Source organism: Anticarsia gemmatalis, chromosome Z, assembly GCF_050436995.1.
Source record: "Anticarsia gemmatalis isolate Benzon Research Colony breed Stoneville strain chromosome Z, ilAntGemm2 primary, whole genome shotgun sequence".
NCBI classification, from domain to species: domain Eukaryota; kingdom Metazoa; phylum Arthropoda; class Insecta; order Lepidoptera; family Erebidae; genus Anticarsia; species Anticarsia gemmatalis.
In genome coordinates, this window is record NC_134776.1 from 238,165 (window position 1) to 382,343 (window position 144,179).

The 144,179-nt window shown below is 37.0% G+C and overlaps 2 protein-coding genes, 10 non-coding genes and 1 pseudogene across 12 annotated transcripts; 11 read left to right on the forward strand and 2 right to left on the reverse strand.

Annotated features, from left to right (window-relative positions):
* Window positions 1-48,991: 48,991 nt before the first annotated feature.
* On the reverse strand, window positions 48,992-49,062 carry TRNAV-GAC (transfer RNA valine (anticodon GAC)). The gene has a single exon. It is a non-coding gene; the product is annotated as a tRNA-Val (tRNA).
* A 1,924-nt stretch (window positions 49,063-50,986) lies between these two features.
* LOC142986632 (mitochondrial inner membrane m-AAA protease component paraplegin-like) lies at window positions 50,987-70,058 on the forward strand (annotated as a pseudogene).
* LOC142986177 (uncharacterized) lies at window positions 55,409-56,912 on the forward strand. The gene is made up of 3 exons (XM_076134497.1): window positions 55,409-55,539; window positions 56,486-56,849; window positions 56,906-56,912. The coding sequence occupies exons 2-3, from the start codon at window positions 56,509-56,511 to the stop codon at window positions 56,910-56,912; spliced, it is 348 nt and encodes a 115-aa protein (XP_075990612.1). The 5' UTR covers window positions 55,409-55,539; window positions 56,486-56,508.
* A 3,096-nt stretch (window positions 70,059-73,154) lies between the features above and the next one.
* On the forward strand, window positions 73,155-73,225 carry TRNAG-CCC (transfer RNA glycine (anticodon CCC)). The gene has a single exon. It is a non-coding gene; the product is annotated as a tRNA-Gly (tRNA).
* A 1,179-nt stretch (window positions 73,226-74,404) lies between these two features.
* TRNAG-GCC (transfer RNA glycine (anticodon GCC)) lies at window positions 74,405-74,475 on the forward strand. The gene has a single exon. It is a non-coding gene; the product is annotated as a tRNA-Gly (tRNA).
* Window positions 74,476-76,070: 1,595 nt separating this feature from the next.
* On the forward strand, window positions 76,071-76,141 carry TRNAG-CCC (transfer RNA glycine (anticodon CCC)). The gene has a single exon. It is a non-coding gene; the product is annotated as a tRNA-Gly (tRNA).
* A 1,985-nt stretch (window positions 76,142-78,126) lies between these two features.
* On the forward strand, window positions 78,127-78,197 carry TRNAG-UCC (transfer RNA glycine (anticodon UCC)). The gene has a single exon. It is a non-coding gene; the product is annotated as a tRNA-Gly (tRNA).
* Window positions 78,198-79,792: 1,595 nt separating this feature from the next.
* TRNAG-CCC (transfer RNA glycine (anticodon CCC)) lies at window positions 79,793-79,863 on the forward strand. Its single transcript has one exon. It is a non-coding gene; the product is annotated as a tRNA-Gly (tRNA).
* Window positions 79,864-83,526: 3,663 nt separating this feature from the next.
* On the forward strand, window positions 83,527-83,597 carry TRNAG-GCC (transfer RNA glycine (anticodon GCC)). The gene has a single exon. It is a non-coding gene; the product is annotated as a tRNA-Gly (tRNA).
* Window positions 83,598-90,098: 6,501 nt separating this feature from the next.
* TRNAG-CCC (transfer RNA glycine (anticodon CCC)) lies at window positions 90,099-90,169 on the forward strand. The gene has a single exon. It is a non-coding gene; the product is annotated as a tRNA-Gly (tRNA).
* A 3,414-nt stretch (window positions 90,170-93,583) lies between these two features.
* TRNAG-CCC (transfer RNA glycine (anticodon CCC)) lies at window positions 93,584-93,654 on the forward strand. Its single transcript has one exon. It is a non-coding gene; the product is annotated as a tRNA-Gly (tRNA).
* A 443-nt stretch (window positions 93,655-94,097) lies between these two features.
* Window positions 94,098-94,179, forward strand: TRNAG-GCC (transfer RNA glycine (anticodon GCC)). The gene has a single exon. It is a non-coding gene; the product is annotated as a tRNA-Gly (tRNA).
* A 42,660-nt stretch (window positions 94,180-136,839) lies between these two features.
* LOC142986086 (uncharacterized) lies at window positions 136,840-139,817 on the reverse strand. Its single transcript, XM_076134294.1, has 5 exons — window positions 139,697-139,817; window positions 139,099-139,274; window positions 138,527-138,658; window positions 137,451-137,540; window positions 136,840-137,054 (listed from the first exon to the last, which is right to left on the reverse strand). The coding sequence occupies exons 2-5, from the start codon at window positions 139,230-139,232 to the stop codon at window positions 137,006-137,008; spliced, it is 405 nt and encodes a 134-aa protein (XP_075990409.1). The 5' UTR covers window positions 139,233-139,274; window positions 139,697-139,817; the 3' UTR covers window positions 136,840-137,005.
* Window positions 139,818-144,179: the final 4,362 nt, after the last annotated feature.

Here is a 144,179-nt window from a genome sequence, read left to right on the forward strand (position 1 = left end):
GACCTCACATGTACCGAGCACACCGCCAGCGACTAACTTGTAAGTGTACTGTACTACATGTTGGAACTGTCATGTTTCTATGTTCGTTTGTTCACAGCTCACACAACCAGTACTGACGTCGACTGAACTACCACTCCCACGGTGACGGTAGTCGCAATGAGCCGCTGTAGAAGACTTCACAATAGAGCGAGACTGAAGAAGCTCTCTTACCATGGAAGGGGATATAGTCGTACCTTCCATGGTGAAAGATGCTCCACAGACTCACTTGAACCATCATCGTGTACATTGTAAAGGACGCAAGCAACTCTGTTGGACTACTCACTCTTATTAACTGCCAATATCTTCGTCTAACTATAATGAAAATAATTACAGATTGAATAGAAGCAGCACGGCTCCATACTTTTAATGACTTCTCTAGTGACACATGGCGAGGCAGACGTTTTGCGCATAAAAAACAGTGAACACGGCTAGTGGAGGGACTAGTGTCAGGGTCGAGTCCCACAGGTGAGCGCGGAACTGGCGGGGCGCTCACTCTCCCCACTGCCCGCGAGTAGTGGAGAGCTAGCTGTCACTGAGCAAGCTGATCTACCGGACAAGTCGACACAAGAATAAAATAATTCACCATCGTGCTGTGATGATGACTCTTGCGATGGAACAAAATAGAAATCATAACATAATGGCTCTGTTTAGTTAGGAATCTAAGAACTGTATGTCAGACTTTGTCTTATATGTTTTATCAACTTATCTTAAATGGTTAACGGCTAAACTATTAACGGAAACGAGGTTTTTTAAGAATCGACTCGTAGATCGGTGATAAAATAATAGGCAAATGCGATCACATCGAACTGTATTATTATATTATTAGTCACCTAATCTTTATCAAAATAACAAGCTCTTTAAACATAAAACTGAATCACTTCAAGAATCAATTATAGACAACAAAATAGTGAGAAAAAAATACAGCGTCACCATTCAAACGAACAGAGCTCTTAGCTGTGAACTCTATGGAAAAGAAAACCAAGAATGAGCTCGCAAGCCTGTTTATAGACGACGGATCACCTACACCGTCATCACATAATACGTCACATTTATTTTTCTTCCTCTAACAATATTATATTAATTGTATATTTGTATATATCTGGAGGATGACGAAGAGTGACGAGGGTGAACTATTATAGTGGGGTGAAGGGGCAACTCGTCACCACGACGACGCGGCCACGTTGACCTGCCAGAGAGAGAGATCCTTGTTCAGTTCTTACTCTGTCAGTGTTTTTTAGGTATTAATTATTATTTTGTAAATATCTTCGACGTACAGACACAGTTTTCCTACTGTTTTATCATATATCATGTCTGGATTTCAAGTAGAATTGTAAGAGAGACGAAAAATATATTCATTCAAATATTAATTATTCTGTTATTAATTATTATAATAGGTCAGTAGGTATGGGGCGGGCTTGCACCTATGCTTAGTCGTTTTATTTACACGCCATGACAGATACATGGTAGCATATGTGCAAGCCTACCACAATGCCCTCGTCAGGAGCATTGTGGGAGCGAGGTCTTAGGGGAGAGCGCAGCAGTCGTGTAGATCCCTAAGGCAAGTCCAGTAGTTATCCTTCCCGTGGTTGCTTGCCCCGTTATTGGTCCAGTTCCCTCAGAAATGGATATAACTGAAACTACTGGGCGTTCATCGTAACGATGCCGAAGTTACTTCTATGTGAGTTTGTTATCAACTCAACCAGATTAAAAACATTTAAATTAAGGCTCTGGCCTTCATCTCTTATCAAAATATGAGATCCACGATTAAATAATATTTTACAATTATTGTAAAATGATATTTTCATACCTATCACTGTGTTTTAATTCAGTCGCGTGTTGTGATTACCTTCTAAGATTCTTCATTGAAAAGATATACAATATATATATCTTCATTGAATATATGAAGACGATTTATAAATGATTTATTGATCGATATACTTCAAACATGATTGAATTACAAGCAGTGAAAACGGCTAGTGGAGGGACTATTGTCAGGGTCGAGTCCCACAGGTGAGCGCGGAACTGGCGGGGCGCTCACTCTCCCCACTGCCCGCCAGCAGTGGAGAGCTAGCTGTCACTGAGCAAGCTGATCTACAGCTTCATGTATTGTTTAATATTCAATTTACTTAATATAGTACACATATAGTGTAAGTCCGGTAGATCCAGTTCCCTCAGAAATGAATATAACTATGGAAACTACCGGGCGATCATCGCAAGGATGGCGGGGTCACAGCTTTGCGAGTTGATCATCGCCTCACGCAGACGGTGGGCAGAAGTGACCTCCTGCGTGTTTGTGCCGTGCGCGGGGACCCGTACGGAGTAGATGAACGAATCCTGGGGGTTGAGCCGAGTGTCTGCTGCGGCTGGCAGGAGGCAACACGCCTCTTTGGTCTGGATTTTCTCCTACACGGGCGGTCGCGGGCCAGCCACCCGCGATCAAGCGGCTGTGGCATCCGGTCAGACGGCTGCTGGCGAGTTTCCTGGGGTGATGGAGTCGGCAGGCGGCGGGGCATGACCTCTCGCAGGCTGTGGTAGCAGGTGAGTGGCTCCTGCACCGCCTAGTCTCGTCGGCCACACACTTCGGGGAGCTATATCGGTCCGGTAGCCTTGGTGCTGTAGAGCATCCCCACGTGCGGGCTCCGAGGAGGGTGAGGAGCCGGATCGACGAAACACACATTCTGCATACTATGGACACAATACAAAAAAAAACACCACAAAAGGCGAGCGAGAGTGAGATAAGCAGTTGCACAAACCATAATACAATCGTTTTGAACTGGCAGGCAAGGAATGAACGCATACTAAAAGCACATGAACCTTCTACAGACATGCCGGCTGCGACGAGCAGTGGCGTAGTACAGAGCTTAGGGACTAACAACGCCCGCTTTATGAAATTTACCCAAAAGAATGACCCGCTGTGGCTAACCAGTCAGGCAAAGAAGATCAAAACCGGCAGCCTGAATATGGCTATAATTTTCGAGGGATACCCGAAAAATATTATCAGGCCGGAAGAACAAGTTCTTGTTCAAGGATTTCTTTTCGAAAAAGTGTGGGAGGCCGGTGATTTGTGCCCAGTTATAAATATTCTCTGTAATTACTTCGGCGCACTGATCATCGAGTGTGTCGATGGAGCGGCAGAAAGTTTCCTGATGGGTCTCTCTGGCTCCAGGGTAGGTCCATGCACGCTATATGTAGTGGCTCCTGAACTCCTACCGAAGCCGGTGAAAATGATGTGGACGGCTCAAAGGACCCCCCTACAAGACATCAGACGTGTCCTGGCACTGGTCCAGCGGTTAAACGCTGGCCTTTGCACGGACATGTGGAGGGCAATCAACGCCGACTTCGGCGCCACCAAAGTTCGCCGCATCGTGTGGATGGATGAGTGCTCGGCGGAGTTCATAAAGGCGGCGAACTACCGGCTGCCCACTGGCATCGATTACAGCACCTTCAAAGTGCTGGAGTGATCGACGCAAGCGACGAGCACCTCGGCGGCAGAGCGTGCAGCACGCGACTCGATCCTATAACCCGCGGGACATGTTGCGGACGTTACAACCCGCGACACGTGGTGTGATCGTTCAGGCGTCGGGCAGTGACGACCCCATCGCCCGCTGGAGGCGCGCTCTCCGGCGCAGTCAGTCAACTCGCGCTTCTATCATTTATTGGTTTATTTGCGCTCGTTCAACTTTTACATAATTATCATTTCATAGACATATAGATAGACATATAAACAAACAGACTGACAGACATACAAACTTTTGTTTTTGCAATATTAATTATAATTAGCACGCTAGTTTAGCGTTAGCAAGTAATTTATAATATTAATAACAAACAGAAAGGATACGTCTACTGCTTTAAACGATAGATTAGAATAATTACTAGCCATGTAGTGATTTTAATAAAAAGTAATACACAATATATAAATAAATTAGTACATATTTTATTATAAGTACCTCACAGATTGCATGTAACAGTTACTACGTGCTTAGCTGTGAAGCCGAAAACGTGGATCTTTATAAATAATTGATACCAAATAGAAAACTTGTCAGAATTCGTAGCCGACGTTAGTAAAATAGTCATGTAAATTAAGTAACTATTGCAATGAAGCACAAGTAAATTACATGACAATATCTAAAAATGAGGTCCACTTTCTAACCAAACAGGTAAACTGATCGACTAAACTATATTCCTTGAACTTGACAACAACATATAACAGTAATCTGAGTACGAAGACGCCGAGGTCAACGACCGTCGAGCACACTTGATGGTGGACGTGTCGACGACACAATCTTACCATATTTACTGTCCTGTACTGTATATTGTACTGACAATCATCCAACCAGATACAACAACGCAAATGTACTCGTAACTTAGTTAGCTTGTAGAACTTGGTGAAACTGCCTGTGACGCAGACACAATAATATCACTTAACGTTACATTACAAACAATAATAATATGAGCAGCCACTTGCTCACTTAATTAAGAATACTTGAAACACATTACAATGTACAGCACTCTGTCTATGTAGCTATCACCTCATTGAGTTTGGTGAGAGTCAGTAAAGTAAGTCGTTGCCAGTGGTGTTTTATTAGTCAGAGGATGTTTCAGTGGTGAAGTCAACAGTATCGTAGGTAGTAAAGCTGCTGTATGAACGCGGCGTCACATGTCTCGTCACGTACGAAACATGTGTCATGTAATACTACTATACTCGTCATATACAGTAAATAAGTGAATTCTAATTCATAGTAAGTAAAAAAAATAATTAGTCTATAAAATTTGTAGAAAATAACCAAAAATCATAATTATATTTGTTATCTTCGGTAGGTATTTATAATTAAAGCTAACATTTAGTTTAAAATTATAGCAAACTGAGACGCGCATCCTACTTTTATGAAATTTTCAAAAGTCATTTTGGAGCCTGGTGTCAAAGTCGTTCAAACCGCCCGGAGGCCCTCGTCTCTCGGTTTTACGACTGTTACCTTAGTTGACGACGACAGTGTGCCACTTTTAACGTGCCCTCCGAAGAACAAAGACTCTTAGCTGAAATAACACAAGACAAGCGAAGCACAGACATTTGTCGTCTCTAACTCACGAGCACTCGCTAGTACAACTCACCTCTAGTTACAACTCACACAGTTCTCATTAAATAGTGTAGAGTGAGATAATGACGTCATCATCAGTGTTAACACACAAACGAACCATCGTCCGCTTGTCATCACTTTCACTTTAACATCTTTCATTGTCATTTCATCATCAAGACTTGGCTCCTCTGACCTGGCCAAAATGGCAAAAGCTTATTAATAACTATGACAAAGATATTTATCATTAAAATGTAAAATGATATTTTCATTCCTATCACTGTATTGTAATTCAGCCGCGTGTTATGATTATCCTCTAATAGAGTTCTTCGCCACCGGTACTGCAAGCAGTGGCGCCGCCCGCCACTGCTTGCAGTACCGGTGGCCAGGACCAACTTGCTGGCAAAAGCGCCGCTCACGCGAACGATTCGAGTGCTCAATGAAGTCCATGAGCGACTTGACATTTTTTCGTCAGACTTGGGTGGACTCACTAAAGTATTATTAAATATTGTTACATATTAAGTATAACTTTATAATAATTATAAGTATAAGTATAAGTAAGTATTGATATGTGTGTATAATATAGGTATAAGTGTTATAGTTATGTATTAGACGTGGTAGTCTAATTTAATTTATGTTAAAATATTTCAGTTTAGTATGGTAAGAACAGTCATATTAAAAAGTTAATTATATTATGTTAATTTAGACTAAGTTACATTATGAATATGCCACACTGTCGCATTGGGTACAAACCTGTAAAGATAGTTGTAAGGAAGATAAATAAATAAATAAATAAATAAATAAATCATTACAAAGATAAAAAAATAAAAAAAAACATAAAAATCAAAAGCAATAAAAAATGATTACTTAGGTAAGTATAAAATGAGCGTCAATGTCAGTTTATTGATACAAGTTAACTAGGACGTAGCTCTGTAGTGTCACTCTGAACTGACATACCACTAGATATAACAGTGTTCAAACACAACTTACATAAGTATCTATTAACATAATCTGAGCGCGAGTCAAGTTGCTAGTCAGTCATTGTTAGCTTAAGGAAAACTATAACAAAAACACGTGTACACGTATAACACCAAAATAGTAGTTGCTTAGGTATAATAATAACAGGTGGCGGCGGCGAACGAAACGTACTACTTAATTAGTTCTATTAATAAAATAACTAACTAGGGTAAGGTTGCTGCTATTGGACCACTTCACTTTGGACGGTCATAAAAACATAACTGTGGCAGCAAACAATATAGAAATTGATTAAATGCATTGTAGTTTCATCACATTGCCTTTTTTAAATAAGGCGTTTAGTGCCAAAAGGGCAGAACATAAATAAAATAAAATAGGGTGGACCGGTCCAATCAAAGAGCCATGCACTGGTTCATTGATGGCAACACACTACTACTTCACTAAATAATCTATGGATAAATTAATAGAATGTTTGACAACAACTTATTTAAATAAATTATTACAACATAACGTGTTTTCGAAAGTCATCTCCTGAGGGTAAATTAAACAAGGGGATGAAAGTATAAAAGTAAGTAATTTTATTTAGAAGCCATGAGGCAGAATTTTTTAATCTTGCTCCTTAATTAGAAATTAATAATTACATGGATCAGTGTTCTTAGAAAATGATCACCTAGCATGTAAAAATTGTAGAAGAAAGTCAACTTTCATTTGTAAGTATTTACATATTATATTCCTCATTTGTAGGTACTTATTGCAACTAATGATCATTAAATTTTAAAACATTATTATCCAACTGAGGCATTTATTTATTTGTATCTCTTTCCGAATCGGTTAAGCGGTTTAGGCGTGACGAAGAGACTGACAGAGTTTCTTATAGACGATCTTGTGGGCTAGTAATGAATTATTTATTAATCGATATACTTCAAACATGATTGAATTACAAAGCAGTGAACACGGCTAGTGGAGGGACTAGTGTCAGGGTCGAGTCCCACAGGTGAGCGCGGAACTGGCGGGGCGCTCACTCTCCCCACTGCCCGCCAGCAGTGGAGAGCTAGCTGTCACTGAGCAAGCTGATCTACAGCTTCATGTATTGTTTAATATTCAATTTACTTAATATAGTACACATATAGTGTAAGTCCGGTAGATCCAGTTCCCTCAGAAATGAATATAACTATGGAAACTACCGGGCGATCATCGCAAGGATGGCGGGGTCACAGCTTTGCGAGTTGATCATCGCCTCACGCAGACGGTGGGCAGAAGTGACCTCCTGCGTGTTTGTGCCGTGCGCGGGGACCCGTACGGAGTAGATGAACGAATCCTGGGGGTTGAGCCGAGTGTCAGCTGCGGCTGGCAGGAGGCAACACGCCTCTTTGGTCTGGATTTTCTCCTACACGGGCGGTCGCGGGCCAGCCACCCGCGATCAAGCGGCTGTGGCATCCGGTCAGACGGCTGCTGGCGAGTTTCCTGGGGTGATGGAGTCGGCAGGCGGCGGGGCATGACCTCTCGCAGGCTGTGGTAGCAGGTGAGTGGCTCCTGCACCGCCTAGTCTCGTCGGCCACACACTTCGGGAAGCTATATCGGTCCGGTAGCCTTGGTGCTGTAGAGCATCCCCACGTGCGGGCTCCGAGGAGGGTGAGGAGCCGGATCGACGAAACACACATTCTGCATACTATGGACACAATACAAAAAAAAACACCACAAAAGGCGAGCGAGAGTGAGATAAGCAGTTGCATGAACCATAATACAATCGTTTTGAACTGGCAGGCAAGGAATGAACGCATACTAAAAGCACATGAACCTTCTACAGACATGCCGGCTGCGACGAGCAGTGGCGTAGTACAGAGCTTAGGGACTAACAACGCCCGCTTTATGAACCTTACCCAAAAGGATGACCCGCTGTGGCTAACCAGTCAGGCAAAGAAGATCAAAACCGGCAGCCTGAATATGGCTATAATTTTCGAGGGATACCCTAAAAATATTATCAGGCCGGAAGAACAAGTTCTTGTTCAAGGATTTCTTTTCGAAAAAGTGTGGGAGGCCGGTGATTTGTGCCCAGTTATAAATATTCTCTGTAATTACTTCGGCGCACTGATCATCGAGTGTGTTGATGGAGCGGCAGAAAGTTTCCTGATGGGTCTCTCTGGCTCCAGGGTAGGTCCGTGCACGCTAGATGTAGTGGCTCCTGAACTCCTACCGAAGCCAGTGAAAATGATGTGGACGGCTCAAAGGACCCCCCTACAGGACATCAGACGTGTCCTGGCACTGGTCCAGCGGTTAAACGCAGGCCTTTGCACGGACATGTGGAAGGCAATCAACGTCGACTTCGGCGCCACCAAAGTTCGCCGCATCGTGTGGATGGATGAGTGCTCGGCGGAGTTCATAAAGGCGGCGAACTACCGGCTGCCCACTGGCATCGATTACAGCACCTTCAAAGTGCTGGAGTGATCGACGCAAGCGACGAGCACCTCGGCGGCAGAGCGTGCAGCACGCGACTCGATCCTATAACCCGCGGGACATGTTGCGGACGTTACAACCCGCGACACGTGGTGTGATCGTTCAGGCGTCGGGCAGTGACGACCCCATCGCCCGCTGGAGGCGCGCTCTCCGGCGCAGTCAGTCAACTCGCGCTTCTATCATTTATTGGTTTATTTGCGCTCAACCTTACACTAAATTAACTAAGTAGAAAAAACGCTTATAATTGCAGCATTTGTATTTAAAAACGTTATTTGTTAGAAAAAAAAAACAAAATGAAAAACCATTATACTTTCTTGCAATCGTTTTTAGTCTACTTAAATAATATTCTGCTCTTGTACTGATTTTGTTCAGTTTTAATGAGTCATTCATATTGAGTTTCTATCTGCAAATTATATATATTTTATAGGCCGTTTTTCATTTATTTGTATAGTTCTTCAAATAATAAATAATAAATACAATATTGGGTACTTGACTACAGCTACTCTTTATGAAATGTCAAAAACACATTTAAGTATAGAAATATAGTGGAATGACGTCACGGTACCGTAATTTCGTTGGAATCAAATGAGTGCCTAATAAAATATTTCAGTATGTAATAATTACAATTTCAAATTATGTAAAAATATAACCTAGTCTGGTCATTAGCCTGTAGCATTTTAGATGAACCTTTTACGTGTACAAGATTATTAATTTTTCCACCAATTGTTAACCCAGTCAAGTACCCAATTATTATACTCCAAGCGTTTAAAATTATTTTAAATGAATGATAAGTAATTGATCTAAACTATCACTTAGTTTGATATAACTCTACTGTAATTCAGCCGCGTGTTATGACTATCTCTTAAGTGAATTCTTCTTCAATGAAAAAATACCAAAAACAAAAAAAAAATAAAAAAAACCAATAAACCCCAAAAAAAGTAATTTAAGATTTTAAAATAGTTTTTTGTAAGCAATTAAGTATAAGCGCTCTATTTACAATCACCATCATCGTCATGTTCACTCAATGTCGTTCACTGTCCGTTCGCCGATCACACTGTCATTCATTCATTCATTCACGTCACATCCATCGTGCACTATGTATCATCATCACCGAACCACTGCTGAGCCACTCATTGAGAACAGTCGCGTGTATTTAATTTACAAGATTATTATTTTCTCTTATTTATCTATTTAGTTTTTTTTTCATCTTAAATCAAAACTGCGAAATTGTTTTTAAAGTAAGACTTAATCTATAAAGTACTTATAAAAGTCGATAGCTCACATGTTTTTGCTTACATTCAAAGCGAACGTTATTGATGAGTGATAAGTGACTACACATACACATACATAAAGCACAACTTAGATCATGGAGGTACAATCAGTCACAAAAGTCCCTGGACACATAAACCCTAAGAACACGCCTTAAACAAAAACATGTTATATTAATAAAGATTTCGAATCAAATACAAAATCGTAACATTTCTTTACACTTTAATTTTATGATTTATCCTGATAGATACCTCTGATAAGGAACAGCATCTTCCATCAACACTTTACAAAGATACTTCATGACCATTAATAACTATGTCAGTCGAATAACTCGTATCAACTGAAATTTATTAAGTGATACATACGCAGCTGTTGATCATTCTAACCAACGTTAAAGTACAGCCATGACGAGTACTAACTTTGATATAATTTTGTTATTACCATACATTCTCAATTCTAAGGCTTCACCCCTACCTTGTGTCAGTAGCCGTCACCGTCCTCGACATGACGTAAAACTGTCGTCAAAATGGGACAAAATGTAGCTGGATTCTCTACCATCGACTTCCGACAATCGGCTAGCTAGCAAGAAATTGTACACGAAAATCTGTGTAGCGCCTCTACCAGGCTGCGTAAGAACTATTTTGGCAGTACATTTTAAATGTCTAACTCTCGCTACTGGTAAAAAAGTCCCACTTTGAAAGCGCTAGTGAGAGCAGGATACCAACTTAATAGAGCGATAGAAGATACTTAGACGGAACAGCTAAACACAAAACTCTTATTTTTTCCACTCAATATATCAAGCCAAAATAAAGTCAAGCCTTAAGTCCCGGAAAGATTTGAATATATTTCGACGTCCACAATAACCAGCAGTACTTACTAAGAACTAGCTACATCTTGCTAGTCTGTAACCAAACGAACTATTATGTTTCTTTTATCCACAAAACTTAGTAGAGAGCCTTATACGCAGGTAAATTAAATACAGAATTAAGATCATCAGTGATCTTTAGGCTTATACGGCGGGCTGTGCTCGCTTGATACATCTCCATTATTTTGAAAATAAATAATATCACGCCTTTTTCAATAGAAAGAACGCCTCTTGGTACGATTCTCACAAACTTCGTTTGCCTAACTTACATCCATTCATCTTCTCATACGGGACTGCCGGTACGAGTAAATACACACCTGACCTTTTTTTCAAGAAATCGCCGATTTGATCTTTCGAACAGTATAATTACGATTATTCGTGTATGTCATGGCTCTCTACTAATTCGATCGACAATACTTACATCACAATTGTAAAGATGAGATTTTAATTTAGACATGTTTTATTTTATTTTTTTATCTGGGAAAACAAACACTAACATAATATTGTGTTTTAGAAATAAATATAACTATAAATTTAATAAATATGCTACCAACTACATTCTCCACATATAAAACATAAACATAAACATTAGTGAACACTACAAACTCATGGGTGTACCACGTCCAGTGTCCAGTGACTATCATGACTGGTTGTTCCTGACAGTCATCGTTCGCCATCATCACACTTAAGAGCTAAGTTGTACATAATTACATCATGCACTCTAGTGTTGTGACGCACCGTTAGAATAACACCACGTGCCCTCGTGAGCACGCGACGGCACCAATCCAAAGACGCTTTATTAATGATATTGGTCAGTAGCTGTACAGGTAATAGTAAGTACTTAAGTAAGGCAAATAGTTACTTAACACAATACACCGGGACATAACTACACGACATTTTGTGACGGACGTTTGTTTTAATTGTAATTATATAAAGTCAATTTGAACTAGTTTATTTAAGTTACATTTTTTTTTAAGTCTTTTGTATTGTACTTACAAAAAAATATTACAATAACCGATACTTAATTTTACCACAATCTGCAAAACCGTACTTAAAGATAACTGGAATTATTTTAGTACTTTTATTTTTTTTTAATTATAACGTGATAGGTTTTTATTATAACACATTACTTAAGGATTTCAAATTGACTTTATATACAAATTATGCTTTATTTCTCCGCTGAAATAAGCAGTGGTGTTTACGTACTTTTTTTTCTTTTTACCTCGTAGTATACCTTCTTCGCTGCTAAGAAATACAGATATATAAATTACACTTTTCTCGGAGTAGATGATATTATAGAATAATAACGGTCGTAAATCTATAGCAAGCTTTACATGCAATACAGTTAGAGTACATCACCAGTTCCAAAACATTCGGACTCACGAATAAAATTTTCAGAAGAAGCAAGAAACATTCAGTTCTTAGTAGACAAACAATCAAACATCATGCTTCGCTACGCAACATCCAGACGCTAATGATTAGATATCAACATTTTTGTACTGTTTTAAACGTTCCACTAGTGGAAACGAATGCTTAAGCTATAAGCGCTACGAAACGTGTGCTACGCCACTAGCGCTACGCGACAAGTGCTACGCATCACGTGCTACACCATCATTCTATCACAAAAGCACTTCTTCAACATTCCATCGCGCTATGCTTAATGCAAAACTATTGATGTTTATTTTTTAGTAACTCTCATTGTTCTTACGTATTTTCATTTTAATACACATTTAAAATTACTTTAATGGTTTTTACCTTCAAAATTATCCATAGGGCCGAATAAGGTACTTACTCGTCACTCGAAAACATCGACCATCTAACGTGACACCAACAACACGATGTTGAACAAACCCCTATAACTGAGTGCTGTAAAATTCGGCCATTTCAGACGAAATCTAAATCTATCATTAGTGTACTAAATAATAATAAGATGTACATTACAACGAGGAGAATACGACCATATCATCGAAACCGAGGAGCTTATTAGTGTAAGAGTTAAATAAAATGCAATTAAATAACATATGATAAGAAAGCCTAAAGATAAAACAAATATTTAATCATTAGATCATAATTAGAGGAAAAAAATTATTATCATAATAGATTGTATGTAGATATTACTATCCTACTGCTGCGTAAATGTCCCCTTCTGGAATAAGGGAGGGGACCAAAATATTTATTTCTGATTTCTTTCCTAGTTACTTGTAGTTTGATTTTGCTAAGATGTAGTTAAGTATAATCGTTTGCTTCATTGTAGATGTAGCGTAGTGGAAATGATCACTGATATTGAATCTAAATTTATTATTACAAAATAAACATAAGATCACAATTTCTGAATTAATGGCAAAATTAAGAAACAGTTTTAGTCGCATCAAATTTCAAAATAAGACAACTCATACGATTAATAATCATAATCTATGATTTCACCTGGCACTGCAAATCGTCTACAAATTAATTAAACTTTCAGCAATCAGTCAAATATGATGCATATTTTATAAACTTAATAATCACTGGTTTTTCAAGCAAGTTTCATTAAGACTACAACTTTAAATCAAATCACTATTACAACACCTATGGTGGTCAAATACAGTAAATAAATTTACCACCAGTTCGGGAGGTAGGGCCAATGAGAAGAGCTGAAACTCCTGACCTATAAATCCAAAATGTAATTGATTCAATATCAGTAATCGTCAAGCAAGCCTTATGTTTCTACTATCTTGGATAGCTGATAGCATAGTGTAGTATTCTTCGAAAGTTTTTTCTCACGAAGTTAGGTTACTAGGGCTTTTTATGTATAATAATTAATGTACGTATGTATGTTTTATTTCGTCCTCGACAAGACGGTAAACTGTCGAGCGGAATTTTCTTCAGTTTCAGTTCTTTTAAACAATTAATTAATTAATTTGTCTGTCTGCTGTCACCACACGAACCACTGGCGTAACGAGGTGGCTTTTGTTTTACAATTCATAATTAAGATACATTTGTTCACCATATGGACTGAATATGGATGGAATGGTACAATTTTTGCGATCTTTTATGTATGTACCCATATTTGAGAAACAGTCATTTGTATTTGTTTTGTTGTACAAATTCTACTAAAATATGTATTTTACTCTGGGTTATTATTTTTTTGTTAAAACGGCTACAGAAATACATCACCTGTGTAAATTTCATCTGTCTAATTTCTACGGTTCAGGAGATACAGCCTGGTGACAGACAGTCAGCGAAGTCTTAGTAATAGTGTCCCCATTTTACCGATCTTTTGGTACAGAATACTAAATACAATAGGGCAAATTTTTGGGGTTCATATTTTTCCACCAAATTTTGTTTCCACAATTGAAAACAGTAACACAGCAATAGATAAAAAGATATAATTATTTTTATACAGATATTTAGTTGAGTTCTGCATCAAAACAATATTTCGTTTGGGAATTAGTTTACAAAATTCACAGCAAAACCAAAAACGGTATGTAAAATTTCGCTTGCTTATTTCTTTACTTTCCTCTCTTTTTTCTTCTTCGTAGATAGTCTTTTGTCTCTTTCTCTTCCTAGACGTAGACGTAGATTGTAGGTGTAGGAACATGTATTTCTTTCGTTTCTATAGTAGAAGTATTGAGTAGTAGACTTGCGAACTAAGTCTTAGACTAGTCCAAGTGTAGGAAGTAGTGTAGTAACATTTATTTTCGTCGTCTGACAAACCCCTGTATTAGAGTAGTCATTTTAGAGTTTAAAATACAAACTAATATGGCGAGTAAGTAAATAGAAAGTTTATATATTAAGGTACAGATGGTATATAGAAAATGTAGTTTAGTATTAGTTTTAAGGCCCCGTCCTCGACACGACGTTAAACTGTCGAGCGAAGTTTTAAACATCAACAACAACTAGACATAGACAAAATTTTATAAACAAACAACGGTAAAAAAAAGCTCACATGAAAATCAGAAATAATTAGTCATACCCGGATTCCAACATAAAAAACAGCTAACAAAAAACTAACATTTCGATATAAACCGAAATAGCTGTTTAAAATTTCGCTTCATTTAGTCTATAAGTAGAGGTAAGTATAACTTCCGCTGTAACTAGTATTAAGCTTAGGTCGTCCCACGTAGACCAGTAGTCAACTTCCCTGCTGCTCTATCGTGGGACGGAATATATTTTTTATATTATAAATAGTGCCTAATGAATATAGAATAAATTTGGCTAAGACAGGATAGTTATTCCCACTCTTTTAACTAACTTTTATTCAGGCATAGAACCACGTTTATAATTTGTGCTGTTGGTCTGTCAAATATAATTAATAGTTTCCGTTCAACAAAGCAAAATTATATCAAAAGACGAGATTTAGTTGATCAGTTATTAAACACAAAAAATACTGCAATAGTAGACCACAGCATTATCCCACAAATTTTTTTTTAACAATTTTTAATTAAACTTTTTGCGTCGAATTAATTCTGATGATTTATGATACTATTCTGTTTTAGCCACTAGATTAAGAGATATGTTAAAACTACCACGTGCATTACCACTGGTGGGAGACCTAACAGGTCGTCTAGTAAAGAGGATGCGGAGAGGGTCCGGGAGCAAGACCCGAATGCACACCCGATGCGTCAACGCCGCGTCGGACGGAGGAGAGCGGCGCATGACCGCCGCCCACCCTAAATTGGGTCTCTGACAGTGGACTGGGCGTCCGCTGTCAACTTGGGGCGAGACTCCAAGAAAGGTCGATGGCCGTAGTGGCCGGTCCATCGAACCAGCTGGACTAGAAAGGGCCCCCGTGGAAGGGGCAACCGCGTGGCGTGCGACTTGTGGTTCTAAGCGCAAGCAGTTATCCCGTCGCACGCCACATACGCGGATCAGGCAGGCACTCGTGGGGTTTTAGTGGGTATGACCGCCCTTCTGGCGGGAGAGTCCCACATAACCCTGGGCTCCACCCAGGGACCAGGGTATGCGTAACGCATTTCCCCAAGAAAAAAAAAAGGTATCACCGCAGTACCAGCCTCTACTACCATCACACGGTACTGTAGCTAGGGAAATCACTTTGTATGAGACTAACTTATTCTCGCAGTACTGAGGCACTACTATGCAGACGAACGCATATAATATATGGGCAATTTCATTTAAACATCAAGATCTGAGTGACAATGATACTGAAGAACAAAAAAAAAGCCACCAAAATCTAGAACTTGTCACTATAAACGCTATGAAAAACAATATCTACCTACTCATATCATAGCATTTTCTTGAGTATCTTAAGTATTGTTTGTGAATAAGGACATAAGACCTTACGTCTCTGAGTCGACAACATGAGCAATACTTCATATCGCAAATATCAACAAACTGTAAGACCCCCGACTATAAGGCGGACAGTTGTTGCCGACTTTTGTATACAAAAACATCTTTAATAATACACGTGATAGTTTTAACAAGAACCATACGCAAGCAAACCACATTACATCATACACACCACTTTTTAGTTCGTTATTATAATTTTCAAACCTTTTTCATAAAGGCAGGTTTACACATCGAATACCGGATCCGTACATCGAATAGTATTAGGTCTTTAGCGTAAGTTAGTTAGGCACTTCGGAGACGTGCGTCCATTGAGATGACTGCCGAAGTTTAGGTTAAATTAGTTGTAACTACTCATAGACATGTGCACGGATCATAACAACATCTATTCGAAATAAACAATATGTTATTTGTTCATCAGATTTATCGAAATTTCAACAGATACGGTTTTCGTTTCGATATTTTGTGTAAATATGAGAGTTATTTTTGGACGGAGTGGTCGCAACCTCGGCTTCGTGACATGTGTACAATGTACGTTGGTGAAATTGCTTTCAACGTGGCATTGGCTGTTGTCCCGGATATGAAGTAGGTCAGGGTATTCTCTGTAAAATAATGCGAAAGCCTTCTGAGAACTGCAGGCTTTATCAAATAACTAACAATTTCATATAAGTACTGGCATAAAATTCAATATGCTGCTACCCTATATTCCTGTAGTCAGGCTGTTGGATAGTCTAGTTTGACTCGTCTGACTGACAACTGGCTACTTGGAAGAACAATAGTAAATTACCGATTAAATTCAACAATATATGTATATCAGGACTTAGTAAGCGTTTTGGTATCAAAATCAACAAATTAATCAACCTCTTAACATATTGTTCTAACTATTCGAAATTAAATATTTAACATTTGGAATCCACATTAGTAATAACAGACGCGACAATCCGCTCCGTTCATGAACTCTATTTGCACAATATAACTAACAATAAATCACACAATTTAGGCAACTTAATAACACAACAGTCCCCAAAAAGAATCCATACAAATATTTTATTTTTCTCGAACAAATAACATAAGAACTTATCAAAAACATCATCAGACCATATAACAATCTGCCTTGACTTTCTCCAGCTATTTTCTAACTGTTCTTGCATTCCCGCATTGCTTCATATATAGGTTAATTTAGATGTAGAGTGCATTCGGGTAAGTCCGGAAAACATCGTGTAACGTCGGACAACTACTGGACATCGCGCTTAGAGCCCAAAGACTTATAAAGTTGTTGAGGCCGCCGTTAGAGCTTTTTATGACTTATCAACTGTCAAATAATAACATCCAAGAACGACTTTTATGTAACCTATGAGGGAGAGGCTCAAATACATCTCGGCGGTAACCCATCCAAAAAATGTCTGCGGCAAAGTTACTTAACCCGCAGTTAATTTACGTACTGGCTATGAGCGCTTCATATTATCAGATTATTGCCACTTGTGGTAATAATTTGTTGTATTTCTAATAGTCCCCAAATTGGGCTTACTCGAAGGCACTAAATAGTAATAATAAATCGTTTGTAAATTTCAGCCCGAAGCCATTGTATTAGTTTAATTTTGTAGCGTAGACACATGAGTTGTGTTGAGTACTCGTATAGTTTGTAGTTTATATTATTTAGCTCTTTTATTACAAAACGTAGACTATACAATTACGAAACAGAGAAATTAACATAAATGGATCTATAGACATCAAAAGCCTAAGATTTTTGGATACGAATCGCCTTACTATCCGTCACTTTATCCAACTCTTGAAACAGGAAGAAATAGAAACACCTTTTACAAAAAAATTGCGTTTTGTAATAAAAACCTTAGGATAATTTAGATTATAGTAATTTAGCTTAAAACCGTTTCCGTTTACAATTCTTTTCTTATATTCCGTTAATATTTTTTTTTGTTTTTCTTGATGATTTTTCTACAAATTTTGGATCCCATCACCCTCTTCAGTTGTATCCCCAACGCAAAAGGATTATTATTTTTACTGGACCTTCATACGACGGACAAATGTCAAGTTATTATCTTTTATAGTTTTTATATTTTATACAGACTAAAAAAAAATGCAATGTAGCAAATATTCTATAATTTATTTTATTTCGTACATATTGTTTGACGTTTTGTCCCTCGTCTTGAGGTCCTATAGGTTAAGTAGCTATAGTTAGATGTTAAATGTACAAGGACGGTCACGATGAATACTCGAATTTATTGCTGTAGTGGTCAATAATTACACATAAAGCCGTACGGCTTTATGTGTAATAGGCGATACACATTACAGTGCAGATCGATACTGTACAGTTCAAACATCGGTACAACTTAACAATAGCCCAGAATAATTTAAATAAGTTATAACAATGATACCAATTTAGATTTTCGATACAGACATGAAAATAAACTAGTTGTTTTGACCCCCCACAAATTCATACGAAATCCAAAATTATAAACTAAACATAGACGGAAAATACATCATAAGCTAGCTAACTATCAATATAGCGAATAAAAGACATTCCACCATCGAAGTAAACATATTAAGAGATCACGTAGCCGTCTTTTTTGATCACAGTTACAGTAAATGTCCAATTTGCAAACCACATAAACAAAAACATAAAACCACTACAATTGCAACCCATAAAGAAATTCAGTGACATGTCTCATGTAACGTTATTTAAAAGAAACAAAAAGTTCTTTGCAATAGCCAGTAGTTTAAAAATTCATTTTGTCGATTTGCACGCGTAGATTAATTTTCAAATAATTCCATATAATCAAATACTACATAGTAAGAAAAAAAAAACAAAAATCCAAAAAAAACAACAAAAATTAAAAGAAAAAGCAACAAAATGGAAAAATGCAAAAAAAATATAAAAGCAAGCTGAAAACGTAAAAAATATGGTTAATTAGGTAAGTATGACATTATTTTTGTACCTAGAGGTAAGTGAGAAGAGATTGGCGTGGAAGAGTTTGTATTTTTGTACGATGTAGTACACTAAGGAACTGTCCAGACGGGTCTGCGCCGACAATACTGTAAATTAAACAGCGCAGATGCAGTCCTCAGTAGTGTGTATTATATGCAATGTTAAACTAATTAAAGGTTAACTTTAATTAGTTTACGTTTGACGAACTGCCGGAATACATACACACACTCGCGCTCCATCATTTTATAATATTACACGGGGTAAACGCGGTCATATTGAACAACAATATCTGTAATCAGTTAGTCAAGCAGACTGTCAAAAAGACCTCTAGCTCGATTCTCTATTACTATCGACTACCGACAACCCCGGCTAGCTATTGAGAAATTTTACACGGCAATCTGTTGAGCGCCTCTACCGGGCTTTGTAAGAACTATTTTAGCAGTACATTTTAAATGTCAAACACTCAAAACTCAACAGTACCGACTGTACAGAATTGCGCTACTGAAATTTGTCCTAAGCAAGTAAAGAACACAAGGCAACGCTATGTTTCAAACGATATCAAAATAAATGGACTACTTTATATATTTTGTCCTACATAGCAGCGACTGTTCTGTATGAATTTTAACAAGTACATTACCTTCAACACACTCGTCGCGACACGATAACACCACAGTATCTAGGACAACAAGCAAACTTAACGCAACAAACAGTTCGACCAAAAGCGAAAAAATATAGCCGCAAAAGCCCCCATATAATATTAAAAAATGATTTAAAAATTACCTATCAACAACGTCTTGAACAGTATCCTTAAGATGATTGCATTCAATGTGATCTTTGCACCACCAAAAACAGCTTATGGGTGGTCAACATCTAGGCCTAAACATCACAACTAACTGGCCATTAACGAAAAAGAAAAAAATGCTTTTAGAAATTGGATTATTACAATTTCCCCCTGTAGTAGCGGGTCGCGAATAGCGCTACGGTAACCTCTGCCTGTCGTAAGAGGCCACTAAAAGGGGTCCAGAGTCGTTGACGTTGAAAGCGGGGGGCTTGAAACGTCTGCTATAGCGACTCTGGGGGGCTAATTAAAAGGGGTCATAGTCAACTGTCACTTTACCAGACTATGACTACCCTAACAATATGGTCAATAGAGATGACTTTTTATCGGTACCTGATACCTTACGGGTATTTGTCGTTTCTATATGTATTGCTACGGCCATATTAAAAAAAAATAACTTACGAGTTATTTAAATGAAATTTAAAACAATTTAATAAATATATAAAAAAGGTACCCAGAAAATAGAGCCCAATATAAAACCTCCCAAATTAAACAAAAAAAAAGTATCAAAATTATGACTGCGCTTCACGCAAAGGTAACCTTGTATCCCAACGTATGAACCCTTACATGACAAAACTGACGGACAGACAGACAGACAGACGAGTAATTAAATAATCCCTTTACATATAGGTAATTTACAACATGGACGCGAATGCACGTCAAAAACAATAGACAGTTTGAGGATTTATCGCGACATACCTATTGGAGAACTAACTTAGATATTTACTGTATTTCGAAACATTGGTAACATCAAAATTCATACTGATTGAACTCAAATAATTGAACATAAAAGACATTTAACTTAACATCGATAATACCTAAAAAAATTACCGTTCAAATCAAAAGTTATGCGTAAATATTTATGAAATCAAAATTCAAATTCACCGTAAAATCGGAGTCAAAAAGTTAGCATCAAAAATAATCTGGAAACAACTTTAAAAAATTCTCCCACCACAGTAAAAAAAAATCTAAAATTGACCCGTATATTACAACAACAAAACTAAACTAATGTCGCGATAATATCCAAAAAACTGTATTCAACTTCAATTTCTTTTATATAGACCTATGGTGGTCGCCAAACGACTTGAACACAACTACGCGTTTAAGAAAAACAGCTGAACATAAACACAGTACCGAGAACTTTAGACTATTCTACCAGCCGAGTGACGCGCAGCCACCTTCGCCGTCGCGCCCTGCAACACTTCCCAAGCAGACCTAAACATCGTTCAAAATGATGTAGAGATTGTTCAAGTTGTTTGGCGCCACCTACACCACTTGTAACAATAGTATAGGTCTTTCTCAGTGTTTGAATGCGACACTCAAACTGTGATGGATCGAGTAATATTATATCAATACTAAATTCTAAATGACAATACACCGGGTTTCGTTTATTACCATTCATTTTAACAGTTAAGTGAATGCAAAACTATTTGGCGTATATTATACTTGTTTATAATTATATTTTGTTCGTTTCTTATCGATTCGGAACATTATCCATCTTTTACAGTAAAGATAAACAATTAAAAATGTGTTATATGAAAATTATTTATATATTTTCAAGTAAAAAACCATCTAATCTATTAATTCCATCAGTCGCGGACGAAGACTGAGTAAAGACCTTGGCATTCACCGGAAAATACTCATGCAGTTTAATGCATTCATTCATACAATTTGTATATAGCTCGTGTATATATTTATTACAGTGTGGAGATGACGGTATCTCTATTATTGATAACACGTGTCACATTACGATACAAATTTTCAAAATTTCAAAGATCAATATGAAAAAATTACCTATGATGATAGAGCAGTTCTTAAAAAAGACAGCACCATTTCCACCAACAGCATGCCTTTACAACGCATCTTTACCGTGTTTTCAGTGCACTTTAACAAGCAATAATACGAACAACTCGCTCCTTCAATGCAAAAGGGCCACAACTCAAAAAAAAATGAAAATCGTTTTATTGCAAAAATGACACCTGAACCGACTATATTTTATAGTAAAAAAAAAACCCCCATCATTTTTGCTTATATTATGGCTGCACTGACTTACTGCCCTTTTTGCATTAGCTCACTTTGACAGGTAATGTCAGTGCAAAACAGCCACTTTGCGAGTTGCGCCCGGAGATTCAACGCAAATGCTCGACAGTTGCATGAAAAAGTGCCACAATCCAAAATATGTCTGTGTTTGGTGCAAAATTTCAAGTTAATGTGATTATATTTTACAATACAAAACTGCCATATTTTGGAAAACGTCCTTTTTGCATTCTAACTATAGTATTTGTTACCATATTTTGTAATACAAAAGTGCCATATTTCTGAAAACGACCGTTTTGCATTCAAACACTAGTATTTGTTATTATATTTTGTAATATAACAGTAGCATATTTTGAAATACGTCCCTTTTGCATTAAATTATTGTGGAATAAATAATCATTTTTACCGTGCTAGAATGGGAAGGCCAGAAATATGACCGTTTGGTATGATAATAATTTTAGTTTTCGTTACAATTTTAAAAATAAAATAATACATTTTGATGCAGGCAAAGTAAAGAGGCACCCTTTCCTTTCAAATTCCTCTTTCAGGGGCAAGATCCGACCAGTCCTTTTCAAATGCGTCTAGGTCATCCCGCCATCTCCATTTAAGTCTCCCGCGTCTGCTATGACCATCTTCTGGCATCCAGTTGGTAGATATGCGGGTCCACCTTTCCGATTGCATATGGATAATGTGGCCGGCTCAGTTCCATTTCAGCCAGGCGGTCTTCTCCCTTACATCGGCTATGCGAGTTTGGGAGCGCAGTATAGAATTTCGGACGTGATCTGTTCTTTTGATGCATAATATACTATGCTCCATCGCTCTCTGGCTCTTTCTGGTTTTCCGTAAGGGACCATGTTTGGGCAGCGTAGGTAGGGACGGGTAGTAGGTATAAACATGTCGACAAGCTTTCGTTTCAGTGACAGTGGAAGGTTACCCTTCATTAGCTCTTTCCTGGACCAGGATCTCTTTCAGGCACTTGTGACACGTTTGTCCAACTCTTTGTCCCGTCGGTTGTTAAAAGAGGTTATCTGGCCCTAGCAAGTGTACTCGTTGACATAGTCTATGACGTGCCCGTCTACCTCGACCCTACGTTTTGTGTTGTTGGTCATAACCTGGGTTTTTGTACTGTTCTTACTCAGTCCAATCTGAAGGTTTGTCGTGCTCAGATCTTTGAGCATTGATTCGAGTTCCGATGCCGAAAAAGAGAAGAGGACTATGTCATCTACAAAACAATGGTTTATTAACTGTTTACCACTTACAACTATGCTTTTGATTGCCATAACACCGCCAGGCTCCTGAAAATTTCTCTGAGGGTGCTGGTAAATAATTTGGGATATAGCGGGTCTCCCTGTTTCACGCTTGGAATGATATTGTTGTCTATTGCTTTGATGAGTTTGATGTATGAAGGTTCGATTCTACATAGTATCTTTAAGTAGGACTTGGATGGAGTGATGATTCTATGGCGGAATGAGTAATGCTGTCAAAAGCTTTGGAATAATCCACGAATGCTAAATATAAAGGCTTATAAAACTCAAAAACCTTTTCTATTATCTTATTTCGTTAATACTCCTGCTGCACTCAGTCTACTCGTCACGTTACCCATTGATTGATGATGATGATTGATGTTTAATTTTACTAAATAATGAAAGTTACGCACAAAGTCGATCTCAATAATTTTACTTACTTAATAAAAAGTTAAGATTTTTTCATTTAGATTGTTTAATACGATGTTTTCCTGGTCTATTCAGTTATGGTTTTACTTAGTAATTATTATTAAACTTTTTGATACGGTTTTTTTACCAAAAAAGTACAATTAACCATTTTTATTTGTAAAACTGTGTTTAATTTTTGACATATTTCTCATAATATTGGTTCAAATTTTGAATGCAAAAGGGACTTATATGCTTTTTTCTCTTAATAGGTAACAGCTATTACAAAGTTTATTTTGTAGAAATATAGAGCTAAAAAATACGCATCTAATGATATATTAACATCCTATATTTAATAAATAAATATATGAAATGTTATAAAAAAACAGTTTCAAAAATTTGTTTTGGCTCTCCTGTAAAATTTATAGATTTCGATTTGTGGCCCTTTTGTATTCAAGGAGCGAACTGTGCAAGATTCGAGCAAATCAAACTACCACCAACTTTACCTATCGTCATTCGTCGTGTTATCATTAACAGTCGTACATTTATCACGAGATGTTTTTAGTGACTGTTTACACCCCATCCCTCTGGTGACACGTAGTAAGGATTTAGAAGACCCCCAATACCCACCCAGTATTATTTTTCCGAACTCCGCCTTTACTCTTCACTTGATAAATGGACGGCTTCATAAAAAATATCGTCGATTCCATACTGTATAGTTTTGTATATAGTGTAAATAGTCGTAGTCTTACATTATGTGTTCCCCATTTCGCCTATTGTAACGACGACCTGGGGGGTCGGAGGCAGCCAGGGACCGGAGCCCACCTCCGACTCGTTCTCCTCAGTTGTAGAGTAGCGGTAGTGGGTAGAGTAGATGATGATGGGGGCAGCCGGCGCACGTGACTTGTCGATATTAATGTAGGACTATGTGCTGCGACACAGTATCTCCACACTCCAACGCTCTCCATCTCAGGACTCCTATAGTACTAACCCCATAGACGAAAACGACGCAGCCCTACCATATCAATTATACTAACATATCTAAATTAACAATAATGAGTGAGTGTTTGGAATGAACGAATGCATGACTGTATTTGAACGCTGAAATCGATTATAAACAACATTAGGCTAATAAATTTGTCAATAAGCGAGAGAGCGCGCTATCAGTATGAATATAATGAATGAATTAATAAATGTTGCCGTCACACGTCACTAAATAGTCTGTTTTATACACGTGTCTTATTTAGACTCATTGGCAATACTTTATAATTTTTATTATTTCAAAAAAATATTAACACTAAACAGCAATCAAAATCAACAGTTTCGACTAAAATGACCGTATTCTAACTTCTTCTATATTTTATGCTCATATTATTTTCAAATTACAAATTAGGTGTCAAATTCCTGTTAGATCGTTCACTGAATAAGGCACAGAAAAAAACAGACTATAATAACCTTCACAAAATATTATCTCTCTCCTCTGAAATGAGCCAGGACTAGCTACTGAATAGAATACTGGGCGACGCCGACATTATTCAACATCTAATATAACAATCCTGATAAAAGCCAATCGGATCACGCTTCAATATTCGACAATTACGGAAAAGAAGTCGAAACAAATAATGTCGAGCAATTACGATCACCCTAGCGCCATCTACCGGCGACACACACACATTGGGAAAAAATGCTCAATTCTAGCTACAATGTGTTCCAAGTCAATATCACCTATGACTGACAGATGTCACAAGTAAATACGCCACTACGATGACAAGAATGTGTAATATAAAGCACACTACTTACACATGGTGTCTAAAGAACTTGACATCTTGACACGAACTTGCCAGTTTCAGTAGCTAATTTCAACATCAATAAAACAAATTCAATACAAAAAATCTACCGTTAAAATTACCATTAAAATTAGAACATCTTTTTAAACAATACTAACCATAAGATTTAACAGACATCTGGCAAAACATTTAAAAAAGTCATGAATAACAAAATTGGCAATAAACATTTTAGATCCTAAATTCAAAAGTAAGTATATTTAAATAAAGGCTATTTCAGTAGAGGGAGAGACATCAATGAATAGATTCAGGTAATTCACTTCCACTAACAAATTTAACTTAAATCGCAAAACAGAAAATATAATAATAACCGCACGTTACATGTTTCGGTCGAGTGTATTATTGTCTGATTGTCACCGAGTACAGTACAAATTAGTATTACGACGAGTAGGCCATTAGTTAGGTAAGTAGAATAAGGCAGATTTGAAGATTAAACACAGTAGAATATAAACTATTTGAAGGAAAATAATTGCCATGAATTTGAACTTTTAAAAACCTGGTCTGCACATCCATCTTGGTGTGAACCAGAAACGCTTTCTAAGAAACTTACGGGGCGAAAGCAGTAAATCAGCAATACTAACAGCACAAATATTAACACTACCCGATTAATCCCATAAACCGAAAAGAAATACAAAATTCAAAAATAAATCACATCAAACAATTAGTAGTTTAAATGACAAAACAATCATCGTCAGTGGTTAGTTTAGTGTCGAAGTGGTTTAAGCCTTCCATAGGCCTTTAACATGACACGACTGTCTACCGAAACTGACTAGTAACGTACCCTCATAACCAAAGAGGTGCTCACTTCAAACACCACTTGGCGCTCACCCATCTACAAAACATCTGCGTCAAAGGTTGCTTAGCTCACAGATCGGTTACCAACCGACGAGCGCAACTTAATTGCTATGAGCGCCTCTCTTATATAGCAATAAGATTTTTTCCAAATTATCCCGCGACAGAAAAACTGTGTTTAATTTTCAAAACTTAGGTTAGGAAAAAATGTACATAGCTTAAATGCACCCAGACAACACATTACCTCAACTCAAGCTGTAATTTAAGTTAGCTATTATCTAACTATTACTTCAGGTGGCTTGGCAAAATTAACATTATCTATATTATATCTCAGGTTACTAGCAATCTGTGTAAGTCTGTATTTTTATACAATACCTAGGTACAAAGTACCGAAAAAGATCAGGTTATTTATGAAACATCATTGTATGAAATGCCTTAATTATACTAATTGTTAGTAACATATACAACGTGTAACAAACTAAACACACCAGATTATTTACCGGATTCAATTTATTGCATTAAAAAAACAGTTATTTTTATGTTTGAGGCAAAATTGCAGAGTAACAGAAAGAAAAGATTCATTTTATTCAACCACTAAGATATTTATTTAATACCAAATTCGTGAAAATGGATTGACGAGCAATAGTTATTTTAAAATCATTAAAACCAACAAACAAATAATTCAAATATTGTTACTAAAATCAATTTTACCGTAGTAGTGTAGGTTACACGCTGTATATTTAAAGCTTGACTTCCTCTTACACTGACGTTGGTTACGAGACAGATACACGCCGTAAAAATATACCTATTACGTATTTCTTACAGTCGCAAGAAACACACACACACAGAGCGACTTAAACAGAACATCAGTCAGTCTTTACAAGTGACTAAGACACCTATATTACAAAAACTTACAATCGTCTTCTACTGAAGTACAAGTAGAATTAAGAAGCATCAAAGACAACTTTTTGGCTATATGCAAACACATTTTGCCATAAAGACGATTGATAGGTGTGTGGTGTAAGAGAAAGTCTAGCCTAATTATGTATTTATAAGTTTCTACCCGTCCGGACTCACACCCGCAATAGTCCCGATTCGTTTGCATGCAATATTCTCAATGATTTGCCAAATTACTTTCCTCTATCGTTCCATTTTCCTGTCACGGGCATGCACGTGTTGCACTTAGGATTAATTAGAATAAGTTAGCTATAGTTTAGAATTAACAGCCAATGAACTAAATGAAACATTGTAAGCCAGTATCAATGAAAATATCATTAATATTCTAAAAGATTGAAGAACATGGGTCTCAACAACCGAGCCTATTCTCACAAGTGAGACACTCAAATAGGCGAAGAAAAGAAACGTCCAACTTTAGTTTGTTATAAACCCCTTTTTTGCGAAAGTTATAATTGAGCAGCACATATCAAAAAAACTAAGTCAAATATTTACAATTCAATAAAGTTCAAAATTCTAAATTAAAACTAGCATAAAAAATTAACAGTTGTTATCAAAATCCAAATTTAAAATCGTATAAAATTCTGCCCATCTAAAAAGTTTGCCTATATCCCTCCCGGGATATAAGTGATCACCCAAAGCAATTATGATATAAACAGATTCAACTGTTGTAAAATAAAAAAAATAGAAACAAAACATTAGGTATGAATAACTCTTACACGACTATATACCAAACATATTATGTGCATGAAAATATGAATGAACACATACTAACACCTTACCACTTGCTACAGTAAATTTTTAAATAACATGTACCAATCAGTGTGTTCACAATGTTTGTTAAGTTTCATTGACTGAATTAGAAAAGTATATTTAAGATATAGTAAATCACTGTACTTTTGATTAACGGAAAAATTGCTTATCAATTGGCTGTTATGCAACAAATTTGGAACAGAAATTAACTCAACTTATAAAGCGACCCATAAAATAGTTATTTTGTTCAAAATTAATATATTTTTTGTATAATTTATCAATAAACTCAACAGCAAATTGCTATAAATTACTTTCACCGTAAAGTAAAACATTTGGTCACGAATTCATTATTTTCGGCTATTTTTCTAACGATTAAAAGTATAGTGGCATTTAAGAAATAGGACAAATAACATGAGCAATAGTATACTGACACAAACAACACCACACAGTCATAAAACTATCGTATTTCAACACGAAGTTTGAAGGTAAAGCGTAGGAATTCGCCCTCGAACAACAGAAGGGTCAACAAATTCTAAATAATTAGGAAATTACATATAAAGATTAGATATTAATACGCTACCATCTTATAGCGAGGCCGGCTGGATGAAGGGACTAATGAAAATCATTGGCAAAGTAATCCGAAAAAGCAAAAATAGGTACAAAGTTTCGCGTCTAAAAACACAACTGATCACAAAAAAAATTAAGTAAATTTTAAACATTTTGAAATACTACCAAAATCGCTCATAACCTTTTGGAAAATAACAAAAAAAATATATTAAATCAGTATATTTTCATTGTTCTCTAGTCTCGTTGGCCAAGCTATTCTTCAACACAGTTGAAGGCAAAGCGTACGCATTCCACCTCTCAAGAGGCACTAATTCTAAATAGGATACAATTACCGACATTAAGAACAATTGATTGTTCATTGGCATTCTTTCCTATCGCTCTACCGACGTAAACTAAGGCGTTATCCCATGTCAAGTGACGTCACACAACATTGCTAACGCGAATAAAAAATGGCCGTCTTTATATTCTGGCGACCGATGTAGCTATGACGCTAAGCCGCGACGGCCCTTTACACCTTCACATACTTTTACCATATCGCATGGTATCGCGTGCATTGTTCACGAATAAAATACGATAACACAAGCCTTACTACTCCATTAACAAAATTGCTAGCATTATTTCACCTACAATGCAGCAATGATTAAAAACATTTCTACAATCCAAAACATAACCAAATTCAACAACAGTAATATTAATATAGCAAATAAGTTAGTAATAAGCACCTAGTTATAAAGCATGTTCGTCACTGTACATATAGTAGTGACTGAGCATTAAGAAAGTGATAGAATAAGATAGTTTTAATTTAGATATAAGGCCAGTCGTATACGTACAAGTATACTAGCACAATGAACAAATAGGCAAGTATACTGGAATGAGTTAAACAAAGAAAGTAACTAACAAAGTAGAAGGACTTATACTTGTACAATGTATGGCTGGTATTAGTTTTAATTAGAATAAGAAAATTAAAGACAGGTCAACTGTCAAGTCACTATCGCTCAACACCATCTAAACGAGCATTAATTGATAAGTATTTAACACCTCCAGGCCTCCTTAGCGACCAACATAATAATAAACCAGGTATTAATTTCATGCAGTGACTAAACACGTCACATTTTTGTATTCTGTTTACCACTTTAACACAATGCAATAGCCCAGATTTAAGTTCGTTTTTAACTTTGAAAATCAATCTCAATAAGCTAAGGAGGTCTTGGCTTTACTCCGCAAAGGTTACGCTTACGGAGTCGACATAACATCGTCGAGGTTTAAATTTAATTTACAGCTCTTTACTTCAAGAACAACTAAGATCTGTTGTTCTTTTCCTTTCCCTATTTTCGAGGATCTTAACAATATGATACAGGGTATGACTGGCTACCAAAAACAAGACCCGTCTATACTATCTCGCATCACATTTGGAACTTTACAACGACTTTTGATGAGCTCTACACTATTTTTCGACCTTCTACTTATATTATTATAGACGGGGTATATTTTTAACCTTTAAAATCCATTTTTCTACCCCTAAGCCAGCACTTATGCCCTGTATGTATTATATTCTATGCGGTCAGTTTCTCAACAAGGTCTAAACTACCATTTAAGGCCTGCTTTACCGTGTCAAACCATCATATAGACGCGCAGTTGTCAGTACATTTTAACAACATTAAGCTGGGAAAATCTCCTTCAGACACCAAAGGCCGCATCCCCATCTTTATGAGCTTGTCCCCAAAGTTCCTATCTAGGATTTCTACCTGAAATGTCATTAGGAAATCTGTTGAGAATCACTCTCTCAACTCCCTTACTCCTTAATCCAAAACTCCGCCTATTGTCTATAGTCTAGTTAAGAGGCATCTATTAAAAAAAATCTAGTTCGTACCAAAGATAAAATTTAAGGTTAAAAAAACTATTTTTCATCATTCCAGTCTGATTCCCCTCGAACCCACAGATATTTGATAAACTCGTCCGCAAATCCGTTAAACAATATTACCGTCAATTGTCACAGCAATTTTGAAACAATATTTGCTCCAGTTTTTATCACATACACCTTGCAAAGTTGTTCAGAACGACTGATCTAATCACAAGAATATAGATAACCCTATCAAATTACAGACATTCAATGCAAAACTGATCTATATAACAAGCTCAGATAAAAAATATTTGGGAACCAGACTGGAATAACTTCTTTAAGTACCGATATTCCACACATTTCATATTACAAACATCAAAACAAAATTATGCGCCAAATAACACCATCTGGCGGTAGGAGAATCGGTACTAAACTGAATGGGAAGTTTTCAATCGAGGCACGAGTCTACAAACTCGTACAATAGCATATGAGCACTAATGTAGGAGGCGGTGTCGACAACTTTAGGTACGATATAGCAACACTATAGGTACACGGTACAGTATAACGGCTTGGTCGCTATTGGCCGACTCGACACCGCCGGTTTTACGACTTGAAACAATGCCAACTGCGCGGGTAGGTTATAAAACCTACTGGCTGTGGAGTCAGCTAACAGGTCGCTCTATACAGACTTTTGGAACCTCCTACTCAGGAAAAATAGTGCCACGGATGAGGTTGCTTTGCTCTCAATTTATGTAAGCAGATATAACCTGCTGCCTGACGCCTTACATAGTAGGATATCGGTTACTTTCGTTGCTGACTTTGCAAACTACTGACCAAATAAATGCCTATTTAGATTGGGGAGAGTACCGATTGAAACTTCCCATTATTTACTTCAAGTATTATAAATAAGACTCTTACTCTTATAGTAAACTCTATATTGGGTAGTTTCCAACACCATACACAAAATACAAATGAATTCTTCTGTGTTTTTATATTATAGTTTGTTACGTCAAAATTCAAAATAAAAAATAGGTAAACATCTGTTTTTTAGATTAAAAAATATTCTCGTTAAAAATGTTGGATTTGTTATTTATTTCAAATCAATCAACGCATCGGCATTACTTCAGCGAATTCTCCTAAATTTCCATTGGAAGCTGCCCAATTAATTCGTGGGTATCGTTACCTACTAAATTCTGTAGAATATCAAATATCATTTCCTGATTGTTTCGTCTGTATAATTGGGTCTCACAAAATATTCGAATATTCATTAATCCGTAATACTTGGAATCAAATTGTATAACTTCATTTCTAGGTACTATTTGCTACGTTCGATTTGGGTCATGATTAGGGCACTAGCTAAATTGTATAGATGTATTCAGAAAATACATGAATCTCTGCGGGAAATATCAAATGTTAAAACCATATTTCGATATTAATATTGTAGCCATTAAATGGAAATCTCAAAGTAAGTTGAATCATGAAAGTCCGGATATATGTACTCTAATATTATGTTTGGATATTTCAAATTTCAAAGTTCTATGTGTTTAGAATTTAGCTTTGCATTGTATAGAATCTATAGGCAAAAAACCGGTGGTCTATGATACAATATTGATTGAGAAGAAGGGACCACCAGTCGATGGTCAGCTCGTGACATGAGTGATGAAACAAAAACAAAAGAAGGATTCAAATCCCGAATGAATCCAAAAGCTTTATTGACTCGAAAAGAAACGGCGTACCACAAGGCTGCAATCCACATGGAAGGAATGCACTGAAAGAGATGACGTCACTACCAATCGATGTCAACATGAAAACCAGTCATCCTAGCTGTTACTACCAACTAAGTACAGCTCGCCTGTTTACTTCACCATAATCAAGGCTTTTCACCAAGAAAATGTGCACTCCAACATAACTAAAGCTAGAAAATATTGGAGCAGATACATTAATATCTGAGCACAAGGGTGATGGAGGACTGGGAGATCACCAGATTATCTTCAACATTTTGATGAGGAGGTGCAACCTTGATTCAATGATGTCACAACACCAACCCCTGCAATGGGTTTCCTGTTCTACGTCGACACCGTCGTTACCCAGATGTCCGGGCAGCCTTTACAATCTACAAAGGCCTGTATTCCCTCAACACGTACAATCATCGAGGTGGTGATTCTTCAACGATGTTCCAGCCAATGATGTCCATCAATATGCGATCTTTCTACTGGAGTTGAAGACTGCTAGATCAACCATTAGCTAAGACAATGATGAAAGATCTACAGTAGAGGCAACTAATACTCCTGGGAGAAATACATTGAACGAGTGTGGATGGAGTTTGATGACGTCACTGTTTTGTTACATCATGAAAATTATGACGAAACTTAGAGCTGATTACTTACGTTCACGGGAAGAAGGGATCGCACAAAGAAGATAATAATTAATATTGATACATAGACCACTGGCTAAGCTATTAATACTCGAAGGTTATGTTTGAAAAATAATTATTGTAAAATAATTTCATGTGGTTTTTGTTTAGGTTTCTAAATTCATAATCATTAAATTTTATTGTGTTATAACGATACCCATTTAATATAATACTCTTCGATGTGATATAATTAATCGATTAGATATAAGATACATCGCACACGTCACGAACAACATTAATGTAATTCATTTTCAAGCTGTTAATTGATTTTTGAAAAAAATATGTTAGAATTTTACATTATTGCTTGCATTTTGAAAAAAGACTGTTTAAATTTAAAAAAAATTGAAAAGCTTTGTTAATCAACACAGGAATCAGCAAAATAATAATATGACAAAATGATTTTATTGTGAAACCCTTTCATTCAAATTGACACTATTGTTCGGGCTACCATATTAAAACAGACAGTTATTGAAATTGTACGATATCATTGTCATTAATTATTGTGAATCAAATATGAAATGAAATACCTCTAGTTAATGAATTCGGGCGAGAAATGTTGGTTCAATATTCATTGTACATTTACAAAACGACGTGTGTGATATTATTTGTAATACAACTGTCTATTTTCTATCTCATTGTAAACTGTAAGTAGCTTTTTATATAAAATATATAAAAATTACAAAATTTCTGAATTTTATTCAAACATCCTTAAGCATAACCCAGACACTAACCCAAGTGGTTTAAAACAGATTTCACAAACACAAACACAAAATCCTCAAAACCATTTGTGAATCACGCAAATACTATGAAGATCCGAGTGGGTATCGAATCCCATTACTGGTTAACATTATGAGACCAGTAGCTCAATTCCCTATTAATATCGACTACCGACGACCGACCTGTCATCGAGAAATTTTGTATGAAAAGCTGATCAGCGCCTCTGACAGGGGTCGTAGAAACTTTTTTGGCAGTACATTCTAAGTGTCAAAATTTCGATAGCTAGCCAGTAGTCGACAGTGGTAGAGAATCGAGGTACAGTTTCGTAGATGGAAAGCAAAAGAATATAATATACAATTGAGGTAATCTTACAATTTATTCAGGGATCATTCTACACAGTACTACTTGAAGGAGTCAGTAACTGCAATCTCATTGCTCTAACAAATATGTAACAAGTCAAAGTTATGAAGGAACACTAAATACGAGAAGTCAGCTCCGAGAAAGTAAGTATACAGGATAAGAAGGCAGAGTCGTAGAAAAGTAAGTATTACAAGTCTGAAAACTGATAAACCGCTGCAATACTATTAGCTAGAAAGTAATCTGCTTTTAAAATCAAAGACTTTCTGTAAGAACAGACTTTATGAAACTAACGTAGGCCTGAGGATTATTAATCAGACACAATAACGATACAGTAGCGATGAAAAAGTAAAATATAGAGAAGAAAGTAAGTATAATGAATAACATAGACAATAATTCTAAGAAAGGTAGCAGGTATAATAAAATATAGCCGTTCTGCTAGAGCCAAGCAATTTAAGAATTAAGTTCCCCATATATTATTCCCCAAAAGAATAATAATTATAACTGAAAAATCGGAAGTATTAATAATAATAGACAATAATAGTAAACACTAATCATAGTTCACAAGAATAATTCGGACTATGACTGGACAAACACAGAATTATAATTAGCCAGCAGTATAATGGTAAAAACTATTAAGTTTGGTTTAAGATGTTGATTAAAAGACAGCCACGTAGCAATCGTAAAGTAACTATTCACATTAAAACTGTTAATTTCATCTCTACCAACATTTTATAAACAAAAACTATGATGAACTGAACGACTGCACTGGTAGAAATAATAGTTATGTATCTCAGTAAAATACTACAACTGAAACGAAAGCAACGCATTGCGTAAAGAAACTTAAATAATCACATTATTATTTGTTTCAAGCAATAATTATAACATTGAACATGAAATTGCTTCTCGAAATGTCCATGTAATGGAAAAGATACATACTATTATTTACACGCTACGTGTTCCACTCGGAGACTATCATTGATCTACTACTGGCAAGGAGATTCCACTGCAGATGCGGACTTGTGATTCAAAGATATTGCCAACAAAGAGCTCTCAAAAGGAACGTAAGTATACTGTAAGTATAGACGGAAGTATAAGACAAAAATAACTTGGAGGTCATAGAATATCAACAACTAATCTTATAAAGGGGAAATAGAATTTTCGTAATAATTTGTGTAAATACATTCGAGATTGTATTCGAAATCTGCTTAATTATGAATGCATTAGACAACTAATTATTAAAAACGAAAAGGAATAATTAAATATCTATTAATAATCAGAACCGTAATTTTGATTTACAAAAGACCAAGTGAACAACCATGCCCATCAGTGGGACGCATAAAGGGCTAACAAAACAAAGGTTAGCATACTCAAATAATGCACTCAAATATTGGTTCCATTACAATGGTCGTCGAAACCCTGACGGTCCACAGCAGTTGGAGCTCAGTGGCAAAAGTGGCACAGCACTAGGGTTTCTCATCGAGAAGTCTCGATCCGGGAATTCCCGGGAAATTTGGTCGATGTCGAGACGGGAAAAAATTGGTCGAGTACCCGGGAAGTCGAGAAATATAAAAGAAGCCATAAAATTAGTAGTTTTGAGCGGGTTCCTGATTTTATTATTACTAAAATTATATTTTCGTCAACAACCAAGATAATTAGTATTTTAATAAAACCTTTTGACTGTTATACCCAGTAGGTCTGAATAATGTACTACCTAAAAAACCCCAGGTATACCTCAAATACAAAAAATATTGTACTACGACTTTTGATAATTCGGTTCTTTAATTTACCCGGTGTCGTACAAGTATCTATTTATATGTAAATTGTAAATTTTAAAAGTGCATGTTTGATGGTTTGTCAATTTAAATTTCGTTCTTATATTTAAGTCTAGTTCCCAAATTCCTAAAAAAGAAATTAAGTCTAAAGTGAAGAAATTTAAATAAGTGAGTGTGATTGTTTTATCTTTAACTTGTGTACGTCATAAAATACACCCCTTGTCCAAATTTCATGTTTCTAACTTTTATGGTTTAGGATGTGCGATGATTTTTATCAGTCATTCAATCAGTCTGTCAGTACAAGTAGTTTTATATGTAGATAGACTAGATAGACTAGATAGACAATAAATATTATAATTTTTGAGCTGTTTGACTAAGACTCATTAACGTTCACTAATTGTTGTTTGCAAAAATGTGATTTAATCAATTTTTTAATGTTTTTAATATGTATTTAATAGGTTTTATCGAATTCTCGACTTCCCGGGAATTTCCGGGAATAGGGGCTCGAGAAGTCTCGGTATCCGGGAACAAAAATTAGTCGAGAAATGAGCAACCCTACACAGCACTGACAGATACCTAGATAACGTAATCATAAGCATTACACACTTTCGCTTTAAAAATGTATGTTTACTGTTACTATTGTTATAAAATCGCAATATAATTACATAGTCTATAATTTTCAATTGTTAGTTCTGTAGCACGATTCTCTATAGTCAGTACTATCAAATATCGAAACAGTCCGCGTGCAAATACGCGTGTGAACGGGAGCACGTCGCGGGTGTCCGCATTACGCAGTTGCAGGCCTAATACAGAGAGTATCTTTTGTTCTGCGTTGGTTTTTCTTTTCTAAGCGCAATGTTGTATTCTAAAATAAAGCCCTTGATATATACTGAAGGGAAGCAGCATGATTAAAAGAAACAGAATATATAATTCATAGGTAGGTTGTATAAAATATTCTCATCCTACTAATATTATAAATGCGAAAGTTTGTGAGTAGATAGGTGGGTATGTATATTACTTTAGATGTTTGTTACTTTTTCACGCAAATATTACTGAACCGATTACAATTTTGGTATGTAGGTAGCTGAAAACCCAGAGTAACACATAGTCTACTTTTTATCTCGTAGTTCCCGAGAGGAAGCGTGATTTACCCGAGAAGGGTTTCCACGCGGACGCACTATGATTTAATTTCAAGACTCGATATTATTGCCAATTACTGCTGATTGCGTACTTAATCCCTCTCAAAACTCGAAGCAGCATAATTCTTCTTACAGTACTCATAGGAAATATAAAATGCAATAAATTTTGCAAATGTTTCCCGCTCATTAAGTCTCGAGTATTGTAAAATACAGTAACAGCTGCTGGCTGAGTGTACTCGTATTGTTAATCTGTACTTGATATCATGCTCATTAACGATTGTTCTTCTATCTGAATAAATATTCCAATGAAATATTATTCCATTTTTATACGTAATTATTGCAGCTTATCTTTGCTTTAAACAGTAAAAAAAGGTGGTTGTACGTCCCACTGAAACTGGGAAACTGGAGATTGAAATCTAATATCTAATATATTATATAAAATTCTCGCGACACAATTTTCGTTACCGTACTCCTCTGAAACGGCTTGACCGATTCTCATAAAATTTTGTGACCATATTGAGTAGGTCTGAGAATCGGCCAACACTTTTTTTTTATTTAGGTATATGGCAAGACGATGTTTGCCGGGTCAGCTAGTTTTAATATAAAAGTTCTAGGAAGGTTAAGTATTGAATCTAGAAAGTTAAATATTGTGAAAGTAAACAACTAAAACTAATTTACCTATCCGCTGGTTTAAAAAAGAAATATGTAACAAATATATTCATAGAGATCAAACTGTCTGCTTTAAGAAAAGTCCAAGAGTTCCGAGTTAAAGACATGACTGGTGTAGTAGTCGAGATGATCAAGACGCACGTATTAAGCGCACAAGTAACAAATAAGTTTGGCGAGTATAAAATAGTTAATAGATTAAGGTAAATTGCAAAAGTACAATAAATAAATAAGTATTAAGCGCGATGAGAAAAGCTCGTACAACAAAATTACGATTGTTTCTGGTCTACGCCTCAACATTTGTACCTCTAGGTATATTTGTTAAAGCCACTGCGACTCCAGTCATTTTTAATGCGGACTAAGATATGTTGTGCTAAACAGTAATAGATCCTAAATGCGTATAGTGCTAGGATCTATGTAATTACTTAAACTCACAAAGCGATCAAATATATTTTGCTTTTTGTAAATATGTAATTCATGGCGAGGGGAAAAAATTGAAAACAATAGAACCAATTTGGGCTTGTTTTATTACGCAAGATAAAATATTATTTTACCCGGATAAAGTCCAGCCAGCCGCTAATTACGAAGGAACTTATATGTACATATGATAAGAAAGGGCGGGTTTCACTAATATATTGCGAAGAGTACTTTTGTCTAAGCCTTACAAAGGACGCAGAATATTTTAATACATAGCTTTATTCCGATGGTTTAACTGCCAATCAGACAATCGTTAGAATTTTATAAAATTTAGACTGGCTTATGGTCACTGCTGTCAGGAAATACAAAATATTCAAAATATTTCCGTTTTGCGTAACAATGCAGTCATTACAAAATGGTGTAGTCCACTAAGCGTACTCGTATTTAATCTGCACTTGAAATCAGACTCACTAATGATAATGATCACTGTATCTAAAAACATTTTGAACAAACATTTCAAAATTCATTTTCACAATCTCAATAAGCAGTGGCTTTGTTTTAATGATTGATTGGTTTGTTACAATATTTTTTGTTATGAAATAATAAATATAGAAAACATTAATATATAAGTGAATAGATAGAACGATACAGTTATTTATTACCACATACACAAGCCTGGAAAATTTTATGCAAAAAGATTTTATGAATCGTTAAAGAAAACAAATAATTGAATTGATTTATTTGGAAAGTCATGAGCTAAATGTCACGCAGAAGCGAGTTTCCCAGCAGATACAATTACGCTGCACGTAGTGGATCAACCTTCATAACTCGTAGCTAACAAACCATATTGGAAAGACAACGAACATCTTTTCAAGTTTAAAGAAAACTACCTTTAATTGTCTAGTAAAAAGACAGCTAATTATTATCAGTTACACAATTGATACGTGAACTCAATGTATAAGCACAGATCATAACAAACTAATGTGCTGTAAGATAGAGAATTAATTAGATAATAGTTCCGTGCAGCTAATGAGTTCATTTTGTTAATGGTTGCGCTGATCCCTCCGCGTTGTGCCTCGTTGTGGTCTACAGCTCAACTAGAGAATATACTGTTTGTTTTACTTAATATTGTATGTGGTTTGCACAAATCTTTACTAATATTATAAAGCTGAAGAGTGTGTTTGTTTGTTTATCACGCTACGACCAATAGGCTCAAAGTACTAGTAAAAAAATTTGACCCATTCTCTCTTAAGTGACTCAAGCGAAGTTGCGCGGGTCAGCTAGTCAGCTATAAAACTCGGTTATGTTTTGTAGTTAACGATAATTTCAGGTAGCGATTCCAGTCACTCCAAATTACTGTAGAATCTAACTAAAATACAACAGTACAGCTAGACAAAGAAAGAACGGACAAAATCTTAGGGCCACTCCGTCGCCAGTAACGACAATATACCAAGATTTATAAATTAACTAGCTGACCCGCGCAGCTCCGCTCACGCTTTCTCCTAAAGCTGACCCGGCAGACTTTGTACTGCCTCATCGATAAATAAAAGACCTAATCTTTTGTATAAAATGATTTTAAAACAAAAAAATCGAATCTGTATTTAATAAAAAAGTATTTATTGAATAAAGCATGAAGTTTTATTATTATTTTCAATACATCATGTTGCTTACTTAGAAAACAGAGTTTTCCTGAAATACTGGCTATGTATAAGGTTTAAATTTGATATTCACAGACACACACTGTTAAAATACAGTCTGTTTATTAATTTAAAGCTTTCTCATAAACTATATTTTTGGTTTTGTGGTGCGTAAATAAACAAAGAAGACGGTTTTCCGACGCGCGAACACGCGACGTATAATTGTCCATGCGCGAAACAGGGAAACTCCAAGTTGATTCCACAAACTTCTAACGACTGTCCTTGCGATTTATTTATGGTCATCGCAAAGGCCAGACGTACTGGAAATTGTAAGCGTTTAAAATCGAATGGTAAGTCCGTTGGAATCATCGGTATCCGCGGGATCAAGACATCCTCTCCTTTGTATTTTCCTTTTATGATTGTCGCCTCAATGACGTTATTCATCAGTCTTTTCACAGCCAGTCTTGTTCCATTGCATAGTCGAGGTTGATTATTGTTACGCAGCATGATGACAACTGATCCTACTTTTAACTGCAAATTGTGAGGTGGTAATCCAGGCAATTCTAGTGAATTTAAGAACTCAGTGTGATAGTTGATTACGTCATCCTGGTTCATTACGGTGTCGACTGATTTGAAGGAATCCAACTGTGCTGGAAGAAAATTCTGAATGGTTGCATTAAGATCCTCGACATCATTATTTTTCGCTGCTAATATTGCTCGTTCACCCAGCCAATTATGGTTATTGAACTTTTGCGCTATATCTGGGAAAACTCGCTGAATAAGCTCCACTTTTGAGTCTGTGATGTGACAGAAATCTGTAGGTAATGTGATGAATCCGGTCGAGGTGTCCACTGCAACTTTATTATTTCCAATGTCTAAAGACTGCTTCGCAACACATTTGCAGTTTCATCTTGTTGCAAAAATACTCGCATGTTAGTTGGTAAGTGGAGTGTCTTTACGTACTACCACAAATTTGATGATTTTAGGCATGCATTTAGTTCATCAGCAACAGTTGATCGGGGAATAACTGGAAGAGTCTGACGAAAATCACCTGACAACAGAATCATGGCCCCACCGAAAATATTTTGGTTGTCACGAAGATCTTTCAACGTTCTGTCCAGTGCCTCCAATGACCTCTTATGGGTCATTGTGCATTCATCCCATACAATCAATTTGCATACCTGTAGGATCTTGGCCATTGCGCTATTTTTGGCGATGTTGCAAATTGGTGTTCCGGTGATTTGCATGTTTAGCGGTAATTTCAAGGCAGAATGTGCAGTTCGCCCGCCTTCTAGCAGAGTTGCAGCTATTCCAGATGAAGCCAACGCTAGAGCAACATCATTTCGCGATCTGATCCTCGCCAAAAGCAATGAAATTAAAAACGTTTTTCCGGTTCCTCCGGGAGCATCAAGGAAATAAATTCCACCAGATTTACTGTTCACAGCTTCTATCAAAGTATCGTACGCAATTCTTTGTTGTTGATTTAATTGTGGAACATTTGTACGAACTGTTTCGGCCAATGCTTCAATGTCGTACTGATGTTCTCTTTGCAACTCGTGGTTTAATGCATCGTGCATATGACGATTGGGTGCTGTCATTCCCAAACACGACAATACTTTATTTGCCATCAATAAACACATATCTTCTATCATGAACAATGTGTCATTGTAAATTTCTTCATTCATTTGTAGTGTAGGATTCAAAGTTTGACGGCGCACACGATGCAAAATATCCTCAGACATGTCATCTCTTTACTTAACCCACAAATCTTTTGGATTCGAGGGGAAACATGTCGATATGATAATCGCAAACAACGTACGAATTTGATGCGGCGACGAAGATATTACGGAATCCTTGAGCGTATCATCCCAGTGCGAATCGTTCTCAAGTAAATGTAATAGTTGACATGCCTCACGGTAAGTCGCACACAGCTGTCCATCAACTGTTCTCAGTTGTTTAAACGATGTCGGACCACGAACATTCACCAACAACAACCGCAAATAATAACATTCATCGTTATTTGGATGTACTGTGTAGATGCGACCCAGAGCATCTGAAGCAAATACATTTGGATGTCCTTCAACTGGTGTTCCTTGTTTTCGACGCTGAAACGATTTTGATGATGCGTTCCATGTGTAATAGCGTGGCATGTCAGCATACAGCAAAGTGCGAGCAAAATCATCAGTTTGACAGACTGTGAAGAAACTTGTTAATGTTGTCGACGGTGGATGTGCCGCTCTGTCTGCCGCGTTAGATTCATTAAAATAAACTCGTTGACCATTTTCTAAATGGACTGCCAAATGGACTACTGTAGGTTGTCTTTCATGGATCGCAAATGGACGACCTAAGTCAGATCGTCTTCTCCTCGGCATCGTAAATTGTAATTAATCAAATTGAGAAAATTTCCTGCTCATTTTGCAGTAAAATGTCACTATCACAAAAAAGAGCACATTACTTGGAATGTCACTATCACAAAGGATCACCAAAGTAAAGAAAGTTCTCGCGCACGTAGCCACAAAGATAGATATAATATTGTAATAATTCTTAAAACTTCATACTTTATTCAATTTTTATTAAATACAGATTGGATTTGACATATTAGTTGGTTGTTCTATTTTAAAAATATCTAGATATTTGTTTTTTTTTCGTTTTTTATGTACTATGTATTTTGTGACTGAGTTTTAGCGAGACTAACGAACAGCAATTCATTTTTAAATATATAGATAACGAAGTCGCGTTATGGCATATCCACCATTAAAACAGCTGCCATGACAACGGAATTTTGTTAATTCAATGTCATTATAAAATTGATTATTCGCGACTTCGTTCGCCACCTGATTTTTTTCGGGAAATGCGTCATTTTCCCGGGGTAAAAAGTAGCCTATGTCCATCTCCTGGCTCTAAGCTACCTCCCTACCAATTTTCAGCCAAATCTGTTCTGCCGTTCTTGAGTTATAAGTGGTGTAACTAACACGACTTTCTTTTATATATATAGATCACTTCTTAATTGTCTTCCCGTCTTGTCAGTTTAATAGGGGACATCTTCACAAATACTCCTGTAATTAAATCGAAATAAACAAGCTTTCCGTTTTACTATTTCTAAATCAACATCGGCTATCACAGCAAGTACCACTTTGACAAACCTTTTCGTTCGAATTCTTTTAGATTTTCTTCTACTCTACCGACCTAAGCAACAAAAGATTACAAATCTATTTTCGCAAACATGGATAGTAAATCCTAACAAATGCAACCAAGACCTACATCAGTACTTTGTAGAAAATGTTCCTATGAAAGAGAATAATATATGCAGTGTCAAGGAGATTACTAGCGAGGTTCGAACCGGCTGGTCTCGAACAGTCTCGAGTAACAAATGTATGTTTTGTAAATATTCTTTAGTAGTAGCTTACAATGCACGTAAGAAGATTAATTGATAAAAAGATACTACTTTTACCATAATATTGACAAAAGTTGCCTGCAATTTTGACAATATTATGGTGAATAGGTAAGAGTGCACATTTTAAGTTTGCTGTATTTGGCTTCCTAGGTTAATTAATATACTCTTATAATACTTACCTGCATAATATAACGTGTTATAATAATAATAAATTTAACCCATTAAATGTCCCACTGCTGGGCAAGGGTCTCCTCCCGTAATGAGGGAGGGGTTAGGCCTTGAGTCCACCACGCTGGCCAAGTGCGGGTTGGGGACTTTGCATGCCTTCAATTAATGTATTAAACAAATTTTAGGCATGCAAGGTTTCCTCACGATGTTTTCCTTCACCGTTGGAGCATGTGATAATTATTTCTAATACACACATAACTTCGAAAAGTCATTGGTGTGTTGCCTCGGGTTCGAACCTGCGACCACTTGCGTGGGAGGTGTCAACTTATACCACTCGGCTATCACTGTTCTGATATAACGTGTTATCACTGCGAAAACTTAGAACAAGAATGTAAAGACTTAGAAAATTACACCGATAGTCGAGACCGCCGCCAGCCTGATGACGAAGTAAAACATCTGTCAAACATTACATATAAGCATATCCGCCTAAAATGTACTCGAGTAAACTCAATACGCAGTTTGAAACTCGTAACAAAATGTGTAGCATTATTTGTGGTCGTGACCACACAAGAACAGATCCTTCAATAGTAATTAAAATTAAGTAGTAAGGAACACATCTCCGTAAGCCTGCGACCGATGAGACAATTGCCTTAGAGCGACAATTGCTTCCACGCGGTTAACCAATTGCAATCATGCACTCATTAAAGGCGAAGTATTTACCCACACCCACTTGCAAATACCGATCGATAAACAATCAGTTGAGGTAAGCAGCTGTTAATGCAATTACATTATAAATGGGTGGCCTTTGCGGTGAGAGACCATGTTTGTGACCTTCATGATTGATAGCGAGAATCACAGAAATGTACATCTAAAGTGGAAGTTAGTGGAACCATGCTCCCGCTTACCCCCGGTTTCTGAGTTCATTTAGCGGTAGTTTATCTATTTAAAAGCGTTTTTATTTGACTTTAAACGCTATTAAATAGATAAACTACCGCTCTATGAACCTCAGAAACCACCTCTTGGCTAGATCTATCAGTTGTAACTCTATCTAATTTCTTATGATTACATTCATGAAACACAGGAAAAGCTTCCCAAACGAACCATACAATAATTAATCACCAAATATAATGATGGTTTCACTGTCTCTATCTCTAGTCACTTGCCTATCTCTCTATTTGTTAGTTGTTAACATACATGATAAGTAAAACAACAACTCAATAAAACGATCCACGAAGCACGTCTTATTCTGTTAAAATATTACTACAAAAAATACGCACAAACTAAGCGGGGAACTCGAAACAACTTATCGTTCTATCATTAGCTCGATTAAACTTTTACACATCCAAGTTATAAATAGCGATATCTCACACTTAACTCATAAATATCTCATTAAATTGTTATGCGTCGCGTCGTCGCGAGGGGCCAATACGGGACTATTACACGATGCAACTGTATCCAACTTACAAGCGAGCATTTCTTACAGAACTTTATTTTATCGCGCGATTAAAACTTTTAAATATTGCTCGAGTACGATCTGTGTTTGAGAAGGAAACAAAATAAATAGAATATACGGTAGCTGTATTTTAACGATAAGATAGTAAGTCTCTTATGTTTGTGACGTTCGATTTCCATAAATGTCCAACAGGAAATAACTGGCTTTCCAGTACATCTACTGGTCAATCTTTATCTTCGAACAACTATTTAACAATCTTGAGTCTCTGTTTAACTTTGAACTGAAAACAGTTAAAGTTACAGAGGGACAGTATTGAAGACCATTTTCTTTACTTCAGCACTTTAAAAAGGAGAACAAACAATTCTGAGTCTCGTCACATCCTGCGACAAACAGCACAAAATTTATTTTACAGCACACTTACAATGTTAAACATACACGAAATCACGCCTTTTGCGTGTGGTCAGAGACTAAAGAACGCCACATGTAACGATCCCTACAAACTTCTTGCCTCATTCATATTCATACATCTTGTCATACAGGACCGCCGTTGACTACGCCGTGGTCAATAATTTGATAATGGCGAAACGCATTTTGGAATAACTAATAAACTATTCCCTAATCGGCTTTCACTCCCAATTGAATATGCATTGAAATGTTGCACCCCTTCTACCCCATAAAGCCTGAGGGGATATTTCTATTACTAGGCTCTCAAATATCGCCTTAATAATAAAAATTCGCGATTAGCAAATTAGAGTTAAAGACATGTGCAGCTTTTGGTATAAAATAGATATTAAAATCTAAAATGTAAAGGAGATTTAGGATGTTTGGACCTTTTATTAAAGTTAACGAAACATGTCATTTTTGTCTGAAACCGACCGTTTAAAAGTTCTCAAAATGTATAATCTCGTTTTTAAATCGTGCGGAATATTGGCTTTATGATAAGACTATACTTAGATATTTACTCTATAAACGATTAACGAATGTGTTACGCTTTATCTTGTGCCCTATGTATTAATAAGATCTCTCATCATATTCCAGAACACGTTTATTAACTAATTTTTCGGCATTTCGCGTGGTCGTCGCTGCATCGTAAAGAAGCTTAGGCAAATCTAGAATGACTAGGGGCTACAGTGTCTAGGAGAATTGATTACAATCAATAAAGCTATGCGCGCACTGCGTCGGCATCGCAGCGTACGGACCGTAAGGATTTGTCACTTTGAATTAATTTCTGTTGCACCGAAATGCCGATCCAGTGGACGCAGTGCCGTAGAAATTAATACAAGGCAGCAAATTCTTACATTCAGTACGCTCCTTGATTTCGATAAATATTGCGAAACCTTCGAACCAATTTTCATTCGGTTTAGCAAAGATATAATTGAAGTCTGGTGTAATAGGCTACCTAAGCTAAGTGAGGCTTAGTCTTTCATACATTTTTTTAATTTTCCCCTAGTTCCATGCATAGCCTCGCGACACAGCTACTTATACTACAAGGAAAAGAAAGATGGTCGTGTGTCACTCGTGTCCTGTACTTTTAGGTACATGGATGCGCGTCTAACGCTTTATTATCAAAACAAATGCTTAATCCGCTCCAATAATCCGTTAGCAGGAAAGATTTTAAACATTTTAGTTAACTGGAATTGGCGTCGGAAATAGATGGCTAACGAGCATTTTTCCGATAGCTTCTAGAAATATCGAAAGCCCTATTGACGACGTTTCGTAGGAAATATCGAAAAGACGATTATTAACTAAGCTGGATTTAAAAAGAAATTTAGATACAACGAATACATTTTTATTTTATGTTTCTTGTAAATGAATTAATTTTTCTTTTAAAGGTTTAACAACTGTTGTTGAAGTTCTAATGGTCCATTTTCCGTTCTGCGTATTCAACTGATACTAGAAATACTTATATCTTGAATAGAGAGTTCCGATGAAATGGATTTACATCGACACGATATTCGGAATCACTGGGCCGGAATAGGTCAACAAATTCCAGTGTAGAGGGTATCTCAAAAATATTTCGAAAGATCTTTATTTGAGAGATCCAATTCCGGTGTAAATGTACGGGAGTACACGTGTAAGATGGACTATTATTATAATATACCAGTAGGTGACTATGTAAGAGAATAATATTAATCTTGCCCCTTTTTCTAAAAATATGACGACACGCTCATGCTTTTTAATGTAAAGTTTACATAGAGTACCTATGTGCGTTTGGTTTAGGAGCGAACCCGAAGTGGCTCAAATTATGTATTTATTATTGACATAGATAGCTTATAACAAAAGTTTATTATTTAAAGTATACTTATTAATTTCTATTATTCACAAAGAAAAGTCATTTTAACGAGAGCAGAATCCAGTTTCAACGTAGAATCGCCTGACAACGCCATCTATCGGCTATTTTCCGGAAATAAAAACTTTCTAACTACTTTCTATGCGTAGTTATTAATTAATTTTAACATTATTAGTAGACTATACGGTGGTCCTATGGAAACACGTTAACTAATCGTCAGTACGACAGAAAAACAGAATTAAAAAGTAGTAATACAGTATTACAAATAAAAGGAGTAATTTTACAACAATAACAGAGAAAAATGCAAGTTTGATGAGCGGGTTGCATACGACGAGCGACATCTTTTATGATAGAAAAAGTGCAATTAAAAATTGTTTACCTCCAACTAAAACTAAACATCGGTAAACTCACTCGCGCACTTGTACTAGGCATGTAAGGGAAAGAAAGAGGAGTAAATTATATTTTACTTCGATAAATTCCTGAAGATTTAACGAATAACTCGATGATACTAGAGGGTCTATAGAGGGGATGGAACGAAGGCACGTGTAAGATGAGCTATTTAAATCATGTCGTCTTCTTACATTCATGTAAAGTTTTCCGTTTGTGCGTTTCCACTACCTACTTCAATTGATTTTATTAATATTGTCATCTCACTCATTCTTATATATTTTTACATTCATTATTAAATAAAGTACTTACACTAGTACTTTTTCAATGGGTAAAGATGAAACACACAACATTTAGTTCATGTGCCAACTATGAACTAAGAATTTTATTTGCTTCAATGTTTTATTGGCTACTAACGCCATCTATTGATGGTTTTCCAGTACAAAAAATTACTTTCGATAAAATTGGAGCTTTTAGATTCGCTACTTACGGGAATTGCGACATTTTGATAGGTTTCCAACTTTACTTTGACACTTGTCCCTGATAATAAACTTTACTTTGAGTGTTCAGTGTCTAGGGTTTTAATGTAAACTTTGAGATAATAATATAAGTAGTAACGACAATATACGCGTTACTCATACGCACATAGTAATATGATACCAAACTTATTATAGAATTATTAGTATATTTCAAAAAACTATAACCATAAATTCGTTAAAATAGGTGTTAAAAATATTATTTAGTTACACTCTGGCGAAATTGCTTCCCGCATTCAATTAGCAAGTAAAATGCTGCAGATCTATTTCCGTACTTGCAAAATTAAATAAATAAGTCTGATACAACATTTTATACATCGACTAGAAATCGATAAAACAATGTAAGCGTATTATTACTTGAGATCAAGAATTTTATAATCAAGTACCTTTTACCAAAGAATAACTTTAAGGTTTAGATAGCGTGCGCCGTGGTCAGAAGATCTCTCAAAGTGCAAAAGTATTCCATGAATAAACCTACCTGAACGCTAAATATCAAATAACTAGCTGACCCGCGCAACTTCGCTTGCGTCACATAAGGGAATCATAATTTTCCCCGTTTTTGTAACATTTTTCACTGATACTCTGCTCCTATTGGTCGTAGCGTGATGATATATAGCCTATAACCTTCCTCAATAAATGGGCTATCTAACACTGAAAGAATTTTTCAAATCGGACCAGTTCCCGAGATTAGCGCGTTCAAACAAACAAACAAACTCTTCAGCTTTATAATATTAGCATAGATTTTTATTAGGATAGACACAGACTTCATATTCAATTCAAGGGTTCTGCCACCTTTTAACGCCATCTATCGACGATTTTCCGTTATAAAGAAGCTAACTTTGATATTTTGTTCTTTGTAATTTTAACACAATGTCCCTGATTGTGCATTTAACTTTAAATGATGATTATAATTAAATGTTTTTTTTTGCGTACATAAGTTATTACTTTCTCGTTTTCTTTACAATACAATATCCAGTGCGTCGCAGCCGTCGACGGTAACATATGACAAGATGGCTGTGAATAAGGCAAAGGTAGTTTGAAATGATTTTATCAAATGGCGTTATTTGGTCTCTGCCTAATGCCTCTGTGGAAATAAGGCGTGATATCGTGTATGTATTTAAGTATGTAAAATCCTTACCATTACTTCTGAATTAAATTCCCCATTGTTATCATACTTGGTCTACTTGATACTGAACATTTTCAAATTGTTCCTGTCATCGGACTTCGGAAACATTGGTGAAAGATGGGTAAAATCTGCTCTAATACCTACTAACGCCATCTCTCGCTTATTTTCCAAAAACAAATTATGAACCCATCAAATTATACTCGTTAACTGTTGTTAAGTTGTAGCACAAACGATTTCATGTTTCATGATAAAGAGAATATTATGAAATACAAAATATTAAAATGTAGAGCAAACCTTAACAAAAATAAAAAAATACAAAAGCATGACTCCCGTTAACTTGCATCGGCAGGCAATCGAACCCGGGCCGCCCGCGTGTCAGGCGAGCATTCTACCACTGAATTACCGATGCTTGTACAAATATTATTCAAACACTGGACTCACTGGACTGCATAAGACTCTAACCCGCTTTTCACATTGAGAGACTTCGGACTTTCGGACTTTTACCATTGAGAGTTGGTAAATGTTAGGTTTTACCGGAAAATCTTAGGATTTACCACAGTTTGGGCTTTTACAGTAACATATATATCATTGCCATAATTTCCATACTTATATAAAATGTTTACATTCTACATATATTAAATACGTAGTAATACGTACTACGTACATGAAAACATTTATTTGGCTAGAGTTAAACGCGGTCCTATCTAAAATAGCTTCGTAAATATTATTATTATGTACACTGTTTATGATCTTAAGAGGTAAGAAATTATGATGAATATCATTGAATGCTGAGCAAGGGTCAACTTCATTTGTAGGAATGCTTAAAAAGATATCTTGGTCTGATGACTGCTTGAGATTTTTTTTTACGCTTGAACACATTAATTATATGTTATTTTTGAAAGCAAAAATATGTTTCGTACCTTACAACGATTAAATAGGTCTAGTCTAGAACTCTACACCCATAGACTTGGAACTATTTATTTAGTCATGTATCAATTTCCTAAATAACATACACCCATAATAAAAAGTCTTAAACCTCGTGCAATAGAGCTGAGAGTGCGGTAGGTACATCATACTAACTAATCTGTACTAATATTGTAAAGAGGTAAAAGTTTGTATGTAGAGGGTAATCTCTGAAACGAATTAACCAATTTCGAAAATTATTTATTATAATTATGAATTTTCTTTACATCTTTGATCAACTTTATCTTATAATCTTTGTCAAGCAAGTCAGAAAATGCTTTGCAACCGAATCGTTAAGTCGATCCATATCGCCGTACATTGTTTTCAGTAGTTACAATATGAAAGAGGAGCGCCGTCTCCAAAACAATTTATGATGGAGCGATAAAAAATCTACCAACTGATTTGTGGAAAATAAAAGATACCTTCTAACTGGTAGATTTTCCTAAAGGTCCCAAATACTGTTTGACGACAGCTAAGTTTGTAAGATAATGTGAATAATTTATGAAAATCCATTCCTACTAATATTAACTTGCTGAATTATTTCGCCGTTTTGTCTAAACGTCGACTTTAATGTCGGATAAAAACGGCTCCTTTGTTAAAGTTTTTGATAAAGATTAATTATAAGAGTAGTAGTAGTATTTGAGGGTTCGGTTCAATCTGATCATCGAGGGCACCATCACTTTTTATCAGGCGAGTAACTGATAAAACGAGCCTAATTATTAACCTACTTCAAAAAGAAGGTGGTTCTCAATTCGACTGTATGTTTTTTTAACATTTTTTTGATTTTCCGTAAAATACGGTTAAAAAGAGTTTACAATTTTTGTAAATTATAAGTTAACTGGACGGTGAAGACATTTAGCATAAGCAAAAGCTTTCTCGACATTTAACGCCATCTACCGCTAATTTTCAGTTTTTGTAATTACTAAAACAAAGTGATTTTATATCCGGTTAAATTAAACTGTATTCCTAAAAATCGATTTATAATCTGTCCCTATTTCTGCTGCATGTAATATTAATAAATAAGTCCGGCTATAATACATCCACATTTATATGCAAGGGTAAAGTTTTGCAAAAGCAAATGGCGGACGGGTGCTTGAAATAAAAAAATACAAATTTAACGCATGCGCTTTTAGCTCCAAGTCCCTGACGAACGCAGCGCATGTGTCAGAAAAATTGTTAAGCGCATGCGCGTAAATATTGATCTTCACGGCCGCCATTGTAGCCAACATGTTTGCCAACAAGTTTCTATTTCATGACCGGCTTTGACACTTGAATAGCACACCTTTATTTTATATTTAGTCTGTGCAAACCATAATCTTTGACATTTCTCTATATTTTCTCATTAGGTCTGACATAACCTGTCTGCCGTATTATGATTGCAGTATATTACTTGCTACTTTGATGTTTTGTGAAATTCTTAAAATGAATTAGTAATTATTTATAATAGTATTATATTAGAATAATAAGCGACAAAATGCTATCAATTAAAAGATTACCAGCACTCTCTGCGTCTAAAATACAACCAAAAATAAATTTCGGTTTTAGTAGAAATGTGTGAAAAGAAGCAAGTAAACAAAAATAATTTTGTGCATTTGTGTCGATCTTTCTCTGTATTACATAATATATCCAGTAAATCTAAGAATCCAGTAAGTAATTAACCTCCTATTAATGATATTTTAGCATCAAAATCACCTCTGATGCAACCTACGCTAATGTTATGAAATTTGATATTTCATTTAGACCTTTAGTTCATTAACTTTCTTAATAATCAGTTAACATATTTTACTAGATATTATTAATTGTAATTTCTTCGTCAGTTTTACTTTGTACGCGAGTTCAAATTGTAACTATTGGTGTAGATAAGCATTCGTATTTATATTTGTTGAGGGCTAAATTGTCGTGTTTTTCAGTTCATATTATACTGATCACTAGACCTCAGTCTCGATCAGTATTAATTAAATACCATTACAAACTTCCTAAATGTATCGAAGAAACATTAAAATCAAAATTTAATAATATATCCATTCTGATGTTGTTCAACAATGTTCAGATTTATGTACTACCCATTATTTATGTATCATACAAATACATCTCTAAAATAATGGGTTTGCTGGTATCATGTTATTTACAATGCTACCAGCATTGTAAATAACATGAATAAATAACACACCTATATTATAAATGTTTAAAGTTTGTGTGATTGTTACTGAATCCTGATAACACTGTCTTTAAAATTTGGTCTGCAGACCAATAGTGTATAACTTGGATTAATATGTAGGATAACTTTTTGTATGGGAAATACACAAAAGATAAATTATGTACTAAATTTACACAAAGAGTATTTTATACCCTAGAAAATCTTTTATACAGACAAAGCCACTGGTAGGAACTAATACTTTAAACTAGTACAGAATATACATTAATTAAATCATGTATTTCTCCTCAGCAATTAAGGCAGTTCAATGAAGAATACAAGGCAGAGTGTGCACTACTGAAGAGATCAAACCTGCCATCATTCAACTCAGTGTTCAACAACCCTGCCTGTCTCAAGTCAATTCACACATCCTCTAGTAATTACAGTCAAGATGATAAGGACAAGGTAAAGATATGATCTATTTCCCTTCTTCAAACATATTGCATGCATACGATGTGAGATTTAGTAAAACCAGTTTAGCACCTCAAAACTTTTAAACATTGTTCTTATTGTATTCTATATGACCATGATCATTCTATACTTAGTACCTAGTTAAAGAAGAAAAAGGTTTGAGTGATAGTATTGTTTTTGAAATAAAATTATTTTCAATATCTATCTTCACAGAATCTGTCTAAACTTTATGTCCAGCAGGGCTTAGCCATTTTGATAGAATAGTGGGTTAAACACACAACTATGCAAACTTGCTCATGCAACATATTACTACATTGATTGATAGTCATAATATTCCTGTTTAAAAAAGAAGGCCCACATCACCTATCTTCTAACCTTTAGTCAAATTTTTATGTAAAATCTCTATATAATTGCAGGACAAAGACGACAAAAAGAAGAAGAACGAGGAGATGTCATCGCTGGTGATGAAGGCAGTGTTCTGGATGTTCACCACCTTCATACTGATCATGATGAGCACATTACTGCTGCCTAACGACAATACACACAATGAGGTACTGTACATATGATACTTATCATGTTAACTGTAACCATGATGCAGTTATAGAATCACTGTATGAATTATGAATGTATAGATTACATACATGAATGTTATAACCCTAGAAATAGGCAAAGGTCTATGAAAAACATGTGCATTTTGCAACCCCTAGACTATTATTGGTAAAGGTTAGAAAAAGACCAATAGCACTTTGTCTTACCTGGTAATCAACTCTGGTCCTTTTGGTCAGCAGTCAGATACAATACTGTTGGCTGCACAGAGCAAGTCAAAAAAGAAATTTTATTTTTATAGCCATCACCTTCCTTTTTAATAACTGTACTTGACTGACTTGACCACTGCCACTGCTACTGTGTGAAATACACTTAACTGACACTGCCTAAAATATGAAACAATCATGAAAATTATTCAATTTTGTCATATCTTAATTTACAAGTATGATTTTCTGAAACGTCTTACAACAACTTTGCAGCTTTAGCATAAGATAATTTCATCAGCAATCAACAATCGTTATTCCTTACTATTAACAAATGTCTATATAAGAAAACACAAACATTTGGGAAAACTAATTACAACACATCATTCTTATTGTTTGTAATTGCAAACTGTTTAGTTGATAAGAGAAATTTTCCTCTACATGCTAGGACTATTCATACCATGATTTCTAATCAGCTGCTGTAATGATGTTTCCAGTTGATCCGTTACGTGTCATGGAACGAGTTCGTGTACACGATGCTGTCGAAGGGCGAGGTGGAGGAGCTGATCGTGCGGCCCGACCTCGAGGTCGTCACCATCATACAGCACGAAGGCGCCATCATCAAGGGCAAGCGGGTATGTTCCATGTAACAAGTATGTTACTAAACTTAAATTTTTGAGGATATTCCAATTGGATAATTGAATGTAGAAAACAGATACAATATTGCAATACAAAAAGGAATTGGAACAGTTTACAATGAGATCCTTCAACCACTTAACACTTATTGATTAAACTAAATCTCTTTTAGTAGTAAGTAATTTTACTTCCATTGCCATGTCCAATTTCATGACAAAGTATGTAGTTATGCGAATTGTATTCTGTTAAGTTAGTAGGAACAACATTTTTCATCTCCATATACATGTTGTTTAAAATTGGTTCTTCTCACATGAGACTTTTATCCTCGGCCTCTGTAGTGTTGGTATATCTCTACTCCCGCTTGGCACCTAAGTCACAGAATAATAAGTACTAAAGTACCTAAGTGTATAATAGTAAAATAAATAAATTTAAGATTTAAAGAAACATCAAAATAAACCTATCATTAGATACATTGTTATATATGTTTTCTTATTTTACATATATTTTTACGTTTAATATGTCCTTGGATGTGATGTAATTGGATTAAAAGTTGAGTAACATCACATAAGATTTATCAAACACAGTACATATTTATTTTTTCAAAGCATATCTGTCATCAAAAGCTCTAAAAATACTGGCTATCGACATGGATATTTACTAATCCTATGCCCGCTATTTATTGGTCGACAATAATATTATCTAATCTAATCAAGAGATCTTTAAAATATAACAAGATCAGAAAACAGTCCCATTATACGAGCAAGTAACCCAGTTAGACTAATGCATCCTAAATAATTTATTAAGTGCATAGCAATTGTAAAGAAGTCTTTATATCATGAGAAAGCAGTAAAAATTTTGTGAACCCTAAAGTTTCAATGCTACTAAGTAGTTTTCAATGACCAGTAAAATTAGTATTAGTTATATTGGTAACATTTTGTATACTACATAAGTTTTTCTGTAGATATAAAAATCTTGTATTGTATGTATTTACAGACAAATCACCGCGTGTATCACATGAACGTGGGCGACATTCACCGCTTTGAGGAGAAGCTGAGAGAAACTGAGAAGAGCTTGGGAGTACAGGAAGGTATGAACAATAAATATCATTTTTACAAACACCTCAGCGAGAGTTTGCTAGCAAACAACACCAAGTCACCATTCGAATTAATAACACAAAATCATGAGTCTGTGAAGTCATTTATGAATGACAAAACAGGGACAATAGCTGGTATGCAATCTGTTTATACGTTTTTCAGACGAGAATTCATTGTTTTCATGATGTATCACTGTTGCCTGTTGACAAATATTGTTGATCACCAAATCATATCATTTATTTATTACGTCAAATGAATAAATAACGCTTAAGATAGTCAAAAATATAGCTTGTGAATTTACCGCCAGTTCGGAAGTAAAGACCAATAACAAAAGCTGGTAAGAATCTCCTACCCACTAATTTAAATCGCCAAATGGTTTTAACAAAATTTCTATTTCAAATCGTTGATAATGTAAGAAGCTGCTAAGCATTACTACTGGTATTCAGTAGTAATTACTTTGCTTATAAAATTATGTTAAATCAAGGTATTAAGGTGCCAGGTAACAAGGTATCAAACGAGGTTGGAAGCATGATGGAAGTATATACTTACATATACATCAAGCGGCATTCAGGGCTGGCATAAGACTTGAAGATTATTCAGAATTAAAAACATTTTGAGTCCTAAATATGCCATCGAAAACCTTATTTATAGTCATGATGCGTAACAACAAAGTTGTATGAATTAAATGTACATGATTGTTGTGCAGGTGTGCGCGTGATCTACGATCGCAACGGCAGCCTGGCGGGCAAGGTGATCACGACGCTGCTGATCGGCGCCATCATCCTGTCCTTCCTCCACTCCACCAAGTCCATGCGCATGAACATCAGCCTCGGAGGAACGTGAGTACAATCACATGTCTGTTCTGTTTGTACATGAGCTGTAACTTGCAAATAACGAAGTTTTATTGGTTTTGCATTTAATTGTAAAGGTATTTCTCTGATGACCGCTTAATGTCTTTATTTCAACTTTAAATTGAAATTGGTTTAGCTAGTCCAACGAGGTTTTTAGGCTGGCAACACTGGTGTAGTGACTTGAAATTTTTGCTCTCAGTTTTAAAATTCAATTTTTATTTATTTATTACGTATTTGTCAATAATTGTGTCTAAAAGTTGTAAATAAGTGTAATTAGGTTGTCTTCTACTAATATAATAGTCAATCAAGATGGAAAAGTGTGATTAAGACAACAATATAATTACGCCAACCAAGTGTCAAGGCGTCAACGTATTTCAAATTCAAACAAGGAATAAGTGTTTGATAAATACAGGGAGTATTTCGTATCGCTTGTTATTATAGACTTATTAGATTTTATCTAAAATCCGTTAGATAAAGTGTAGCATATTCAGGCTCACTACCCCCATGCTCTTCAACATTGAATCAACGCAGCACTGATTCAGTGTTATAGTCTTCCATTGTAGGTAGCTTATTTCCCATATACCATTCAGTTTAATTAGTATTGTAAGAGTCTAATTGTTAGGTTTCCTATTAACTGCAATGCTAGTTTTTTTATTTTATTAATTTTTTTGGTCTAAACCTACCCACTTTAAAAACATCTTGTAACATCATTGTAATTATAGATTATTTAACTGCAAGGTCCAACTAACCCCTTATTATTTATCCCCTATATCTTTATCTGTGTTTTCCTCTTTCTTTTGTTAGTTACTTTGTGTATATTTCTTCTAAAACTATTAACAATACTAACATAGACCATCTCAATATATACTAACTTTCCCCAACTAATTCTTTCTATATCCTGCTGTATATCTCAACTTCCTTTATAACGTTTCAGATCCTTTGTTGTTAATATCAACCATGATGACCAGGAAGGCAACAGCAAAGGATACTGAGAACAAGCTTAAACTTGCTCTGCTCGAGCTCAAGAAGTGCAAAGATGAGAACAGCCTGCTGTTGAGGGAGCGTGTTGACTGTGAAGAAGAGATCAAGGAGGTTAACCACAAGGTTGTATCACTGAAGGGGGAACTTGCTGAGCTCCATATTGAAAATATGGACTTACTGGATCAGCGGGACAGGCTACAACAAGAAGTTAGCTCATTTGGCAGCTGTAATGAGACCTATGAGTGGTCTCTGAGCCGCATAAATGAGCTACAGACAAGCCTGCATGAAGCCCACACTAAGATCATCTCATTGGAACGGTCAATACAATCATTTGACAGTAGTGCAACTCATCATTTGTATTCTGAGCTTATAGGCTGTAAATCTTTATTAACTAGAGTTAAAAGCAATAAAAAGTTTAGGAAATACACTAGAATTAGTAAGATAATTAAAAAATTAGAATTAAAACTCAAGAAATTTAACAAACTTAGATTATTAAATCAAAATCAAAATCAAAATCAAATCATTTATTCATTTAGGTCAAATATTGACACTTATGATAGTCGTTACAATTACTGAATCTACCACTAGCTCGGAAAGGGGGTAGAGCCTTATGAGAAGAGCTAGCGAGAAACTCACGGCCACTCTTTTCAATCGCCAAAAAGTTTTACAATGTGGTTGATACAATAATTGATCATGCGAGGAGCTGCCAACAATCAGCGATATAGACTAAACGTCAATTAAGTTAAATGAACATAGCTAGGTTATTTATTAGTCTCTGATCATACCGTATGTTGGGAGCACCTACTAGCATGTGATAATAAGAATATGGGCAGCAAGTGAGCACTCTGGTTGTGAACATTATAAAAGAAAAAAGTGACAGTTTTATGAATAACATCAAATTGTACGTAACATCACCTATTTGCATCATTAATTGCCCATATTTTACAATATTTAGACCTACTGCTACTGAGTTTATACAATTTATAGCAAAGTTCCCTAATTTCAAAGAATCCTAATCAAGCGAGCGACTAATCCCAAGAGCTATTGTCGTTTAGATACTCATCAATTCTGTAATAAGCTTTCCTAACGAGATGTTCCTTAACAGCAACTTTGAATTTTGGCAGGGGTAAATGCATGATGTGCTTTGGAAGCTTGTTGAAGAAACGAATGCCGAGACCTACAAACGAATTGTGCACCTTGTGTAAACGATGATGGGGACCTACTAATTTGTGTCTGTTTCTAGTGTTGTAATTGTGTCTATCGCTATTTGTTGCGAAAGTCCCTAAATTTTGTTTTATATACAACAAGTTTGCAAGCACATACTGTGATGACACCGTCAGTATCCCTATCTGCCCAAAAAGCTCTCTCAAGGAGTCTCGCGCTCCTAAACTATAAATTGCACGGATAGCTCTTTTTTGAAGGACAAAAATAACATCTATATCAGCAGCCTTACCCCACAGTAATATACCGTAAGACATGACGCTGTGAAAATAACTAAAGTAAACCAGTCTTGCCGCATCCACACCAGCAAACTGTCTTACTTTTCTGATTGCGTACGCGGCGGAGCTGAGTCTCCCCGAGAGATGCGCTATTTGAGTGCCCCATTGGATTAGTTATTATTAGTTAAATCAAATAAAGATTTGATTGAGGAACGTAGGGAACTAGTTTTAGAAGTCAATAGTTGTAGTGAAGAACTCATCTCCAGTAGGCTATTGTATGACAGACACACTCTTGACCTTAAGTCACAAATCTCACACCTACAATCTAAATTAACAAAAATTACCTTAGATTATGAACGTGAAACTCACGATTACATACTAAAATACGATGAGATTGCTAAAGTTGGCAGGGAAAATTTAGAGTGTGTTAGGGCCTTAGCTGATAGCACTCCATGCACTAGGTGTTCTCAGTCTCAGGGACCCCCTTGTGACTTAGAACGGTTAGAACCCTCTCAAATTAGTTTAGGTACTGAGACTTCACTGACCGACTCATCTGACAGTATTCCCTCTTCCTTCATAGATCTTAACACAAAGAACAGAGTAGCTATGTTCTCAGATAAGTTAGGCATTAACTTAGGACCTATAATAAACAACAACTTACATTGTAGTTTTAAAAATAACTGTTACCCTAACCTCAAATTAAATCAAATAGTAGATAGAATTAGGAACACTCACTTAGATATAAATACAACAGTAGTTTTACTGATAGGTGATAGTTTAGGTTTAGATAAAACTGATATTATTGATAGTATTAGCAGTTTATTGCAATTAGATTTAGGTAAATTAATTATCTGCGCATTCCCATACTCACAATCTCTTACAGAAAGGGAAAATAAGCGTATACATAGGTTGAATAATCAACTACATTTAATGACATCTTATCATAGTGATAAGTTATTGTTTTTTGACACTAATAAGTTTATTAGTAGTTTTATTTATACTCAAGAAACTATGTTTCTTAATAGTTCGGACAAACGACAAATTGCTACATTGTTAGCTTATAATATTAACATAGTTATAGGTGCTATAACGCAGTTTAGGTTAAGGGACGACCCAGTATTGTGTAGTTATTCTAACAATACTGTGATTAAATGTATAGGTAGTGTAGTTAGCGACAAGGTTACGAATAATGTATCCGATTCTTTAAACTGACAGGTAGGACAATGGATAAACAGCTAGGCTCATTAAATTTAGTACATCAAAACATACAAGGTTTATCCAGCAAGGAATTAGAAGTAGAATTGTTCTTACAAAAACATAATGTAGGTATTTTCTGTGTGACTGAGCATTGGCTACACACGGAACAAATCGCAATAAACAATGAGTTTTATACAATTATTAGTGCGTATATTAGGAACAAAGCTAGACATGGTGGTTCACTGATTATGGTAGCTAACAGTATTAAATGTAAAGAACGTAGGGACATAGTTAATTTGTCAATAGAACGCACTGCTGAGGTTTCCTGTGTCGAGCTAGAGCGACACATAGTAGTTTGTATATATAGACCACCAAATAGTGAGTTTACTTTATTTGAGTCGATAATGGAGGACATATTAAAACGTTTAAGTATAAGCAACAAGTATGTGGTAGTGTGTGGTGATTTTAATGTAAATTTACTTGAGCAATCTTCGACTAGTACGAGACTTAAGTCATTATTTAAATCTTTTAATTTAGTTTTTTTATTTAATGAGCCCACTAGAATCACTGCACATTCTGCTACATGCTTGGACAATATATTCTGCAACTGCGAATGCTTAGGTAGGGAAATCTTAAGTGAACTAACATCGGACCATTGTGGACAGAAGGCTATATTTCCTGTTAGGATAGATAATAGGTTAAAGAAAATTACTTGTAGGCCTATTACTAGGGATCGTTTAGTTTTATTTAATAGTGAGATAGCTAGTGCTATGACAAAGTTAGACGACACCGAAGAACACCCGGATAACCTTTACACATCGTTATTCAACATTATTGAATCCAAGTTCAAAACTATCTTCAAAGAGAAAACAATACTAGATAACAATAGGAAACTCAAATTTTGCGATTGGGCGACAGCAGGTATTTATAAAAGTAGAGCTAGGTTGTATGAGCTTTATTCCATGAAACAGTTCAATTTTAATCCTAAATTTCTTGAATACGTTAGGAACTATTCAAAAATTTTTAAGAGAACTTGTGTTGCTGCTAAATCCTTACACTTAAGCAACAAAATTAAAAGCTCAGACAATACGATCAAAACCACCTGGAATATCATTAACAACGAAACAGGTCGTGCTATCCAGCGCGAAAATAATTTTGAACTGAAAGTAAATGACATGATTATCACCAATAACTTAGAGGTTGCTCAGGCGTTCAATACTTTCTTCGCTGATATTCCCACAGCTACAACTAGCTCCTTGAATTCCTGTCCTGCCAAGGCAGAATGTTTACTTCGAAATAGTGTAGAAGAGTGTGGTAGTGTTTTTTTCTTCAAACATATCAACTCCAATGATGTAGTTAAGGCTTTTAGGTCGCTCAACTCCAAAAAAACACCTGACCTCTGGGGCATCTCTGTTAAATTAGTAGAAAGTATCATCCTGGAAATAGCCCCCCATTTGGCTTTAATATTTAACAGGTGCGTAGATACTGGTGTGTTTCCTGACTTAATGAAACACAGTAAAGTAGTACCACTCTTTAAGAAGGGATCTAAGAGTGAGCCCAGCAATTTCAGGCCCATTTCCATCTTGCCTGCGGTTAGCAAAATCTTCGAAAAGGTCATCTTAGAGCAGCTCGAAAGTCACTTTAACTCGAATCAGCTATTTCATGGTAAACAGTATGGTTTCACAAAGGGTAGGTCAACGATCGATGCAGGTATTTCGCTCGTCAAGCATATCTATGATGCTTGGGAGACATCCCAGGACGCCATTGGGGTGTTCTGCGATCTCTCCAAAGCATTTGACTGTGTCCAACATAATACGCTCCTTAGGAAACTAAACCACTATGGAATTAGGGATACAGCGCTCGATTTACTTGCGTCATATTTGAGTAATAGGATTCAACGAGTAGATATCAATGGTGTAAGGTCTTCAGGTTCAGCTGTTTCTCTCGGCGTGCCTCAGGGTTCGATACTCGGTCCGTTTCTTTTTCTCGTATATATAAACGATCTCCCCTTTCAGGTGCAGGACTTATGTGATATTATATTATTTGCAGATGACACTTCACTCATTTTTAAAGTAGATCGTTCGAAGTCTTGTTTTATTGATATCAATAGTATTCTTGAACAGGTCCACAACTGGTTCACTTGTAATAATCTGTTATTAAATTCTAACAAAACTAAGTGCATTAGGTTCACTATGCCCAACGCGAGGAATTCAGGTACTAACATAGTCGTAAATGGGCAAACTATCGATTTGGTAGATTCGGCAACTTTTTTAGGTATCAGTCTGGATAGCAAGCTCCAATGGGGCACTCAGATAGCGCATCTCTCGGGGAGACTCAGCTCCGCCGCGTACGCAATCAGAAAAGTAAGACAGTTTGCTGGTGTGGATGCGGCAAGACTGGTTTACTTTAGTTATTTTCACAGCGTCATGTCTTACGGTATATTACTGTGGGGTAAGGCTGCTGATATAGATGTTATTTTTGTCCTTCAAAAAAGAGCTATCCGTGCAATTTATAGTTTAGGAGCGCGAGACTCCTTGAGAGAGCTTTTTGGGCAGATAGGGATACTGACGGTGTCATCACAGTATGTGCTTGCAAACTTGTTGTATATAAAACAAAATTTAGGGACTTTCGCAACAAATAGCGATAGACACAATTATAACACTAGAAACAGACACAAATTAGTAGGTCCCCATCATCGTTTACACAAGGTGCACAATTCGTTTGTAGGTCTCGGCATTCGTTTCTTCAACAAGCTTCCCAAGCACATCATGGATTTACCCCTGCCAAAATTCAAAGTTGCTGTTAAGGAACATCTCGTTAGGAAGGCTTATTACAGAGTTGATGAGTATCTAAACGACAATAGCTCTTGGGATTAGTCGCTCGCTTGATTAGGATTCTTTGACATTAGGGAACTTTGCTATAAATTGTATAAACTCAGTAGCAGTAGGTCTAATATTGTAAAATATGGGCAATTAATGATGCAATTAGGTGATGTTACGTACAATTTGATGTTATTCATAAAACTGTCACTTTTTTTCTTTTATAATGTTCACAACCAGTGTGCTCACTTGCTGCCCATATTCTTATTATCACATGCTAGTAGGTGCTCCCAACATACGGTACGATCAGAGACTAATAAATAATCTAGCTATATTAATTTAACTTAATTGACGTTTAGTCTATATCGCTGATTGTTGGCAGCTCCTCGCATGGTCAATTATTGTATCAACCACATTGTAAAACTTTTGGCGATTGAAAAGAGTGGCCGTGAGTTTCTCGCTAGCTCTTCTCATAAGGCTCTACCCCCTTTCCGAGCTAGTGGTAGATTCAGTAATTGTAACGACTATCATAAGTGTCAATATTTGACCTAAATGAATAAATGATTTGATTTTGATTTTGATTTTGACCTATTCCTTGTGTAACATTTCAGAGTCAGCTCGGGCGCGCCAAGCTCCCTCTCGTGGACTCAATGAGCGGGCAGGGCAAGGGTGTCACGTTCGCCGACGTGGCGGGGCTCAGGGAGGCCAAGATTGAGGTCATGGAGTTTGTCGACTACCTCAAGAGACCTGAACATTACAAGAGTTTGGGTGCCGAGGTAACGTGAAATATAAAATCCCATTTATAATAAAATCAGAACATCCTTATTCGTGAAATTCCTCTGTGGCGCGCTCGGTAGTGTGTGCTGCTGCCGTACGAGAGGTTTTATGTTGGAATCCTGGGTCGGGCTAAAAAGTCTCCTCTGAAATTTTCTGTTAAGAATTTCTTAGAAACTGCTCGGAGTTACGAAGTTGAGGTTCATCTGGTTACCATAGTACAAGCTCTGCTTAGTTTGGAATCGGTTAACTTTGTGTGAGATGTCCAACAATATTTATTTTATTTATTTAACCGAACTAAATGTTAGTATCAAAATTTATTACCCTTTTTCAAAAATTTATAAAACTTTGTAGTTTTTCCTTCTCAGGTGCCCAAGGGAGCGTTACTACTAGGTCCTCCAGGTTGCGGCAAGACGTTGTTAGCTAAGGCGGTGGCGACGGAGGCCAACGTGCCCTTCCTGTCTATGAACGGATCTGAGTTCATCGAGATGATCGGAGGACTTGGCGCCGCTAGGGTCAGGTAAATATTATATTTATCTATTCTTTGATATATCATCTTTACCCCTATATTACAATAGGGGTAAAGGTGATGAAGGGGTAAAGGTATACACTAAGTATGACATTCATTGTAAAACGAAGTATGAACCAGGAATTTCACACACAATTTCATCTTCTAATTAAAGTAATGATCCTCTTACGTTCATTCTACCAGTAGTTCCTGAGATTAACGCGTTCAAACAAAAAAAACAAACAAACTCTTTAACTTTATAGTTAGTAGTAGTAGTATATATATATATATATATATATATATAATAATCTTCAAGTCTTATACTAAATCTGTATAGATATAGTTAAAATTCATAAACAGAGAAATCCCCAACCAAAAAATTAGTCACCACGACATAAGCCTAAAAAACAAACTTAGATCTGACAAATGAAAATAATAATAGCCAAATTATATAAAACAATAATTTAATAGTTAATAATCAATTATTGGAATAAGACTTGCACTTATTCAATTCGATTACATTTATCAAACAACAAAACCGACTCAACTTACTTGTACAGCTTGTACCGATTGAGTTCAACTACACATATTCGGTTTTGCAACCCAGCTAAGCCGATTAAGATCACCCGTTTAACGTTAACGGTACGTAAAAGTACCAGACAATTTATCAACAGCTGCAAATTTTCCAACCAACGCTATGGAAGCAAGGTTTACTCTCCAGGTTTCCAGTAAAAATGACCCTGTCCAATCAATAGGATGGCCACAGTGTCTAAGTTAACCTTACCTCAATACTGACCAATTTATTATCAACCCTAATTTACAGGCGTTACTCCGTCCGGGGCGCTTCGACCGTCACATCCTGATCGACCTGCCGACGCTGCAGGAACGAGAGGAGATCTTCGAGCGACACCTCAAGAACATCGTGCTCGAAGATCTACCCGACTACTATGTTAGATGGTAACATACATAATATAACACATTATAAAGAAGTAAATAGGGTAGTAGTTACTGAATAAAATCTTGAGTTCAGTTACGAAAACTATTTTCATAACTGAATAGAACACAGTGCTGCGAGATAGCAAAGGATGAATCCCATTTGAATTCTTTGTTTTAGTATTCTATTATAATAGCAAGTCTGAAATAAGCTGCAAGCAAGTTGTATATATTTGAATTTCAATATAAGCACGAAAGTAGTTGGTTCTACGTTAAATACGGTCTGCTACACGATAAGCCCAGGAAATATGGTACAAATAAGAGTATACTAGCATAAAATATAAAAACCATGAAATATGAAATCCTGTACCGTTATGGACTTATAGAGATAGATTTAGATTTCTTATCAAAATGCTTATATACCACTGGTTAAAATATTGAATATGTTATGCAGAGTTTGTAGAAGAAAACTTGTGTGTTATGTAGGTCTTCAAAATCAGAGATTATTGTATGCTTATTGCTCACTGTATCTTGAATCTCCCACTTACCATGTGGACTATGGGAAGATTCATTGCAGTTCAGCCAATGTCCAGTTAGTCTGTTATTTCTTTATCAAATATCAGCGTCTGACCTAAGTAAATATAGGATTTAATTATGATATGCTATAATTAAGATGAGAAAACAGAATTGAATAAGTCATCTGTTATGATGAAATTCAATTAAATAATTAACATGACTTTCTCTTTTCTAATTAGTCTGCAAAAGCGGTATGTATTACTAATACTATGTGTCTATATATATATGTTATTCTTCAATTGGCCATGATATTATTTTACAAAAATATATTTAGATGGTATGAAATATATATTATTATAGTAGGATAGTTATATAATATATGCGGATGTTATATAATATATTGTATGTTTTTTATTTGAGCACTATTATAATATGTCTTGATTACAATGATTTATTTTCAAATGTATCCCTGTTATATCGTTGTGTTTACATTTTAATTTTGTTTGTTCCCCGACAGGCATGCGCTGTTTGTAAACTTTTTATGTTCTTGTTTAATGTGGAACTTCTGTAATGCGACAAATGTTTTTAGGTTAAAACTTATGTATAAAAATAAGGAAAAAGAAAGGTAAAAATTAAGAACTTATCAATGTTCCATATTTGAGAATGTAAATCTATACTAATATTATAAAGCTGAAGAGTTTGTTTGTTTGTTTGTTTGTTTGTTTGTTTGTTTGAACGCGCTAATCTCAGGAACTACTGGTCCGATTTGGAAAATTCTTTCAGTGTTTGATAGCCCATTTATCGAGGAAGGTTATAGGCTATATATCATCACGCTACTACCAATACGAGCAGAGTAGCAGTAAAAAATGTTACAAAAACGGGGAAAATTATAACGCATTCTCTGTTATGTGACGCAAGCGAAGTTGCGCGGGTCAGCTAGTATTCAATATAAGTTAATATATAAGTTCTTTACAAAACGTCTCGTGGCATGATACCATTGTATTTCTGTTATTTTGTTATGACTTAATGACTATGAAAGCACTAATGTCACAATCACACAAGAGTCGTGTAATCTATACTAATATTATAAAGCTGAAGAGTTTGTTTATTCGTTTGTTTGTTTGTTTGTTTGTTTGTTTGTTTGAACGCGCTAATCTCAGGAACTACTGGTCTGATTTGAAAAATTCTTTCAGTGTTAGATAGACCAGTTATCGAGGAAGGCTATAGGCTATATATCATTACGGTACGACCAATAGGAGCAGAGTAGCAATAAAAAATGTTACAAAAACAGGGAAAATTTTGACCCATTCTCTTATGTGACGCAAGCGAAGTTGCGCGGGTCAGCTAGTCTCTTATATTTCCTTTATATCTAACTAGCTGACCCGCGCAACTTTGCTTGCAACATAAGAGAATGCGTCAAAATTTTCCCCGCTTTTGTAACATTTTTTATTCGTACTCTGCTTCTATTGGTCGTAGCGTGACGATATAAGCCTATAGCCTTCCTCGATAAATGAGCTACTGAAAGAATTTTTCAAATCGGGTCAGTAGTTTCTGAGATTAGCGCGTTCAAACAAACAAATAAACAATCAAACAAACAAACTCTTCAGCTTTATAATATTAGTATAGATGCTTATTCAAACGTATATTTAAAAAGTAAAACACTCTTTTTGACTGACTTTCTTAAAAGAGTAACTTTATAACTCAACACATCATATTCTAACGCCGTATAACCATATGTTCTAGGCTAGCGTTCCTAACGCCGGGGTTCAGCGGCGCGGACATAGCGAACGTGTGCAACGAGGCGGCCCTGCACGCCGCCAGACACAAGCAGAACATTGTTAAAGCTGCCGATCTTGAGTATGCTGTGGAGAGAGTTGTTGGTATGTCACAATAAACTTTGTCTATTTCATATTTATGGTGATTGAAAGTCCACCCAACTTTTAGTAATGGCTTTAGGCAATCACTGGGAATCTTTCACTGTTATGTTTGTTTACTGTTAGGGTAGTCAGGATATAAAATAAGTTAACATGAAGTTTGTTTTTGAAAGCGCTCGTGACTAAGCAACTATAACCGCACGTATCGGTCTCCCAGACTAGGTGTTCAGTGGATGGGTGAACATATTATACATGCCGAATTTTCCGAGATTCGGAAGGCAAATTAAATTGTGGATCCCGGTAGTGTAGTCAAGGGCTTGAAAGTCTGACAACCAGTCTTACCGAGGGCTATCGTGTTATAACCCAGGGAACTGGGTTGTGAAGGTTTGATAGGCAGTCGCTCAATGTAAAATATTTAAATTCCGTTGCATCCGGTGAGACTGGAAGCCGATTCCAGCGCTGTTGGAAACTGTTTTCCCACCTACTTTTGTATCTATTAAAATTTCGTACTTTTCTATTTTTCGTTGCAGGTGGTACAGAGAAGCGCAGCCACGCGATGTCGCCGGCAGAGAAGCGTATAGTGGCGTACCACGAGGCGGGCCACGCGCTCGCCGGCTGGCTGCTCGAACATACTGATGCGCTGTTGAAGCTCACCATCGTGCCCAGGACTAACATGGCGGTTCGCGCAGAACTCCACCTCCGACCAGAAACTTTACTCTAAGGAAGAGGTATCATTATAAGTTTATTGTTAAAATACGCAACAGAATAGAAGCATCTTTTTCCACAGCGCGTTCCTCTAGATTCTTCACGATTTATAAAATGTATACAATATTTTTAAGTGAGTCAGCTGATACAAGACTCAAATGTCAAACTTATAGCCTGACAAACAGTCGAGGCTCGCGGTAAGGTTGCTTAACTTATCAACTGGTGTGCAGTTGATAAGTTCAGCAACCTTACCGCGGACGTTACCTAAATGAGTGGCCAACGCCATTTGAGCGACTTGAACAGTTGAACTTTGACTCTGGGTTAACCTTTAGCCAAAATCATGTCTTAAAATTTCTATAGGTGTAATCAAAATATCTCTCATTTTAGTAAGCTACCACACTACTCAATATTCTTTTAACAGAACAAGCTTATTTTCCTTTAACAGTACGAAATAATATATTGTTGTTTGTTGTATGTTGTCAGTTGTTCGACCGCATGTGCATGGCGCTGGGCGGGCGCGCGGCCGAGGCGATCACCTTCAACTCCATCACGAGCGGCGCGCAGAACGACCTCGACAAAGTCACCAAGATCGCCTATGCACAGGTATTTATATACATAAGACTACGATAAATACAAACCACGTGTACTTGTTTATTTGAAATGTCTACACATGTCTAAAATGTTAGCTAAGAAATAGCTTGTTAGCTAAGCTAGCTAGAAAATAGTCGTTGGTCCGTGGTCTCGAAAATACTAAAGATAGCTGCATCTTTGCAAGGTTCATGCGGTTTTCTTACTTTTGACACACGAGACCAATACATATTTCAATATGAATTGTATTATAGTTGAAAACATATTTAAAGACTGGGAATGTGCTATATTTTTTATAAGTATTGTACCATTTTGCTGCTTGCGTAGATCATAAGTATCTGATATTATATTCTGTGCTTTGCCATCATAATTTTAATTTGTAACATATATTTAGAAAGCTAAGCATTCATTTTTAATTAACAAAATTATTCCAAGCTGGCGATAAACTACACGAATACAACAAAGAAAATGCGTACAAAGATAATGCTGGCGACACTTATTTTGAATACTAACACTTTTCAGTATCTATGGCATAACTACAAGATGCAACCTTTTTACACACTATGTTATATATTCAGCAATGCACTATTCATAAACTTAACAAAATAATACGAAAATACACGAGCCATCTTCACCTTATTACAACCATAATTTTACTGCATTTAAGTATTATTTTATAAGAAAAAAAAGCTTTATACAAATGCTAAGCGTAACTAACTAGCAATTGTAACTATACTATTTATCTTTACAAATAAATAGCAAATGCTGTAACCAATATTCTTCTCTTCTTCAGATCCGCGTGTACGGCATGTCGCCGCGCGTGGGGCTCGTGTCGTTCCCGGACACGAAGGAGCGCGGCCGCAGTCCCTTCAGCAAGGCGCTCAAGGAGCTCATGGACCTGGAGGCGCGCAAGCTCATCGCGGACGCCTACTACCGCACGGAACAACTGCTCAAGGATAATGAAGATAAACTTAAAGATGTTAGTACTACATCTAATATATAAAATTCTCGCGCCACAGTTTTCGTTGCCATACTCCTCCGAATCGGCTAGACCGGTTCTAATGAAATTTTGTGAGCATATTGAGTAGGTCTGAGAATCGGCCAACATCTATTTTTCATACCCCTAAGTGACATTTTTTTTATTCATGTGGCAAAACAACGTTTGGGTCAGCTAGTTTTACTATAGCAATTGAAATTTTCTTGGTATTCTAAGGCTTGTTTTACACGCACCACAACCACACTACGACGCAGCGACAAAATGTGCCGCTGCAGCCTTTTGCAGTTGTGTTGTAGTATTGTCGAAACATGCGTGGCCGGCCGCTAGTGCCGCGGTGCCACCTGTAGAAAGTTACGTTACCGTCGAGATGTGGTTGCGATGTGGTCACACTTTCCTAGTATGAAACACGTGGTCCATAACAACAGCGAATTGTGGTACGTGTAAATTGTATTTCATTTCAATAGGATGTATGCATCCGACCATGTGTCGTCGTTGTGGTTGTCGCGTGGTTGTGGTACGTCTGAAGTAGCCCTAAGTAGTGATTATAGCCACAACTTGCCAGACACGATTTAATTAGAGACCAGCTCTGTTTAGGTCTATGAAATTTCTTAAAAAATATCCATTCAACCTGGGAACATTCAAATACGAAAACATTTTGCTACATTTTCGTTGCAAAAAATAATTTGACATTTAACTCATTTTAAACATTAGCTCTCTGTATGGTGTACATCAAACATACACGCCTCATGTTTTCAACAATGGATGAACGTCGCAGAATTATTATTTTCTTGCGTATCAAGCAAAAGGATTCAGGATTCATCTTTTCTTTTGAATACGATGATAATGTTCTGATGGCAACTTTGACAGAGCTACACTTTTACAGTTTGAATTGGATTTATTAACCTAATCATTACTAATCATGTATTCCAGTTGGCCGAGGAACTGCTAAAGAAAGAGACGTTAAACTTCAAAGACGTGCACGCGATCTTGGGCCCTCCCCCCTTCCCTAAGAAGAAGTTCATCGACCCGGTGGAGTTCGAGCAGAGCCTCAAGAACATGGAGAAGGCGGCCACGCCGGACGACAGCCCCGCGCTCGGCGCGCCCTCCGCCAAGCCCGCGCCCGACTCGCTCTGAATGTATATAATCATATGTACATGTTAACTCTTATTAAATCATGTTACATGTTTTATTACTGGCTTTTATTCGTGCTACAGCGTACATACACAAGATAATTCAAAGATCGGGAAAACTATAAGCCCAGCATCAGTGCTAAATGCTAAATTTCTTAGCCTTTCTCTTTCAATATTATACTACAAACTAATCGAAGCTAGTGATGTCTTAGTAATGGTAAATGGTGTTGGAAACCTGCTAATACAAGCACTTGAGCCTAATTAATAAAAATGCTTGCTGTGCGATATATTTGACAAACTGTCACCAATGCGAAGTGCTAAGAATGCTGGCGAAGTTTACTATGATACTCTTTTGTCCGAGTCGAGCATTTATAAAACCGTGGTTTATATAACTAATGCCAATATTATTGTTGATATTTAATAAACTAACGTAATACCAAACTATATAAAGACTAATACTAACCGAGAAATGTGAGTCTTGATAGAAAATTATGTCATTTTAACCCGCCACGCAAAAAAAGGGTGTTATAAGTTTGACGTGTCTTTCTGTGGCATTATAAATCCCGAAACCGGCGTTTTTGCTTACAGTTCTCATAAGACACGTGCCAACGCTTTTCAAATATACTAAGACGAAGTGTACCTATGTAGCCTTACAGTTTAAATGTGAATATTTTTAAAATCTTTCTCAAACACAATAATGATTAGGTTAAAAGAAAACCCTGACTACGCTATTACGCTAATATTACTTACCTACATACATAAAACCAAGCCTTTTTACCTAAAATAGGGGTAGGCGGGAACCAGAATCACTTATAAATAAATAAATATTATTCCAAACTAAGCAGGGCTGAGGTAATCAAATAACTGATAAACATACTTACATTCTTCTAAATACACACTTATATAGATAAATTTACAACCAAGCTCAGAACAAATACTAGTGCTTATCACATAAAGATCTGTCCCGGGTGGTATTCGAAGCCACCACACGCGGCGCTACAATATACAATTACTTACTATAACGCACAATTACTTGGTACTACAAACCAACTACTTACTTACAAACTTCCTAAGCTTCATTCGTAGCTGTGCATCTTGTGATGCAGTACCGCCGGTTACGAGTACTACGCACCTGGCCATTTGCAAGATGTCACGGATAAACTCTTTCTGTCCCATAATTGCCAATGGCCCTATTATAGAACTAAGATCACGCCGTTCCTTAAAATTGTGATGTCTTTGCAAGTTTCCCACAAAATAGATCCAGTGTTGTTCGATTCTCTACTACTATCGAATGCCGAAAACTGGCTTGGCATCGAGAAATCTCGTATGAAAATCTGATCAGCGCCTCTGACGGGCGTCGTAGGAACTATTTGGGCAGTACATTTGATATGTCAAACTGTTGATACTCGACAGAACCGACTGAAGAGAATCGTGCTACTGAAGCACTTTCATTGCCTGTGTGAAAGAGGACATGGACATGAAAGAGATTAAGACATTGTTGACGGTTGATAGTAATGTGTGAAGGGAGAAAACATTTTGTACCGTCTCTACGTAACGTGGGATAAACTGAATACAATTTAGAGACATCGAGATTTTTTCTTGTGCCTAACCTTTCTTCCAACCTATGTAGGAGTCAGCTTCCGGTCTCATCGGAAGCAGCTAAATATCAGTATTTTACATGTAGTGACTGCTTATCTGACCTCCACAACCCAATCAACGGCTATCAATGATCCACGATTTAAGATGCCTTCCGAAACAGGGAGGAACGCAATACCTATAAGATGCTCACCGATTGTCTGAACAACCTCAGAGATCGATTAACGCGGATGTTGTTTACTAAGCCATGAAAGACTTTTCGAGGCTGTAATTAATAATTATAGGTACTTCCAAAAAAGTAGGAGTATCAAACTACGTTTTATACCTTCGCCCATTGTCAAATATTTTCTGACACGAGACGATGGTTATCCGTAGTAACGACGGTTAAAGTAATATTGTGGACTAGCTGACCCGCACAACTTCGCTTGCGTCACATAAGAGAGAATGGGTCAGAATTTTCCACGTTTTTGTAACACTATTTTACTGTTACTCTGCTCCTATTGGTCGTAGCGTGATGATATAAAATATGTTTTTTTTTTCACGAAAAATATTCTTATAATTATTTATATCTCATAATATATAACGAAGTCGCGCTAAGGCATATCCGCTATTAAAACAGTTGCCATGACAACGGAATTTTGTTAATTGTCATTATTATATTGATTATTCGCGACTTCGTTCGCCACCTGAATTTTCCCGGGAAATGCGTCATTTTCCCGGGGTAAAAAGTAGCCTATGTCCTTTCTCGGGTATCAAAGTATCTCCATACCAAATTTCATGCAATTTGGTTCAGTAGTTTAGGCGTGATTGAGTAGCAGACAGACAGACAGACAGACAGAGTTACTTTCGCATTTATAATATTAGTATGGATAACGTACAAGTAATTTCCTCTTCGAAATCACAGTTCTAAATGTGTCGATCGAAACTAATTCATAATAATCAGTTCACGTTCGTCTTAGCTTTAAACCCAAAAAACATCAGCTATCGTTTATTTATTCATTCTATAACCATAAATATATTATTCTCCTTCAAATTAGTTACATACCAGATTTTAAAACAAACTTTTGTTACAATTCATTAACTTTCGAAGAGCGGAATTGTCTCGTAACATAGCTACGCCATCTAGCGGCAGTAGTGCGTACTAAACAGGGAGGAAATGCCACGTTGCACCTTGCACTCACATGCACTGTGACCACTGAAGATGAACCACGACTAAATACACAGATAGCGCTGTGTATTAACATGAAACAATTACGAAGACATATTTATAAATACAGTACATCTTTTTTCAAAGTAATATCTCTTTTCGAACGTATTTCGTTCGGACACTACTGAAACGGATAATATGTTAAGAGTAGTGTCCTATGAAGACATTCGTGCAACTATTATTATGTGTCAGTTGGCTAAAGCGAAGAATACAGTAATGAGGGGTATGACCGGATAATTACTTTATCTATACGGACAATTATTATATTTACTAGAAACGGGTAATGACGAGCCAGGTATAACTTCTTTACAGTCGACTGTTTGAAATGTTCTTGTACAAGCATCGGTGGTTCAGTGGTAGAACACTCGCCTCCCACGCGAGTGACCCGGGTTCGATTCCCGGCCGATGCAGTTCACCTCCTTCAACTCCTTTTTTTATTTTTGTAAAGGTTTGCTCTATATTTTAAAACAACACACTTGTAATGGTGTCAATTGAAACTAATTCTTTACAATCACATCTTATTCGAGCTTTCCTGGATTTTATTTTTGTAATAAAACATTTCAACCGCTCTTAGTTATAGCTGTGTCAAAAAAGTGTTACGCCACTCGAACTTACATCGAGACGGTAAACCAAAAACAATACAGTCCTTCAACTCGTATAATCGTCTACGATTCTGCATAGTGTCATTTATAAATTATAATTTAGACGATATAATATTGCCCTCAAAATATTCGTGTGCCTACTGAAGGCGAGATATGCAGGGATAACATTTTTGTAACAATCTACTTTTTGTGATCGTGTCTCGATGCGAATAAATATTCATTTCATTTCACGAAATAGGGGCTAGTTTAGTGTGTCCAGTTAATAACGAAAATGTTTCTAGATCAAATTTGATTATCCTTCTATCGAGTACTATAATCAGTTTCCTCCTTAAAAGAATAGGTAACGAGATGTTTCATTACTAAAATATACATTTGGTCGTCTCTTTTAGCTTGATCGGTCAATTAATGTAATTCCTTTGAATGCTCTTGTAACAATAATTAATTATATCCGGGTAATATCGAGCCGGGTTTTATTTCTTTATAGTTTGTGTTTGAAACCCTCGCCTCCCTCGCGAGCGACCCGGGTTCGATTCCCGGCCGATGCAAATCAACTCCGCAACAATCTTCCTTTTTATTTTTTCATTTTATTTGAATTTGGAAAATGTTGTATAATTTCTTGTTATTGTTGGGATTGATAATGAAGCACATTGTAGTAGTCAGTAGAACACAGATACATTTGGGCGCCATCTCTCGGTGGCGGTGCGTACTAAACAGGTAACAAGTGGCTCGCTGCACGCTGCACCGTGCACTCACATGTACTGCATGTACAGTACACAGATAGCGCTGTGTGTACTACACTTGTATTATTAGCGCTTACATACTTGTACCTTTTCAAATCTAATATAACTCAGTAAACATAATGAGCTGCCGTTTATGTTTATCTTTCAATGTCATGTGTCAAACGAGTGCCAGGTATTATAACCGGATAATTACTTCGTTCCGGGTGAAACTTTTACGTAGTCGAGTGTTTCAAATTGTGTAGTACAAGCATCGGTAGTTCAATGGTAGAATGCTCGCTTGCCATGCGGGCGGCCCGGGTTCGATTCCCGGCCGATGCATCCCCCCGGGATTCTTTTTTATATTTTTGTAAAACACACTTGTAATCTCATCAATTGAAACTAATTCTTAACAATCACATTTTAGTTCTGCTTTGCTTTTGCTGCACTTTTCTTGATAAAACATGCGATTTTTCTGTAACCCCTTTAAGTGTACGCTGTGTTAAAAAAAGTGGTATACCACTCAGACTAATCTCGAGACGACACATTTTCAATAATTATTACGTCCTCGTCAAAAATAGGCAACAAGTTGTATGATTTCTAAAATATACATTTGAGAGAATACAATAGAGACGTCGAGATTTTTTTTTGAGCCTATCCTTTCTTCCTACCTTTGTGGGAGACAGCTTCCGGTCTCATCGGATGCAGCTAGATATCAGTATTTTACATGTAGTGACTGCTAATCTGACCTCTACAACCCAATTACCTCGGTCATAACACGATACCCTTCGGTAAGGCTGGCTGTCAGACTTTCGAGCTTCTGACTACTGTTAACGACTGTCAATGATCCACGATTTAAGATGCCTTCCGAAACAGTGAGGAAAGCAATACTATAGATGGTCAACCATCGTCAAAACAACCTCAGCAAGCGTAGCTTAACATCAGAGATCGATTAACGCGGATGTTGTTCACTAAGCCATGAAAAACTTTTCGAGATTGTAATTAATAATTATAGGTACTTCCAAAAAAGTAGGAGTATCAAACTAGCCATCGTTAGCATAAGTCTGCAGATCATAGAAGTTCTAATTTCTGAATGTTCTATACTTCAGCCAGTTGCGAACTTTGTACACAACACTCTACTAAGTTGTTGAGCAGTAACTGAACAATTTCATTAATCGTTAAATATTTTCGTTTTCTGACACGGCACGATATTTATCAGTAACAACGACGATTAAAGTAATATTGTGGATAACGTACAAGTAATTTCCTCTTCGAAATCACAGTTCTAAATGTATCGATCGAAACTAATTCATCATAATCAGTTCACGTTCGTCTTAGCTTTAAACCAAAAAATTATCATGATAAACATCAGCTATCGCTTATGTATTAATTCTATAACCATAAATATATTATCCTTCTTCAAAATAGTTCAAAACCAGATTTTAAAACAAACTTTTGTTACAATTCATTAACTTTCGAAGAGCGGAATTGTTTCGTAACATAGCTACGCCATCTAGCGGCAGTAGTACGTACTAAACAGGGAGGAAATGCCACGTTGCACCTTGCACTCACATGCACTGTGACCACTGAAGATGAACCACGACTAAATACACAGATAGCGCTGTGTATTAACATGAAACAATTACGAAGACATATTTATAAATACAGTACATCTTTTTTCAAAGTAATATCTCTTTTCGAACGTATTTCGTTCGGACACTACTGAAACGGATAATATGTTAAGAGTAGTGTCCTATGAAGACATTCGTGCAACTATTATTATGTGTCAGTTGGCTAAAGCGAAGAATACAGTAATGAGGGGTATGACCGGATAATTACTTTATCTTTACGGACAATTATTATATTTACTAGAAACGGGTAATGACGAGCCAGGTATAACTTCTTTACAGTCGACTGTTTGAAATGTTCTTGTACAAGCATCGGTGGTTCAGTGGTAGAACACTCGCCTCCCACGCGAGTGACCCGGGTTCGATTCCCGGCCGATGCAGTTCACCTCCTTTAACTCCTTTTTTTATTTTTGTAAAGGTTTGCTCTATATTTTAAAACAACACACTTGTAATGGTGTCAATTGAAACTAATTCTTTACAATCACATCTTAGTCTAGCTTTCCTGGATTTTATTTTTGTAATAAAACATTTCAACCGCTCTTAGTTATAGCTGTGTCAAAAAAGTGTTACGCCACTCGAACTTACATCGAGACGGTAAACCAAAAACAATACAGTCCTTCACCTCGTATAATCGTCTACGATTCTGCATAGTGTCATTTATAAATTATAATTTAGACGATATAATATTGCCCTCAAATATTCGTATGCCTAGTGAAGGCGAGATATGCAGCGCTAACATTTTTTTAACAAGCTACGTTTTGTGACCGTGTCTCGATGCGAATAAATATTCATTTCGTTTCACGAAATAGGGGCTAGTTTAGAGTGTCCATTTAATAACAAAAATGTTTCTAGATCAAATTTGATTATCCTTCTATCGAGTACTATAATCAGTTTCCTCCTTAAAAGAATACTGCCGTCGTAAATCTAAACACAGTAACTTCAAAATATGCGTTTTGAGAAAAACGCGGTTGAAGTTTAATGGTTAATTTTTGCTCTCATTAAGATACTAATTATTGTATATTATTTCATGCAACTTTTAATGTTAGTATATAGTTAAATCTTTGATTCTGTATATATATATCTAGTATATTATTATTGTATAAATAATAAAATTAGATAATGTGTTTTAAGCTAGGGTAATAATATAATATTTTTTTCTTTTTTAAGTTACAACACGGTAACTCAACGGTTACTGTGTTGTAACCAAGTTTTACCTATTACTGTGTTGTAACTTTGTAAAGATATTAACATTAGGGGAATTACGACACAGTAAGTATGTACATACTGTGTTATAACTATGTTTCTTAGAAATACGTATAAAATCAGTAATACAGTAAATGAGATACTGTGATTTATTCAAGTATTTGTTGTTTATCTTTGAACAATATTTTATACGCAATCACAGTAACTGAAGAAGCCGTGTTATAATCAAGCAAAAAAAGAAAAATTAAAATCTATTCACGTTAAAAAAACACAGTTAGTAGTGACATACTGTTATTTAATTTAAAATAACACAGATACTGTATTTTTTATTAAAAAAAATGTTTTTTTTTGTGAAAATACTGTGTTTTTATTTAATGTATTTCGGTAACTATCCATCGTACAAACAAACCGAAAACTTTCTCAAATAGCCCGCGGTCTCCTGATTCGAAAGAACTAAACAAACTATAAACACAGTAACTTAAGTTACTGTGTTTACATTTACGACGGCAGAATAGGTAACGAGATGTTTCATTACTAAAATATACATTTGGTCGTCTCTTTCAGCTTGATCGGTCAATTAATGTAATTCCTTTGAATGCTCTTGTAACAATAATTAATTATATCTGGCTAATATCGAGCCCGGTTTTATTTCTTTATTGTTTGTGTTTGAAACCCTCGCCTCACTCGCGAGCGACCCGGGTTCGATTCCCGGCCGATGCAATCAACTCTGCGACAATTTCCCTTTTTATTTTTTGCATTTAATTTGAATTAGGAAAATGTTGTATAATTTCTTGTTATTGTTGGGATTGATAATGAAGCACATTGTAGTAGTCAGTAGAACACAGATACATTTGGGCGCCATCTCTCGGTGGCGGTGCGTACTAAACAGGTAACAAGTGGCTCGCTGCACGCTGCACCGTGCACTCACATGTACTGCATGTACAGTACACAGATAGCGCTGTGTGTACTACACTTGTATTATTAGCGCTTACATACTTGTACCTTTTCAAATCTAATATAACTCAGTAAACATAATGAGCTGCCGTTTATGTTTATCTTGTAATGTCATGTATCAAACGAGTGCCAGGTATTATAACCGGATAATTACTTCGTTCCGGGTGAAACTTTTACGTAGTCGAGTGTTTCAAATTGTGTAGTACAAGCATCGGTAGTTCAATGGTAGAATGCTCGCTTTCCATGCGGGCGGCCCGGGTTCGATTCCCGGCCGATGCATCCCCCCGGGATTCTTTTTTATATTTTTGTAAAACACACTTGTAATCTCATCAATTGAAACTAATTCTTAACAATCACATTTTAGTTCTGCTTTGCTTTTGCTGCACTTTTCTTGATAAAACATGCGATTTTTCTGTAACCCCTTTAAGTGTACGCTGTGTTAAAAAAAGTGGTATACCACTCAGACTAATCTCGAGACGACACATTTTCAATAATTATTACGTCCTCGTCAAAAATAGGCAACAAGTTGTATGATTTCTAAAATATACATTTGAGAGAATACAATAGAGACGTCGAGATTTTTTTTTGAGCCTATCCTTTCTTCCTACCTTTGTGGGAGACAGCTTCCGGTCTCATCGGATGCAGCTAGATATCAGTATTTTACATGTAGTGACTGCTAATCTGACCTCTACAACCCAATTACCTCGGTCATAACACGATACCCTTCGGTAAGGCTGGCTGTCAGACTTTCGAGCTTCTGACTACTGTTAACGACTGTCAATGATCCACGATTTAAGATGCCTTCCGAAACAGTGAGGAACGCAATACTATAGATGGTCAACCATCGTCAAAACAACCTCAGCAAGCGTAGCTTAACATCAGAGATCGATTAACGCGGATGTTGTTCACTAAGCCACGAAAAACTTTTCGAGATTGTAATTAATAATTATAGGTACTTCCAAAAAAGTAGGAGTATCAAACTAGCCATCGTTAGCATAAGTCTGCAGATCATAGAAGTTCTAATTTCTGAATGTTCTATACTTCAGCCAGTTGCGAACTTTGTACACAACACTCTACTAAGTTGTTGAGCAGTAACTGAACAATTTCATTAATCGTTAAATATTTTCGTTTTCTGACACGGCACGATATTTATCAGTAACAACGACGATTAAAGTAATATTGTGGATAACGTACAAGTAATTTCCTCTTCGAAATCACAGTTCTAAATGTATCGATCGAAACTAATTCATCATAATCAGTTCACGTTCGTCTTAGCTTTAAACCAAAAAATTATCATGATAAACATCAGCTATCGCTTATGTATTAATTCTATAACCATAAATATATTATCCTTCTTCAAAATAGTTCAAAACCAGATTTTAAAACAAACTTTTGTTACAATTCATTAACTTTCGAAGAGCGGAATTGTTTCGTAACATAGCTACGCCATCTAGCGGCAGTAGTGCGTACTAAACAGGGAGGAAATGCCACGTTGCACCTTGCACTCACATGCACTGTGACCACTGAAGATGAACCACGACTAAATACACAGATAGCGCTGTGTATTAACATGAAACAATTACGAAGACATATTTATAAATACAGTACATCTTTTTTCAAAGTAATATCTCTTTTCGAACGTATTTCGTTCGGACACTACTGAAACGGATAATATGTTAAGAGTAGTGTCCTATGAAGACATTCGTGCAACTATTATTATGTGTCAGTTGGCTAAAGCGAAGAATACAGTAATGAGGGGTATGACCGGATAATTACTTTATCTATACGGACAATTATTATATTTACTAGAAACGGGTAATGACGAGCCAGGTATAACTTCTTTACAGTCGACTGTTTGAAATGTTCTTGTACAAGCATCGGTGGTTCAGTGGTAGAACACTCGCCTCCCACGCGAGTGACCCGGGTTCGATTCCCGGCCGATGCAGTTCACCTCCTTTAACTCCTTTTTTTATTTTTGTAAAGGTTTGCTCTATATTTTAAAACAACACACTTGTAATGGTGTCAATTGAAACTAATTCTTTACAATCACATCTTATTCTAGCTTTCCTGGATTTTATTTTTGTAATAAAACATTTCAACCGCTCTTAGTTATAGCTGTGTCAAAAAAGTGTTACGCCACTCGAACTTACATCGAGACGGTAAACCAAAAACAATACAGTCCTTCAACTCGTATAATCGTCTACGATTCTGCTTAGTGTCATTTATAAATTATAATTTAGACGATATAATATTGCCCTCAAAATATTCGTATGCCTACTGAGGGCGAGATATGCGGCGCTAACATTTTTTTATCAAGCTACGTTTTGTGACCGTGTCTCGATGCGAATAAATATTCATTTCATTTCACGAAATAGGGGCTAGTTTAGTGTGTCCAGTTAATAACAAAAATGTTTCTAGATCAAATTTAATTACAAGAATAAGAGAAGCTTCTTATATCGAGTACTATAATCAGTTTTCTCCTTAAAAGAATAGGTAACGAGATGTTTCATTACTAAAATATACATTTGGTCGTCTCTTTCAGCTTGATCGGTCAATTAATGTAATTCCTTTGAATGCTCTTGTAATAATAGTTAATTATATCTGGGTAATATCGAGCCGGGTTTTATTTCTTTATTGTTTGTGTTTGAAACCCTCGCCTCCCACGTGAGCGACCCGGGTTCGATTCCCGACCGATGCAAATGAGCAATTCTCAATTTTTTTGACCACATCCACTATGACAATGTCCCATGTTTTTGTTTTTGATTATTTTTTTAATATGATATTACAACTAATATATTCGATTGTCATTACTTCATCAATATTATTAAATTATCAGACAAAATATCAAAATAGCGTACAAATTGATTAGTTAATTTTAAAATGTAATAATCTAAAATATCAAAATTCTCGTAGTATGGAAAACAGTTTGTCCCATGGTGACCGCAGTGATTTCGAATTCATATAATTTCATAAAAGTCTAAGAACCTAGATATATATTATAATCCTAAAACACTGATTAATGTATTAAAATTCATGTAATATTGAGTTCATTGTAAAACATGCTATACTTGTTTATTTTATTTCAAAACTAATATTGTCCCATAAAAAGTTCCGAAACAAAATTCAGATTTTGTTACCGATTATCGTATCGATTTTTTTCAAAAGGTGTTAAATTATTTAGTGTTTTTACTCGTGGCGACACTTTAGATTATATTTAACCTAGCCATATTATTGAAATTACATTTTGGAGTCAACAACAACCGCGACCAGACACTTCACACTGCACTGCCACAAATTTTTTCCAGGATTTGTTACGTTGTGACAAGGTAAGTTCATAGTGATTTAATATTTTGTTAAAATTGGTTAACAGTTAGTTTTATGCACTAAGTACATTTTGATGCAAAATACTTGTTTCAACTGTTAGAATTTAACGGAAATTTTATTTTTTGAATATCTAAAACCTTCATTTCGTTACTTCTGTGTTTGTTACTTTCGCGTGGTAACGTATAATCGGAACGCGGGGTAACAAAAAAGGATTTTATAAAGCCAAGTACACATCTCATAAAAAATTTGTTTTAGGTGGGTACCTACAATTAAATTAATGCCTACCTACATTTTTAACTCCTATAGCATAATATTGCTTTCTCTTTCTAAAGTTACGTTGGTATTGCTTAATTTGAAAATTGTTACATAGGATCTAACATGAATAGGGCATTATTTTCAAACGAGCACCAAACTTGTTAATACCGATTACATACTACTACAATAAATGTATTGTACTAATATGTAATATATATATGTTACTGTAAAAGCCCGAACTGTGGTAAATCCTAAGATTTTCCGGTAAAACCTAAGATTTACCAACTCTCAATGGTAAAAGTCCGAACATGCCAGAGTTTAAAAACTATGTTACGATATATAAAAACATCCTCCTTCATAACTATGTTTATAACTATTTCACGGTGTAATTATATACTGTGACATTGTTATAAAGAAGGAGTTTTGGGCATAGCGACGTGGGTAGGTTAGGTTAGAAGGCTAAGGTGGGAGCGAGCGAAGCGAAGCTCCCACCTTAGCCTTCGTGGTTATTTTTTTTTAACCACCCAGAAGGAGGAGCCCCGCGAAGCGGGGCTCCGGCGACATCTCCGTATCATCAAGTGAATATAGGTAAAAGTTCGAAATAAAATAATTATTCGGACTTTTACCATTGCGAGTTGGTAAATCTTAGGTTATACCGGAAAATCTTAGGATTTACCACCGTTCGGGCTTTTACAGTAACATATATATCTATATAAATATTACAAAATAAAAACGGTTGCTGGGTAGAATCGGCTGACCGTAGCACTAAAGTACCTACTTTATTCTTCGAATGGATTTTTAATTGATTGTAATGTATTGTTAAAAATAAAGTGATAAATAAGTAGGCACAAGTTTTTATTTGTTTCCTTTAGTTCATTTGATGAACCTTTTATTTTTGGAATGTTTAAAACATTCGTAATTTTTTTTTAAATTTTGTATTGATTTTTACTAGGTACTTTTTATTTCCATTTTATGATAATGTCAAGTACGTGTATGCTAAGCCTAACATTTCCAATTTTGTTACCGAAGCTTCTATTTTTGTTACTGTCCCTAAATAAAGCTGATAATTATGTTAAATATTGTTATTATTTTAAATTTAAAGACAATAAGTAATGGTTTAAAATTAACTTTATGACAGATATTTTATAATAAATAAGAAATATAGCATTCTTCCTTTTCAATTTAATAGAAAAACAAAACTTTGTGAGTAGAAAGTGTTAATGGTAACAAAAAAGCAGATGTAGTGCCAATAAAAAATATTGTATTACATTATTCACAATTTTTCTTTTCTCAAGATGTTATAATGTTATAATCTACATAGAAAAATATAAAAACATAAAACAATTTGAGTGAGTTTTTATGATTCTACACTGATTTCCAAGTAACAAAAAAGGAACTTTTATTTTACCCTTAACTAATATTTTACAGTTTTTTTATATAAAACATCGCTAAAACAGAAAATCAATCACAAATTCAGAATTTGAATAGTTTAAGCTACCTATATTTAGCGTAATATGTCCAATATATATGAATTTTATTTTTAGACTATTTTTGAGAGTATGGTCAAATATTTTGAGAAATGCTCAAATCAACTCCGCAACAATCTTCCTTTTTATTTCTTGCATTTTATTTGAATTACAAATATGTTGTATAATTTCTTGTTATTGTTCGGATTGATAATGAAGCACATTGTAGTAGTCAGTAGAACACAGATACATTTGGGCGCCATCTCTCGGTGGCGGTGCGTACTAAACAGGTAACAAGTGGCTCGCTGCACGCTGCACCGTGCACTCACATGTACTGCATGTACAGTACACAGATAGCGCTGTGTGTACTACACTTGTATTATTAGCGCTTACATACTTGTACCTTTTCAAATCTAATATAACTCAGTAAACATAATGAGCTGCCGTTTATGTTTATCTTGTAATGTCATGTATCAAACGAGTGCCAGGTATTATAACCGGATAATTACTTCGTTCCGGGTGAAACTTTTACGTAGTCGAGTGTTTCAAATTGTGTAGTACAAGCATCGGTAGTTCAATAGTAGAATGCTCGCTTGCCATGCGGGCGGCCCGGGTTCGATTCCCGGCCGATGCATCCCCCCGGGATTCTTTTTTATATTTTTGTAAAACACACTTGTAATCTCATCAATTGAAACTAATTCTTAACAATCACATTTTAGTTCTGCTTTGCTTTTGCTGCACTTTTCTTGATAAAACATGCGATTTTTCTGTAACCCCTTTAAGTGTACGCTGTGTTAAAAAAGTGGTATACCACTCAGACTAATCTCGAGACGACACATTTTCAATAATTATTACGTCCTCGTCAAAAATAGGCAACAAGTTGTATGATTTCTAAAATATACATTTGAGAGAATACAATAGAGACGTCGAGATTTTTTTTTGAGCCTAACCTTTCTTCCTACCTCTGTAGGAGTCAGCTTCCGGTCTCGTCGGATTCAGCTAGATATCTGTGGCGATCAACCACCACGACAACGATCAGCGAACATCGCCTCAAGATCGCCCGCTACCCGCTCCGCTTATGCAACTTGGGCCAACAGTTGTTTACAACTTAGATGCTTACACGTGCCGCAAGTTTGACCGCTGTTCGTCCTTCGGCGCGTGCGCAGGGCCTCGAGCGCCGGACCGCGGCCACTTCTTCGCCGTCCTTCTAGCTACGCGTTGCTCTGTATAAATTCTTTTAACTTGCTTATTGCTCCGCTTTCATTAATTGTATTTATGTTCATCTTTAGTTACATTAAATTCATTCATCAAATCATAATAATATAAATCATTTCGCGTTATCTATTAATTCTCATCCACAATCACCTATAATCATCAAGCACAGTGCTGCTTAGTAGCTGAGTCAATTCCCTGCTTAGTGGTGGGATAGGTAGCATACCTACTCCTACATTGGTGACCCCGACGAAGAAGAAGAAGCTGGAGATTGTGGTAAAGCTGTGGTTTGGTCTTAAGCGGTGAGCGATTTTTTATTTTTTAATTGGTGCCATCAAAATGAGTGTCAAAGCCGATGAGAGTCCTTCAGTTAGCGGTGATGAAGTGTTGCGAGTCAGTGTGCGTGTACCTCAGTTTTGGCCAGAAGAGCCAGCGTTGTGGTTCGCACAAGTAGAGTCACAGTTTGCCTTGTCTCGGATAACCACATACGAGACTAAATTCTGCTATTTAGTTGCTCAGCTAGATCACCAATACGCTGTAGAAGTGAAGGATGTGATCACTAATCCGCCCGCAACCGACAAATATTTGAAATTGAAGACGGAGCTAATGAAACGTCTTTCAGCTTCACAGGAGAGGCGTGTAAAACAGCTACTGACGCACGAGGAGCTCGGTGACAGGAAGCCGTCACAGTTCCTGCGACACCTGTCGGGTTTGGCTGGCCCGTCTGTGCCCGCTGACTTTTTACTAACTTTGTGGTCTAGCAGGTTACCGCAGAACATACAGACGGTTATAGCCACGCAGATGGATCTTGATAAAGACAAGCTGGGTGAGCTGGCCGATAAGGTGTACGAGATCGCACCGTCTTCACCCCAGGTTGCGAGCACCTCCCCGGCGTCGTCCCACAATGAGATGGCGCAACAGATCGCAGAGTTGACAAGGCAAGTCGCTGCATTAACTAACAAGTTAAATAACTCTGATCGTTCTCGCTCTAGGTCTAACTCCAAATCTCGCTCGAGAAGGTCACACTACCGCAGCCGTTCTAGACCGAAGCAGCCGCCACCCGACCATCCACATTGCTTTTACCACTTTACGTATGGTGACAAGGCCCACAAATGCAGACAGCCGTGTACCTATGGCGCGGGAAACTCCAAGGGCAGTCGGCAGTAGCGGCTCACGACTGTCCCTCACCACCAGGCCGTCTCTTTGTCACCGATCGCAATAGCAAAATGCAGTTTTTAGTGGACACGGGATCAGATCTTTGCGTTTTTCCGCGATTTGCAGTTAGGACGCCCTGTGTTAGGTCCAAGTTTGACCTTGTAGCGGCGAATAACACGGTTATACATACTTATGGACCTGCATTTTTACTCTTGAATTTAGGTTTAAGGCGGGATTTTACGTGGAATTTTACAGTCGCGGACGTCAACAAGGCCATCATTGGCGTAGATTTTCTGAACCACTATAATCTTTTAGTCGACTGCAAGAACCAGCGTTTGGTTGACGGTACCACATCCCTGTCTGTAGCTGCTATCTCTTCTGACGTTTCGGAAGACATTGCTTCACTCAAAGCTGTCACTGGTCACTCACAATACCACTCACTTCTTCGAGAGTTTCCAGATATTACCCGACCTGCAGGGGTTCGTCGTCCTTCAAAGCACAATACTGTGCACTATATAAGGACAACCCCAGGTCCACCAGTTTCGTGCAGGCCTCGTCGTCTCGACCCAGCACGCTGTCAGGCAGCAAAGAAGGAGTTCGAGGATATGCTCGCTTGTGGCACAGCACGGCGATCCGACAGTCCCTGGTCATCTGCCTTGCATATGGTGAAGAAGAAGGATGAGGGATGGAGACCATGCGGCGACTATCGTGCACTCAACGCACGCACCATTCCTGACAGGTACCCCGTCCGGCACATCCATGACTTCTCTTCGCAGCTCTCAGGGTGTACTATCTTCTCCACCATCGACCTGGTGAAGGCTTATAATCAGCTAGCCGTCAATCCAGCCGATATACCGAAAACGGCCATTACTACACCCTTTGGCTTGTATGAATTCCCTTACATGACGTTCGGGCTAAGGAATGCTGCTCAGACATTCCAAAGATTTGTGGACGAAGTCCTTCTAGGCCTGGATTTCTGCTACGGATTCATTGACGACATCTTGGTTTTTTCCAAATCGGTAGAGACTCATCGGGACCATCTACGTCAGTTATTCGAGCGCCTCAGTCAGTACGGGATATTGGTGAACACCTCTAAGTGCAAATTTGGTTTCTCCGAGATAACTTTCCTTGGGTATCAGGTTTCAGCAGCTGGTACGAAGCCTCTCGAGTCAAAGGTCGAAGCTATCAAGAACTTTGCAACGCCGAGAACTGTGAAGGAACTTCAGCGTTTTCTTGGTATGCTTAATTTTTACCGCCGCTTTATTCCCCATGCCGCTCATATCCAAGCACCGCTTACTAACATCCTAGCTGGTCCACGCATTAAAGGTTCGCAGCCAATTATTTTCACTCCGGAGATGACGCAAGCTTTTAACGAATGTAAGCTTACTCTATCGCAGGCTACTTTGCTCTCTCATCCTGACCCATCTGCTGAACTTGCTTTAGTTACAGACGCTTCAGACGTAGCTATTGGAGCTGTACTACAGCAACGTAAGGAGAATGTGGACGATTGGCAACCCCTAGCTTTCTTTTCACGCAAGTTGAGTGCGTCACAAAGGAAGTATAGCCCATATGACCGCGAGCTGCTTGCGGTATACGAAGCCATTCAATATTTTCGGCATATGGTAGAAGCTAGGCCATTTACGGTGTTTACGGACCACAAGCCGCTGACGTTCGTGTTTTCGCTCAACCGAGACAAATGCTCGCCTAGGCAATTCAGGTATCTCGATTTTATATCGCAATTTACCACAGATATTAGGTTCATACCTGGCCAAGACAACATCGTCGCAGATGCTTTATCGAGAGTTGAGGAGATAGCCAGCGCAATCGATTACCAGTCTCTTGCACAGTCCCAGGAGAGTGATCCGGAGCTGCAGGACCTACTCAGACACAGTACAGCCTTAAGATTGCGCAAGATACAGACTGAGTTGAGCAACGTACCAGTCTACTGCGACGTGTCGCAATCTACACATCGTCCGTACGTAACGCCTAGATTCCGCAGGCAAGTTTTCGACATGCTGCATAGTCTTCACCATCCTGGCAGTTCTGCTACAGTGCGACTGGTGACACAAAGATTTGTTTGGCCAGGGATTCGAAAAGACTGTAGAGAGTGGGCACGGCATTGCGTTAAATGCCAAACTTCTAAAGTTTTCCGTCACACCTCTGCCCCCTTGTCCTCGTTCCTTCCTCCTTCCTCGAGGTTCTCCCATATACACCTCGACATCATAGGGCCATTACCTCTTTCTATTGATTACAGGTATTGCCTCACGGTCGTCGACCGGTTCACTCGCTGGCCCGAGGCATTTCCGCTGCGGGACATCACTGCCGAGACCTGTGCTGCTGCTCTTGTGTCTGGCTGGATAGCCAGATTTGGCTGTCCTGAGCGGGTGACCACCGACCGTGGCCGCCAGTTCGAGTGCCACCTTTTCAAGGCTCTCACTGCTTTGATTGGTGCGCACCATCTCCGCACCACAGCCTACCATCCCGCAGCCAACGGCATAGTTGAGCGCTTTCATCGCCAGCTCAAGGCGGCGCTCATGTGCCACGCTCCTGCTTCCCAGTGGACCGAAGCTTTGCCACTGGTACTCCTAGGCATGCGTAGCGCCTGGAAAGGCGACCTTCAAGGTTCTTCAGCTGAGCTGGTGTATGGCGAACCTCTTCGCCTACCCGGTCAGTTCCTGTGCCCTGATGACGACTACTTAACTGCTGACGTCACACAGTACGCGGCGCGTCTTCGCGCGTACATGGCGAAGCTGTCTCCACGTCAAACTTCCTGGCACGGCGCGTCATCCTTCTACGTGCCACGCGACCTGCACACAACCTCACACGTTTTTGTTAGACAGGACCGCGTGAGAGGCGCCTTGGAACCACCATATGCTGGCCCCTATAAGGTTGTCAGCCGACAACCCAAGTACTTCACCTTAGAGGTCAACAACAAGTCGGTGACTGGGTCCATCGACCGGCTAAAACCGGCGTACATCGCAAGGGAGGCTCAGGTTCCAGCTGAACAGGTCGACGATGACGTCAAACGCACTTCCAGTGGCAGAAGAGTTCGCTTCCCGGATTATTATCGCCCGTAGTCACGGTCTCCCGGGGGGAGTACTGTGGCGATCAACCACCACGACAACGATCAGCGAACGTCGCGTCAAGATCGCCCGCTACCCGCTCCGCTTATGCAACTTGGGCCAACAGTTGTTTACAACTTAGATGCTTACACGTGCCGCAAGTTTGACCGCTGTTCGTCCTTCGGCGCGTGCGCAGGGCCTCGAGCGCCGGACCGCGGCCACTTCTTCGCCGTCCTTCTAGCTACGCGTTGCTCTGTATAAATTCTTTTAACTTGCTTATTGCTCCGCTTTCATTAATTGTATTTATGTTCATCTTTAGTTACATTAAATTCATTCATCAAATCATAATAATATAAATCATTTCGCGTTATCTATTAATTCTCATCCACAATCACCTATAATCATCAAGCACAGTGCTGCTTAGTAGCTGAGTCAATTCCCTGCTTAGTGGTGGGATAGGTAGCAACCTACTCCTACATATCAGTATTTTACATGTAGTGACTGCTAATCTGACCTCCACAACCCAATTACCTCGGTCATAACACGATACCCTTCGGTAAGGCTGGCCGTCAGACTTTCGAGCTTCTGACTACTGTTAACGACTGTCAATGATCCACGATTTAAGATGCCTTCCGAAACAGTGAGGAACGCAATACTATAGATGGTCAACCATCGTCAAAACAACCTCAGCAAGCGTAGCTTAACATCAGAGATCGATTAACGCGGATGTTGTTCACTAAGCCACGAAAGACTTTTCGCGATTGTAATAAATAATTATAGGTACTTCCAAGTAAGTAGGAGTATCAAAATAGCCATCGTTAGCATAAGTCTGCAGATCATAGAAGTTCTACATTCTGAATGTTCTATACTTCAGCCAGTTGCGAACTTTGTACACGACACTCTACTAAGTTGTTGAGCAGTAACTGAACAATTTAATGAATTGTCAAATATTTTCGTTTTCTGACACGAGACGATGGTTATCCGTAGTAACGACGGTTAAAGTAATATTGTAGATAACGTACAAGTAATTTCCTCTTCGAAATCACAGTTCTTAATGTGTCGATCGAAACTAATTCATAATAATCAGTTCATCTTCATCTTAGCTTAATACCAAAACATTATCATGATAAACATCAGCTTTCGCTTATGTATTAATTCCATAACCATAAATATATTATTCTCCTTCAAAATAGTTACATACCAGATTTTAAAACAAACTTTTGTTACAATTCATTAACTTTCGAAGAGCGGAATTGTCTCGTAACATAGCTACGCCATCTAGCGGCAGTAGTACGTACTAAACAGGGAGGAAATGCCACGTTGCACCTTGCACTCACATGCACTGTGACCACTGAATATGAACCACGACTAAATACACAGACAGCGCTGTGTATTAACATGAAACAATTACGAAGACATATTTATAAATACAGTACATCTTTTTTCAAAGTAATATCTCTTTTCGAACGTATTTCGTTCGGACACTACCGAAACGGATAATATGTTAAGAGTAGTGTCCTATGAAGACATTCGTGCAACTTAATATTATTATGTGTCAGTTGGCTAAAGCGAAGAATACAGTTATGAGGGGTATAGCCGAATAATTACTTTATCTTTACGGACAATTATTATATTTACTAGAAACGGGTAATGACGAGCCAGGTATAACTTCTTTACAGTCGACTGTTTGAAATGTTCTTGTACAAGCATCGGTGGTTCAGTGGTAGAACACTCGCCTCCCACGCGAGCGACCCGGGTTCGATTCCCGGCCGATGCAGTTAACCCCCTCCAGCTCTCTTTTTTATTTTTGTAGTGGTTTGCTCTATATTTTAAAACAATACACTTGTAATGGTGTCAATTGAAACTAATTCTTTACAATCACATCTTATTCTAGCTTTCCTAGATTTTTTTTTGTGATAAAACATTTCAACCGCTCTTAGTTATAGCTGTGTCAAAAAAGTGTTACGCCACTCGAACTTACTTCGAGACGGTAAACCAAATATATATAATTGTAATTTAGACGATGTAATATTGCCCTCAAAATATTCGTATGCCTACTGAGGGCGAGATATGCAGCGCTAACATTTTTTTAACAAGCTACGTTTTGTGATCGTGTCTCGATGCGAATAAATATTCATTTCATTTCACGAAATAGGGGCTAGTTTAGTGTGTCCAGTTAATAACAAAAATGTTTCTAGATCAAATTTAATTACAAGAATAAGAGAAGCTTCTTATATCGAGTACTATAATCAGTTTCCTCCTTAAAAGAATAGGTAACGAGATGTTTCATTACTAAAATATACATTTGGTCGTCTCTTTCAGCTTGATCGGTCAATTAATGTAATTCATTTGAATGCTCTTGTAATAATAATTAATTATATCCGGGTAATATCGAGCCGGGTTTTGTTTCTTACTAGCTGACCCGCGCAACTTCGCTTGCGTCACATAAGAGAGAATGGGTCAAAATTTTCCCCGTTTTGTAACATTTTTCACTGGTACTGTGCTCCTATTGGTTGTAGCGTGATGATATATAGCCTAAAGCCTTCCTCGATAAATGGACTATCCAACACTGAAAGAATTTTTCAAATCGGACCAGTAGTTCCTGAGATTAGTGCGTTCAAACAAACAATCCAACAAACAAACTCTTCAGCTTTAAAATATTAGATATTGTCACTGCGGGGAAGCTGTCGACCGTCTTGGGCACCATGGTCTTTCCTGCGGTAGGAGCTCTGGCCGTATACCCCGACACGCACACCTCAACGACATCATTCGCCGGTCTCTTGCCGCCGCTGGAATGCCAGCCATCTTAGAACGTAATGGGCTGGCGCGCGACGACGGGAAGAGGGCGGACGGTATGTCGTTGATGCCTTGGAGGATGGGTCGGCCTTTGGTGTGGGATGCAACTTGCGTCGACACCCTTGCGCCGTCTCATCTTCTAAGGACGGCCGGTGCTGCTGGAGCTGCTGCTGCGGCTGCCGAAGACCTCAAGCGGCGCAAGTACAGTAGCTCTACCATGAGTTGGCAACTATAGTCTCCCGCAGACACTGTAGTTGAAAAAATGTATGGAAACTCGAACAGCGCCCCTAGCGGGTAGTTAAGGTACCAACATTGCTACCATGAGTCGCCATAGTTAGTAACGTGTAGTTAAATTAAACAACAGTGAATGTAGATTGGCTTTGTCGTTCATTCTTTCCGTACGATAATGGTACCATGAGTTACCAATTTGACAGATGCTATAGTAACGAACTATTACTATAGTAGTTGCGGCACTCACCGACTTTTAGCTTCGTGAGAGCGTATTGTTTTACAAATAATTGTAGTTATTTTCCATTAAAAATGTTCGGTAGAACAAATATTGGTTGCGATATGTTTGAAACTGCTGCATTCAAAGATGAACGACGTGAACAAAGACATTTTAAAGCAGTATGCCTGAATTAAGTGGAAATCCCATCAATAATTGTAAAACAAAGTTTACAAAGCTATATCGACTAACAAAGAAGTGTTTATAGAATTATGTGATTTATTACGTCAACACATGGGGTTTAAAATCATCTCAAAGAGTTTCATTAGCATCAAAGGTAAGCCTGTTAAGCTTACCTTTGATGTGTATGTATGTATATTGTATCAGCGTGTTGTTGGGGAGGCGAACCATTTTTTCCCAAGGGGCCACAAGGGTGATCATTGTAAAAGTTACTTCAGCTTTAAACCATGCAGTTTTTGCAAACATGTTCATAAAGTTTCCTAGGACGCGGCAGGAAAGAGGATTATTTAAACAAAGGTGAAAATAAAATTAGTTGTTAATTAGAATCCTTGCACTAGCACTAACTGAGGTGTTTTCTTTTGTCCCCGTCTGACAATAAACAAAAAGCAATAACACAAAATCAAAAATACACGAAAACGTACCAAATTATATGTAAGCGACGACTTCTTATTTTTGTTGGTTAATACTACCATATCAATTTGAAACGTGTGTCGTATTTTCTCTCTGTCTGTCTTATATGAATAGAAGGAGATAGAACTACAACACTCAAGCTTAGTCAAGTTACAGATTGAATGTTGACATTATGTCGCAAAACCACAGATTAAAAATCTTACTACGAATGATATAGTTTTAACTATAACGAGAGTAGTTAACGTCAACACAACTCATGGTACGAACATTTAAGCCCACTGTTGTAGTTGCGTTCTCACGTTAACTACTCTAGTTAAGTAAGATGATTTAACTACGCCAACTCATGGTAGAGCTACAGTAGTCTTGTTGGCGACTATGTCTTTGAGCCGTTTGGGGTCGAGACGCTGGGACCATGGGGCCCTAGCGCCCACTTACTCTTTAAGGACATTACCAAACGCCTGGTCGACAGTTCCCGTGACCAGAATGCTGGCATTTTCTTGGGACAAAGATTGAGCATTGCCATACAACGTGGCAATGCTGCCAGCATTCTGGGAACGTTCCCGATTGACAGCGATGTGGAAGAGTACTACGACGCGTAGTGCGCTTCCCATGTTTTTTTATTTTCTTTTTTCTATTTTAATACTTGTTTCTTTTATTTATTTTTTATCTATTTGTATATATAGTAAGTTTATTGTTGTTCATTTAAAATGTAATTGTAAATATTTCCTTTAATATTAATAATTTATAAATATTGATCTCGTATAGATATTAATATTATTATATATTATATACTAGCTGACCCGCGCAACTTCGCTTGCGTCACATAAGAGAGAATGGGTAAGAATTTTCCACGTTTTTGTAACACTTTTTACTGTTACTCTGCTCCTATTGGTCGTAGCGTGATGATATAAAATATGCTTTTTTTTCACGAAAAATATTCTCAAAATTATTTATATCTCTTAATATAATGAAGTCGCGCTAAGGTATATCCGCCATTAAAACAGTTGCCATGACAACGGAATTTTGTTAATTCCATGTCATTATAATATTGATTACTCGCGACTTCTCTCGCCACCTGAATTTTCCCGGGAAATGCGTCATTTTCCCGGGGTAAAAAGTAGCCTATGTCCTTTCTTGGGTATAAACATACCTCCATGCCAAATTTCATGCAAATTGTTTCAGTAGTTTAGGCGTGATTGAGTAGCAGACAGACAGACAGAGTTACTTTCGCATTTATAATATTAGTATGGATTATTTATTTATTATAGATTAGTTTGTGTTTGAAATGTTCTAGTACAAGCATCGGTGGTTCAGTGGTAGAACCCTCGCCTCCCGCGTGAGCGACCCGGGTTCGAATCCCGACCGATGCAAATCAACTCCGCAACAATCTTCCTTTTTATTTCTTGCATTTTATTTGAATTACAAATATGTTGTATAATTTCTTGTTATTGTTGGGATTGATAATGAAGCACATAGTAGTAGTCAGTAGAACACAGATACATTTGGGCGCCATCTCTCGGTGGCGGTGCGTACTAAACAGGTAACAAGTGGCTCGCTGCACGCTGCACCGTGCACTCACATGTACTGCATGTACAGTACACAGATAGCGCTGTGTGTACTACACTTGTATTATTAGCGCTTACATACTTGTACCTTTTCAAATCTAATATAACTCAGTAAACATAATGAGCTGCCGTTTATGTTTATCTTTCAATGTCATGTGTCAAACGAGTGCCAGGTATTATAACCGGATAATTACTTCGTTCCGGGTGAAACTTTTACGTAGTCGAGTGTTTCAAATTGTGTAGTACAAGCATCGGTAGTTCAATGGTAGAATGCTCGCTTGCCATGCGGGCGGCCCGGTTCCGGCCCAGGTTCGATTCCCGGCCGATGCACACTCGTAATTATATCTATTTAAAACTGTTTATAAACAAACTTATCTCAGTCTTACATTTTTTTTGAAAAGCAAACGATTTTCCTGTATCCCTTGCTTTGATAAGAAAACTGCTACACCACCCGGACTATTCTCAAGACGCTTGATGTTCATATTTAATTAACTTCTCAAAACCAAATATTCCTTTAAATATGGATTAGATTACGATGGCCATTAGAGAATAAAGATGTTTCAAAATCTAATTTGAATACAAGATTAGCGAGGTTTCTTCTGTCGAGTACTATAATCAATTTCCTTATTAAAAGAATATGTAATAAGATGTTTGATTTCTTAAATATATAGACCTGTAGCTCGATTCTCTACTACTATCGACTACCGACAACCGACCTGTCATCGAGAAATTTTGTATGAAAATCTGATCAGCGCCTCTGATGGGCGATGTAGAAACTTTTTTGGCAGTACATTCTAAATGTCAAAGGCGAACGGCAGGTTTGTATGAAGAATTCGTACAGCTTATAAAATGTCATGTTTAGGTTTGCTTTTTGTTTTAATTGGAAGATAATATGATAGACAAGCTTATTTTAAAATTCTTATATTTTTTAAAGTTGGGAGGTAAAAGTCCATTTTAAGAAGCCACGATAGTTCGCTAAATTGCTCAGATGCTGTCAAAACCACAATCCAAAACAACAGCAAATTAGCGGATGCGTAGACGTCAGACTAACAGTGACGTGTCATGAGATTTTCTTTTTCTGTAGTTGTCAACAAATAGGTATAAGCCATAGACCAAAAAATATTATGTAATTTATAAAATCTTTCTACCTTAATTATTAATTAATCCGGACTTCTAAAAATAATACTCCCAAATAAAAATAAGTGACTTAGTCCCCTTTATAAGTGGTACAAATTCTGTAACGAAACAACACCAACTTTAAGCTGTACGAAATCTGCCGATCTCCTTTCGATAGCTAGCCGGTTGTCGGTAGTCGATAGTGGTAGAGAATCGAGGTACTGGTCATCTCCTTTAGCTATTGGTCCTATTAATCCAATTTCTATGACCGTGAATGTCAAATAATTTTTATTATTAGCATTCCTGATTCCATATTCTCTGTTAAAAATAAAAAAATACTAGTGAAAGAATTACTTTGTAAGTAAAACCAGTTGTAACCGCACGGTGACGGTGTGACGTCACTGTGCAACACGCTAAGTCTGGCTCACACTCAGGACTGTTTTATAAATGAAATAAGTGGACAAACTACAGAAAACTGCATGAGCTATTCTGCATAAGCTACATCTACGGCTGGAGACTTGATACTAAGCGGGTCGCAACCCGGCGAGGTGTAATATGACGTCACGCTGTTAGCGGGACTCGATATTATTTGAAACTTCGACATACCTAGCAACATTGTCCATTCTATTAAGATAATAATAATTTTGATCCGGGTAATGCTGCTGCAGTAGAATGTTTAAAAAGTTATAGAAGAAGCATCGGTGGTTCAGTGGGTAATGCTTGCTCCCACGGGGGCGACCCGGTTTCGGTCAAGAATTCGGGCAAAATACGACCGTGTGTCCAGTTGACGAAAACATAATAGTGATTTAATTTAATTTCACCATGGCGACACGCGTAAAAATCTTGGAGTGTCCAAACGACGAAATAATTAGCAGTACTAATTTAGAACTTCACCAACTTGACACATGTTTGTCCAGTCTCATGTGTCGAGTTGGTGTATAACCCTCTTTTATTGTACCTATCTCTTTACAAATTATATCGCAGTCTTTAAAACAAACTTAACTATTTTAAAAAATAGTTATATCCTATGTTACTCGCAGTTATTGTATTTCTTTTAAGTTTTATAGTTTTCCTATCGTACCTACTGTTCTTCGGAACTTAATTATTACAAGTGAACAATTCAATTGCAATTATTTCAGTTTTTACTTTACCCTTAATAAGATTAAAAAAATATGTTTTTATACAGATTAGCGTTTTTCATCCATATCCAGATTACCCATAGTAAATATTCTCGTTGAAAGACACAAAAAGAAAAAAAAAGCAAGTAGTTATGGTGATTGATTTTTTTCTTAAGTTATGGACAATTTGTCACATCATTAAGTAGGTAGTTATATTTTCGTCGTTAGGGAGAAAATAGTTCAGAGTCCCTCGCGCATTGATCCCGCCAAAAAGTAAAACAACAATTAGTATGATTCAAAAGTAAGTTAAATTCTGCCCCTGTTCTGAACAAAACCTGAGTTTAAAGCGCTCTTTAACAACATTAGTCTACCTGATTTTTGTATCTAAGTACAACGATAAATAAATCTTTCCTCATTTATCTCTTAAAATTACATAAAAATCCCTTTGGTAATATGTGAGTTAATAACGAGTGTTGCTTCGTGTGATGTAACCAGAACGTAATATCTAGTCTCAGCTACAAAATAAGTGAATTTGTTTCAGAGTGCCTGTACCAGACAGGCACTCTGAAACAAATTCACTTATGATCGAAGTTCCTTGATTGCATATACTTTGTTGACAATTTTCCCGGTAAATTATTTTAAATAGTAAATCAAGAGTGTGACGTCACATTGTGCGTCGTCTCAACGGTAAAGGAGTGACGTAATCAGTGTCGACGACTACGCGATAAAATGACTCTTCCGCCCCTTAGGTGCTTAGTGGAGACGAAAGCAATCATGCATGCAGCAAAATTGGAGTGTTTTAAATATTCCTTTAGTTTAGCAAAGAGAATAGTTAAGCGGTTGAGTTCAACTTTGAGATGCAATATTTAAATTTCTCAAAACGATAATGACAGATATGGATAAGGAAAGTAAAACCAGTGCCTTATTTATAGATTTATCTAAAGCATTTGATTTTGTGGATCATGACATAAGTAGGTTGAAATTGGGGTTTCTGGATCAGATCAGATCCAGAAACGCCCAATTTCAACCATCATTCAGTCATTCATTCTTATTATTCGAAAATAGATATTAATATCGGATTGATATATTGTAGTTAACGAAAGCGTCTCCAACGCGTGCCGCCGAGCAAATAAATCTGCAAAGTACCCAATAATAATATAGAGATTCTGGTATTGTTAAATTAACACTATTTTAATATACAAACTTATTCGTTTCAATGTGCATTTGATTAATAAAATCTACAATCATTCAAATTCATGTAGATTATTGATTCATTCAGCATTCAAAATTCAGGTATAAGCATTCTAATTCTTTACTGGTTTACAAAGTGCACGCTAGATTCATTCAATGATTCAAGAAGACGTTTTTAGGTAACAATATCTCGCATTCAAGCAGCACGTGATCCATACGACACGTTACGTAGCTGGTATTGGAATGCGCGTACGCGCCGTCCGCCGCTGCCTTATAAAGGTGCTGCAGTTTATGAGATAGAAAATAAACTAAATATTAATTTTAGTATCAATTTAATTCAAGTTACACATTTTTAAAATAATGCTCATTTATACATATTTATTTACAACATTCAAACACATGGTATAGAATTTATCATGCAAATTAGTCAGTCTATGCTTTTGTTTCAATATCATCTTGAATTTTGGATATTAATTCTCTCGTACTGGTATAAATGTCATCAAATAATGTATTTTCACGATATGTTGAACACACACATCAGCTTCACAGTTGCATATCGGTTGTTCAGATTTTAGGAAATTGTCGGTGTCATAAATTTCTATCTTAATTATTTTTGTTCCTCGAGTGACGGGTTTCTTTATATACTGAAAAAATGTTTGATCTGTTTTTGATCTCTTGTGTGTAAGACCCAGCGTTTTTTGTCCAGCCTTTTGTTGCACTGGTGCTTGATCCATAGGTATAAAATTGAAAAGATCTTCTGTGTCCTGTGGAATAATCAGAAATATTCTTTATACCACCATTATATTATATTAAGGTTAAAGTAATATTGTACTATACTTTACAAATAAAATAATTACTTACCGACATTGCACTGCAATAACGCTAAGTCGCTCGAAGGAGAAACAGAATAGATTCAAAAATATTTTTTTTCATTTACTTATATATGATATTTTTTTCATTTATAGAGTTCAAAATCGTATGATTTTGTTGCATATTTATTCACAGTCTAAATGTATCATGTAATTGAAACCGTAAGACACCATGACGCCTAATATATTATTGTTTACCATAATTATACATTGATAACATAAATACGACTGTTCGTTGGTTCGCTCTATATTTTGTCATACATTTAATCGAGTAGATACGGCGAGTGAAGTCATCGTAAGTAGTATGTCGTAGATAATTATTTTACTTTTTACAATGTAAGCATTTCTTTATAAGGAGACTAATCAAAACAATATCGTTATATCAACATACTATTTTTGTGATCGGTTTCGCCTATTTTTACATGCATACATACGTAGTTACATATTCATCACGCCTCTTTCCCAACGGGGTAGGCAGAGACTATGTTTATTAATTTTTACCTAAATTAATTTAACTTATGATTTGTAAGTCACCAAGAGATAAATATATTTTACTACATCAATATGAATTAATATGTATTTTTAACATACTGATTATGCATGTTTATTAGCTATGTGATCAGTTGATCACCATAGCGCAATTATACAAATTAACGTGGTTAACGAAATTGGTTTCACAAAATAAATACATTAAACACATCATCTTTGATGCAGTCGGGTAAGTATTATCATAATAAGCTAAATTAGTGTTATGTTACAATGCTTAAGATAATGTAAACTATCGTATTTGGATTATATTTTCTGACACAGCATTTAATACACGTGCCCTTTTCTATATTTGGGATACTGTGACGTAGATTTACCACGATTTAAGAGTGTAGCTACTGAAGGAAGACCGTATAACATTTGTTCAAGAGCTACAAGCAGGAGCTGCTCCCCTCGGCGGCCCTCGGTACCTAGAAGCTTCCCAGATCTTCTCTAAGATGTAAGTTACTTTTATTTCTATTTGATAATTTACTAATTTTACTATTCAGTCATTCAACTTTTAATAACGACTATTCGATCAATCAACTATTCAATAATTCTACTATTCAGTCATTAAACTTTTAATAACGACTATTCGATCAATCAACTATTCAATAATTCTACTATTCAGTCATTAAACTTTTAATAACGACTATTCGATCAATCAACTATTCAATAATTCTACTATTCAGTCATTAAACTTTTAATAACGACTATTCGATCAATCAACTATTCAATAATTCTACTATTCAGTCATTAAACTTTTAATAACGACTATTCGATCAATCAACTATTCAATAATTCTACTATTCAGTCATTAAACTTTTAATAACGACTATTCGATCAATCAACTATTCAATAATTCTACTTTTTTTTTTTTTTTTTAAGACAACTCCCGCACTAAGAATTGCTCTTGTGTCGCGGGGACTTTTACAAACACACAAACAACGGACACAAAGCACAACCAGACCCGAAACAATTATTTGTGGATCGCACAAATAATTGCTCCGTGTGGGAATCGAACCCACGACCTCCCGACGCAGTGGTATCGGCGTGGCGACCTAAACCACTGCGCCACGGAGGCAGTCTATACTATTTGATCATTCAACTATTTTAAAAGCTCTTCTAGGTATTCAGTCTTTAATAATATAATAATTTATTTAAAATAAAGCAATCTATTATCCATTGTGGAGCTCTATCATAAAGTTACTATTGCCACTTACTTACTAATATTATTTATTATTTTCAGGTCTAAGCAAATGGCTGACCAATTGTTTCCATCATCCGACGAGTCAACAGTTGACGTTTCTACAAAGTCAAGTAAGAAGAAGCGAAAGATAATGGTGGATGGACATTCGTCCGCCTCATATACACGAAGTCCTGTCATCGCTGCTCCAGTCTGCCTGGGACCACGGCGAGTGCAACCTGCGCCGAAACGTTAGGCATTTTAAGGTAAAATGCGTGTTCGCGTTAATTCCCGTATTCTATTATACATTAAACATGCAACGCGAGAGTTTAAAAGTTATAGAAGCGAAAGATTCCTGAGAAGACATCAGATAGCCAGCCTTCTACTACTGCTGGGGCTACATTAGCGGGCTATGGCGAATATTCGTGTTAACGCGATGAATGTGGCCGGGTTCAACGTGTCATCGCGTAGTATTCGGGCGAAGACGATGTAGTATCGAGGAGCTGTCGCTAAACTGGCGCGAATTAAAGGGATTTGTCGCGCCAATATTCGCTTAGGTGGCTACTAGTGAATGCAATCCCGATCTCGCGGGATCCCGATCTCGCGAGATCCCGTGTATTTTTTCGGGATCAATCCCGAAGCATAATATGACGAGATCCCGTTCGGGATTGTCGGAGAGGACATTTTCAGCAGCTGGCTACATTGCAATAGACTTAAGATGCCGATTAGAAGATCGTACTATTGATACACTTTGTATTTTAAGAAGCTACTTTCAAAATGCCATGTGATTACTTTTTATTTTGATCTCCTGGAGCTACACCTACTTTTTTGATTATGTTCATGTTATTACACCTGTTAATTATGTTACGTTGTTAGTAATATTGAAAAAAAGGCTAAAGGCTTTTATTTTCTTTCAAATAATAATTTATTGCCTTCACCACACTATCACACACATATTACATTAAACAAGCCGTTTGAATTGTATTATTTTTACTAACTAGACGGGATCCCGAAAATCTCGGGATCCCGCGGGATTGATATTTGTGATCGCGAGGGATCTCGAGTTGACGATCTCGAGTCGGGATTGCATTCCCTAGTGGCTACATCTACGTCAATTCACTGAATTGACGTAGATGTAGCCTTTCCGTAGCCGTCCAGACTTTGAAGCGAGACGGACGTGCATTTAATTTTTTACACTATGGAGTGGAGTAACGAAAAAGTGTTAGAATTCATTCAATTTTATAGCACAAGGCACGATGCATCGCGTCAACTCGACACGAATCTTCGCCCGCCTTAATGTAGACAAGAACATCGCCCATACCCGAACACGATGTTTTTGTCGCGCCAACACCATACGAATCTTCGCTCGCTAATGTAGCCCCAGCATACGAAGAAGACGAAGGCGAAAGCTACGGCGCGAGATCTCTTCGGCACCGATAGCGACGACGACGACGAACTGCATCGTAGCAACACCACCGGTAAAAAAATAGCACCCATTTATTCCTACGTAACAAGGCGATTAGCAAACGGTTTTTCGCGTCAAATAGATGAAGACAAAACTGGAAATTATTACATTGAATTGAAAATTTATAATACTGATGAAATTGAGCGGGTGTCAATCGATGGCGGCATTCCGTAATATCTATAAAAAATAAAACAAATTCAAACACTGAGTCCTGGAAACATATAAATGAATTTATAAAGGAGACGAGGAAAGAATTTAAAAATCGTACACCAACTTTTATAAGCTCGTACCAGTAGAATACTTAATACTATCTAAACTAATCTCCAGGAATATGTATAATCTTATTACTTTTATAGAATAAATGTTAATTTAACCTATACTATGATTTAAGCGTATTGACAATACTTTATACTTAGAATAATAATGTATATTATATAAAGAGCAAATTAAAACGTGTCTGTTTTGTTCAAGTACCGCACGGTCAAAAAAAGACCGTGCGGTACTTGAACAAAACAGACACGTTTTAATTTGCTCTTCAGTTATAATTTGTTTTCAAGTGTTAATCGTAATTTCTTAACGTTTGAAATATAATAATATCAAAGTAAAACCGTTCATCTAACTTTTAGTGAAAACCGTGTATCAAAACTCCTAATATTGTGGAAGATATCACCAAAATAAGTTTAAAAGTTTTTAAAAAACCGTCGCTGTCCCTGACCTGCCCCAACCCGCGGAGTGCCCGCTGTGACGTCACCACGCACTTGTGCTGCGAGCTGTGCCCTGCCGCGCGCGACCCGCGCTCCCCGCTTCGGACATCCTCAGCGTAAACAACAACACATTTACTTGCTCCCAGTAAATTTAAGTTCCTGAGCCAGCGACATGGTCAACTACGCCTGTAAAGCTTGCGGTAAGAAAATTCCATCATCATTACAACACTGGACTCCAGCCCAAAAATGGGAGAGACTAGTACGCCTTCGCGCACATTGGTTGACTCAGCTGCGAGCGAGAATGTTACAAAGTGATACGCCGTTCCCGGGATCGTTTCCTACGTTCCCTAATTCCCAGGAACGCTCCCGGGCGCGTTGGGAACAACTGGGAACGTTGACTTAAATAGCTGTTTATATTTTTGTTAATAACTTTTGCACTATGTGCAAAAGCAAGTACACCTTTATACATAGACATAATTCAATTAAGTCGTTGCTTTGAAAACTTTCCCGATAATCTCTGGGAATATTCCTATATTCCCTGGGAATATTCCTCTGTTCCCGGAATCGATGGGCACGTTCCAAGGTTTTTAGTAAGACATTATATGAATTAAAACAAAGTGTTTATTCAGTATTTTAATCATGAAAAACTTTGATATATATAATTTTACATATTTTTTTAAACGGCACACATTTTCTTCTTTTGGATATGATAACAAAACTTAAAAAGAATCATCACAAAGTCTAATGTGGTAACAAAATTCCACATTTTTTTTAATAATAATTATATCTTGGCTTATGATCAAATGTACCTAAGTATATAAAGTATTTACGAGTATATAAATCGCCAGTCTTATAGATTAACAATTTTAATTAGTTTAAATAAAATACAAATCAGTCTTATAGATTAGCGTTATAATCACAGAAAGTAAAGTTTTTGATTACACAATAAAATTATGGAAAGATTTTTATTTTAGTGTTTTACAGACACCTAAAATATATCAATTCCACAGTTATTAGTATCCATACAGTGTAATAAAAATAATTCATACAGTATAGTGTAGTAGAAATCAGTTTGTTTGACGGAGACTACGCAAAATTAGTCATCAGAGTCTGAATCGGAACGAAATATATTTCTTATTATTCTTTTTTTCTCTGCACTTGTCCTAATATTTGAGGGGCCTGGCTTATTTGGATCAAATACTTCTGTTGTACAATTCATAATATTGGAATCATCGGAATCCAATTCTAATCTGACCCTGGAAGTGCCAGGGTTATTAAAAATAAGCTCTGAGTTTTCCGTTTCATCTATTGCTACTTCGGAAAATTCGTCTTCCGAGGCAGAATTTGATACTGAAGATAAATTATGATCTGACAGTGGTCTTTGATATTGTTGGGTGGGTTTGTTAATTAGCTTCCAATTGTGTGATATGAATGTTAGCTTCCCTGCTGTGTTTGCCTTTAAACGATTTCGTTTCTTCGTATGCATATTTGAAAATGTTGAAAAGGATCTTTCTACAGCTGCAGAAGTAGCGGGAACTGATAAAATTTTTATGGCAATCTTACCCAGAAGCGTTTGAGGAAATAAAGTTTCCCACCATGATAATGGTGAAATATTTTCGGCCGTAGTCCAAATAAAACTTTTTTCCCACAAGCTTTTGTATTGCGATAATTCCGTAAATGTATTAACTGCAGCTTCTGCATCTTTTTCAATATCTATAATCAATTCACAGCCTTCAACATTCTCTTGACTAGATAATAGTACTCCTTGATTTTGTGGATCCAGAATGGCAGCTGCCAAATGAATTGGCTTAAGAGCATTTAGTTTTCTACAATGGCAAGTCTCCATACAAAGTTTTACCTGACATCGTTTTGGAGCGTCTATGAATGAAAAAATGTTAAAACTATAGAGTTTCTTTAACTTAAACAGAATCATTAAGATTTCTGGTTTGAGAGGGCCACAAGAAAAAAATATGATCAATTTTATATTTTGAGGTATATCATGAAAAAACTTATGTAAATTGCTGTTCTACATTATTTATGTCTAAAAAACAGATTTAGATTACGTGAGAGCAATGAGTCCGGGGGCAATGCAAGTCAAAACTGAAGATAAACCAAGAAAGCAATCGTAACACCAGTAGCAAGCAAAGCTAACTAACAAGTTCACAACAAAGTAAACAACTAGTGATGCTGATAATCAATCATCAATCAATCGATTATTGAAATAATTGAAGTCATAATCGATTATAGAATATAATCGATTTAATTATTTTGTATAGGCAAGAGCCTATACACACTATGTTAAATGTTAATGTTTTGAAATAAAAGGAAATGTTCGAAATAATGTTAAATGTTTAATTAAAACTGCACTAAGTTAATGTTACTTAAACCAAGTTAAACTAAACTATAAAATGTTATAAAAAATGTAATTAAAATGTAATAATAAAAATGTTATAAAAATGTTAAATGTTGTTCGCGCCCAACCTAACCCGAACTATACTTAATTCTATGCCTACGTGACGACTTGACCCTCTTATTTATTATTACAATAAAAATTATAATCTAGGTCAATGTGCAAAGTACAATGTGCGGTTGCTGACCGTACATCTTGGCGGGCGCACGAACTAAATCAAAGTAAAATGAAATGACTCTTAGAACATGTAAAAATATTAAAGTGAACTATTATTAACTACTTAAGTATTCTGTAATTTAAATATTAAATGAATGGGGTTTCGCGTATGTGCTCATTTCAATGTTTTCAGTAGACGCGACCCTCGGTGGCTTCGGCGGTGGTGATCTGGCCATCGGCATCCGTCCGGTGTTGGCGGTAATGTTGTGACTACATTTCCAGTATACGTAGATGCCTCCCGCGACAGCAGAGAATAACACCAGAAGTCCCAGTGTAGTATATGAGACAACGTATAGGTGTAAGTCGTTTTGCGACATTTCAGTCTGCTCAGTTTGCTTCCTTAATTTCTTCAATGAATGTTCAAGTTGTCCATAATCGTTTCTTACAGTCTGCGTGTTAAGTTGCATGGTTGATAGTTCAATGGACTGTAGAGATGTTAGGTTGTTGATGTCTCCAAGATCGATTAACGATATTTCAGGATTGGTATACATTTTATTCGTGTAATATACTTGCGTGTAGTAAGTATCTTCGCCGTTTCTAATTATACATCCTTCGGTTGCTTCTATAATTCCTGCTGAATATATTGTCTTAGTAGTCATACGCCTTTCACATATAATTTGTAACTGACAACTGTTGCAACAAACATGAAGCCAAGTGTTGGGTCTTTGTAGTGGTGTCCATGTATTGTTACAGCTTTCCGATGTGTACACACAATTTGATAAGGTGACATTTGTTATCATACCAATTTCGCATGGGATTTGATGGTTTCTCATATTACGCGTTGGCTTATTTAACGAACAGATGTACATATGTGCTAGGCTCAATTTTAATACAATGTTCGAGATCTCTGCTGGTGAGCTGCATATACGTTTCCTTTCTAATATTGACTGCAATATATTCTGAGCTTGTCTTCACTATATGTGCCTGCCCGTTGTTAGATAGCATGGGAATAGGAATTGTTTGATAAACAGTGAACTGATTGTCACTTGTCAACGGTAATGTGATTTCTATAATTAAATAATTATCAATTAACCGTGATCTCACCTCCAGAAGTTTGTAGACATCAGGTAATTGAGTTTGGATGTTTTCGACGGGAATAGATAGATGTGGGGGTAGCTGTCCCGAAATGATGTTGAGTTCCTGCATGAGCTGACTCTGCGGTAAAAGTCGTGTATCAACGTGCCCGTGATGAATGTTAATCGCTGTTTCTAAAAGCATACCTTGAATGTGGCGCAATTTAGATAAGATAATTGAAGTGGTGACTGCCAGGATATTAAAGTAGTTCATAGCTTGCTCCTCCTTAAGAGCAGTTTTCATCTGCTGCAGAAACGTAGTTGTGTTGTTAAGATGTTTAGATAATAGATTAAATTGCGTATTCATCGCCTCTTCGTTTCTCTTTAGAATGTTATTTTGCGCTTCAATTATTGATGTTTGTCCCTTAATTAGGTTTAATAAATGATCTCTGTTATGATGTAATTTTTCTATATCCTGTTTATATTGTCTGGCAAAACTTTCGTCCAACACGCCGAATAAGCTATTGGCAATATAGCCTATTCCGTTAATGAGTCCTCGGGTGACACGCCCGTTTGTCTGTCCGTGATGTGTTTGCAACAAGTAATTGTTATGTTCAAGTTCATTAAGCTCCTGTTGGAATTCTGTTCCAATGGTCTTGCACATCGTTTGATAGTCAAATTGCTCACACCTTTCCCCTAGGTGTTTTACAACCCGGTGTATGTTTTCTACGCCTCGCCAATAGGATGTCATATTGTAGTAAGTTACGATCTTCCAGCTATCATGTACGCTTTGCAAATTCCCGATTCTGTCAAAATATACAGCTCTGTTTGGCTCAAATGGTGTGACCTTCATGACGTCACTAGCCTGTACAGTCGGGCGAAATAATGTAAGTAATGTTACAAGCACACATAACAGGCTAGAGTTCACATTCTTCCGTTTGCGGTGTTGTTTTTGTTTCGTGGTGTTCGTCGGTTGATTTTCTGGCTTGACAGGAGTGGTGTCAGGTTTTTCTGTTTCTAAATCTGATATCGGCAGTTTAACTAATTTAGTTATAGGCCTTTTGAGTACTCCTTTTTGTGTTTTTAATGTTACGACTCTGACCAGGTTATCTTTTCCCGGATGAACATCCTGTATTTTACCCAGTGGCCACTTAGAAGGTGGTATATTATCCTCCTTAATCAGTACGACGTCGCCAAAATTTTTTGCCTGCCAAATTATTTGTCTTATATAACCATTTACTTCGAACTTGAAGTTGTTGCAAGTATTCGCTGGACCATCTCCTCCAAAAACTTTGTTGCATTTTTTGTAGTAGCTGCCATCTGTTATGAATTTTAATAGTTCGATCTTCGATATATTCTTGAGGTAGGAATGTTGTTGGTCGCCCGATTAAGAAGTGCGAGGGTGTTAAATAATCGATATCCTCAGCGTCCTCAGTTAGAGGGCACAGTGGTCTGGAATTCATACATGCTTCAATCTGTGTAAGCAGTGTTGTTGTTCGTATGTTAGCTTTTGTTCCCCTAACACGCGTTTAAGGTGGTACTTCATGGACTTAACTGCGGCCTCCCAAAGTCCGCCAGCAGTCGGCCAGCTTGGGGCGTTGAAATGCCACTCCACTCCTAGCTCCGTTGTACTCCGTGCAAAACTGTCTGTACTGAATGTTTGAGCAATATGTAGTTGTCTAGCCAATTCCCTTTCGGCTCCAACAAAGTTCGTTCCATTATCGGAGTAAATATGTTTAGGGCAGCCTCGTCGCGCAATCATGCGGTTAAGGGCAAGTAAAAATGTTTGTGTTGATAAATCGGATGCGAGCTCTAAATGCACAGCCTTTGTTGTCATGCATACGAAAACCGCGACGTATCCCTTACTTGTCCTTACACCTCGACCTTTGTTCAATTTTACTTCAACAAATCCTGTGAAATCTACTCCTGTATGATAAAAGGGCGGCGATTGAGCTATTCTCTCACTGGGTAAGTCAGCCATCAATTGATACTGTGTTGACGGTTTAAAACGGCAGCACTTTACACAGTTTCGCAGATGTTTTTTGACAGTTCTGTTGCCTCCTACTATCCAATATTTTTGCCTCAATGTGGCCAAAGTTAATCTAGCCCCACCGTGCAAGGTTGTAGAATGCGCTCAATCAATTAGAAGAGATGTCAGCTTACTGTTTTGCGGTATTATAATTGGGTGTTTCGTCTCTTCAGATAAGTTTGAGTTTTGTAGTCTGCCTCCGACGCGCAATATGTCATTTTTATCAAGGTAAGGATTGAGTTTTAGAAGGCCACTGTTTTTATTTACAATCCCCTTTGTTTTTAAATCGTTTATTTCTTGTTTATAATGTTCGTTCTGAACGTGCTTTACAATAATGTTGGTGGCGCGTCGAATTTCAGCTAACGTCAAATTACCTTTTCTATAAATAAACTCGCCATTCACCTGTGTGTTGTCTGTCTGGCGTATGTCTCGTGACGCGTTTGTTATGAAACGCGACACCCAAGCGATGACTCGTATTATAGTCATTAAACAGCTGTATTTGATAAGGAGTTCTGTTATTGTGTTTTTGTTCACGGGTGACGTAACCACATGTACTGTTTTTATTTCAATGTTAGGTAACTCATAATCGACTTCAGACGATTCCGGTGCGCTCTCTGTTCGAATGCATTCGGGTCCATCAAACCACAAGGAAAAGTTTTGTAATTGGGAAGGTAGTAATCCTCGAGTCGCGCAGTCAGCTGGGTTTTGATCTGACCTCACATGTCTCCAATCGTTAGGGGACACAATAGATGTAATTTCTTGCACCCTGTTGGCGACATAGGCCTTCCACCGTGATATATCTCCCTTTAACAAACCAAGTACGATCATAGAGTCTGTCCACGCGGTCACTTTGATGTTCGGTTTGTTGAAGCAATGTTTTATTTTATTTATTAACTGGGCAAGCAACTGAGCACCACATAACTCAAGCCTTGGTAGACTCTGCCTTTTTTGTATTGGAGCCACCTTTGTTTTGGCTGCGACTAATGTGATTTGGGGTTCCTGTGATCCTTTTCGAGTCTTGCAATATACCACACAAGAAAATGCCTTTTCCGACGCATCACAGAAGGCGTGCAGCTCGCAGTCCATGTTTGTTTCAACTCCAAGCCATCGGTTAAACTTTAAATGTTGCATGTTTCTTAAATCGTTACAAAGTATCCTCCATTCCCTTTCTATTTCATCTGGAACAGTATCATCCCATTCAAGTTTGTGTTTCCAAATTTGTTGGAATAAGATTTTTGCCTTGATTGTGATGGGTGATAGCCACCCCAGTGGGTCAAAAAACATTGCAGATATGTCGCTCAGAATTTGACGTTTTGTAGGTTTTTTAGTGGAGGTATTATTTTTCTTTAATGTTGGTGAAAATATAAATTTATCTTGTTTCGGATCCCAGGTTAATCCTAACGCCTTTGACGTTTGCTCTTCCGTGAAATTGAAGCTAACCGGGCTAATCATGTGCTCTGGCAGGTCTGCTATAAGCTGTTGTTTATTACTAGACCACTTCCTTAGGTTAAAACCTCCCTTAGCCAATAGTTGAATAAGTTGGTCTCTTATTTTACGGGCTTCGTCCAAATTATCGCTGCCGAATAACGCATCATCCACGAAAAATTGATTTAGTAATATGTTTTTAGCTTCCGGGTATCCGTCACCTTCGTCCGCCGCTAACTGTTGAAGTGTTCTGAGCGCTAAAAACGGGGCAGCCTTAGTACCGTAAGTAGCAGTACACAATTGATATTCCCGTAGAAGTTGACGAGGGCAGGTCCGCCAAACAATTTTTTGTAAGGTTTGATGTTCTGGATGTATAACAATAAAACGGTACATTTTCTCTATGTCCGATGTGAATACATACTTGTACTGTCTCCACCTCAGTAGAATGCTAAGAATGTCCTTTTGTAGGTTTGGCCCTGCTTCCATCAAGTCATTAAGGCTATGTTTAGTACTCGTTTTGGCCGAAGCGTTAAATACGACTCTCAATTTCGTCGTAATTGCACCTGGACGCGCAACTCCGTGATGTGGTAAAAAATATTCCATGTTGTTATGGTTTATGTTAACCTGTTTCATTTGACCCATTTTCTCGTATTCCTCCATAAAAGACTTGTAGTCTGTTGCAAATGCAGGATTTCTTGCCAATTTTCGTTCTAATTGCTGAAACTGAGCGATAGCTTGCGGTTTGGATGTTCCCAGTTTTTCTAAAAAATCGTCCTTGAGAGGAAGTCGGACCTGGTATCTCCCGTCAGGCAGGCGCGTTGTTGTTTCCTTATATAACCGCTCGCATTTGTCGTCAGGTTCAGCTTCTTCCTTGTTGTCCTGCAAGGACTCCTGTTCCCAGAACTGCGCAAGGTCTTGAATGTTATTGACTATGACATGACAGTTAAATGTTTTGTAATTACCGCAAACTATCCATCCTAAGTGTGTTTGCTGGGCTATGATGGAGGACGTTCTTGTTTTGATGAGACCTTCCAACAATATCTCAGAGTATACATCGGCTCCCAGGAGCAAGTCAATGTCCTGAGATACATTGAAATCAGGATCAGCAAGTTGCAAATGTTGTATGTGTTCAACGCTAGCTTTATCAATGGTTTTACTTGGCAGTTTATTAGTTATTGAATTCATAATAAGTGCCTTGATGTTAAAGCTAAAATTGTTGTATAAGGCCTGGCATTTAAGGTGAAGCACTCCCTTACACCTGGTAGTGGCTGAAGCTCCAATTCCCGACACAACAGCGCTCAGCTTGTCCCGCTTCAACTGTAGTCGTTGGGCAGCATTCTCTGTGATGAGACTGACTTGAGATCCTTGGTCTAATAAGGCGCGTAAAATAATTGTAGTTCCATCATTAGTCATCGCCTTAACTTGCGCTGTGGCTAAAATAACCTCATTTGTGCTGTCATTTGCTACGTATGTATTTAAACGTTGACCCACATTAGGCTCTCTAGGCTGCGATTTTACAGTGGTCATCGCTTCATGTAAAATGCTGCTATGTGACTCATTGCAATGCTTGCATTTTTTGTTTGACGTACAAACTTCGTCTTTGTGGCGAAATAAACAATTTATACACACATGTAGGTTATTAGCGGTTTTCAACCTCTCTTCTGGCGACAAAGTTAAGAATTCCTTGCAATTATAGTAGTCCATTGTTAAATGTTACAAATGTTACAATTTGAGGGCCGAATATTGCATTTCTTAGAGGACGCAATTTTATTTTTGGAACATGTAGGGGGGGTCTATAGAAGCTTAACTTGAAGTTTGTGGGGTCGCCACTCTTGTCCCCCGGCCGCCATCTTGGAAAAGGGGGTGGAAACACTTTTTTCGCTAGGTCTCGGGAACTATGCGTCTTACAATAAAATTGTAAAAGCATAATTTGTAGCAAATTATATTGTCTACAAATATGTTTAATAACTTTTTGTCCTAAATTAACAATTAAAGAAGTTATAAGCAAAATAGTGAAATTTTTTTTACAAAAATTTTCTCTCCGAATCCGATTTATTTCGGAGCGCTGTTACTGAGTTTCTAATTAATGAATTTAAAAAAAAATTTAGGGCAAATTTTCCTCGAAAAATACTCTACAAGATTGGTCTGAGTTAATTTTTCTTTATATATTCATATCAGCTTAGCCTTTTTTCCCAACTATGTAGGAGTCGGCGGGAGTCTCACCAGATGCAGCTGAATACCAGTGTTTTACATGGAGCGACTGCCTATCTGACCTCCACAACCCATTTACCTGGGATATAAAACGATACCCCTCGTTAAGACTGGTTGTAAGACTTTCAAGCTCGTGAGTACTGTTAACGACTGTCAAATATCTTCGAAAATGACAGCCGGGCACCACAATTTAACGTGCCTTCCGAAACAGGGAGGAACTCGATATGTGTAAGGTGGTACCCATCCACCAAACAACCTCGGCAAGCGTGGCTTAACCTCAGAGACCTATCCGCGCGGCTGTTGCTAAAAAAAGTTATAGAGCAATAAAGAAAATAATTCTAAAAAAAATTGCACTTTTTTGTTTATATCTTCTTTAATTGTTAATTTAGGGCAAAAAGTTATTAAACATATTTGTAGACAAAATAATTTGCTACAAATTATGCTTTTACAATTTTATTGTAAGACGCATAGTATCCGAGATCTAGCGAAAAAAGTGTTTCCACCCCCTTTTCCAAGATGGCGGCCGGGGGACAAGAGTGGCAACCCCACAAACTTCAAGTTAAGCTTCTATTGACCCCTGCTACATGTTCCAAAAATAAAATTGCGTCCTCTAAGAAATGTAAATCTCATGTAACATTTCAATGGACTATAGAGGCCGTGTTGTTTATGACATTTTGGACAAGTTATAGCGTAATTATGAAACGACTTATTATGAAATGTTTTAGGTACGCTTCTTAATTCGAAGTGGTGTTTTTGCTGTTGTACCTTAGGCTTACTGTACACTGCATTATGGCTTGTTTTCGGTTGAGCGGTTTGGTGTTGACTGTTAATGTTATTCCTAAAGCGGTTCGGGTTCGAGTTCGATTCCATTGACATAAATCTGTTCTCAATGAAATTCAAAAACTCCTTCAATGTTGGCATAAGTCTAGGATCTTCTAAAGATTCCTTAAAAGATTGACTCGTTTCCGAATCAAGCTTTTGCATTATAATGTGGACCACTAACGGATCCCATGTCGACGTATCGAACTGCAAGTTTTTAATCGCGTTAATGCACTCGATAGTTGTGTCATGTAACCGTTTCAGCTGGGACGCAGTCGGTACCTGTATGTTGGGTTGATTTAACAAGATGTTAGCTTGATAGGTAAATAGAAGCCTCTTGTTGTCGTATCTATGCTGAAGTATGTTCCAACTAGTCTCGTAATTATCAGCGCTAATGTTCAAATGCTGTATTAATCGCTCGGCCTCTCCCTTCAATTTGGATTTCAAATGTTGCATTTTTTGGGCATCCGATATAAACGAGTTACGATGTACGATTTCTATAAATAAATCTTTAAATGTAGTCCACTGCGCGTAACTTCCATTAAAAACGGGCAGTTCAATTTTAGGCGTAGACTTTTCCTGGTGTTTATTATCCCATATTCTCTTGCTAATTTGCTCCTTGCTGAATTCGTAGAGCCTCTCTAACCTGTTGTAATCACTTTCAAATGCTTGCATATCGTCTACCATGTTGTCAAGCTTCCAGTATGTACTATCGACCTTCTCCCAACGTTGTGTAATTGTTTTCAATTTGTCTTCCAACTGCCATTTCTCTTTCAAATGTTCAATATCCATGTTTCGCACTGCTCTCTCAAACGCCTTGATGTTCGATCGCTGTTCGTTCATTGTGTCCCTCGTACGCTGGTCTACGACACTTCCATCACTTGACGTATTCTTGATATCTTCTGCGACCTCATTTCCGCCACGCCCTAGCGAGTCCTCATGATCGCTCGACGTGCTACTTTCTCCCTGCGTTTGAAACTGAGTAAAAGACTTCAGCTTTTCTTCCTCCATCTGTGTTAATAATCTTTGCCTCGATTTACCTATCATACTCCTCGCTTCTTCGTATAATTGCTCCAGGCGATCGAATACCCGATTTTCATAGTAGGGTCCTGTTTTATCCCCTTGTAACAATTCTAACTGAGCGTCGTTCTTCTTAAAATCGCTCCACAAATCGCGTAACTTGGTCAATCTTTCATCATGATACTCAAGACTTGTTTTACGAGAGGGACTATCTTTCTTAAAGTTCTCATAGATTTTTTTAATAGCGTCAAGAATTGCAGATTGCGAGTTCAGTAATGCAGAATGAGAAGACATGTTTGTTTCTGGTATGTGGCAAACACAACAAAATCCAAAAAACGCAGCAGGTAATAAAACGGAACGTGCTCACCGGTTTTGCAGCTTCCGCCCAGATGATGTTGATGTATGATTACACAAACCTATGTTCACACTCACACAATGTTTTTAATGTTCAAAATGTCAAATGTTCAAAATCTACGAACGCTCCCGCGACTGGACTGAAGACCACGGCACTGATTTTATTGTTCGCTCGAAGGACCAAAATGTATAGGCAAGAGCCTATACACACTATGTTAAATGTTAATGTTTTGAAATAAAAGGAAATGTTCGAAATAATGTTAAATGTTTAATTAAAACTGCACTAAGTTAATGTTACTTAAACCAAGTTAAACTAAACTATAAAATGTTATAAAAAATGTAATTAAAATGTAATAATAAAAATGTTATAAAAATGTTAAATGTTGTTCGCGCCCAACCTAACCCGAACTATACTTAATTCTATGCCTACGTGACGACTTGACCCTCTTATTTATTATTACAATAAAAATTATAATCTAGGTCAATGTGCAAAGTACAATGTGCGGTTGCTGACCGTACATATTTTTTAAACGATATTATTAAGATTAAAAACCAAAAAAACTACTGTTATATTGCGACTTACTATTAAAAATATTTTTGATTAAGGAAGTTTTTGTGGATGCTGTAATGATAACGTCAGTGATTACTGTAATGCTATTTGAGGTTTTATTTTATATATTTAAGTACATAATATTATTATTGCAAACAAATCAAATATGCTAATAAAATTGCTTAAAATAATAAGCTATTATAAATGGATTATTCTTTTCATATTATATATTTGTCATAATCGATCAATCGATTGTGAAAATAATTGATTATCAACATCACTCTAAACAACGGAAGGAAAAAAAAATTTTTTTTAGTGCTGCCATTACACCTTCATCTAATAATACCTGACTATTAATCACAACATTAATAATAAAATATGTAACTAAAACACCTATCAATTATATTTGTTATTTTTTTTTAGCAAAACCTATGTGATTTGTTTTTAACGTTCACTTAATAATCGTTTTTTGATATTTAAAAACAAAATAATAATATTGAAACATTTTGTAAGTGGTAATACTGACTAAAAGATTATGTCCACTGGATGTGGACGTATTCAAGTAAAAGTTTATTTTGTAAATATTTTAAGCTAGGCTTTTACCGAAAAAGTTAATTTCATCATAAAAAAGGGCTAAATTAATTAGTAACTTTTGCACGTGTCCCATTTGTAGACGCTTCATATAACACTTAGGTAAAAACTTGCCATTGTTCTTTTGTTATAGAGTATGTACCATCTCTCCAAAAAGCATTCTTGAATTTACGTGTTTTAACACTTTTTGTATTTCTTTAAAGGCTCGGTGTACTAGGTGTACTTCGTAATAATCTCCTTCTAGTGTTATTATCCACTAGCTGACCCGCACAACTTCAATTGCGTCACATAAGAGACAATGGGTCATAATTTTCCCCGTATTTGTAACATTTTTCGCTGCTACTCCGCTCCTTATGGCCGTAGCGTGATGTTATATAGCCTAAAGCCTTCCTCGATAAGTGGTCTATCTAACACTGAAAGAATTTTTCAAATCGGACCAGTAGTTCCTGAGATTAGCGCGTTCAAACAAACAAACAAACAAACAAACAAACAATCAAACAAACAAACTCTTCAGCTTTATAATATTAGTATAGATTGGACGATCGGTTTTAAGAAATATTCCAGTTTTTCTATTTCGACCCAAGTATCTTCTTCAAATATCAGGTTTCTATATTTTGTTTGTAGTGAATTATTGTTAATTATCATATTTTGCAATACAACTTTACATTTTACAAAACTTTGTAGACATAATAAATAACTTCTCCATCTTGTTTTAACAGGCAAATGAAGACTATGTTAATAAATCTATCATTAGCTATTCTACGAAACTCAGCTGAAAAGTTATGTGATCTAGTAATAGTTTTGATAATTTCCACGATATTAGAAAACAAGCTACGAATTTTAGGAACCTTGACTACGTCTCCTATAAATAAGTGAAGCGTATGTGCTAAGCATCCAGTCCAAATAGTATGGTCATATTTTTCATATAACAGCTTTCCAAGTTTAACCATATTACTAGCGTTGTCTGTTACTATTGCGAAACATTTTGATGCATCAAATTCATCAATGATTTTAGAAACTTCCTCACATAAATATTCAGCAGTATGATGATTGTCGGTAGTTTCTATAAATTTACAAAAATAGGGCTTGGGGGCATATAAAATCACATTTACAATTGATTCATTACGAATATTGGACCAGCCATCGATGCCTAAGTGAATTACATTAGCATGTCTTATTTTATTTGTGACGTCTTTGTGTACTGTTTCATATTCTTGATCTAATAATGTTGTTGCTAACAGCTTTCTAGATGGCATGGTAAACTGGGGGTTCAACATTTCAAATGCTTCGGTCCATAAAGGATGTTGCACAGTAGAAAATGGTATACCGGTCACATTAACCGCTCTTGCGATTGCTTGATGTATATTTGTCTGCAACAAAACAACAAAAATCGTTCATGCATAACAAAACAACACGATCATGCAAAATCGTTAGATAAAACTTTTTTTTTTTTTTTTTTAATAACCCATATCTGTCCCACTGCAGGGCAAGGGTCTCCTCCCAAACGAGGCGGAGGGGTTAGGCCTTGAGTCCACCACGCTGGCCAAGTGCGGGTTGGCCGCGCTGGCCAAGTGGATAAAACTACTTAAAAATAAAACATACAGTTAAACATATAGCCTACGTTTATGGAGTCATATGAATAAATTAGATAAAGAAGTAAAGAGAGCCCAGTCAAAATATAGAAGGAGCAATCTAAATTGAAAATATTCAGTAGTGGTAGTAGTAGTAGAAAGAAATTTTAGCGTCAACTTTTTCTTTTTGAATATATCAGATCGTTATATATAGATATTCCCATTACGGTTTTTAACCAAGAAATTCTTCTATTGAAGATACATAAAAGTATTAAAATAAATGAAAAAAAATATTACGATGAAAAATCCAATAACAAATGGTAGGTACTTACTTGGCTATGTCTAATAGCAGTTTCCTCCTGTGACAATGAAGGATTTTCTGGTGGTCCTGTTGTAATTATGGACGTAGATATTAAACTTGAGTTAGAGGTCACAACCTTTGCACTGGGAGCATATCTTTGAAATTTTATTTTTATGTCTGTTGGACTATTTTTGCATTTAGATATGTGACGAGCAAATTTAGTCGCATTTTTAAACGTATACACAAAACGGCAGTAAATACACTCGTAAATAGTTTTTTCATCCACGAATTTAATCACAAAATGATCGAAAATTGCACTTTTCTTGCTCATGGTTTTTACAAAATAGGCGCTCGAAACGGTTAAAGTGTGAAATGCAACTAAAATTGGTGATAAAAATATATTATTTTTGCAAAAGCAAATGTGTGAGAAAGAAAAAACAAATAAACAATCTGTTGAAGGGATACAAAGTGAAGCCGACGCACTTCCAAAGACAATACAATTAGTACAATAGCAAGTAGTGAAACCCTTTTACCGTCATTACAATAGATTGTAAATATTGTTCACAATAATGTCAGAATTATCTTGCTGTTTTAAAATAAATATGTTATTTATGACTAGGGCCTAGCGATAAGTAACGAATATATTTTTTCCTTTTTATATTTTACTTGTATAATATATTATATTCTTGTATTATTAGTAGTTAATTATTGATTCAAATATAAAATATTTATTTTTTATGAAAATATAACAACGTAATAATATTGCTTTTAATTTAAATGTCCAATTCCCACTATGAGGGAACGTTCCCGGGAATGCCGGAATATTCCCTGGAACTTTTCCACTGGAAATATTACCGGGAAAGGGAATTTGGGAACGGCGCATCACTCCGCGGCTCCCGCAGCCAAGCCGGCCATCGTTCCTGTGACGTGGGGACCGAACTCTGTCAAGCTGAGCTACTGAACCAAATAAAGCTGATGAGGCAAGATATACTAGACGTTAAATCCCAGTTAGACGTAGTAACAACAACTCTCAACCAAAAAATTAGCGAATATGAGCGGCGACTCGAGATAAAAGATCACGAAATTGTTGAACTGAAAACGTCTCTCACTAATCTACACTCCTATATTAATACTCAAGAACAATACCAACTCCGAAACGAGCTAGAGATTGCCGGACTTCCGGAAAACAACAACGAGAACTTAATGCACTTGGTGTTAGTCACATCCAAAAAACTTGGAGTGGACTTGTCGGAGTCCGATGTAGACCATATCCAAAGAGTTGGTTTTAAGCGCAGCAACTCTTCGTCTACTCAAGAAAAGCCTAGGCCAGTGGTAGTAAAACTGATACGCAAAATGAAAAGGAATGAGCTTTTATCTGCGGCTAGAGTGAGACGTAACATCACGTCGGAGGACATCGTCAATGGCCCTCCCTGCAGGCTGTACTTCAACGAACGACTTACTAAGTCCAACAGAAAGCTGTTTAGTGAAGCTCGGAAACGAGCAAAGCAGTACAAGTTCCGCTTTTGCTGGGTCCGAGACGGAGCTATATTTGTGAAAAAAGCGGAAAGTACTAAGGACCAGAAACAACGTGGGATTATTATAAGATCGCATGAGGATCTTGAACAGCATGTCGGCCCTGATAATTTAATGGATTCGTCTCGTCCCCATAGCCAAAACGACTCCTTTCGTTCACTCACTAATTAGTACCAGACGCAATCCTATGAATATAAGTAAACTGTTGATCTTGTCACACATCCTTAAATTTTATTATTGTGATTTTAATTGTAATATAATTATCTATAATACTACCTTATCGCCAGTCAAAACTAATTATCACTATTGTATAATGTTTTTAATTGTTTTCACTACATCAATTCTAATTGTATGTTATTGTACACATTACTACTGCATGACGATTGTTTGTTATATAATTGCACATATTCTTATTCATATTAATAAGCATGGCAAAGATTTGCTAATATTAATACATTGTGAGATCCTTCACAATTACTTGCTAATTGTAAACATTGCTCTTTATCACTCACTCAGTATCTTCCACCGAGTGGCAAACTTTTTATCGGATAAATTAATCTTAATAACTTTAAAAATCAAAAATGACTTCCTTACAGCACCTTGAAGATATTGATAACTCCTTCAATATAATATGCCACAAAGTTGAAAATGCTGAGCAATGTAATCCAATACTTCAGAAATACAATTTTAAACTTTTAACCTTCAATATTAGAAGCTTGCAACACAACCGAGAGGATTTTTTGGTAACTCTGAAGAGATCTGATTTAAACTTTGATGTCATTGTTCTCACTGAATGTTGGTTAGGTGAGGAATCAATAATTGGCCAAATTGATGAATACTTATCATTCGCTACGTCAAAATTTATAAATCGAGCAGGAGGAGTTGTCATATATGTTAGATCATGCTGGTCTCCAATAATAAACGAACCTGACTTACTTGATGCAAATTGCTTGCAAATACACATACCAAACTTGGTAACTATTTTAGGCATATACCGTTCACCATCATTTTATAATACAGACAATTTCTTAGGCTCACTCGAAACAATTATTAACAATATGACTTGTAGTCCTTGCCATATTCTCACCGGTGACATAAATATTAACACGTTATATCCGGAATCCTGCTCAGATTATCTTTGTCTTATGGCTCATCTGGGTTTCCGAGCTGCTATAGACAAGCCCACTCGTAAGGACGCGTGTCTCGACCATGTTTTTGTTAAAACTTCTGCTAATCTTGAAGCGTTGGTGTGCATGTCTGCTATTACTGACCACGATATGGTGATGGTTGGGATAAATACTAATATTACCAAATGTAAACGACAACGGACATTTCAAATTAAACTCGATTGGAAGGCTATAAATACTGAACTTCTGAATACAGACTGGTCTTCAGTGACTGGCAAGACGTGTCCTTCCGAAGCAGCCAGTACTTTTATCGACATTCTATCGGGTATAAAGGACCGGAATTCTCAATTCATACAAGCGAGCAGACGAAAACACATATTTAAACCTTGGATGACTCCTGGTCTCATTAGATGCTCTAAACACAGAGACAAACTTCATTTGGATGCCAGGAAGAACCCTGACGATCGAACGAAACTTCTAATTTATACACGGTACAGGAATTTTTATAATAATCTAATAAGAAAACTGAAAATACAATATGACTCTAACGAACTGGAAAAAAACAGCGATCACCCAAGAGAACTTTGGAAAACTATTAAAAACATCACGCACACAGCATCAGCCAAACGGCCCACACACAATTTAAGTAAAATTAAAGAAAATGTTGTGAATTCCGTGAATTATTGCAATAAATTTTTCGCGTCGGTAGGACAGCGGCTTGCTAGTCAGATTTTAGACCGTCTGAACGTATCGCAGGAAATATTAACCTCCAGAGTTGTGACTCCCATTGCCGATACTTCAGACTCCTTTTTTGTCAATCCTGTTTGCACAGCAGATGTTGAAATTTTAATAAGAGAACTAAAAGACAACAGTGCTCCGGGACTAGACGGAATTACAAATAAATTTGTAAAATTTGCGAAAGATCATATAGTGGTACCTCTAACCCACATCTTTAACCTAAGCATAGCTACAGGAACTTTTCCAGAAATTTGGAAGATCGCAGTAGTTACACCAATACATAAAGGAGGCGCGACCGATGATCCCAATAACTTCAGACCTATTTCCTTGCTCAGTACTTTTTCAAAACTGCTAGAAAAAATAATTAAGAAACAACTTGTCGGTTTCCTCGAATCGCATAACCTTCTCTCAAATCAACAGTTTGGCTTTCGTCGGGGCAGATCTACCGAACATGCCGTTACACAGCTAACCAACGTTGTCGCAAAATATCTCGATGAAGGATTGGCATGTTTGGGTGTTTTCCTTGACCTGGCGAAGGCCTTTGACACTGTTTCAATTCCTATTTTACTCAGGAAGCTTGAGGTTGTTGGGATCAGAGGAGTCTGTCTGGATTGGTTCCGTAGTTACTTAACTGGTAGGAAACAACGCACAAGGGTGGAACACTTGAGTGACGAGCACGATGTCGCGTTCGGTGTCCCGCAAGGCAGTATACTCGGTCCTACCTTGTTCCTTGTATACATCAATGATCTTTCGACAAATTGCCCATTAAACGCAGACATAATCAATTATGCAGACGATACGGTGATTATATTCAATGATAAGTCTTGGGATGAGGTTCTACGCACTGCACAAGAAGGCCTCACACGTGTATGGGAATGGTTAGACTCGAACCTACTAACATTGAATATAACAAAAACCACCTACATTTGTTTCCACAAAACCATTGCTTCCGCACCAGAACCGAGTATGAACCTCGTGGTACATACCTGTGGAACTTCAAGCTGTCACTGTCCGCCAATAACGAGGGTCAAGAACACCAGGTACCTGGGAGTAATAATCGACGAAAAACTCACCTTCGGGGAGCATGTTGTTGCCATGTCTGCAAGAGTCAGAAAGCTCATTTACGTCATGAAGCAACTTAGGGACGTGGCATCAGCAGGCCTCCTGAGGACGGTATATGTTACGCTCGGACAATCCCTCTTGGAGTACTGCATCTTGGCGTGGGGTGGTATTGCGGCCTGCCATCTAATTCTATTGGAGAGAGCTCAGCGTGCAGTGCTCAAAACCATGCTGAAAAAGCCTTTCCGGTATCCTACCGTGGACCTCTTCAGCGACACTCATGTACTTAGTGTGAGGAGATTATTTATTAAAAAAATAACTCTCTTAACGCATAGGGAGGTTATTTCTTCAAACAATTGTCAGGACATGGTCGGGAAACGCGTGTTTACTCTCCCCCTTGTAAGAGTTAATACAATCTTCTCCAAAAGGTTCTCCTTCACACTGAAATCTTACATCTATAACAAAATAAATAAATATTTCAACCTCCACCTCCTGTCGTACCACGAAGCAAAGGTCAAATTAAATAAGGGTTTACTCACCTGGACCTATGATGAGACTGAATGTATGTTAAAAAGAATTACTTAGTTGTTGACTGGTTTAATTCTCCGTTACTTTGCAATTATTACTTTTGTTTAAATTAATTATTATGACTGCCTTAGGTTTTAGTGTTCACAATATATTACATCATAATAAATGTTACGATTATTAAATACTTAAATAGATATATATTATTCATGTTAATTCATTTTATCTAATTTAATACTTGTTAATTAACTATTTTAAATTCTCAAATCTGAAATTATATTAAGTAAATGTCACGCTTTTGTTCACTACCGCATAATGTACTGTATAAATACGTACCTGATAAAATTCCCTGCAGGACAGGCTCAGCCTAGTGCAGGGGTTTTTGTCCAATAAGTGATTGGAATTTACGTTTTGATTTAAATTTTATGTATCAAACCTGAATTTGTAATTTCTTTTGGGAATAAACTATTACTATTACTATCACTATAAATGTATTTAAATAAATGTATTACTACTATTCTTTTAAAATTATTCTTTTCAGCAAAACCATCCTCTACTGATTCACCATCAAGACCCTGTATAAATTGTGTAAATATTGTTCCACATGCCGATGAGTCGGACATAACAACCCAACGGCAACACTCTAGATGACCTCTTACCTAGACGATGGTTTGTTAGTTGCACACAACCGAGGGTGCGGCCCCTTAGGTGCGAGTTTGATTCCCCATGCGCCTCAATGCGTCGCCACTGGACTGATCACTGGCGACTAGCGCAAGGTCAGCGCATCTTCCCTTAGCGAACCCAAGGGGCGGCACCCTCGATTGTGTGCAACTAACAAACCATCGTCTAGGTAAGAGGTCATCTAAAGTGTTGCCGTTGGGTTGTTATGTCCGACTCATCGGCATGTGGAACAATATTTTGTGCTTTGGGCACCATTTGTGATGAGGGCCCTTGTTATGAGGACACATGTTGCGGTTTAGAAGGTATGCCCGCCCTTCTATCGGAATTTGCACATAGTCCCGCACTCCACCCTGGGTGCTGGTGTATGCATAATGCGCATACGCACCACTCCCATCGTCGTGAGCCGGGGCGATTACATAACGATTCCGATAAGTGTGGTACAGTAGGGAATTACATACAAATAATACTGATGAGCTCGAGTTGATACGGTGACGACCCGTTTCCGAGTTGATACGTGTGCTTACGACCTTAAATCAACTTCAGAGTGGTCGTTTGCTTTAGATACTTAATTCTAGCAAAATCAATCATTATTTTATGTTTAACAGCACTTTCAGAAATGAATAAATGTTTGAATATTATGAATCTTCAAACTTGTATTACTCGGTTTAAAGCGATCCTACCGGTTTCGTGCCATACTAACTATTGTTTCAAATGGATAGCTCTATCGATACATGCCACTTTTTTTTGTTGGCCGGCACTTTGAAAAAAGGCCCAAAAATGTATGGAGCGTGGATGATCTCCTTTATTATATTACGAGAAAAATAACAGAGGTCATTATTGTTTGATAAAAATCTTATTACGCTTAGTGAGACGCCAAGTTTCACGACATAAAGGTCGAATGTATTTATGTGAGACATGTTTACAATTTTTTACAAGTCCAGCAAAATTTCATTCTCATGCATGTTCTAAGATTATAACTATATTACCTGATAAAAACAGTACGTTACAGTTTAAACACTTTGAGAGACAACAAAAAATTAATTTTGTTATATATGCCGATTTTGAAAGCTTGTTATGCGATTTTAATGAAACAAATACTGATAAAAATACTATAAAGAATAAATTGCACCAGCCTTCATGTTTTGCATACTATGTGTGTTGCTCACATGACAGAAAATTAAATAAATTTGTAATTTATCGAGGAGAAGACTGTGTACAAGTTTTTGTTCAGAAAATCATTGAAGAAACTAAATCAATCCATGAGATCTTGACAACTGTTAAAGCCATGAAACCAATGACTCCAGAGCAAATTAATAGTTATCACAATGCCAGCACATGTCATATTTGTAAACAATTGTTGTTTGATGACAAAGTGCGAGATCATGATCATATTTCATCAGAGTATAGAGGCGCAGCACATTCACACTGTAATTTAATTTATAAGTAGAGTACTAGCTGACCCGCGTAGCTTCGCTCACGCTTTTTTAACTCTCTATAAACCTTTTCACAGTTACCAGGACATCATGACTACTTGCTTGCTAAACAACTTAATTTTTTATAGATTTAGCTTCAAAACCGACGGAGTTTCATAAAAACTCGCCCCCCCTTTTTCACCCCCGTTAAGGCAGAATTTCCAAAAACCCTTATTGCGTCATTCTTCATTTCTAACCATCATATTAATTTTAAACGAATTTGCTCCAAAACTGACGAAGTTTCGTACAAACTCCTCTCTTTCTACCCCTCTTAAAGAGCGAATTTCCAAAGAAAATATATTAGCGAGGTTATATGTTAAGGCCTATATGTTAGCGAGGACTAATAGCTATACAACAAACTAAGTTTCATCAAAATCCGTCCAGTTGCTTTTGTGTGAAAAGCAAACAACAAACAGAAAGAAAAAAAAAATCATACTGTTGGCTTCTATTGGTTGTATGAAATTCCCCCATCTTAGTTTTTCTTTAATATCTATAATGTACACACATGAGAATGTTATAAAAAAAATATACGAAAAATATTCTCAAAATTATTTATATCAATTATATCTCTTATTATAACGAAGTCACGCTAAGGCATATCCGCCATTAAAACAGTTGCCATGACAACGGAATTTTGTTAATTCAATGTCATTATAATATTAACTATTCGCGACTTCGTTTGCCACCTGAATTTTCCTGGGAAATGCGTCATTTTTCCGGAGTAAAAAGTAGCCTATGTCCTTTCTCAGGTATCGAAATATCTCCATACCAAATTTCATGCAAATTGGTTCAGTAGTTTAGGCGTGATTGAGTAGCAGACAGACAGACAGACAGACAGACAGAGTTACTTTCGCATTTATAATATTAGTATGGATGTTCATTCATACCTATTGTTTTTCATAATCTATCCGGTTACGATTCCCATTTATTTATAAAAGAATTGGCAAAATACGATGGAGAAATAAAAATAATTCCCAAGACAAAAGAAAAATATTTAAGTATTACTAAACTTATTGAAACCGATAAATATAATAAACCTTTGCAAATTAAATTCATAGATTCATTCCAGTTTCTTAGTTCAAGCCTAGATAATTTGAGTAAAAGCTTAGCAGACAGTGATTTTTTAAATCTAAGATCACTTTTTCCTGCTGACGAAAAATTTGATTTGATACGAAGGAAAGGTATATATCCCTACGAATATATTGATTCATGGGACAAATATAATGAGACACAGCTACCTCCAAAGCGTTATTTTTACAACAGCTTGCAAATGAAACATTTAACAGATAGCGAATATGAACATGCGCAAACTATTTGGAATTTCTTTAATATTAGAAGTCTTGGTGAATATACTGATTTATATTTGAAGTGCGATGTTTTACTGCTGTGCGATATTTTTGAAAACTTTAGAAATATAATAATTTGACAAAAATATTAACATTTTAATGATGTGGTGATGACATAACCTATAAAAATATAAACTCAAATTACTAATGATCTCCGGTGCGCCTGATGAACATATTTATATATTATTATTTAGAGTCAGGAATGAATACTGCATATTATAACACTAGCTGACCCGCGCAACTTCGCTTGCGTCACATAAGAGAGAATGGATCATAATTTTGCCCGTTTTTGTAACATTTTTTACTGGTACTCTGCTCCTATTGGTCGTAGCGTGATGATATATAGCCTATAGCCTTCCTCGATAAATGATCTATCTAACACTGAAAGAATTTTTCAATTTGGATCAGTAGTTCCTGAGATTAGCGCGTTCAAACAAACAAACAAACAAACAAACTCTTCAGCTTTATTATATTATTAGTATATTAGTATATTAGTATATTAGTATTAGTATTAGTATTAGTATATTAGTATTAGTATATTAGTATATTAGTATATTAGTATTAGTATTAGTATATTAGTATAGATTTGTTTTATTTGAAGACGCAACATTTTAAAATTAGTGATTATGATGTATGAGATTTTGCCATTATTCTTTAGCGCCGTTACATTTCACTGCTGTATACGCTGCTGCATATATGGCTGTTTGAAGTGTAGTGAAATCCTGATCTAAAGTTAAAAATGTTGGTAGCATGTTTTTGTTTAAGTGTTCATTAAAGTGTCTATTATAACTAGCTTTCTTGATGGTCTCTGTTAAGGCAAATATGGTCTCGATGTAGGGTCGGTGTCTTTAAATTTATCAAATGCGGTATGGAATTCTTGTTCAATTTGGTTGCTTTCAATTATGTTTGTGCTAGTTAGTTGAGTACGTCTTTGTGGAGTTTCATTGTATGTAAAAGTAGTATTTTCGTGTAAATTTGAGTCTAGTATGCTTGTTAGTGCTTGCTGGAGGTTACTTGGTGAGTGGTTGGGTGAAAGATTGTGTGAGTGATTGGGTGAGAACCGTGAGAAGCTATTTAAGTGAGTATGAGATAATGGAGAATGTTAACAAATTTGGATTATTAGCTCTCCATATTCTCTGTTAAAAATAAAAAATACTAGTGAAAGAATTACTTTGATACGTCAATTAGTTTCCGATTTATAAGTAAAACAAGTTGTAACCGCGTGAGTCGGTGTGACGTCATTGTACATTATGCTAAGTCTGGCTCACACAGTCTTTTTTAATAATATTTACTATTATTACACCTTAAATGTAATAAGCAGACGAAAACACAACAAAATACTGCATAAGCTATTACATCTACGGCTGTAGACTTGATATTAAGCGGGACGCGGCCCGCGCGGCATGGTGTACTATGACGTCACGCTGTTAGCGGGACTCGATATTTTTTGAAACTTTGAATGCTTGTAAAATCAAAACTACTTGGTATTTTTGACTAAAACAAAAACTAGTTTTCATGTACATGTACAGGCTTTACTGAGTCAAAATTTCAAGCGATTTGGCATACCTAGTAACATTCTCCATTGTAGCTGTGTTTCCACTTCCCTTCTTATTTGTTGTATTCTAGTGGCGTATATCATTCTGTTGTTTATTATAACTCTTTGTTGATCGGATATCCTTTGTTCAGAGAGATGAGACAGGTGTGGGTATATTTCTATGAAACGGCGGGGTAATTTCTTCTTCTGAGCGGTTAAGTTGGTTTCAAGCTCAGTGACCTCATAATATAGTCTGAGTATGGTTTCATTGATGTCGTTCGACCATCTCATTCTCGTTGTTGCTTGTATGAGTGTAGGGGGTGGAAGTTCATTTTGTTGCAGAAAGGTCTTTACTTCAGATTTTATTTCGTTTAAAGTGGTAGTGGGAAGTAGCTATAGCTCTGCGTTGGTCACCAACGCTTTGCTTTGATGCGTTCATGATGGGAAATTCTTCGGTGAATGCGTAATGCGTTTGTGTAATGGGTCTAAATACCCTCGTGTTTGAGTTTCTAATCGCGTGGTGATGAGATAAGTGCGCCATATAAACTTGTTCATTTCAAGAGTCCCTTTACGTCTTGCGCGTGATTGAACGGTAGTGGGTCCGTCATGAGATGCGGTTGCGTTGAGACAACATCTACTGTCGATGGAGATGATGAAGTTGATGATGATTTTTAATGAATATTTTTATGTAGTGGGTTGGGAGAGGACGAAGGTGATGGAAAAAAGATTTCAAATAAGCATTAAACTTGTGGCGGTTTAGTAGGAACCGTTACTCGACTTCGTCGCGCGCGCCGCAATGACACGAAGATGCCCGAACGCGCTTCGTGTACGTTCGGTTTTCACCGGCTCGCCAGTCTCGAACCGCTTACCACGCCGAGGGGCTGCGCGCGCGCTGTCCGCCGCCCGTTAATATACTCACGTTTAAATTATTCAGTTTTCCTATTTTCCGTAATTTCGTGCTTCTATCTTGTGCATATACTTTCTTTTTTCTTACCTCTTCTTGTGCCTACTCTGTACTATATATCTAGTGTGTGGAACAATACAGCTGTGCTTTTACCTGCCTAACAAACTCTTTTATTTATCTCTAATAAAGCTACGATCGCTTTAAACTCAGTGATTATATTTTCTTGTTCTGTCTTATTTTATGTACATTGTTGTCGTGCAATAAACGTCTCATCAATGGACATTTAAAGAAACCTGTCCAAAATACGTCCGGATACCGCTGAGTACATTGACTGTGTAAACTTTTCAATGGGGATTGTTTACTTTTTTTATAAGCTGTAATTGGAAAACCATTTCGAGGAATAGCGCTTCTAAACATTATAAATTATGTTTTAATGAAAAATATTATTAATACATTGATATTTTTGCAAAAATATGTTTGACCTTGCTTGCCCTTCAAATGACGTCATCATAGGACTTTTAGGTTTGTGCCGTTGCCTCACAAATTCCCAAAAAACTTTTTGCCAAATGTTAATTGTCAAGTTTATTTACAAGGAGAAAAAATAAAAAGCTTTTGATGATGTTAGTGGTTTTATTCCTATTTGTTACTTTCAATGAAATATATTTGGATTTTTGCTTCGTTTATTCCATTCAAATTCAAATTATTTTTATTCGCAGAAACTGTGGTACAAAAGTTGGTTATCCAAATAATACAGTATCACATATTTTGTCATTAATACATGCAAATATTAGGCATTAAACATTACGTAAAACTAAAATTAGTATATTCTAAACATTTTTAAACTTATTTCTTATACATATAACACCTTCACAAATCGAGGGTATAAAGAATGATATTTTTCCTTACAAAGTGTTAGTAAAATGGTAAGATTGAGTGGCGTATTTCTTTAGAAATCATTTATAGAGTAGAAACATTTTTGTACTAACCATTTGTGCAGTGAAATACAAAATTTATTATACGGTAATTCCGTTATATGTATAATAGAATACGGGAATTAACGCGAACACGCATTTTACCTTAAAATGCCTAACGTTTCGGCGCAGGTTGCACTCGCCGTGGTCGCAGGCTGACTGGAGCAGCGATGACAGGACTTCGTGTATGCTTAAGGGTCAGCGCAGACCGAGAGGAGCGCAGCGGAGAGGATTTTTCTAACACACTTGAAAATCAACTTTAATATCATAAAAATAAAGTGCATAATTGATTCAACCTGACAAAAAATGCTCGCGCGTCCTCAAGGATGCGCGGGTATCCCAGCGCGGCATCGCGTCGCCGCCGGCATCGTACGAAAAATTTCAATGTTGTTACTGAGTTTAAGGAGGGAAAACGTCATTTTTATTCTTCTTCAGCCAAAAGAGCAATTATAATCATGGCCCAGTCCACCATCGTTGACGAATTTCGCGAAAAACTGGCCTGTTTAATGTAGAGTGGTAACCCAGAACTCTTTCCTCGCGCAGGCTCGCGCAGTCGCGAGCATGCTCGAGCATTCGCGAGCCGTAAAGAAAATGCTCGAGGCCGCGCGAGGATTATTCCGGTCTGTCTGCGCTGGGCCTAAGGCCGACAAGGGAAACGCCACTGTAGTGATGAATACAACTGATTACCAACAGAAGGTTCGGGATTTGTTATGTGATAACAAGGTATATATAAACCGGTATCATATAACCCTACGGCTAGAGTAACACGACGAATACGGACGCTGATACAGGACAACAAGGACCTTTTTACGGAAGACGAGTTCGAGAAACTGTATAAACCGAAGTCACACCAACCACCGAAGTTATATGGCCTGCCCAAAATACACAAGTCCAACGTACCACTGCGGCCTATCGTGAGTCAAATCGCCTCTCCTACTTACGACCTTGCAAAGTACGTTGCGTCAGTATTGCAGCCACTCGTGGGAAATACACCGTCTTTTGTGAAAGATTCGCGGCACTTCGTCCAGATTATTAAGGACCTTAGATTGGAACCGGGCGATGTCACGGTGAGTTTTGACGTCGAGTCGCTCTTCACCAATGTTCCAATTAAGGAGTGTTTGGACGTGATAAAGACCAAGCTAGAGGACAAAGAGATGCCGTTTAAGTATATTGATCTACTTCAAAACTGTTTGGACGGCAACTGCTTCCTTTTCCAAGGCCAACACTACCTTCAGATTGATGGCGTCGCAATGAGAAGCCCCGTTGCCCCTGCACTGGCTAATTTCTGGATGGAGCAAGCTTTGAGGACAAAGCGTTGGCACTCGGACCAAAAACCATACGGCTTTGGAAAAGATATGTGGACGACATCTTCTGCATCATCCAAGGAGGTCAAGAGAAAGTAGATTAATATCTAGAACACCTAAACTCCGTTCACCCTAACATGAGGTTCACCTACGAAATGGAGACGGATAGGTCGTTGTCATTCCTAGATGTGAGGGTTGCCGCGAAACCCGATGGATCCTTATCTATCACACTGTGTTTACCGGAAACCGACACACACAGATAGATACCTGCACGCTACATCTCATCACCACCCCCGTCACTTGCAGTCCGTTATGACGTCACTGAAGAACAGAGCTCTGTGACCCCTGAACATGTTGGGAAGGAGCTGGAACATGTTCAAGAGGTTCTACGAATGAACGGATACGATGTAAGTCAGGATACTATGTAACAGGATCACGAAACGGAGTAAACATCCGGAGGTCAACAGACAGCCCGCCTACTTGCCCTACGTCAGAGGAGTGACTGACAAGATCGGGAATGTATTGAAACAATACAACATCAGTACAGTATTCACGCCGGGGGCAAAAGTCAGCAGCAAGGTGGGCACACCGAAGGATGTACTACCGTCTCAAACACCAGGTGTCTACAAGATCAACTGCAGCTGCGGTAGTTCCTACATAGACCAGACTAAGCGGTCGATAGCTGAAAGGGTCAAGGAACATATCGCCGCTGTTAAGAACCGTCAAATCAGCAAGTCAGCCATTGCGGAACATGTACTCGAAGCAGGAACTAATCACTGGATTGATGATCGCCCTCAAGTCCTCTCCACTGAACGACATTTCTACTCGAGGATTGTTCGTGAAGCGATCGAAATCAAGAAACATTCAAATTTCAATCGGGAAGACGGTTTAAAATTATCCGCGACTTGGAATCCAGTGATTACTGTTACAAAACCTCGCTATGTTTCGCAATCGGTTAGCTCATAGAATAAGGACACGTTTAGTGTAGTGTGTGATGGCGGTTGGAAAAATCAAAATATGAGGGTGGATGGACATTCGTCCGCCTCATATACACGAAGTCCTGTCATCGCTGCTCCAGTCAGCCTGCGGCCACGGCAAGTGCAACCTGCGCCGAAACGTTAGGCATTTTAAGGTAAAATGCGTGTTCGCGTTTCTATTATACATTAAACATGCAACGCGAGAGTTTAAAGTCATAATTCCGTTATACTTTTTGGTATAGAATTACATATATTATATTAATGGCGCCATATACACACAACTATGTCGGATCATTTCAAGTCTGGGCACTGGTAATTTTAAATATGAATGGGTGACTGTTCGTTTATTGTTATTTTTCACTTCAAAAAGGTGAGTGTTATATTTTACAAATTAAGCTGTTTCATAAATATAAATACTGGGTACTGTTAAAAGATTGTGTGTTTTAAATATAGGCTTACAAGATTCATGCCGTTCCAAGTTAAATATTGCACGTACACGTTTATTTTGTGCTACAAATATCCTTATACTATCTATTGAATGTCCCCACACAACTATACAATAGCGAATTATAGAACAAACATATGCATGGTAAGCCATCAGTGAAGCATGCATGGAAGTGGTAGCTTTAACTTTTTTAATGCGAAGACAAATTTGTTAATTTTTACAGATGCTGGCAATGTGTTCAGTCCATTTTAAGTGTTGGTCGATAATAATACCCAAGAATGTAGTACTTTGTAATTGATTGATATTTTGATTATTGTAGGTATGTTACATTAAGGCGATCAACACACTGCCCCGCACCACGCAGCGTAGCGCGTGAATGCGTGTTCGAACGTTGCTTGTAAGTATCTCCGTTTGTATGGAAAACACGCACAGTCTAAGGCGATTAACACACTGCCCCGCACCACGCAGCGTAGCGCGTGAATGCGTGTTCGAACGTTGCTTGTAAGTATCTCCGTTTGTATGGAAAACACGCACAGTCTAACACACAGAAAATGCATCCACGCGCGTTCATGCGGATCTCGCGCATACACGCGGAGAAACATGCGCCCCCGCGCGTAGGTGCGGGGCGAGACGCAAGGAGGCTTTGGTCATCTCATCCCACTTAAAACTTATCCCGCGGGATAAGTTGTCCACATTAATATTTTTATTATTTTTCTTTAGTCAACTCATCCTGCTTTAAAGAAAAGGTAAAAATGTACTGTATTATTTGAAATATTTGTACATTCGTGAACAAAAGTGTTGCTATTAATGTGGTCTTAAGTTTATTACAGTAGGAGATGAGGTTAAATAAATATTCCTTATGTGTTATAAGCTGTATATTCAAAAATGTCTGATGAATATTATTACTCATTTATTTATCGATATATTTTATTTCCTTTCTTTTTGAATAAATAAATATAATTGGACGCACACATGGTCATTTGATTCCAAACAAAGCAGAGCTTGTACTATGGTAACCAAATGACTGATAAACATACTTATATACTTCTAAATACATACTTAAATAGATACATTGACATCCAGGCTCAGAACAAATACTCGTGCTCATCACACAAAGATTTGTCCCGGGTGGGATTCGAAAGGACAACTCCCGCTCTAAGAATTGCTCTTGTGTCGCGGGGACTATTATATATGTTGGGACACTTATTAAGAAATAAAACGTCATATTTTTTAAACTTGTTGACTAGACTTAGTAGTAGTACTTACTTCCGGAATCAATTCCGAATTTTAAGAAGTAGCCAAAAGGGGCAGTGGCCATAATGAGTAATAGTTCATTAGCAAGTCGGTTGCCACACTGATAATTAGCCCTAATGCGCGTGAACCACTTTTTTTTTAAGTCTGTACAAATCGTAAATATATCACCGGGATGAGTTGTCCGTTTAAAAAATTGTCCTAGGACAACTCATCCCGCGGGATGAGATCAAGCGGGATGAGTTGACCAAAGCCTCGACGCAAGGTATGGCACACCGAATCCCGCAGTGCCGCGCGTGATTTTGAATGGGCGTGCTCAGTACTGCACGACCACCACAGAGAACGGCGAATAAATGAGAGCCGCTGTGCGTGAATCTACAAAACACACCTACGCGCGTGAGTGCGCAAAAAACCCGCACGATGATGCAGATCTGCACTCCCGTAGGAACGTGCGTAGGTGCGTCGACACGCAATATGCAGCATGATGCGGGGCAGTGTGTTAATCGCCTTATGTCTTCGTTGCTTCTTTTTTGTGTTTTGAAGTTAATTATGTTAGTTTTTCCTATGTTAATTTTTAAATTATTTAAGTCTAACCATGTTATTATATCTTTTAATGCATTACTAATATTAGTTTCTAAATTTTCTTCATTTTTGGAAGTGATGATTATTGAGGTATCATCTGCAAACAAGTCAGTCATGTTGAGCTACTGCTTTGAGAAGATCGTTTATTTCTAACGCCTTTTTACTTTCCTTGTGCTAGTGCATTTTCTAAGAAGTATTATGTTGTGTTTCTACCACAAACACAATAGCTGATGTTAAAAGAGGATATTTGTGTGTTCCTCTCACAAACTGCACAAGAAAATATTATTGAAGTAGCAAGAAGAGCTATAGAAAGAGTTGACGAAGGAATGAGAAAAGATCTATCTCATTTGTGAATATGAACGCAGTGGCGTCAAAGTCCCTTTCCTATAAAACCTATTTTTATTTTGCTGATTGGATGGACTTTTTTATCGTTAACAAAATAAAATTATAATATGTAATAAGCAGGTACCTTTGCAAATAGTATCAATTATATAAAACCTAGTATAAAATCATAGCAGGTTTTGAATGATAGTTGCATTATTTTATAGGTGTGTACCTATACGTAAGTGTTTTGTCTTTAAGTGATTTGAAAGCTCGTCTAAATCAGATGGTGAAAGTCACGTCTGTCGGTCTTTGGCACATATTACGGAGATTAAGGAAATATTATTTTTATTAATAGTTTAATGTTGTGAAATGAGCATGTGTGTACTGAATGAACATTGATAAGACATCACATGAATTTGTAGCGCACAGCGTAATGAACTAATACTACTTTTTTGTGCATACAGCAGAAGTTTCTAGGAAGAGGTCTTTTGAGCCGCTTCTTTCAGAGATAAGAATGCCGCGTCAGATCGCGCGGCGTTTGCCTTCTAAGAAACCCTGTGTTGCTTGGTTTTCTTCAGCCAGGCAGCAATCACTCACCGACAACGCGCGTAAGGAAAATACAAGTTTGACACTGCGCACAGAGCCTTAATAACATTCGTATGGAAAAACTTTTCAAAATCTTATTTGACTATACTTTTACATACAAATATTTACTTCAAAAACCTTACTCCTTCATATAAAGCTACCTCGTACAAAAGTACCTCTACCTCTTCTTTTCTTATTCAAAGAGCACAGCAATACCCTTACACGTTACTCCTACATGAATTAAAGCATCTCATTTTCCCCTTATTAGGGGCGGGCCAAATACCAATATATCAATAACATTTACCTATCATTATAATTGTATCATATTCATCTGTAACTCACGTGACTAACACTAAGTTGTACTTAATTAAAATTCACATTCATCTTAATACTATGTTTTCTTAAAGTATATTTATACGTCTAGATTAAAAATGCGATCAAATTTTAATAATAATTAGAAATTCACAAAATGTAAAATTTCGCTAAGTGATTTTTTATTACAGCATGAATTCTACAAGCGATCTACAAATAATTATTATTACAAAAATGAGTAGTTTCCAATTTCCCGCGCATCTTCACTTGTTTAATAGAGTTGTTAAAACTGACTAACTATACTAATTATGCATCTAGTGATTGTTAATTAAACCCAGCTTTTCACGTAATTAGTGCGACATGTAACAAAAATTGGGACATACCCAATCTCAGCCTAAAGTTAGTACTAAAAATAATTGTAAGTACAAAAAGAGACCCGTATCCGATTGTAGAATAATGGGACGACTTGCAAGTAATTTAGTATAAGTATTTATTATTTAATTTTAGGCCGAAAATACATCGTTGTAATAATCTATTTTTGTTTTTGCTTCTAGATTACGAAAGGTTTTGATTTGAAAAGTCTACCTACATGTATAAAAATATTGCTTCTTGACTTGACTATTATAAAATTTTAGTTCCATTTTGTATATGTACATATATTGTATATTGAATTGAATGTAAATACCATTTTAAGATTATATAAAATGTATACTATATTGAAAAAAAAAATGGTGTATCATAATGTGGTATAAATTTTCGGTATAAAGTAAATCAGGTAGGTACTTTACCATCTTTTTAAGATACCATTCCTTACTCCATTTTTTTCTAATATTTCCAAAACTGATGTTGAAGTGATTTATCAAAAAGTCTAAGGTAAGAATAATATTAAATTTATATATAGGTTTTGACTAGATTTTTTAAATTTGGTGTCTTTTTGAACAAAGATAAACATATAATTTTTTTGTATATACTATTTTTATTTCGAATGTACCTAATATTTTTAAGTTGATTTGTTTCGCAGTTATTTTAGTCGGTAGGTAAAATCGTATACAATTTCACACATTTCTGTCACAAGTAGTCTCTTTACTGTATTTTAGTTATATTAAATATTTTATCACTTTATTATTTTCCAATAGTTTTAGTTTTCTTTATTCCTATTATTTTCTCAAAATTTGTTATTGTTTGATTAAAATGTAAATTGCAATAAGTAATCACTACTGACTAGAGTCTTTGTTTTGGTTCCATTTAAAATTTTATGTCAATATTGCATTGTTTGTATAATTATAAATAATGCTAGGTCGACAGCAGTAAACTTCTGGCTATCACTGCTATGAAAAATAAAAATATGCTGTAAAAGTAGTTCATTAAAATACATTTAAAAAAAATTTGATATACATTGGTGGCTTAGATGTGTCACGTCGATTTACGATATTGTCGAAGTACAACATGCCTGAGCAGAGTACTTCGAAGTTAACTGCTATTGATCTAGCATTATTGTCGAAGGAGTATGTCGTCGAAGTCGCATTGTTTCTTATTAAAGTTATGTCGAAGAAACGGTTTGTCGGTATACAATAGTGTCTGAGACTAGGTATATCGAACTCTAGTATTGTCTAAATTAAAACGCATCGCAGTGACATTTTGTCGGAGTAGAGTAGTGTCGTACAAGACTTTGTCGAAGTTCCGTTTTGTAGTCGAACAGAAGGCAACATGTTCAGTTGGATAACATCCCTCAGGCGATCCGCCTGTCGAAGGAGTTCATCTAAATGTTGCGTGGAACGTATGGCAAGAGTAGCAGTAGCCAAATAAACTGTGTGGTGAGATCCTTGCTCATGAAGGAACTTCATTAGCCGTATTGCGTCGCATCGCTAGATTATACTTGTAACGGAGTGCTGCAAAAAGTGCGATATCATCATCGACACAGCCATGCAAAGGATATATTTTATTTATTTTTTTCATAAGTGGATAGTAAATTCTTAAGAGAGTTAAGTCAAAGATTTAGAGATGATCGCGATCTAAGATCTTGTTATTCGATACATCATTGCTCACTCGGTATCTCAAAGTCAAAATATAAAAGGATACAGAAGAATAGAAAAAATCAGAATACACAATGATTTCGATAAGTACTTTTGATAACATTGTTTGGAAATACATTTATAAGTAAGTAGATGCATAGATTAATAAAAATATATTTATATTTTGAAACCAAGGTTTGTGCCGATGATAATTGGGATGACAGAAGAGCTTGGCCGGCGATCTTTACGTAGTTAACATAATAAGTTTACACGAAACTAAACGATACCATTGAGTATTTATTTTTGCGTCATACCTAAAAACATTTTAGTATAGTGCATTCGAAGAACATAAAACTAATATTCCGGGTATGATAATAAAAAAGTGTTTTAGTTTTTGAAAAACACAATATGAATCAGGACTAAAAAATTGTTTTTTTATCATTTTCCTAAATATATTTTTTAATAAGTATCTGATGGCTGTAATTGCCAATGGTATCGATTAGTTGTGACAGATATTTTTCTGTAAATATCAATAGCTCTATTATTATCGAGCAAGAAATAATTAGAATGGTAAACTAGTACAAAATTAGTAAAACAGAGCTCTAGTCAAAACAGTTGAAAACTTTTGTTTTATGTCGAAGAAACGGTTTGTCGGTGTACAATAGTGTCTGAGACTAGGTATATCGAACTCTAGTATGGTCTAAATTAAAACGCATCGGAGTGCCATTTTGTCGGAGTAGAGTAGTGTCGTACAAGACTTTGTCGAAGTTCCGTTTTGTAATCCTTCTGTTCAGTTGTATCTGTCGTTGAGTAGCTGAATAGCGCGAATGGTCTGATGCCTGAAATAGTTACAATAAACTGTAAACATCCAGAAAATAAGAGCAATCTTAACACCTACGACATAGATGAAAGAAGCGAAGCCGATGGCTCGGTATATTTTAACGACGATATCGGCTTCGATTGAATGCGTGGGATGTATGATGTAATACGAATGTAGATATACTGTGCTCATGCAAAAATAGCTGTGGAATAATTTAGTTGGACGAACAATAGATTTAAAGAAGCTACCAAGTCGAAGTAATGGAATAACGAAACGATATCGTATGAAGTTTGAAATTGATAATGATTTTTGAGGACATTTTTTTCATAGCTCCGATAGAAATGAAGTGTTATGTGACCGAAATTGCGAGTGACGATGAATTCTTGATGGTTGCTTTGATATTATAACAACTTACGCTGCGGCCTGTCGTGTCCGAGCTCCGCGGCCAATCTCAGTCTCAGCAGGGACATCATAAATGATTTGCGACCGGCGTGTTCTGTAATAACTAAAAAAAGCAGCAATAGATAAGTTCTGTGTTAATACTAATATTGCAGAGACCCACACACTGCACTGTCATGATAACAAACAAAATTGGTCAAAATTTAAGCAGATTCTCTTTTGGTTTATTACATGGACCCGAATTGCCATCGAAGTAGTTGTGTGGCTATCTTTTGTGTTTCGATTGCAGTCGTAATAACGAAGTGCAAATATATGAAAATATGAAAGCGATGGTTGCTTTTATTTTTTACAGTTCGCTTGAGTGGATAATAAACAAGTAATACCTATAAGGCTGACAAGTGTTTATCCCGATAGTAGAGCTTTTTATTTAATTTATATTGTCCGTGGCCTATCTTTTGTGGTCCAACAGATTTAAGAAGACATTAAGAAAGTCTTTCCCCATTGTTTGCCAAGATTTCTCTTTAGTGTCTGTGTCCTTTATCAAGAGATTCCCAGCTGATCATGTGAAAGTAGATTACAGTTTTCTTGTCAAAAAGTAATCCTGAAAACTTGGTCATAATACGCTAGCAAAAAGATAGGGCTTTTGCATTGCATCACAGTCAGCAGTAAGGAAATTCATTGCTTTGGCATCAAGAAACCCAGCAACATAGAATATTCTTAAAAATAATAAGGCGCTGTTTCATAATAACCAATATCCAGTTATATTTTAGTTTTAAATACATAAATAAATTTAACCCATTAATGTCCCACTGCTGGGCAAGGGTCTCCTCCCGTAATGAGGGAGGGGTTAGCCCTTGAGTCCACCACGCTGGCCAAGTGCGGGTTGGGGACTTTGCATGCCCTCAATGAATGTATTAAACAAATTTTAGGCATGCAAGGTTTCCTCACGATGTTTTCCTTCACCGTTGGAAAACAAATAAAAACAAACAAATTTTAGTTTTATTAAATTAAAAATTAAAATCTGCTATACAATATTCTGGACACTCTTTGGGAATTTTGAAACAGGATTTAAATTATTTGAAGTATACTTACTCGACGCCTGTTCCTATGTCACTGTCGGAATAATGGCCCGTGTGAAGATCAGACTCTGTGTAATGAGATCGTCTTGCTTTGTATGTTCGGAAAGTCCTCATTTGGATGTCACCGGGTCTCATGTATGAGCAACTAGGGACAAAGAATTACATTTTTACAAGTAATTCGCTTGTAATTATTAGTTACCATAAAGAGTTGTAAACATTTGATATCCTATATAATCTAGATACAATAAACAAATATGTACATAATAATATTTATATACATATTTGCTTCTACTTGTCTGTCTCCATATTAAAAAGTTTAGGAAATTTCTAGAGTCCAGTGAGTAGCTTTTTGGAACAAACTTTCTGATAACATTGCAAACGGTCACAGTGTTTGTGGTCTTCGATAAAATATAAGTTGCAATCAGATTGATCGCAGCATATAAAACAACTTTATCACACAAATCAACCTAAAACCAATTTGGAGGTTTTAGATTTCTGTTGGTTCTGGCAGTTAGAGAAAATTGTTGAAAAAAGTTCAGTTTGTATCAAATGTTTGACCTTTCAATAATTTCAGTCAATACTTACGATCCCTTGTCGTCTGGTGGGTCTCTAGGCCCGTAGCCTCCAGGCGGTGGTATGGGCCTAGCTCGGTACAGCAGACGTGGTTGACGAGTCAAATGGAGGAACCTTATCAAGCGCGGGTATCTGTAGCGGAACATTGCGTAGCGGTTCGAAAATGACTTGGACAATTGCGCACGAACCTGAAAAAAAAGAAATGTTATAATTGACTATTGTAGTAGCTGTATAAATTTTTCAAGTTTTTATACTTGGGTGGCGTGTCCCGACGTCGCTACGTGTCTACAATGTTGATATTTTAATAGTGTAAGGACTAGTATAAAGTATATTTTGAAAGATGCGTATAATAATATAATATATAATGCGTATCGTAGGACAAAGAACATTACAATAATATGTAAATAGAAAGGATCCCGTACCGGGAACTTGATTACATCTCAAATGTAATTTACTAGGGCGCATTAACCGTGTAAAACAGTTATACGCGAAAGTGAAAATATAACATTTGTAGTTATAAGAAAACTAATAAATTTCCCTTTTAAAGTAATTGAAAGAGATTCAACGAGTGTTAGTACATTTTGTATGTGACAATACAGATAGTACCTACATTTTTAATAACTAAATGGATGTGTCGCTTGTGCAATCTTAGTATATGGTTGAGTTAGTTAATATAGGTACTTATGTCAACGCAAAACCAGGTGCAACCTAATAAAAGGACTATAATAACGTTTTTACTGCTTATGAGATTTAGAATGTTTTGTGTTGTGTGACTTTAATCTTGTAACTTGTGATTTTATAGTAGGTACTTAATGTGCTTATCAGCGATAGTTTAGAGTTTGGTAACATGATCGAAATATCGTATCGTTCCGTTACATTACGATGACTACCGGATATTAGCCTACTACGTGGTTATTTTTTACTAGCTGACCCGCGCAACTTCGCTTGCGTCACGTAAGAGAGAATGCGTCATAATTTTCCCAGATTTTGTAAGGTTTCTCGTTGCTACTCCGCTTCTATTGGTCGTAGCGTGATGATATATAGCCCATAGCCTTCCTCAATAAATGGACTATCTAACACCGAAAGAATTTTTCAAATCGGACCCGTAGTTCCTGAGATTAGCCCGTTCAAACAAACAAACTCTTCTGCTTTATAATATTAAGTATAGATACTCGCGTATATTTATGTAGTATAGGCAGGCCCCCGTCACTCGGCCGTACCTACAGCTATAAGTTCCTACGAATTCGCGGGGCGTCGGCACCACTCCGAGAGTCGAGTGTCGACGCTCACGCGTAGAGCTCGTGCGTGCATTTATTAGAAGTTTTATGAGTAATATTATTATAAAAACGTTTAAAATAGAATGGCAGGTTTAAAGCATTGCTTATTTGATGGATGTTTGTCGAAAAAGAAGGACGAGGGATTGTCATTTTTTTCATTACCTACAGATGAGGAAAGCTAAGTTCAAATTCATTTAAAAACTATAAAACTTTACAGTACCTACATACCACAAAATAATAGTACTAACTATAATTAGTTACTTTGTTGATACTAACAATAATATGGACTCATGTCTGAATTATTAAGGAATTTGATACTTTATAATTACGAGAGCAACTTGCAAATATGACTTTTTGTTTATGGAGATATTTCAACGAATTTGGTATCAAATGAAAGGTCTAAGACTAAAACTATTTTATCCGTTTAAATGATATAAATCGGTTCACAGGTTTAGGACATATTATGAAGAATATAAAATAGTAAAAATGAAAACAAACCAAAACAGGTAGCAACGATGCGGCGAGCCGACAACCCTAGCGTCATAGGTAACGCGTTACTCTACGCCAGACAGTGACAGAGCAGAGCACTTATACGAGCTGAATTAGACTTTATTGCTTAGCAGCAAGAGTCGTTATTTCTATAAATTGTTACGGGGAGTGCGTGTTCTGTACTATATTATTTATTATTCTGTGGTATACTGATGTATTGTTTTTTTTTATCTAGCCTATTTCTGTGTCCCACTGCTGAGCAAAGGCCTCTCCCCTTTTTTTTTTTTTTTTACTTGGTTAATGCATGAAATTGCATCCCCAACGCCCGGGGGAGCGCTGGGGTATGTGGGGCTTTCCGAACCAGAAGGGCAAGGCCTACCCACTAAACCACCAAGGTGTTGCCTCCTCGCCGCTTAGTGCCGAGGCCACGTGAACGCCTTTAGCGCGGCCCCGACGCGGCCGTCCACAATGTGGACCCATCCACAGTGTGGGACGACACCCCAACACACGGGTGCCGTCCCCCCACATAGTGCAGTGGCCAGAAAACTCCCCCGAGTTTGCCAGCCAGGGGGCCTTCGGTTGCCGCATCACGCGGTGCGGCCCCGCCCAGTCGCGGAGGATAGGGTGCCCAGCAACGACACACTAGAACACCTCTTCCTCCGCGACTAGCCCCTCCAAAACCAGCCGGACCTACGTCGCCTCGGCCCAGCCGGCCGGCCGCTTTGGTCCCCCGGGTTAGTGCGGTACCGCCCAGACAGGGAAGCGGCCTCTCCAATGGGTCTCTCTTCGCTTCACCGCGGCCGAAGTGCGCCCTCACCTCAAGGCTCGCGGCTACTAAGCCCCCCCACCACAGCAAGGTGGAGACCCGTCGAGGGAGAAAGGCCTCTCCCCTAGACTTCCAGTCCCCTCGGCCGCTTGCTGCTTCCGGCCAACCTTCCAGGAACTCGTCCATGTCGTCCCGCCATCCCCGGCCGACCATCTTGTGGCACCCACTTCGTGGCTATATTAGCCTATCTCTCAGGGTGCATCCGGTGAACATGTCCGGCTTAATTCCACTTTAGCCTGGCGGTTTGTTTGCCCACTAATACACAGCATTTTTTTCGTTAGCCTACTTTTTTGTGTTGTGATGCTTGCAACGATAGATGTCTTACTTTAAATATAGTAAAGCAGATGGAAGATATTTTTCCAGGTTAGTCGTCTCTACCTAACGTGTCTTTTCGAAAGAAGACGGAACTAAACTTCGCCCAAATGTTGAGTCCTAGTTTCTTGACTACTATCACTGTAGAAGAACGCGTATGTTAGTTGCAATGTATCTAAATTGGTTGTCATTTGCATAGAAGGTACTTGATTGGTAATTATCTGAATGTGAAAAAATGCAGTTAAAGTTTGGGAAATTAATATACATGTAGGCGCGTCAACCTTTTTGTTGGTTTTAAATGCTGGCTAGTGACCGTTGACATAAGACATAACACCGAGCGCTGGGGAGGCGGCCATTATTAGAGAATTGGGTTGTCATGGTGGCGCACGCACCCACGTGTTGTGGTGGAATGTTAATCGAGTTAGATCATTACTATCCTTTATAATTCTGAATGTTGGACATTAATTAGTGAAAGGGCCTTTCGGGCGGCTTGAACAACTTTGACACTAGGTTGACCACTAACCATACGATGAGAGAGAGAGAGTGACTTAGTAAACGAGTGATAATTATATTGTGGACTATTTTGCGACTTAACAAGCCCTGGTCTCTTCGCCCTATTACCCACGTCAAAATGACTGACGAATTCCAATACGATGGCGTTTCTCCTACTCTAATGCCTTTATCAGAAGTGGAATGTTGAGGGCCTAATCTAGAGGAGATCAGCGGCGCGACCGCTGGCCAATCTAACATAAGCGAGCAGAATAAAAACATTCTGACAAACACGGAGGTGCTTTCATCTCGCTTGTTGGCGACTACACAGTATGCATCAACTAGCTCGCCGCCACATCTTGTCAAGTTTGATGCAGACGTAACTGATTCGGACATTGAAGGGGTAAATCCATGAAGTGCTTGGGAAGCTTGTTGAAGAATCGAATGCCGAGACCTACAAACGAATTGTGCACCTTGTGTAAACGATGATGGGGACCTAATCTGTGTCTGTTTCTGGTGTTATAATTGTACCCCCTTGATACGAAGAGATTGAATTCTTATCTTGTGTCTTCGAGAGCCCAACTGTTCAGAATGTTCTACGGTATTTCTATCCAAAAGACGACATGAGGACCACAAAAGGAGATAGATGCGAAGCAACCTCGTTTGAGTGACTCACGATTCATTGATACCTGTCACTTTTGTGGAAAACGTGGTAAAAAAATGGAGGAGTATCGCAAACGCCGGGGCACCATACAGTCGAAACCAGCTGAAGCAGAAGGGACGTGTTATGCGTACGAGAAGCCAGAAACCTACAAGCAGCAGCGCTCCGGCGCGCTAGGAAGTCCTGACTTGCGAACGATGGGCGAGTAGAGGTACACTGTCGACATCATCTGGTGAGATCATTTCTTTTCTTTTCCACAGTGGCTTGGCTTGCTCTCTGGTTAAGAGTAGTTTTGTTGAGAAATTACCCGGCACTAACCGTAACGAGATAGTTTATTTAACGGCGATCGGCGGGAAAGATGTTAAGTGTTTATCGCAAATCATTAGCTCTGTTACAATACAAGAAATCTCTCTATCTACACTGCTTCACGTCGTTTCTGATAATGTGATTTCAGATGCAATTATTATAGGAAGAGACATACTCGCAAAAGGAATCCATGTTGAAATTAATAGTGACAGTCTAAGTTTTCTTTGTACGCAAAGAAGTAAACATGTGCAAGATGCAAACAAGGTTGATTTTAACACTATTGAAACTGACGTTATTTATAGGTGACGACCGACTTGCACTAATGAGAATACTTAAAAAAAATATAACGCCTTCTTTGTTGACAGTATTCCAACTCGTCGCGTTTCGACTGGCACCTTAAAGATTGATTTAATATAGTCACATATGGTAGTTCGACGTCGTCTTTATGGGTTATCACCTGCTGACAAGGATATAGTCAACGAAAAAGTATAGTCTCTTCTAGATGCAGGTGTCATTCGTGAGAGCTCATCGCGGTTTGCCAGCCCGAGCTTGTTAGTCAAGAAGAAGGGTGGTTCGGAAAGGACGTGTGTAGATTATAGGGAGTTTAATGCCAACACTCATCCTGAACACTATCCACATTCCTAGAGTTGATGAACAGAAAGACCGATTGTAAAGGTTTCATACGCCTGAGTTACGTTTATGTTATTTTAATGGCTGATTGGAAAGGCCTCGG

What these genes read in the sequence shown, in the direction of transcription:
- LOC142986086 (XM_076134294.1), bottom strand. Translation starts at nt 139,232, where the DNA reads ATGTTCCGCTACAGATACCCGCGCTTGATAAGGTTCCTCCATTTGACT. An exon ending in GACATAGGAACAGGCGTCGA is followed by an intron (nt 137,541 to 138,526) that starts GTAAGTATACTT and finishes TGCTTTTTTTAG; the next exon opens with TTATTACAGAACACGCCGGT. An exon ending in CGGACACGACAGGCCGCAGC is followed by an intron (nt 137,055 to 137,450) that starts GTAAGTTGTTAT and finishes TAACTATTTCAG; the next exon opens with GCATCAGACCATTCGCGCTA.
- LOC142986177 (XM_076134497.1), top strand. Translation starts at nt 56,509, where the DNA reads ATGATGACCAGGAAGGCAACAGCAAAGGATACTGAGAACAAGCTTAAA.